We start from the raw sequence: 140,377 nt of genomic DNA, 5'->3' as shown, positions 1-140,377 counted from the left end.
ATGTTTTGAAAGCTGTGACAGAAGGTTATCATAACCTAGCTTTATTTCAAATACAAATTGTTTATTGTATAGTTGGTGAAGTGAATCTGCTTGAATGTGCCGTGTGGTTGTGGAATGTTGGAAGTGGAAGCTGCATTGATGTTAATATGTGTGTCCGACATGTTTGACTTTGGAAACAAGTGCGAAGATAGTGCGTTGAGCGCAGGTGCGATACTATCCTTACCTAATTGGTCAAACAGTTGTATCATAATGAAAATCTGAACTCGGATTGGTGGAGAACCTGTTTAATAATGAAACTTGAACTATAATGAGCTTCATTAAGTTTCAGTTTTCTGGCATATAACATTTCTATGTCGGCATCGTCGAGCATTAAATATAATTATTGAACCGATTACATTTGATGTTTTCAACCCACAGCATTATTTGTATACCGGTAGTAGCAATATTTCATTGTGAGTAGAATAGAATAGAATAGAATAGAATAGAATAGAATAGAATAGAATAGAATAGAATAGAATAGAATAATAGAATATAACAGAATAGAATAAGAGTAGAATAATAGAATAGAATAGAATAGAATAGAATAGAATAGAATAGAATAGAATAGAATAGAATTAGAATAGATAGAATAGAATACAAGAGAAGGGAATTAGAATAGAATAATAGAATCGAATTAGAATAGAATAGAATAGAATAGAATAGAATAGAATAGAATAGAATAGAATAGAATATAGAATAGAACAGAATAGAATTAGAATAGAATAGTCTAAAATAGAATTTGAATAGAATAGAATAGAATAGAATAGAATAGAATAGAATAGAATAGAATAGAATAGAATTAGTATAGAATTTAGAATAGAATAGAATAGAATAGAATAGAATAGAATAGAATATAATAGAATAGAATAGAGTAGAATTTAGAATAGAATAGAATAGAATTGGAATACAATAGAATTACAATAGAATAGAATAGAATAGAATAGAATAGAATAGAATAGAATAGAATAGAATAGAAGAATTTCAATAGAATAGTATAGAATAGAATAGAATAGAATAGAATAGAATAGAATAGAATAGAATAGAATAGAATAGAATAGAATACTCCTATCCCCTAGTTCCGGATCTCCAGGAACTGGGAAGAGAGTAATCATTTATTGCAATCCAAATTATTTGATACATGTATAATTTTGTTACAATTAATTCGTCGTTGTTCGGGAAAAAAGTCATATCTCACAATGCTCTTCCCATCCATTAAGACTGGTCCCGCCTCCCAGCCACGTATGGATATGCCGTCCATCAGAATAATTTTCGTTGTGTTCGTTTTCGTATGCTAACGTGTAAAGGAAAATGAATCTTAAGAACATTATACTGTAGGAGTACGTAAAGAAGCCATGAAAACATACATTCATAGAGTGCGGCACGGTAAGGTTCATTTTCCTTTACACGTAAGCAAAGAAATAGGAACACAATGAATATTGTTCTGATGAACTAAATATCAATATGTGGCAGGGAGGCGTGACCAGTCTTAAGGAAAATAACGGATAGAAAGAGCATTGGGAGATATGACCTTTTGACCGAACAGCGGCGAATTTATCCACTACTACCTTAAACATTACAATTACGCCTACTCGCTAATTACACTCGATCTCTAAATTGTAGTTTCTAATAATTTTATTTTTATTTTTGACCTAGACGTTAACAGTGTTAGATTGTCCAGGACAACGTGTATCTTACTTCTATTAATTCGTGTCACTGGTCAGAATAATGTTATCCTTAGCTTACAATTAAAAAAAGCAAAACAAAGTCACCTCCGTGCAGGCCATGAAGGCTGTTGGAGTGGTGGAAAGTAAAGGCTTCCACTATCCTTAACCTCGGCACTTGGTGGGGTAGAGTGGTTAACTCTACGCCCGGCCGCCTTTGCCCCCAGGAATTAACCTGGTACGTATTTTGGTGTAGGCTGAGTGAACCTCAGGACCATATGCACCTCCGGAAGTGGAAATCTCGTTTCTTAAATTTTTCGACTTCCTGACGGGGGATCGAACCCACGTCCTTCCGGGTGAACCGAGAACGCCTTTACCGCCTCGGTTAGGCAGCCCCTCCTTAGCTTACAATATATATTATAAATGAAGGAATGGTTGGACGAATGAATTACCAAATGGATTATATGCCTGATTGGGTTTCATTAATACACTGCAAGGCTGAATGTATGATTAGTGAATGAATGAATGAGAGAATGAATGATTGAATGAATGAATAAATGAATGAATGAATGAATGAATGAATGAATGAGAGAAAGAAAGAATGAATTAATTAATTAATTAATTAATTAATTAATTAATTAATGGGTGGACGAATGAATGACTAATCGAATGATTTGCCTGATTGGATTATATTAGTACACTGCATGACAGAATGTATGATTATTGAATGAATGAATGAATGAATGAATGAATGAATGAATGAATGAATGAATGAATGAATGTATGAATGGATGGACGAATGAATGACTAAATGGATTATATGCCTGATTGGATTACATTAGTACACTGCATGGCTGAATGTATGATTAGTGAATGAATGAATGAATGAATCAATCAATCAATCAATCAATGGGTGGGCGAATGATGACTAAATGAATGACTTGCCTGATTGGGTTATATTAGTAGGGTCTACACTACATGAATGAATGAATGAATGAATGAATGAATGAATGAATGAGTTTAATGCTCTCCGCCTACATCTACGGAGCTCCAGCAGATATGGTGAGAGCATTCCATGTAGATGAATGCATGAATGATGAATGAATGAATGAATGAATGAATGAATGAATGAATGAATGAATGAATGAATGAATGAATGAATGAATGAATGACATGTATTCATGCAATCATGAAAAGAGGTCTCTCTCTCCCAGTCACGGATAGCCACCAACTGGGGAGAGAGTTTTAATTACTGGATGAGTAAATGAAATGAATGAATAAATAAATAAATGGATGGATCATTGAATGAGTGCTCTCAACTTACAACTACGGGACTCAAGCAGCCGAGGAAGGAACATTTAGTCAATTGTATCCTAAGCATTCGCATGCAGTTAACACATAGTTACCTTATTGAAATGATATCAACAATACAACCATAATACTAAAAGTTAACTTTATGCTTGGTTTCTTTGATTCGCCTTTGCCGTATATTTTTGTTATCACGAAAAATGTTGCTGCCCTACCTGGTGTGATCCATTCTTTGTTTTACAATTGTATAATTGTGTAAAATTCTTTCTCTCTTTCTATTTTTGTTTTACAAACACTACCCAGGTACTTGACCCTAATTGATTCTGTTTCCCTACATACTCTCAACAGGTGTGCCTCCTCCATTAATTCTCCACATAACAAACAGCAATTTTCCTCATTTTTCTTAGAAGACCTTTATTCTTATTGATACCCATTAGTCGCCACTCATTCTGAATCACCTTTATCGTGTGCATTAGACTAACGTGTGTTTGAGATTCAGGTTGTGTTATTCATGGTGATTACATCGTTCTTTCAGTCACACCAGTGCAGGAAAGAGAGTTATTATCGAGTCAACCGAATCAGAATCAGAGAAAAGAGCCAACGAATGCATTACTGTTGAAGTGAAAGGTTTGTCGTAATCCCATAGCTCTGTTATGTTCTTGAAACCAAGAATACTTCTTGATGCAATTGATGCAAAAAAGATAAAGGACATTAAGTCACTTTACAAGTAATTCTCATTAGTAGACAAAGAGGTGTGGAACTGTCTCCTGGAGTGAAACGTGTCTCATGATGACAGAAACTGATAATGATAGTGTATTACAATTATTTTTTAAAATGTATATAATATGAATCATAATGTTCTATGTCCATCATTTCTGAAATAAATCTATTTCTGTAAGCCATTTTGTCCTATGTCCATCACCACCCTGTCGCCTATTGATTTCCAATGTTTTGAATGGTTTATTCATTAATACATCCTATAATTGCATAAGAACCTAATAAAGTCACTTTATAATAAATATATAAATTGACGGCCCTAAAATGAAATCGCTTCTACTGAAAAATGAGGTAAATGGGACTTGGAACAACATGTCACCACAGCCCTTGAAGGGCCTTGGCCTAAAAAGTGACCGCTGCTCAGCCTGAAGGCCTGCAGATTACGAGGTGTCGAGTGGTCAGCAAGATAATCCTCTCAGCCGTTATTCTTAGCTTTCTAGACTGGAGCCGCTATCTCACCGTCAGATGGCTCCTCAATTGTAATCACGTAGGCTGAGTGGACCTGGAACCAGCACTCAGATCCAGGTAAATTCCCTGATCTGGCCGGGAATCGTACCCGGATCCTTTATGAAACACGCCCCAGGAAGCAAACTACCCTCGGCGGTCTTGTTATTGACCTTGCCTCACACAGGGGTGACCAAACTCGCAAACACCAAAAATATTATCGGTCCAAATTACACGGACTTCCCCTCTTTGAAGGTGCTCAAATACGTCCGCTTCGCGTCGGTGGATTTTCTGGCACTAAAATAACTCCTATGGGACTAAATTCCGGCATCTCGGCGTCTCCGAAAACCGTAAAAATGTAGTTAGTGGGACGTAAAGCATATAACATTATTGTTGTTATTATTATTATTATTATTATTATTATTATTATTATTATTATTATTATTATTATTATTATTATTATTATTATTATTATTATTATTATTCAAGACAAAAGACCCACCTAGAAAATATTCCCGAACTACGCCAAGAGGAAACATTATTTTCAGTGTCATTATAGCAACCTCTGTTCATCAACATATCGATGGCTCGTATGTCCCGATGCTCTTTCTACCCATTATTCTCCTTAAGAATTGTCACGCCTCCCAGCCACATGTGGACATGCAGTCCATCAGAACAATGTTCAATGAGTTCGTTTTCCTATGCAGATGTTTGAAAGAAAATGAACCTTAAATACATTACACGCTAGGGGTGCGTAAATTCGCCATCCAAACAACATGCCTACAGTACGATATGGTAAGGTCCATTTTCGTTTACACGATACCATAGGAAAATGAACACAACTAAAATTACAGTAATTCAGTAATCTTCAGAAATATTATGAACAAAGTGTGGCCCGTGGTGGTACGCATTTTGAACACATACTTTACCAACGCAATTTAGTGACTTTTCGGTGTCGTTTGTTTTGCAGTATCCGGTATTTAATTAAATTTAATGATTTTTTTCCCAGTGGTTTAACGTCGCACTAACATATCGAATGCCTTCGGCTAAGCAAGAATGGGACATGCCAGGATTCGAAAGGAAGCAATCATGGCATTAATTAAGATATGTCACCGGGCGAGTTGACCGAGCGGTTAGATTCGCGCAGCTGTGAGCTTGCATCCGGGAGATAGTGCGTTCGGATCCCACTGTTGGCAGACCTGAAGATGGTTCTTCTTCTTCTTCTTCTTCTTCTTCTTCTTCTCCTTTATCTGTTTACCCTCCAGGGTCGGTTTTTTCCTCGGACTCAGCGAGGGATCCCACCTCTATCGCCTCAAGGCCAGTGTCCTCGAGATTCATTCTCTGGGACGGGGATACTACTGGGAAGGATGGCCAGTACCTCACCCAGGCGGCCGTACCTGCTATGCTGAACAGGGGTCTTGTTGGGGGATGGGAAGATTGAAAGGGATAGAGCAGGAAGAGGGAAGGAAGCGGCCGTGGCCTTAAGTTAGGTACCATCCCGGCATTTGACTGGAGGAGAAGTGGGAAACCACGGTGAACCACTTCCAGGATGGCTGAAGTGGGATTCGAACCCACCTCTACTCAGATGACCTCCCGAGACTGAGTGGACCCCGTTCCAGCCCTCGTACCACTTTTCAAATTCCGTGGCAGAGCCGAGAATCGAACCTGGGCCTCCGGGGGTGGCAGCTAATCACACTAACCACTACACCACAGAGGCGGACAGTATATAATGCAACACATTTTATTTCTCGGCCAATTTTCTTTTTTTTATTTACTTTTTAGGACATCTTTGAATATTCCCGCTTCGACTCGAAGAGTTTCATTAATTTCCGATAGGTGGCAGCGTTGTAACTAGCGTTCAAAATGGCATCTGTAACGGAGGTGCGTTCCAAACAGAGAGTAGTAATTTTCTTCAGGCGGAAAACCAGGACATCACAGATATTCATAGGCGCTTGCAAAATATCTACGGAGATCTGGCAGTGAACAAAAGCAAGGCGAGCCTTCTCCACGACAACGCAAGACCTCACACAAGTCTGCGCACCCGACAGCAGCTCACAAAACTTCAGTGGACTGTTCTTCCTCATCCAGCCTATAGCCCGGATCTCGCGCCTTCTGACTTCCATCTGTTTGTCCCACTGTAGGATGCACTCTGCAGGAAGCACTAAGTGGATGATGGGCCCTCACATTACGGTGGCGGAAGGCCACAGCATTGAACGGAGATTATGTTGAAAAATGGTGTATTGTAGCAAAGGGATTGTGGAACAACATGGGGTATTTGAATCCTCAATATAACCAACCTGCTTTAAAAAAAAAAAAGATTGGTTGCATTATACTGTATACTGAACTCTCTTCGTATTTATTAATGTAAGTGCTGCTGACTGTTGATATATCTGAAGCCTGAAGGAGGACAGAGTTAACCAGTTTGCATGTGGAAGACAATGAAGATGTTCTGTTTATAAAAATTAGTATCGCCTGTCCAAAGCGAACGTGCCAAGAATATTTAGCCTACCATGATGGAAGGAGATATATTTGGAGTGAGTTTCCTAGAAATATTTCGCAAGTGTGCAAAGCTACGCCCTTCCCACTATGAAAATAAAATATAAATGCTCTCTGCATCCTGTACGAATAAAAATAATACCTAAAAACACCTCACAGTTCCTCAGTCTCCCAACCGACAATTATTCTACAAGCAACTGACTTCGATAGTGCTCTGCTAGCTTCTTAGCTGTAGGAGAAACTAATATATCAGCATTGAAGAGTTGCTGAAGATGCGTATAAATTCCTCGGAAAACAAGAAGGAAACTGGAAAGACGATTCAAGGGAAGCAAGAAAATGCAGCGAAGAAACTGAAACAGTCCACATGCGACCATAAAATTCAAGAACTGGCTTCATGTGCATTTCATATTCAAGTCCACTAAGAAGAAGAAAACCGAGCTCGAGAGCTGCAGTCGCTTAAGTGCGGCCAGTATCCAGTATTCGGGAGATAGTAGGTTCGAACCCCACTGTCGGCAGCACTGAAAGTAGTTTTCTGTGGTTTCCCATTTTCACAATAGGCAAATGCTGGGGCTGTACCTTAATTAAGGCCACGGCCGCTTCCTTCCCACCCCTAGCCCTTTCCTGTCCCATCGTCACCATAAGATCTATCTGTGTCGGTGCGACGTAAAGCAACTATCAAAAAAAGAAGAAAATCGTCGCCATAAGACCTTATATTTGGTGACACTCCTTCACTTCATCGCCTTAATCTTAGAATGTATAAGAATACACTTCACTTCACTTCACTTCATCGCCTTAATCTTAGAATGTATAAGAATAGATTAGCCGAGTGCAGCCCTTGTAAGGCAGACCCTCCGATAAGGGTGGGCGGCATCTGCCATGTGTAGGTAACTGCGTGTTATTGTAGTGGAGGATAGTGTTATGTGTGGTGTGTGAATTGTAGGACTGTTGGGGACAGCACAATCACCCAGCCCCCGGGCGAATAGAATTAACCAATGAAGGTTAAAATACCCGACCCGGCCGGGAATCGAACCCGGGACCCTCTGAACCGAAGGCCAGTAGGCTGACCATTCAGCCAACGAGTCGGACGTTAGGTTAGATTAGATTAATGTACTAATGTTGGTTATTTTAAGTTTTCTTTTCACTTCAGTATTTTTCATTTCCAACAAATGAAGTGATATTTTTGTATTGTTACTTTTAATTCAGATAGTTGTAAAATTTGTGTATACAGTCTCAAAATTTGTAACGTGTCCCGAATCTGAGTCTAAAAAGCATGGCCACATTAGCAACAATGGTGTAGCAATATTAAGAGAGTTAGACCAAGAAATGTGAAATTTGTTGGTTGTCATTAGCTTCATCGAATTACTGTGTGTATGAAATGGAAATTCACAGCCTGTTTTCATTCATTCTACCGGGTCACAAATGAAATGAATGGCGCCCCCATCTAGCGGCGAGGATAGGAATTGTGCCGGCTTCCGAAGCCTGCAGCACTCCTCTGCGGCAATAAGTAATGACTGACAGATGAAATGAAATGATATTGGAGAGTGTTGCTGGAATGAAAGATGACAGGGAAAACAGTAGTATCTGGAGAAAAACCTGCCCCACCTCCGCTTTGTCCAGCACAAATCTCACATGGAGTGACGGGGATTTGGAACATGGAACCCAGTGGTGAGAGATCGACGCGTTGCAGCCTGAGCCACGGAGGCTTGCTATTGTGTATATAAATTGAGCGAAATATAATCACTGAACTTTTATGTTTTAAGCGCCTTTACCCTAGGAGTATTAATAACAGAGATGATAACGATTAACACATTTTTCACAAACTTCCAATTATCTCCGGAGATATAAGTTAGTAATTGAGGTGCACTGTGTCTCTTCTGCTGTCACTCATCTCCGTTTTACTGCAATTACAAAAGCTAACCGGTCAATGACCGCTACAAACCAGCTAGTAAATTATAAACAACACTATCTAAACTCTCTCAGCCAATGTGTAAAAGACTATACATAGCCAGATGTAGATATATGATTGGACAGAGGTAAAGTAGAGAAGAATCAACAGAAGCGTATCAAGTGTTCGTCGTTAAGACAAACACTACCGTTCTAAAGCTAAACAAGTTACGACTCCTCAGATGTATAAGACAAGATCAGTGACAGTCCCCCCCCCTTCCTTTTCATTGTTTATATAGAACAGGCAGGAAAGGAATTCAAAGAGGAATTTGGGAAGGGAATCACAATCCAAGGAGAGGAAATCAAACCCTGAGATTCGCTGATTATATTGTTGTGCCCTTGTTGGCAGGACCTGGTGTTTACAGTGCACTATGTCTTCTGGTATGGGCTAGAGCAATTTTGTTACTTTCATTGATCTGTCCCTGTCTTATCCTTGGCTTTGACAATATAAACGTGACTGAGGTATGAGCGATGCTAGTAACGCCATTCCTTCTGCAGCCAGTCCCTGCTATGAATGGTGTGAAAATGTTGCTCATAGGGTCGGTTGGTGCATTTCAGTAGGCTTTTGTTTTGCTAGCGGCTTTACGTCACACCGACACAGATAGGTCTCATGGCGACGACGGGATAGGAAAGGCCTAGGAGTTGGAAGGAAGCGTCCGTGGCCTTAATTAAGGTACAGCCCCAGCATTTGCCTGGTGTGAAAATGGGAAACCACGGAAAACCATCTTCAGGGCTGCCGACAGTGGGATTCGAACCCACCATCTCCCGGATGCAAGCTCGCAGCTGCGCGACTCTAACCGCACAGCCAACTCGCCCGGTTCCAGTGGGCTTGGCAGACTGATATGTATTAGCAACTTCTGGCTTGGTGAGGAAAGCAACGGGAAACTACCTCACTCCTCATTTCCCTAGTACGCCTCATCAGTGACGCCTAGGCCATCTATGACAGCTGATGTCGAAGTTGTTGAGTATCCAACCAGCCTTAGGGCTGAAGACTGTACACGCTTACATTGTCATTTTATCTAAGACTGCACAAGATCTGGAGAAATTGCTGAATGATATGGACAGAGTCTTGGGTAAGGAGTACAAGGGGGAAATAAATAAGTCCAAAACAACCGAGTGCAGTCGAACGAAATCAGGTGACTCAGGAAATATTAGATTAGGAAATTAAGTCTCAAAGGATGTAGATGAATATTGTTACTTGGGTAGTAAAATAACTAACGATGGCAGAAGTAAGGTGGACATAAAATGCGGACTAGCACAAGCAAAGAAGACCTTTCTTAAGAAAAGAAATTTGCTCACTTCGAACATGGATACTGGGATTAAAAAGATGTTTTTGAAGCGTGGAATTGTATGGAAGTGAACCATGGACGATAACTAGCTCATAAAGAAAGAAAATAGAAGCTTTTGAAATGTGGTGTTACAGAAGAATGCTCAAGATGATATGGATAGATCGAATCACGAATAAAGAGGTACTTAATCGAATTGGAGAGAGAAGATCAATTTGACTAAATTTGACTAGAAGAAGAGATAGAAATAGGACACATCTTAAGACACCCAGGACTTGTTCAGTTGGTTTTTGAAGGAAGTGTAGGCGGTAAGAACGGTAGGGGCAGACCAAGGTATGAATATGACAAGGAGATTGAGCAGATGTAGGATGCAGTAGTTACGTAAATATGAAACGGTTAGCACAGGATAGGGTAGCATGGAGTGTTGCACAAAACCAGTCTATGGACTGATGACTCAAACAACAGCAACAGTGACACTAACCATTTAATACTGGCTTTAGATATCTATCAATTATATCTTTCCAGTGATAACACTTCCTACTGACGTCAGACTCTGTATTCACTCGATAATGGTTAATAGTAGGCAGAAAGCCACTTGACATCAGTCATAAATACATCGCTGTCTTTGCGTCATATCAGGTGTCTACAATTGAATAGAGCAAAGGTAAAGAAGAGAACGTCACAAATGTAGCCATTTACAGTATGTTGGGAACCACTGACACATTCATCACAAGCTGAAGACGGGGAAATAATTGAAAAATCTTCTTTAGAATGAAGGAGATTAGAATCTTTTAAATTTATTGCACATTTCCAAAATTTGTCTTGTCCACCAATATGAAAATTTATGTTAGTCCTTTCGGTTTCTTTCCATCCTCTGCTGTTGACGCACACGAGTTTGGTAGTAGTGCGGGACAAAATTCCAGCACCTCAGCGTCTCCAAAAACCGTAAAAGTAGTTAGTGGGACACAAATCCAATAACATTATTATTATAGTATTAGTGCTATATTATCCCCTCTATTGCTAGTGGAACACTTATGTACAAAGGAAAGGGTGCGTATAATCACAGGCCAGTTAGATTGACATGGCTTGCATGTAGGTTCTGGAAAAGTATTCTTTCTGGCTATAATAGGCACGTTTGTCAAATTACTGATTGGTTTGATAGAAGGCAATACGGGTTCATTGAGGGTTATTCTAGTAAAGCTCAACTTGTAGGATATGAACAAGACATGGCGAATAATTTAGATTCAGGGGGTCAAATCAACTGCATCACTATTCTTAGAAGTGAAGCTTCCACGGTGTGAAGAATTATTTAATTTAATTTCCGGGCTGAACCGTGTTGTAGTTGTCTGCACATGCCGACGTTTCGAATACATTAGAAATACTACAGACAGAATCGGCAAGATACTGGACAAATACGACATAAAAACTATCTATAAACCTCACCGGAAGCTAGCCCGTTATCTACCACCAGTAAAAGACACAGTAGAATTACAGGCCCCTGAAGTATATCACATTGAATGTAGCTGCGGAGCTTGTTATGTTGGTGAAACAAAACGTCTGATCTCCACCCGCCTAAAAGAACATATCCGTCACACCAAGAACAAAAACACAGATATTTCAACGGTAGCCAAACATTCCTACGAAACAAGGCACGGAATATCATTTGATAAGACCAAGATCCTAGCAGCTATCCCTTGGAATCTGGAAAGGAAAATCCGCGAGGCTATCGAAATCAAGAAACATCCGAACAACATAAATTTAGAAGAAGGATATAAAATCAGTAATTCTTGGATGCCTGTCATTCATAGTTTAAGTCATACAGACCACAACATAAACACACGGGCCGAAACCCCATTACATATCAGCGCAGGCAAGCCCCCACTACCTGGCTGTGACACATACCTTCCAGAATACTCACGAGACAGCCAGGGCTTACGTCAGCCAGAAAGGCTAGGATATAAAAGGCCAAGGTCAAGGCCACTCTAGTAGTGTAAATTTTTGTCTGGGAGACTGATTACTTCGTAGCGAGTAGGGGTATCTCAGTCGCCTTGACAAAGAATACTGCAATGTATTCGAAACGTCGGCAAACTGTACGTGATATGCGTACAAGTACAACACGGTTCAACCCGGAAATTAAATTAAATAATGCATCGCTATTGACCCATTTAATGCTTTTAATAAGGTGGATCGTGGACAACTACTGACCTGAATGAGAGTTAGTGGACTAGACAAAAGAGTAAATGGACGCATGGCTAAATTTCTAAAAAACAGATGTCAGAGTATTAGAATAGGTGAAGCATTATCTGACCCTGTGATGATAAAGAAGGGGTTTGCAAGGCAATTTCATTGGACCTTAATGTTTTTCTATACTAATATTATAAAGAGGAAAATGTGTATACTTGTTTGTAACGAATAGACTCAAAAACTACTGAACCGATTTCAAAAATTACTTCACCTATAGAAAGCTACATTGCCAGTGAGTAACATGGGCTGTATTTCATTTTCAAAACAGTTCGATGATGGGGGATCCGACGGGGGAGAATAAAATAACAGGCTAATATAGGCGAAATATCGAATTTGTCGTACAAGGACGAGACAAAGCTCAGTTTAAGCCCCTTGATGCAAATAACAAAACTCGGTAAGCCCTACGGGCCCCCAAACCAACCGATGTGGATATATTGCTCTAGGAATCGGATAAAAAAGAAATGAACTGCCGTAACCATGGCAATGTCAGCTCCAGGATGTTTTAGCAGCGAGTTTGGGCATGGCTGCGAACCAAAATTGGTACACATATGACTTACTATCTGGAAAAGAATATGCTGTTATGTAAGACACTCATAGGACTCCTTTGGGCGGGGATGGAGAGCGGGTGAAGTATAAAAATAATATACATATAAATGTCATTCTTTGTTTGCATGTGTGTATGTATTACATCTCTTCCTAAACCACTGGAGCGATTTCAACCAAATTTGGTACACTTATGACTTAGTATCAGGAGACAAACCGCGTTGGGGGTACAACACCCCTAGCACCCTTATGGACAAGGCGGGAGGGGGGGGAGGTATAAAAATAATATACATATAAATGTCATTCTTTGTTTGCATGTGTGTATGTATTACATCTCCTCCAAAACCACTGGAGCGATTTCAACCAAATTTGGTACACTTATGACTTAGTATCAGGAGACAAACCGGGTTGGGGTACAACACCCCTAGCACCCTTATGGACAAGGCGGGAGGGGGGGAGGTATAAAAATAATATACATATAAATGTCATTCTTTGTTTGCATGTGTGTATGTATTACATCTCCTCCTAAACCAATGGAGCGATTTCAACCAAATGTGGTACACTTAGGATCAGGAGACAAACCGCGTGGGGGTAAGATACCCCTAGCACCCTTACGGACAAGGCACGAGGGGGGGGAGGAAGTATAAAAATAATCTAGAATATCGAATCCATAGTTTTCGTGGTCGCTGAAATGAATAGTGAAACTCCGAATTTTTTAAAGTTCATGTTCAGCCCCCTTTGGGGTGGGGGTGAGGGGGGAGTGAGATATAAAAATAATCAAAAATTGTGTCGAATCTACAGTTTTCGGGGTCACTGAGATGAATGGTGACAATCCAGACGTTTTATCTCTTAGAGGGATAGTATTATTGATAGTTGAAATCCTGTACATCGTATCTATAGTGCGACGGCTAAATACATATAGTTATCACTTTTAAATTTTAGACAGGATCAGAAACTTCCCAGTCGATTCGAGCTTCCATATGGAGAAAGTTTTACTCGAAGATTAAATAATCTAAATAATCTAAATAATTCTAAAACTACATAATAGATCGTAACATATCAATCTGCAAGTCAAAAAGGATTTCTATAAAAAATCACTTTACACATAACTAACTGATAATACGTGCCTTTGCTGGCGGGACCTAGTGTTTAGAGTGCACTATGTCTTCTGGTATGGGCTAGAGCAATTTTGTTACTTTCATTGATCTGTCTCAGCTTTATCCTTGGCTTTGACAAAATGAAAGTGACTGAGGTATGAGTGATATTAGTAATGCCATTCCTTCTGCATCCAGTCCCTGCTGTGAATGGTGTGAAAATATTGCTCATAGGGTCGGTTGGTGTACGCATTTCAGTGGGCTTGGCAGACTGATATGTAATACCAACTTACGGCTCGGTGAGGAAAGCAACGGGAAAATACATCACTCCTCATTTCCCTAGTACACCTCTTCAGTTATGCTTAGGCCATCTATGACAGCTGATGGCGGAGCTGTTGAGGATCCAACCAGCCCCCGGGCTGAGGACTAAACATACACATACAACTGATAATACAAATCTTTAGGGTAAACATTCAGAAACTCTCCGGACAACGCCGGATACTACAGCTAGTGATATATACACACTGACTGACAGAGCAAATGCAACACCAAGAAGGAGTGGTCAGAACTTTATGCCAATTGCAGGGTAGACTGACGTCACTGAGGTATGCTCATGATGTGAAATGCGCCGCTGTGCTGCGCACGTAGCGAACGATAAATGGGACACGGCGTTGGCGAATGGCCCACTTCGTACCGTGATTTCTCAGCCGACAGTCATTGTAGAACGTGTTGTCGTGTGCCACAGGACACGTGTATAGCTAAGAATGCCAGGCAGCCGTCAACGGAGGCATTTCCAGCAGACAGACGACTTTACGAGGGGTATGGTGATCGGGCTGAGAAGGGCAGGTTGGTCGCTTCGTCAAATCGCAGCCGATACCCATAGGGATGTGTCCACGGTGCAGCGCCTGTGGCGAAGATGGTTGGCGCAGGGACATGTGGCACGTGGCACGTGCGAGGGGTCCAGGCGCAGCCCGAGTGACGTCAGCACGCGAGGATCGGCGCATCCGCCGCCAAGCGGTGGCAGCCCCGCACGCCACGTCAACCGCCATTTTTCAGCATGTGCAAGACACCCTGGCTGTTCCAATATCGACCAGAAGAATTTCCCGTCGATTGGTTGAAGGAGGCCTGCACTCCCGGAGTCCGCTCAGAAGACTACCATTGACTCCACAGCATAGACGTGCACGCCTGGCATGGTGCCGGGCTAGAGCGACTTGGATGAGGGAATGGCGGAACGTCGTATTCTCCGATGAGTCACGCTTCTGTTCTGTCAGTGATAGTCACCGCAGACGAGTGTGGCGTCGGCGTGGAGAAAGGTCAAATCCGGCAGTAACTGTGGAGCGCCCTACCGCTAGACAACGCGGCATCATGGTTTGGGGCACTATTGCGTATGATTCCACGTCACCTCTAGTGAGTATTCAAGGCACGTCAAATGCCCACCGCTACGTGCAGCATGTGCTGCGGCCGGTGGCACTCCCGTACCTTCAGGGGCTGCCCAATGCTCTGTTTCAGCAGGATAATGCCCGCCCACACACTGCTCGCATCTCCCAACAGGCTCTACGAGGTGTACAGATGCTTCCGTGGCCAGCGTACTCTCCGGATCTCTCACCAATCGAACACGTGTGGGATCTCATTGGACGCCGTTTGCAAACTCTACCCCAGCCTCGTACGGACGACCAACTGTGGCAAATGGTTGACAGAGAATGGAGAACCATCCCTCAGGATACCATCCGCACTCTTATTGACTCTGTACCTCGACGTGTTTCTGCGTGCATCGACGCTCGCAGTGGTCCTACATCCTACTGAGTCGATGCCGTGCGCATTGTGTAACCTGCATATCGGTTTGAAATAAACATCAATTATTCGTCCGTGCCGTCTCTGTTTTTTCCCCAACTTTCATCCCTTTCGAACCACTCCTTCTTGGTGTTGCATTTGCTCTGTCAGTCAGTGTATATGAGTAAATTATTGGAATTAAGGATAAGTAGTTTTACGGATGACGTTGTACGGTATAGAGTAATAAATAAAGTACATGATTGTGTGCATCTGCAAAAAGACCTTGACAACGTTGAGAGATGGACGGCAGATGACGGAGTGAGGAGTCAGGTTGTAAGCTTCACCAAGAGAAAAAGTCCTCTCAGTTTTAATTGCAGTGCTGATGAAGCGGATGCACCTCATATAGATCACTGTAAGTGTTAATATAAGGAAACTTCTTCGATGGGGTAATCATATTAACAGGATTGTAAATAAAGGTTACGGATCCCTTTATAGGGTTAAGAGGGTATTTAGCGGCTGTAGTAAGCATATGAACGAGTGGCTTCCAAAAAAGGTATTAAAGTCGCGTGTTTCTTGAAGAAAACCCCACCGGAAATATCGACTGAGTCAGAACTAACGAGTGACAAAAGGAACTCTGCTCGGCAGTTCTCTAGAAATAACTTTAATGTTTTATCATTATTATTATTATTATTATTATTATTATTATTATTATTATTATTATTATTATTATTATTATTATTATTATTATTACAACTTCCCCCATGCGGAGGCTGCCACAAGGACAAAGTATGTCGACTACACAGTATTTTGTCTTCTAAGTTATTGTTGACTTTGCTAGTGTGCCAGGTAGAAGATTCATCAAAAGGCTCAGAAATAGATTTGCAATACGGTTCTTCAGATGTTATATCGATGATTACGGAGTATGGTCACTGAACCTCGTATTGCGGCGATAGTGATGTCGTGAAGTCGTGTCCGGCTGTTGATATGTTTCCTCTTCAGATTTGTGCCGGATGTTACGAGTGTTCGTTCTTAATCATCTTATTGTTCTGGAACAAACTTTCGAAATTGTATAACGTACTTTTGGAGCTGCCTGTAATGCCACGTGGAGATATTGTCGTGATTTTGTAGGTCAGCAATATCGAGTTTTCTAGGATATGATTAGTTAACGAAACATCAGAAGGTAATCCCTGCATTCTTACTGGTCACATTCTGCTACACCACGATCATCGGCTCCTCGCTGGGAGCGGAACACCGCCTAGAGGTTGGAGCTCTCCTCAACCCTCGAGGGTAAACACTTTAGTACTTGCTAATTTTCGGTTGTAACTTCTCTTAAATTTAATGTCACTTGTTTTCTAAATTCAGGAATTTACCATTTGATTTCACTTTAACCTCTACTTTTGTTAAGTTAAGCGTGGCGTAATTTCACAATTACACCCATCTAGATGGAGGCAAGCTTTTTCAAACCTTATTTTGATCACTCATCATGCTTCCCCTAGTATAAATCTGCATAAATGAAAAATATTCCCCAAAAGAAATGTCATTCGCGAAGTTGTTTCTCTTCACAATGTCATTTTTTTCTAAGATACATTTTTCCAATCTTATTATAATTCTTGTAGCTTGGACGTAGTTAGAATGGGAACTGCCCACTTGGAAGAATTCTAGGTTATGTCGTTTTTGCAGTATCCAGCTTTATGTGTTTTTTTACTGTTTCTAATTTTCATTTGGGACTTGATTTAATGTTAAATGGATGTGAAATATTCACGAAAGGTTTTAGGTTAAGTGCATTGAGTACAGGTTTTATTATAGATCAACTGTGCATAGTGGAACCAGTAACTATTTTTTTATATTTTTACAATTGGCTTTACGTCGCACCGACACAAATAGGTCTAGGGCTAGGAGGGGAAAGGAAGCGGTCATGGTCTTAATTAAGATACATTTGTCTAGTATGAAAATGGGAAACTACGGAAAACAGTCTTCAAGCTGTGTTCGAACCCACTATCTTCCGAATGCAAGCTCACGGCTGCGCGTCCCTAACCGCACGGCCAACTCGTTCGGTTAACTATTTTTTTATTTTATTTTAAGTTTCCTTTCTTTCTTTTAACAATTCTAGGTTACAGTATATAGTTTTTGCTCCAGCTTTATGTATTTTGCTGTTTCTCATTTTCATTTGAGACCTGATTTAATGTTAAAATAAATTTATACCTTGGGAAACTTATCAAAATCGAACTTTAATTATTTAAATTTATATATATAATTTAATTATATTTCCTTGTTTTTTTTAATGTTTTAAGGTATACGATTTTCGAGGTGTAAAATTTACATTTAAACTGGATTTGCTGTACCCGACGTTTGGTTAATTCTCCAGTTCGGAGGCTGGGTGTTTGGTGTTCGTCTTAATACATTTCTTCATTTATATACAAACCACCACACACGCACGCAATAACGAATACATCCGTCCACATAAGGTTTGCGTCGGGAAATGCATCCCGTTGTAACAATGGGCCAAAACCATACAAAATATCGACCCCGGGTAGTTGGGAAGGCCAGGAAGAAGAAGTACAAGAAAAATGTGTCAGATTCAAAATATTGGAAATTGGATTTTCTAAATCAGTTATTATTTTGTTGTTTACACTTTTCAAATAGATCTAATACCTGATGAGATGATGATGATGATGATGCTTGTTGTTTTAAGGGGCCTTACATCGAAGGTCATCGGCCCAAAGACCTAATACCTCCGGAGATATTAAAAGTTTGTCCACAATTATTATTCTTGGTACAACATCAAAAAAGTATGAAAATCTCTCAACTTTTATCATTTTTGTTGAGTAAATGGCTGCGCGGCTTGGGACATGCAGCTATCAGCTTGCATTCGAGAGATAGTGGGTTCGAAAACCACTGTCGGCAGCCCTGAAGATGAATTTTCGTGGTTTCCCATTTTCACACCAGGCAAATTCTGGGGCTGTAACTTAATTAAGGCCACGGCCGCTTCCTCCTCACTTCTATCCCTTTCCTAGCCTATCGTCACCATAAGACCTATCTGTGTCGGTGCGACGTAAAATAAATTGTAAACAATAAGCTCTTATTATTTACAGATAATATTAACGAAAAAATTAGGTATTTCCTGTTCTGTCTCCCTTAATCCAGTGGCGTACTCAAGGGGTGGGTTTATCATATTCAACTTCAGCATACGAACGGTTTTTCTCCTTTTTATTGAAACTTAAAATAATATACAATAAATATTACGGAATGAATTGCTTATTTCTCACATTTAAAGTAAAACCTGCGACGATAAATAATAATATACTAATAATAACAGTAGCAATATTACCGAGTGTAGTGGCCACGCCTGTTAACGCCAAGCTTTGCATTCTGGAGACGAGTGGGTTCGAACCCCACCGTCGGCTGTCCTGAGAATTATTTTCTGTGGTTTCCCATTTTCACTTCCAGGAAAATGCCTATTCATAAGCCACTGCCTGTTATTTCCATCTCCTTCCCCCAATTTCATTTACCACCATTCATTTTATCTTCAATAGTTCCTCAAGTGAGGTTGGCGTCCGGAACGGCATCCGGCCTTAAAATCATGCCATCTTATTTATCCTCGCTCATCTCCGACCCTATATTAGGAAACTGTAGTAAATAGGGTGGATAGACAGACGACATTATTATTATTATTATTATTATTATTATTATTATTATTATTATTATTATTATTATTATTATTATTATTATTATTATTATTATTATTATTATTATTATCTTTATCTTTTATTGTGATCTTTTGTGATAGTGAGTGACATCAGTAATTCTAGTTTGTTCTCAACTCTATGCACAATTTGTGCGCTGTATCTTAATCATCATCATCATCATCATCTGTTTATCTTCCAGGTTCGGCTTTTCCCTCGGACTCAGCGAGGGATCCCACTTCTACCGCCTCAAGGGCAGTGCCCTGGAGCTTCAGACCCTTGGTCGGGGGATACAACTGGGGAGTATGACCAGTACTTCGCCCAGGCGGCCTCACCTGCTATGGTGAACAGGGGCCTTGTAGGGGGATGGGAAGATTGGAAGGGATAGGCAAGGATGAGGGAAGGAAGCGGCCGTGGCCTTCAGTTAGGTACCATCCCGGCATTCGCCTGGAGGTAAAGTGGGAAACCACGGAAAACCACTTCGAGGATGGCTGAGGTGGGAATCGAACCCACCTCTACTCAGTTGACCTCCCGAGGCTGAGTGGACCCCGTTCCAGCCCTCGTACCACTTTTCAAATTTCGTGGCAGAGCCGGGAATCGAACCCGGACCTCCGGGGGTGGCAGCTAATCACGCTAACCACTACACCACAGAGGCGGCTCTGTATCTTAAAATAAAATAAAATATTATTATTATTATTATTATTATTATTATTATTATTATTATTATTATTATTATTATTATTATTATTATTATTATTAACATTTCAGTGGCCATGGTGGTTCACCGATCAGGAGACGGAATGTTTTCAAGTTCTCCCGATCGCTACTGCTGTGATAGAAAGTTTCTTGTCATGCGGCAGGTATTTAGAATAGATAGCCTTCTGCATTTGTGCAAGTGAATGGGCGATGACCAAATCCTGCAGCTATTTTTGCAGCTTATTTTGCACAAGTCGTATACACCCTAAAATTACACAAAAGTATCTAGGAATAGGCTATGTTCCCCACATCAGTGGCGTGCATTGAACCCCATCTACCCCAGCGCTGTTGGGGTAAAGAACTTTGTATTAGCATTTTATAATTATTCCTCAGAACACTTTTTATAATGTTTAAAAAATTGCGAACATCTAAGCCAAGCCAAGTACAGCTGTCTCAACAATCCGCAGTGCAGGTTCTCCAGCAAGCTGGGTTTCCATGCCGGCGGGATAGAGAGCTACCCCCAGCGAAATTTAAGGTCGCTTGGGTGACGTATGCACTTGAAGCTTCCTCGAGGCGAAGCTGTGGCCCCTCCCCCTGCAGCAATTTACGGCGACAGGCCAGCTAGCTTAGGTAAGGGGCGTTAGTTTTAATACTTGACACTCGAAGTCTTCAGCGCCACTCATTAGAGACTGCAAGAAAAATATCAACATCTTAACTGTATAGCCACTTGCACATCGTCTTGCTAATAAAAATAGAGCCAGTATATGAAATATATTGTAATACAGAATAATACATTTTAGTCTAGGGTTTAGGCATGTATACAGTTTCTTCGAGCAATTAATTGATGGCATGTGTAGATTATGTGTTCCGATAGCTGCAGAAAAATATTTAGGTTGCCCAGCATGAACACAGAGTTAAGCGCGAAGTAAAAGAATTTTGTATTTGGTTGTCTGTGACGGTGGTATATAATGGATTTTTGTAGTGTTCCCCTTGGATTATAGATTAGGGTTTTGCTAGTTCTGTGCATTCTTTATGAATATAACGTGTGTTATACGTCACGACAGATATTTTCCCTCGTTTGTCGTTGATGCACGTACACTCAGTATACGAGTGAAACTATGAAACTTCAGCGAGGTAAAATACCAGTTAAATTTTGCCGATTAGTTGAGATTAGGCTTTTTAAGTAAAAAACAAATAGTTAGTCCCAGTGTATTTTTGTGAAAACCATGACTATACTATCACGAAGAGTCACCGGATGAAACTGTAAGTACATTGTTTAATATCTGCTATAGATTAAGTTATGATGGTGTCGTCACTGCCGTGAATATCAATTTGGAAGTATGTGCGAGCGTGTGGTCGAAAATACTATTGAAAGAACTTTCTCAGGTAGACCTTTCCACGAAAAAGGCAGCCTTATAAAATGGTAAATGTTGACTTTAGAGAGTGTAATGGGGCTACGATTGTTTATATTTAAAAATCTTTTTTGCAGCTGGGGTAATGAATATGTTCACCGCACACCACTGCCCTACATATGCGATGGACCCGAGAACAAAATTTCGTCACGCTCTCTTTTCGAACGTGAGTGGCTGAGTTTTAAATCGTTTTCACACCAAAATGGAAAAAAATTCTTAGGTTTTACAACTACATTACCTTCAGAGGCGGTAGAGAAAATTATTTAGCGGAGGAGAAAAATAGGTTATGACTCGAAGGAGATGTGTAGCGGCGTCGCTACTGTTGTAATAATTGGTGCCTTGGAAGAGTGTGGCATTGCAACTAATGAGCCCGCTGCCACACTGGGGAGAAAAGCTGGTTATTTTACGACTTACTGCCTGAATACTTTGAAGTGTTGTTGATTTTATATTCTCAATCGGCGATATAAATTTATAATTCCCTTCAGGAAAAACTTTGATTTTGAAAGCCAAGAAAGGTGGAGATACTTATCCTTTGTGCTTCAAATGAGGTTGTCAGTGGGGTACAAATGGTAAGCCACAATAGGGTCAAACGTTGATTATTTTACGACTGAGAAGCCTGAGTACTATAATTTCATTTTTATTGATAGGATTGGAAATATAAAAGAAACGAGTCTAGAACAACCAATACCAGATTCCGTTGAAGTCCCATGGTCGTCACTCAACCCTCTAGGAAGGAGACCCGTTGGAGATATTTAAAATTTAAAGATGTTTCAGGATGATGTATTCTCTCTATTCTTGACGTAATATAACGTGACACATCTAGCGGATAAATTATAAATTTGGAGACACCAAATGCTTGCTATATTTATTCAACAATTCTGTGTTACATAATAATACAAAAAGTGATCAAGGACACTGTACAATACAAGAGGCACACTGGTTATTTTACAGTAAATAATGTAATTATCATAGTTATAAATGATATGTTTTCTTTAGTCTTCACGTACTCTCTTAATTCATTGTTCTTAATTTTTCCTCTTTGGAATCTAGATTGGAATTATTCGATTTATTCTCTACCAGTATTGCTTCCGTTTGAGAAAATAATATTCGGAATAAATATTGTAACTGTGCACCCTAACTCTCTTCAACTTTACAGGCTGTTTTAAAAATTATAATATGAAAGAAATGTACATGTTGAGAAAATATGAGAGATCTTCTGATGTAATATGTATTTGCAAACATTTACCTACTTGAAACTTTGTGGAACCAGCACAGGCTAATTGTTAGGGATGTAACCGGTAGCCCACGCCCTGTTGGGAAGGGATGGAGCGAGAAGGAACTAGCCACCCTATCCCAGGTGAACTCTGGCTCAGAATGCCTGATTAGTCGCCCTGTCTTAGCTGGGAGCTAACGTCCAGATTTCTATACGGCTCTTGATTGACTTCTAACAATTATTTGGCTTTCATGCATAGAGTAATTTACGTCTTGTTTATCATTCTCGTAGTGGCATTCAGTATGAAGTAGGAACTTGTTCGCTACTTCAGAGGGCAGATACTCTGTTGAACTTAAAGATTCTGTACAAAATCGAATATAAAAATTATTATTATTATTATTATTATTATTATTATTATTATTATTATTATTATTATTATTATTATTATTATTATTAGAAGTGGTAGCATGAGAGAGTCGAGTGTTATTGTCAATGGCTTCTCATCAGGGTGACAGTGGTTCGAACCTTGGCCAACGTACAGTATAATTATATTAATGTATTATTATTATTATTTCTTCGATTTTCGTCCACTTTGGACTACGGTAAACAACTGACTTGTTGGTTAGTCGTTTTTTCTTCTCCCAGAACTTCTTCATCATTTCAGCGTGGTTCCTCCTCCTCTCCCCTGCTCATATGTTCTTGGATTTTTAATTTTGCTTTTCCTGGAACCCCTTGAATTTATCAATTTTAGCTCGAAACATATCTCTATTAAATTCTTTTGGACTGATGCCAACTTCCTCCATGTCCTTTCTTGTTTCTTCTGCCCATCAGTAGTTGCTTTTAATTTGATGATGTAGTTAAATATTTTCTTTGTTAGTCGACTCTCGCTCATTCTTGTGAGATGCCCATAAAACTTCAGTCTCCTCTTAAGTGTGGTGCCTCTGATCTTCTATATCTGTCTGTCTATCTGTATGTATGTATTGAACCCTTTAAGATAAGGCCATGGGTTCAGTATGTATGTATGTATGTATGTATGTATGTATGTATCAGTGGCGGCGCGTTCTATATGTTCAGTGGTTCAGTGAACCCCCTAGAAATAGATAAGTCTAGGTAAAATGGTTTGTCAGAGCCTATTCCTTAAATTTGCTCCGTATATCAGCGCGCGTAGCGGTATTTTTGACATCAACACTCGGTTGCACTCCGAAACCAGCGAAGAGGTTCAATTTCGGGACCGAACGCTCGGGGCCGTGAGACGTAAGGCGGGTGCGCAAGGCGAGGGGCTGTGAGGAGCAGGGAAAACATAGCCCAGGAATCGCTGGCAACTGGACCAGCGATAGACACGAGTTACATCGAGCAGTCCCGAAATTAGCCGAAGCATTGTCAGAGCGCGCGGTTAAAATTTGCCGTACGTGGTAGGTTTTGAAGGGATTTTAATTTGGCGATTTTGCCATTCTGATGTAATTAACCGCAATGGGCCAGAATATTTTGCTAACTACGGTTTGTATAGCATCAATAGGCGTACGTAAACTAAGTTTATGTAATTAAATGAAACTTTTCATTAGTAACATGTGCTTTATGAAAAGTAAACGGCAAAATACGGCAACACATAAGTAACAGTAGTCTGCCTAACATGTTCTTGAAGAAGTTATTCCTACGTAAGCAACGTCTTCAAAATGAGGGGAAATTGGATCAGCTTAAAGTAATTGCACCTCATATTCTCTGTCTTTCATTCTTCATTGTTTTGATAACTTGTTCGAGCTGTAGCCGTGTCTCTGCAAAGCAAAGTCGCGTTTCTAATCAAGCAATGTCACTATTTTACATCTATGTAAACATCAAGTAACAATATTAATCTGAACACGTTATTTTCTACAACAGTGAACCCCCAGATGTTTCATCCACGCGCCGCCACTGGTATGTATGTATGTATGTATGTATGTATGTATGTATGTATGTATGTATGTATGTATGTATGTATGTATGTATGTATGTATGTATGTATGTATGTATGTATGTATGTATGTATGTATGTATGTATGTATGTATGTATGTATGTATGTATGTATGTATGTATGTATGTATGTATGTATGTATGTATGTATTGATCTTCATTCCTCCTCTTCCTCTTTGTATCATCCTTTCTTTTATCGGGTCCTAATCACTCCTCAGTTCCCTAGTACGCCTCTTCAGTGATGCCTAGGCCATCTATGACAGCTGATGGCAGAGCTGTTGAGGATCCAACCAGCCTTAGGGCTGAAGACTGAACATATATACAATATATTTCTCACGATTTTTCTTTCTTCCTTCTTTAGCTCATCCATTTCCCTTTTCTTATTCTGTTTCAGACATTCTGAACTGTAAAGATTCCTCTGACTTGATAACCGCGGTATAGTGTCTGATCTTTACCCTGTAAGATATCGTTCTTTTGTTTTATATATTCTGTACTAATCTATAGGCTAACTCCATATTTCTGGCCCTTCAATTATTTGCTTCTTTATCAAGCCCGTTTGGCTGGATCCATTCACCAAGATATTGACATTTATTATTATTATTATTATTATTATTATTATTATTATTATTATTATTATTATTATTATTATTATTATTATTATTATTATTATTATAGAAATTTGTCACTTATTCTGGAGTTAAGAAGCATGGAACTCAACAAGACAGTTCGTTTTGTTAATCTAGCATCAGAAGATGTCATTTGCTTTGTTTTACGAAGTGATATATCACTCCTAGTCACATTTCCCTGAAGTAATTAAGTTGACTTGTACGGTTGTCCGTCGTAAGAACAGAAAGTGAAGTAATGATAATGAAGATTTCATCCCGTAACCACTCATTTCATCTAGGCTCCGCTGCGCTGTCCAGTACATACACAAGTTTGAACGAGTTGTGTGTCATTGTTTTGAAACAATAAAATTGACGGATAAGAGGTTGGGATAAACCATGCTGGAACAGTTCGAGGAGTAGAACTGCTCTCTAATAAACTGGCGCGTTATTCCTTATCCATATCAGTGCTGCGGTTGTGAGGAGCCACCGGAGGACGTGCGGTCCAAGCCGGGTCGCTCGCTCTGTCTGTTGAAGTGCAGGGTGTAGTCTGGTACAGGAACAGGAGGTCTTTCCTCGTCTTCCACCTTGTCGTCTGTTATGGACATCAACTGTTTCTTCTTGAGCGCCAGAGCTGAGTTGATCTGGGGTAGCACGTACGACCATGGATACTGGTTTTGCAGCCCCTTAGGATGTGTTGTTTTGCTGGTACGCTTTACATCCTCTGACCTGCACACAAAATATCAACACTTAGGTCACACAATTACACATACATGTGTAATAATAATAATAATAATAATAATAATAATAATGGAGGTTGAGAACCTCTGAAAATGGAATGAAGAATGTGGTAATGCGATGATGTTGGACTGCCTTGCCTTTGCAGACGATGTCGTTCTTATTACAGACAACCGTCAAACAGCCAAGAAACAAGATGAAGAACTACAAAATGTTGCAATCAAAACAGGGTTAAGAATCTCCTTTGAAAAACCAGCATTCATGGATTCTATAAATAAATTTTAAAAAAGGCGACTCGGACAGACTTGTTACACTGTATGGGGATATCCAGCGTGTGCAAAAACTTAAATACCTAGGAGACATACTACTCACCCCAATGGAGAAGGAAAGGGGGGATTAAAGGACAGGGTGACAAGGACGGAGTTGGCATTCAGACTATGTCATGACACCTGTAAGTCCAAGTCCCTCTCAATTCAGGCCAAGTTAAAATATTACTGCACAGTGGTTAGAACGGAGTGCCTTTATGGAGCAGAAACTTTGACGAGGATGGCTGACCCAGTCCTTGAAAAAAGAGAAAGAAGATTCTTACGAAAAATCTTAGGCCCAAGAAAGTCGACGAGTGACCCAAACACATTCCGGTTAAGATCGAATTTGGAGCTCTACAAGACAGTAGAAAGAATCACGACTGTGATGAGGAGACTGACATTTTATGGGCCCTGAGAGATTGGCCAACAGAATACATCTTCTGCAGAAAAAGTGGAAAAAACAACCGGGATGGCTTACACAGGTGCACAATGACTTGGCAGAAATAGGTATCAAGGAAGAGGATATAAAAGAAAGGGCATCATTTAGGAAGAAGGTTGCGGGAATGAGGGATGCGTCTGAAGAGCAACATGCGAAGCCACGGAACATCTCGGTGGAAGAACAAGCAAGAACAAGTCAAAGACTCAAAGAATCTTTGGCGAGAGTGTAAAGAGGAGGGTATCAGTCTGCGTGACAGAAGGAAATATTGTAGCCCACAGGTGGCCGTATCGTTAAATAATAATAATAAGAAGAAGAAGAAGAAGAAGAAGAAGTTACTATGAGACTGCATTCGGGAAATGGTGGGTTCGAAGCTCTGAATATAGTTTTCCGTGTTTTCCCATTTTCATACCAGACAAATGCTGGCGATGTACCTTAATTAAGGCCATGGCCTCTATATTGCCAATCCTACCTTTTCCCAGCCTCGCGTCACCAAAAGCATGCAATGTGTTAGTGCAACGTTAAACCACCAATAAGAAGAACAAGAATGAACACCTATATGTAGTATAGCTTTCCCCAACTTTTAAACTTTATATTGTTTATCCTGTCCCATGCCTTAACGTACGATATGTCCGGTTCCATGGCTAACTGGTTAGCGTGCCGGCCTTTGGTCACAGGGGTCCCGGATTCGATTCCCGGCAGGGTCGGGAATTTTAACCATCATTGGTTAATTTCCCTGGCTCGGGGGCTCGGTGTATGTGTTGTCTTCATCATCATTTCATCCTCATCACGGCGCGCAGGTCACCTATAGGTGTAAAATCAAAAGACCTGCACCTGGCGAACCGAATCCCGTCCTGGGATCTCCCGGCACTAAAAGCTATAAGAGCACGTACGATATGATTTTAGTGAAAAGTCCCGAATTCTTTATTCATATCCATTTCAAGTCTTCCGGCTCCCTGACTGTTTAATGTACAAACCTTCGGTTCAAAGTGTTCCAAGTTTGATGTCCACTCAGACGGGTAACTTTTGTCGCGTCTGCATAGTTCCTATGACTGGGTAGTGGGTGTTTGTTTGTAGTACACTCATCTTCATTTACGCTCAGCACATCAATCTTCCAACCATGGGACGTAACACCTTGAGTAGACCACTTGATGCTATTCCACAGGAACAGGCTATATTCCAGTACGGGGTTTCACCCTCTCCCTTCCTACTATCATATATTATGTCATTCGTTTCGTCTCATTAACATCTCAGAAAACATGCATTAGTGAATACGTCTGCCAAGAAGGGCACCCCGTCGTAAAAACTCACTTCATACCCAACCGCGTACAGACACGCCTCAAGGGTTGGACACACAAGGCCGATTACAGAAACGGTACCATGTTTACGGTTAAACAATGTCTAAGTATGACTGGCGCTTTGCATAGGCGTTATTTATCACTTAGGCACTGTCTAAAACCGATGTTCAACCGGCCATGTTTAAACACTGCCGAGAACACTGTTTAACCTCATATTTTAGGAGTGAATCACAATAGGAGGATATATACCATGAAACATATGGCACAGGGAAACAGTCCGGTATCTGTCATCTTGACTACAGTTCTTGGCAATCGATATATTTTATTATATTTGGGATAATTTCCCGTGGAATTATAGGTCACTTCGACTATGTACATATCAGAATAACTTGTCCCGATCATCAGAGTGCTGTCACATGCATCAGCTGGGAGGCATTCAGTTATATTTACTGCCAAGTAAATACACAGAATAGTGACATTACAAAGTAGGTTGTGTGTGATGTTTTCTCTCAAATAAGTTTTTGGAAAGTATGAGATATGAAAAAGCAAGAACTGGGAAGGAAGAGCCGTGGCCATATTAACAGCCACACTATTTGCCTGCTTTAAAAATGGGGAATTACGGAAAACAATCTTCAGGGCTGCGGATGGTGCGTTTCGAACCTATGATCTCCATTCTACTTCTATTTCCATTTTCGAGCCAATATTGAGACTTTAAAATACGTCTAACTAAACACCGACTGAACATTGTTTGCACAATGGAACGTTGTACGCAACTTAGACGTTGTTTAGGTAGATGTTGTCTAAGGCTTAAAACTAGTCATCGTTTCTGCAATCAGCCCACATCAATCTTCCAACCCCCGCAGTCCTCCTTCCCCTTTCTGGATTTTCCCCAAATACTTGGAGTCAGCATTATAAGTGGTTTAAGACCAGTTTTACGGCCAGATGCCTTTCTTGACGCCAAACCTATGTGGTGAGATGTATCCACTAATGCATATTTCTTTGGTGGTTTTGTAGTATGACTTCCTGTAAGTAAATGAAGATGTGTATTATGACAAATACTGTAATGGTTCAAATCACGTTACAAGGTGATATCTGTATTTTTTATTATTATTATTATTATTATTATTATTATTATTACTATTATTATTATATTGTAATTATTATTATTGTTCAATTCAATTCCGCAATGATTATCGCTTGCGTGATTGTAGTTAAATTGTTACGTATATATATGTGTGTGAAGATTAACATTCAAGACATGTGCAGTGAGAGTTGCTGTATGATAATAGATGTGGATGTAGTCTGTGTAATAACTTGTGACATTACAACATGTTGCAATACTGCTAGCGGAACTCCCGAGTCATACCTCTATCATTGAGTGCATTTAGCGGTGAGTTCATTTTTTTGGAGAAACCTACTGCCGCCCCAAGCAATTTCAATATAGTATGTAACATTTGGAGTCGGGTGGGAAAATATTGTATTTATTTCTGGATATTGCGTAGGTGTGTCGGTTAAGAGTATAAATACTAGGACCAGCGTCTTATAGAGGCAGTCAAATGGATGGTGAACAGTGAGTGAGTCAATTGGAAGGAGAGACCTTAGTCGGTCAGTTAGTTGAAGTCATATAGAAGGAGAGACTTGCCATGAAGTCATACAGAAGGAGAGACTTGCCATGAAGTCAAATGGATGGAGACACTTGCCAAGAAGTGTTGTACTGAGATGAAAGTAGTCAGTCATCTGGATGGAGAAGCAGCAGTCACATGGATACTTATTCGTCAGTGAAACAAAAAGGATACATCACCAAATTAGGCTTGATACATCTACAGCAAACACCAACTCAAAGGAATACGTCGTTATTACACTCAAGGTGTTGAAGGTAAAATCAAGTGAACAGTGAGGGATAAATATATTATATAACATTTAAATGTCCGGTCAAGAGGAATTCAAATTTAATGCCTAGTTTCTTTCAGTTGTAATGTCATAATTTTATATTTTCATCTGATTTATCGAAGCAGATCTTCCTATTTTTCTATACAATTTAAGAATAATATTTTATTATATGAAATTAATTTATAGTTTTATTTCAATGGTAGAATTAGATAACCTCAAATTTAATGGGGAAACCGAACGACAATCTCCTTTTCCTAGAACCTATATGGTATGTTGTCAAAAGTAAGCTTATTACCCCACACCGTGGATATATTCAAGAATATTATTCTCTTATTGCTGCATTGAGTTGTAGCTGGCGCCCATCAAATAACGTATGTGTAAGTAATCAGGTAAGAACCAAGTGTGAGTACAAGGTCCGATGATTGTGTATTTTATTTTGAATATGGTTCATGTTTGTGGGTTACTGTAGTCACGTCCTCGTTCGTGAACCATGGGCAACGGCCGAGTGGCCTAGTAAGTGGTCCTGAGAGTCGGGATACCAGTTGCTATGGAATGGGAGTGGGCATCTCGGACATATTCTGAGTCGTGGTCCTCCTTGTGCTCAGGCGGCTAGGACTATACAATTCACCGGTGGTCCATAACCCGTTAGAGGAGAGATCCTCACTTGGATTATGTGCAAGTAGGGCAGCATCCTGCTTCATGAATTTACCGAGCTCAGAACACTTTAAGCAAGCCTCGGACCTATGGGAGTAATGGAGTCCCACTCCCATTTGACAGGCGAGGGACTCCTTGGAAACAACTTGGCGAACGAAATGGAATTCGATGGGGAGCTATCAATATTAATGGCGCTTATGGAAGAAAGAAGGTAGAACTGGCTGAGTCAGCAAAGAGGATGCATCTGGATGTGCTAGGAGTAAGTGATATTCGGGTAAGGGGAGATAATGAGGAAGAGATAGGAGATTATAAAGTGTACTTGACGGGTGTTAGAAAGGGAAGGGCAGAGTCTGGGGTGGGACTCTTTATCAGGAATACCTTTCCACGCAACATAGTTTCTGTTAAGCACGTAAATGAGCGAATGATGTGGGTAGATTTGTCAGTGGGAGGAATTAGGACAAGAATTGTGTCCGTGTATTCACCATGTGAGGGTGCAGATGAGGATGAAGTTGACAAGTTTTATGAAGCATTGAGTGACATCGTAGTTAGGGTCAACTGCAAGGATAGAATAGTGCTAATGGGCGATTTCAATGCGAGAGTTGGGAATAGAACTGAAGGATACGAAAGGGTGATTGGTAAATGTGGGGAAGATATGGAAGCTAATGGGAATGGGAAGCATTTGCTGGACTTCTGTGCTAGTATGGGTTTAGCTGTTACGAATACATTCTACAAGCATAAGGCTATTCACCGCTACACATGGGAGGCTAGGGGTACCAGATCCATAATAGACTATATCTTAACCGACTTCGAATTCAGGAAATCTGTTAGGAATGTACGTGTTTTTCGCGGATTTTTCGATGATACAGACCACTATCTGATCTGTAGTGAACTAAGTATCTCTAGGCCTAGGGTAGAGAAAGTGAAATCTGTCTGCAAACGAGTAAGGGTAGAAAATCTCCAGGACGAGGAAATTAGACAGAAGTACATGGATATGATTAGTGAGAAGTTTCGAACAGTAGACAGTAAGCAGGTTCAGGATATAGAAAGTGAATGGGTGGCATACAGGGATGCTGTAGTAGAAACAGCAAGGGAATGCCTAGGAACAACTGTGTGTAAAGATGGGAAAAGGCGAACATCTTGGTGGAATGAATAAGTGAGAGCAACCTGTAAACGTAAAAAGAAGGCTTATCAGAAATGGCTCCAGACAAGGGCCGAGGCAGACAGGGATTTGTACGTAGATGAAAGAAATAGAGCGAAACAAATAGTTGTTGAATCCAAAAAGAACTCATGGGAAGATTTTGGTAATAACCTGGAAAGGCTAGGTCAAGCAGCAGGGAAACCTTTCTGGACAGTAATAAAGAATCTTAGGAAGGGAGGGAAAAAGGAAATGAACAGTGTTTTGAGTAATTCAGGTGAACTCATAATAGATCCCAGGGAATCACTGGAGAGGTGGAGGGAATATTTTGAACATCTTCTCAATGTAAAAGGAAATCATCATGGTGGTGTTGCAAGCAGCCAAGCTCATGGGGAGGAGGAAAATTATGTTGGTGAAATTATGCTTGAGGAAGTAGAAAGGATAGTAAATAAACTCCATTGTCATAAGGCAGCAGGAATAGATGAAATTAGACCTGAAATGGTGAAGTATAGTGGGAAGGCAGGGATGAAATGGCTTCATAGAGCAGTAGAATTAGCATGGAGTGTTGGTAAGGTACCTTCAGATTGGACAAAAGCAGTAATTGCACCTATCTATAAGCAAGGGAACAGGAAGGATTGCAACAACTATCGAGGTATCTCATTGATTAGTATACCAGGCAAAGTATTCACTGGCATCTTAGAATGGAGGGTGCGATCAGTCGTTGAGAGGAAGTTGGATGAAAACCAGTGTGGTTTCAGACCACAGAGAGGCTGTCAGGATCAGATTTTCAGTATGCGCCAGGTAATTGAAAAATGCTACGAGAGGAATAGGCAGTTGTGTTTATGTTTCGTAGATCTAGAGAAAGCATATGACAGGGTATCGAGGGAAGAGATGTTCGGCATACTGGGGGACTATGGAATTAAAGGTAGATTATTAAAATCAATCAAAGGCATTTATGTTGACAATTGGGCTGCAGTGAGAATTGATGGTAGAATGAGTTCTTGGTTCAGGGTACTTACAGGGGTTAGACAAGGCTGCAATCTTTCACCTTTGCTGTTCGTAGTTTACATGGATCATCTGCTGAAAGGTATAAAATGGCAGGGAGGGATTCAGTTAGGTGGAAATGTAGTAAGCAGTTTGGCCTATGCTGACGACTTGGTCTTAATGGCAGACTGTGCCGAAAGCCTGCAGTCTAATATCTTGGAACTTGAAAATAGGTGCAATGAATATGGTATGAAAATTAGCCTCTCGAAGACTAAATTGATGTCAGTAGGCAAGAAATTCAACAAAATTGAATGTCAGATTGGTGATAAAAAGCTAGAACAGGTCGATAATTTCAAGTATTTAGGTTGTGTGTTCTTCCAGGATGGTAATATAGTAAGTGAGATTGAAGCAAGGTGTAGTAAAGCTAATGCAGTGAGCTCGCAGTTGCGATCAGCAGTATTCTGTAAGAAGGAAGTCAGCTCCCAGACGCAACTATCTTTACATCGGTCTGTTTTCAGACCAACTTTGCATTACGGGAGCGAAAACTGGGTGGACTCAGGATATCTTATTCATAAGTTAGAATTAACAGACATGAAAGTAGCAAGAATGATTGCTGGTACAAACAGGTTGGAACAATTCCAGGATGGTACTCGGAATGAGGAGATAAAGGCTAATTTAGGAATGAACTGGATGGATGAAGCTGTACGCATAAACCGGCTTCGGTGGTGGGATCATGTGAGGCGAATGGAGGAGGATAGGTTACCTAGGAGAATAATGGACTCTGTTATGGAGGGTAAAAGAAGTAGAGGGAGACCAAGACGACGATGGTTAGACTCGGTTTCTAACGATTTAAAGATAAGAGGTATAGAACTAAATGAGACCACAACACCAGTTGCAAATCGAGGATTGTGGCGACGTTTAGTAAATTCTCAGAGACTTGCAGACTGAACGCTGAAAAGCATAACAGATGTAATGATAATGTATGTATGTATATTAATTTTCACATTTTAATTCATATTTTATATTTTTAAAGTAAGTAAGTGAGTCAGGGAAGTCTACAATACAAATATTCAGACCCGAGCTACAGCAATTAACCTGACGCGATGAGGCGGGAATCGAATCCGGGGCCGCCTGAACCGTAGGACACTACGCTAACCATTCAGCAAAGATCTTCCAACCATCCCTGAAATACGTAACAACAGAACACCTCCCTCCACATAGGGTTGACGTCAAAAGAAACATCACTGGACTAAGTACGCATGTACGACACTGATCACATTACAGTAATGTTTCTGTCATATACTTTATATCTCACCCCTGTGTTTGTATTAGTTTCCTCTCGGTTTTCAATAATTTTCTCTATTCTTTTTCGTTTCATGTCTATGCAATGAATGCTTTTCTATAGCTTAATTTGATCAAGCACACAAATTATTGCCTCACATGCCCAACAAGGGTCTCAGCCCGCTAAGAAGACAACTAGACATCCACATGGTCTGCAGGCACTGGAGTGCCTCTAGGTGAACATAATGACATCCTCCGCCCATTTGCTTGACTTCTACTACCGGGTCCACTGCCTCTCTGCTTCTCAGTTTGTCTTACGAATCTGAGTGAACTTCGTTACAGACATCAGTCCAGAATTAAAATACTTGGACGAAACCGCTGCTCTATAGTGCCGTCGTTTAATTTGACCATCCTCCCCAATTATTAAAGAAAGTTGTCACCTGTTCACGGAATGAATGGCATAGGTTATAACTAGGCCTCGGAAGTTGAAGAACCGATCTTGATAGCTGCAGTCGCTTAAGTGCGGCCAGTGTCCAATATTCGGGAGATAATGGGTTCGAACCCCACTTTCGGCAGCCCTGAGGATGGTTTTTGGTTTCCCATTTTCACACCAGGCAAATTCTGGAGCTGTACCTTAATTAAGGCCACGGCTGCTTCCTTCCCACTCCTAACCCTTTCCCGTCCCATCGTCGCCATAAGTCCTATCCGTGTCCGTGCGACGTAAAGAAACTTGCGGAAGTTGAGAAAAAAACCTTTTTTTCTCGAGTGTCGGAAGACGAGGCCCATCATAATGTATGTTCATTCTGGTTCACTGTGGGCCAGAAAATGGTGGGTTTTATTTGTCCTTTTTATGCCTTTTCGGCAATTTTTGGCTTATTGGTCCCTTTCAGCCTTTTTAGGTCTTAGCGTCCATTTTTTTTGCAACTTCCACTTCTTCCGACTACATTTTTAATGTCCATTCTCAATTCGAATCAACATTAGTTCATCCATCACCTGATAAACGTATTTTCTCTAGTAAATACATATATTTCAACCACATCTGAAAAGACAGAAACTGAAATGAAATAATGAAACTAGTGCCTGAAAAAACCAGGGGTGACCAAAACATATCAGATGTAAGGCTTTTCAGGCGTTAGCTCTATTAACCAGCGTTTCGTCTTAGGTCTGACACAAGACTCATCAGATTGGGATGTGTCAGACCCTGCCCACTGACGCTGGGGTGTATGCAGGTGAACTTATCAGAAGCCTTTATAAGAGGCACAGTCTGATAACTGCATATGGGAGATTAATCTCCACAATGGAATTATTGCCCGCCTAGCAATTCCGAATGGAAAATTCTATATTCCCATGTCATGCTCTATTGGTGAAAAATATCTAATTCCCTCCATGGGAATTTAGAATTTTCTATTCAAATTATGTGCGAGATAAATGAAATATTGAAAGAAGAAAATGTTGATGCGGGTGTTTTTGAAGAAAATGTAACTTGCTTCAAGTATGAACCCTTAACATCCGTTGAAGTGGAGAGAAGTTCCTCCATGTTTTGCAACGTGCTGTCTGCAAACTGACGATCCTTTACACCTAAGAACTTGGAGATGACTATTTTGATATACTGCAAAGCCAGCTGATGTAAGGTTTCTGAATTCCAATTTCTATAAAACCAGGGGGTTAATCCAAATATGATTTCAGTTATACTAATTTCAATTTCTCTCCCCGGGATGTCCATTGCGGGTTCTTTGAATTCATTCTAGGTAGAAAAAGTATTTCATTCTAAATTCTGCACGTACTTTTTTTAACAAACATGGAATTCCTTTTTAATGATGTCAATCTAAAAATATATACTGTCTGAAATAAGTATTTCACTCATATATTTCTGCACTCTATGTTGCATACCACCAAGATTTTGCATCTTTAAACATTTTATTATTTTATTAAATATGTAATTAAAACTAAAATATGAATAAATATTGATCGCATTTTACGTCCTTTTTCCAGTTTTAGGTCCTTTTCTGGATATGTTTAGGTCTTTTTAGGCAATTTATAGGTCTTCACCTTCCGATCCCTAACTAGACAAGTATTGTCTCTACTTACCTTACGGAATCAGCATCCGACTTGACGGAATCGCCGCTACGTATACGCGTCCCTTCTGGCCTCTGTAAAGCATTTTCCCGCTTATTATTATGATCATCTCGTCTGTACGGCTTATCGTGTACTTGGGAGTGTTCCCAATCACCATGGGTATCAAATCTCCTTCCACCAGAGGCGATACCACTGAGTGCGTGTGGTATATGGTCTCGTCTGAGAGAGTCATCCCTGTGATCACCATTCCACCGCCTTGGCTCACCACTTTGCACTGTTTTCTGAGGGTTATATCCACCGTTATAAGGCCTGTTGTGAGACATCACATCGTCCCGTTTCTGGCCGCCACTGTGAGGTACGTTCCTTCTTCCAGGTTCGTAGTTTAGAACTCTGTTCTGGTCATTGTGGTAAGATGTAACCATTCTCTTGCTGGGCCCATTGTTATATCTTCTTTCATCTCTGCGTTCAGGCTCCGTACGGTACGGACCATCTCGCTGATTTACTTCCCTCTCAAGCGCCTCAAATTTGGGCGGACCATTCGATCTCTCACGATGACCGTATGGCGAGTTCCAACCAGGGGAATCGTCTCTACTTGGTTCTCTCCTGTAAGGACTGGTCCGGTTTGGGTCTCCGAATGATTTCCGCAGTTCTTCTACAATAGGATCAGTTATGGGAGATATGTGGTGCCTAGGTGGCATGTCCTGTCGCTCTGGACTGAATTGTTCGTACGGTGTCTCATGTTCTTCGAACTGGTTCTTTCCATTCTGCCTGACATGATCTGCAGCGAAAATCCAGTTAGAATGCGTTGGTAGTACATGACCGTCCGCAACCTGCAACACAATCAGAGCAACGGAATTATGGCATGAACACTTCTTATATATTTCACATTCAGCCATTCAGAAAACATCTGACATGGAACAAACATAGCTACATGAATTTCTGCTAGGAATGTAATAGTGCATAGTGAGTCACCTGTTGACGAATGAGAGTACCATTTCATCAATAGAGTAACGGCCATGTGATGTCAAACCTATCTGCATTGTTAGAACATTCGTAGTCGTCTTCGGTGCCTCCGCCACATGGCAAAAATACTAATATAAAATGTCTAGAACTATGCAAGTTGATTGCCAAAGTGTGTATTAAACAATTTAACATTAATCCTTTGAGCAATGAGTTTTTCCAGTTCCTACCGAACATTGAAGTGAGTATTTGGTGGAAAAGAGGAATTTGGATGACAAACATTTTATTTTGTGTTAATTATCATCATAATTACAAATACACTCATCCCCAGGCTAAAACTGAGAGTCTACCAATATTTCGAATATTCTCAAGGACATTCTCATAATCGACCGCTCGACTGGCCACCGCCTGCATGGGCGGTCATAGGTATCTTATACTCCCACCTTCCATGCTTTCCCTCGCTCATAACCACCGCATAAGAGTAAAAAAAGAAATATGCTGGGAAAATATTTTCTCTTTGGCAATTCTAAAATCTGACAATCCTGCTAGATAAGGCATTTCAGCTTCTCTTTTAACTCTGATATTATTTTGTGTAAATGCAATGTTATAAATTGTGATGCAAGTGTAATGGGGGGGGGGCTAGTAGGCTATAACTTGGAAAAGATATTCTCTAACCCATGGGTAAATAATGGAAATACCGAGCTCGATTATTATTATTATTATTATTATTATTATTATTATTATTATTATTATTATTATTATTATTATTATTATTATTACCTGTAAGGTGTGGCTATGAAGTTGTTTACGTCTACTATTATTATTTACGTAGTTATATACGGACTATATTTTGTATAAATCATGTTCGTATTATTTGTGAGGTTATGTCATGAAACATCTGCTGTATGTATATTAATATCAGTTTATTTAATGTAAGAACCCGTAATTAATGGTGTATAATTTATTATTTACCTGTACGTATGACGTATAAATCCAATGCAATATTGTGCAACACACGGTAATAGTCCAGAACAACGTATCTTTGGCTCTGGGGAGTTACAGAAAATTCCTTTCGCTGTAAATAGGTTACTGGAGACTCTCGAAATTACTAGAAAACATGCTGTGTCATATTCTTCTAGAAGCCTGGCCAGGCAACGTATATAGAGAGGCAGTCTTGAGGGTGGAGTGGAGTTGTTTTTAGTGAAAGTTATGAGTGCAAGTCGTTAATCGAGTATGTAAATTTGTTACGTTGGTAGTTGTTTGACATGCAAGTGTTTCAGTCCCCAGTCTTTTTCTGATTCTTCGTAGCATTGTTTTGTTCATTATGGCAGTTTATTAGCGTGTGTATGTAATATGTGTAAATAAAATAGTGTAGACAACTGATAGCATTTCGTATGTGCGTCTTTGTGGTAACAACAAATGTTCGACCTTCCATAATCCTACGTTTCTGTTTGCGAAAGCCCAGTAAAATATACTATTTTAAAGATGTCACCAATTTATTGAATTACATTTACGTTACCTTCTTCGTGTGCCGATTCTCGTGACGTTCTTGCAGGTAGGACTTGTGGCTCAGCCACAGGACGACACTGTTGATGAGCCACAGGACGCCCGCTCTGATGCTAAACACTGCCATAAAGATCGCAGCGTTCTTGGATAAGATAGCGTCCTTGAAAGAAAATTGAAATACACAAGGGATCATTCAACCCTAGACAAAGGAAAATATACAAAGTATTTAATTAATAATCTTATACAAACATATATTTTGAAAGCATCTTACTGAAGGAGTTGAACTGTGTGAAGAATAGCATGATATTCACAAAAAATTAAAAAAATATTCGTCATGTGGCATAACTACATTTTATGAACTCTCCCGCAACAAAATCCTCAAGGTCAAAGCCACACTCACCACTTCAGTTCATGAAAACTTTATAAACACATTATCGTATAATAATTGACGGATTTTACCATTTATATCAGCAGAATAAAAGCTGAATTAAATATATCGTCTGGCTTGAAGTTTAAAATGTGTATTTTTTTTTTTTAATGTCTTACTTTTAGTCGGCCTTCTTTAAATATAATTTGAAGTGTTATAGAGTTAGAATACTGCTATTAATACAAACAGAATTGAGTTGTCCTTTTCCTGTACCAAACCATTAAAAATGTCTTTTAAATAATTGAAAAGTTAATTTTATTAGTCGAGTTAGTTATTGATGTACTGTTTTAAAAAATTCCATAAAATCACATTTCTTCTCATACGGAACTCTTTCTCTTACATTTGCATTCCTTAGTAGGTTTCTCTCTTGCCGCAACTTTCCTAAAAACTCCTGTGCATTGTTCACTATTCGCATGTTCTATCTTCCACCCGTTCCGTTCCGTTCCGTTCCGTTCCGTTCCGTTCCGTTCCGTTCCTTTTTTTTTTTTCTTTGACATCGGAAATGTAAAATTTTTCCGTCTGCTTCGAAGAATCGGATTTACACATTCTTGCGAAGATTTTCTTCCCGTGTCATCATTTCGGTTATGTTCACTGCCTGAATCCCCAAAATGTTCACTCATATCACTTTTGGCCATCATCGCTGTTATTACCAGTGTTGCCAACTTATATTTTCAAGATCCGCTAAATACTACTAAAAATCCGCTAAAATTCCGCCAAGAAATCCGATCTCAAATAATGAGCAATAAAAACGGGCAATAATAATAATAATAATAATAATAATAATAATAATAATAATAATAATAATAATAATAATAATAATAATAATAATAATAATAATAAATGTCTGCACTCACCTGATCTGTGAGTTTCACTGGGATTAACCTCCTGCCTGCGAGCCGCCGAGTTAAAACTTGTAGGTGTTCTAGTGCCGGGAGCAAACTAGGTGAATCCCCTACCTCAAGGGCCACACACAAAACAGGCCAGTTCATCAAACGGTCATCCTTCATATCATAAATATAAATGATACTCTCTCACAGTTTCATTATCTGTCGTCATTCGTCAACTAAGAGAAAATACCCTTTCCCCACGCATTACAAATTCATGATACCATGATCTCATAACATCAAATCCAAATAACATGTTTTCCTAATGTGACGGCTAGCTCCTGATAAGAACTACGGAATAGCTTGGTGAAAGACTGGAGTACAAATTTTTTTAAAAAAGTAAAATGGATAAAACGCTATATTCCACTGTAATAAATTTAGAATTCCGCCAAAAAGTCCGCTATCCACTAAATGATATATTTCTCCGCCGACAGTCTTCTAATTCCGCTAAATTTAGCGGAAAATCCGCTAAGTTGGCAACACTGGTTATTACAGTACTGCCAATGCAGGTACATCTTGGAGGAGTCCCTAATACAAAAAAGCTAGGCAAGTTTAATTTCAATTGCATGTATTACTATCAGTTTTCATTTTAATTACACCAAATAATGCTAATTAATGTTATTGGCTTTACGTCCCACTAACTATTCTTTAAGGTTTTCGGAGACGCCGAGGTGTCGGAATTTAGTCCCACAGGAGTTCTTTTACGTGCCAGTAAATCTACCTACAGGAGGCTAACGTATTTGAGCACATTCAAATACCACCGGACTGAGCCAGGATTTAACTTGCCAGGTTGGGGTCAGAAGGCCAGCGCATCAACCGTCTGAGCCACTCAGCCCGACCAAAGAATGCTAATTGTTTTCTATATACAGAGGGGTCCAGAAAAATGTAGACACTCTTTGATAGTTAAAATGTTTGGAACAAAATGACATATCGTTGCAAATCTTGCGCGGTAGCGTAGTCCAGTGTTTTCTCAACAGATGATGAAGGTCACGTGAATAGCGCGACAATCTTGACGGGCGTTTTCCAGCAGATGACAGTGCAGCAATGAATGAAGTAAGATTGTCGCTTGATCAACGCAAGGCCGTGTTGAAGTGGTACTGGAAGTACAAAAACATGATGGAGGTACAACGACAATGGCATAATGTGTACGGAACTCAGCCACCAGCACGTACAACAATTTATCGTATTCGGGATGGATTCGAAGCCGACGGTTCTGTTCAGGATGTGCATAAGAAAAGGTCTGGACGACCAAAAACATCAAAAGGTCCAGCTTCCAGTGCTGCTGTGTTGCATATTTTACTAGGACTACAAAAATCTGTGAATCAGGGTGCACGTGAAAGCGAGGTAAGCCGATCAACCGTACGACGAATTCTGAAGGCTGCAAAGCGGAAAATGTACATTCCAATATCGCTGCACGCGATGAACGAGGACGACCAGGATCGAAGGATGAAGTATTGCGAGTGGTTTGAAGGCATGATTCGCGAGAATGAACGGTTTGCAGCGATGGTTATCTGATCTGACGAGGTGGAATTCATACTGAACGGTACTGTAAACCGCCACAACTGCGTGAACTGGGCTCCTGAAAATCCTTACGTTCACGTGGAGAAACGTGTTAATCTACCCGGTGTTAATGTGTGGTGTGGTCAGTCATCGAGCGGTTTGATTGGCCCATTCTTCTTTGAAGGTACCATAAGTGGTACGGTGGATCTTCATATGCTGTAAACATCGATTTTACCTGCCATCCGAGAGGTGACGGGAAATTAAAGATTTTACCTACAACAAGATGGCGCTCCGCCTCACTACCACAGGGATGCCAGAGCCTAATGGGATGAAAATCTACCTGGAAGATGGATAGGTCGCGAAGAACTGTCGAGTACCCACCACGGTCTCCAGACCTTACACCCCTTGATTTCTACTTATGGGGGGCCTTGAAAAATAAAGTTTATCGACAGAAGCCAGCTACATTGAACGAGCTACGAGAAACCATCGAGGCGTCCTGTACGGCTATCACACCGCCAATACTGTTCGGTCAGCAGTTCAGCTGCATCGACGTTGTTTGGCTTCTAATGGGGATCGCTTTGAACACATAAAATAATCTTCCCCCCCCCCCCCCCGTGCAAGTATTGTAACGGTGTGTCATTTTGTTCCATTAACACTGACTATTAAAGAGTGTCTACATTTTTCTGGACCCCTCTGTACACATGGATAAAACGGATTATGGAGTATTTTTAGGTACCCCTTTCTTTCACCAAACCCTTCAATTAAAACTACGTGCAGCCAAGATCTTTATACTAGATATCCTATTTTTAATAACACAACAGGTGTTAACATTTAAGTTAAACTCGCCCCATCACTCGGTTCAAGTCAGTCATGCTTCATCAGGCTTGACGAAGAGTTCCAGAAATTAATTAAATTATTCCCCTCATGCCATCTCAAACCAAGAATGATGTTATTTTGAATTTTTTCTATACATAATTTATGTTTCCTGCCATTTTTATATTTTTGGAAGTACTATTCATCATTAAGAAATCTAATTTATAAGACTACACAATGGAATAAGCATTAATAAAACCATATAAAGAAATTCAACCTCTTTCCGATCACATTGCAGAGAAAGAGCCGTTTTGTATTGTCGGCAGCATTCATCCCAGCGTTGGCATTACTCTCAGCTACAGTTTCATTACTTTGAATCAGATCTCTATGCTACACTATGCTTCCATTTTCATTCCTAAGTAACTACTACGATCTATATCTATTCTAACCTGTTTATTATATTCATGTTTTAACTTCCCCGTACAGTTCTCAATCCCTCGACTTCTCTCAAAAACCAACAGGCAAATCCCAAGTGTATCAAAAATGCAGTCCATTTTGACTTCCTGAATTTAAAACATCTGCTATATCTTGCTGGGACCACACAAGTTGAGCCTCACTGGAATTATCTTTCCGAAACCCGAACTGCCTTTTAACAAACCAGTTAGTAATTTAGTATAATCGGACAAAAATAATTCCCAGAGCTTTTTTGCAACAAATGTTAAGCTGACTGGCTTGTAATTATCCGGCTTATGTTAATCACCCTTTTCTTTGTACACTGGGGCAACTATAGCAACTCTCAATTCATTTAGTATAGCTCGTTAAAGCAGACAGTAATCAAATAAGTATTTCAGACACGGCACCGCATCCCAGCCCATTGTCTTTGGTACATATCCAGAAATATTATCAATCTCAGCGGTTTTTTATCTTTCAACGTTTGTACCATTTGAAAATACTGTAGATAAATAAAATTAACTAAAGTTTATAAGTGGAGCCACATTTATGCCACTTACAGATGAAAAATGACAATCCTCAGCCTGTTTCCAGTCATTCGAACCGGGCGAGTTGGCAGTGCGGTTAGGGACGCGCAGCTGTGAGTTTGCATTCGTGAGATAGAGGGTTTGAACCCCACTGTCGGCAACTCTGAATATGGTTACCGTTGTTTTCCATTTTCACACCAGGCAAATGCTGGGGCTGTACCGTTATGAAGGCCACGGCCGCTTCCTTCCCATTCCTAGGCCTTTCCTATTCCATCGTCGCCATAAGACCTATCTGTGTCGGTGTGACGTAAAGCAAATAGCAACAACCAGTCATTCGATCGGGTCAGGAATGGAATGAAGCCCCATCTAGCGGCGAGGATAGGAATTTTGCTGGCTGCCGAAGCCTGTCGCACTCCTCTGGGGCAATGGCTAATCACTGACAGATGAAATTATATAGGAGAGTATTGCTGGAATGAAAGATGACAGGGAAAACCGGAGTACCCGGAGGTAAACCTGTCTCGCCTTCGCTTTGTCCTCACAAATCTCACATAGAGTGACCGGGATTTGAACCATGGAACCAAGCGATGAGAGGCCACCCGCTGCCACCTGAGCCACGGAGGCTCCAATGGCAATGGCTGATTGTTATATTGACGGCCTTACGAAAGATCAAAGATACCATTACTCAGACAGTTCTTACAAGATACAGTACAAGTACCAACGTAACAATGAAGAGGGTTCCCAGTGATAGTACGACCGCGAATCACTTTATGTCAACAGACTAGTATTTGGAGTAATACCTGATGATGATGATGATGATGATGTGCTGATGATCCTTTCGTTTAGGGGGAGAGGGAAATTATATGTTTCGGCTGTCAAGTTATCATCTCCTGAATCAGGGAAGTTAATAGTAATAATAATAATAATAATAATAATAATAATAATAATAATAATAATAATAATAATAATAATGGTGTTTCGTCCGGCTAACTAATTTTGACGATAATACGTCTATACTTTGAAGTATTAGGGTGCCATTCCTCAAAGTCGATCGACATATTTTCAGGCGAGGTAAAGAATCATGGAATCCAAAGTCTTGAGTTAGAGAAGGTGATGTCATGTAGCGACTCGCAGAAGGGGAGAGTCGAGGAATGAATTGGCGGGTCGTTTGGTAACCGAAGCAGTGTAGCTCAAAAATGCGAAGCGATACAACGTTGACAGATGTTTCAAACGATTCGTAAAAATCAAGATATAATCTCAATTCAGCAATAATCTACAAGTTGAATTGGATGAATTCGCGAGTGAAGTTAAGTGAGCAGGGAAAATTCACGGTGTCGAGGCATAAGCCTATGCAGCACAAAAAGCAACGTCAGAGCACGATGGTTACTATAGTAGCCGGATATATGGTTACTTTGAGGAAACTCAGTACAACGCAGTCCTACGTGACCTTGAGTTAAATTGGAAACATTCGTGAACGAAGTCCCTCGAAACTGTAGAAGGAGAGCATGCTGGAGACGGTGGCTTGCCTTATTTGATTACAGAGTGTCGTTCGGGATCTCTGGACACAATGTTTGAAGGGTAATTAGCTTATGAAAACCAATGTCTCCATCAACGATCTTACTCAATTGGAAAGCCAGCATTTCTAGCTATAGCCCGACAACGTAATTTCCATTGCAGCAGGCATTTTTGCACAGCTAGCGTGTCTATCTTATCCCAGGCTTTCCAGATAGTGCGTGGACGTATATTTCCTAAAGCTCTCTTTAGGATATAGTTCTCGCATCAGCTTTAGAGATGCACTTCAGAAACCCATCGACAAGTTACTAGTTTGGGCTCGAAACAACGAATTGAATATAAACAAAAAGAAAACAGTAACGATGACAATGAAAAGAGGTGGGAGACGCAGTGAGTCTGAGACCATTCTGTACGAGGGTGAAGAGCTGGAAACAGTAAACAAATTTAAATATCTAGGCATAACGTTTTAAACTCACGGAACAACTTTCACTATCCATGTTAAGGCGAGGTTGGCGGGAGCGATTCTTGCTATTCGTGATATTCAGCACCTGCAAAAATTTTCTCTGAACTCTGAGAACTGCTCTAGCGTTGCTTCAGATGAAAGTAAAACCAATAATCACATATGGACTGCATTTAATATGGAAACATGTCACTAAATCAAATTTTAAAAAAGAGGCTTAAAGCTACTTTTATGAAAAGGGTGCTTTGCGTCTCTAAGTGGACACCATCCAGACTGATCTATGAATTATGTCGAGAACCAATGTTCTTGGAAGACCTGAGATTCAGCCTGTCACTATCATCTACGACGCCTTATCAGTAACTATTGCAAGAGTATTATCGGAAGAAAGCATAGATTTGGAGTGACTTTTACCCTGCTGACGCTATGATCAGCAGAGAATGGCCAGTTTCCAACTACGAGTTACGTCATCTTATTACTAGATTTGCAGTACATGGTTTTCACCATAAAGTCTGTCGTACAAAAGGAAGTTTCACACACCTACCGTAAACTGTGTATGCTCTCTCTGCGATAATACTTGCGACCGATACCATCTCGATAAGTGCCCGAGGAGGAAGTCCTTACGTGACCAGCTATTTATTCTATATTTCTTGTAACATATGGCCATTGGCTGCAATAAATTCTATTATTAAATGCACAGAAGTCCATGGATGACTCTTCGGGTGCCTTTATCGGAATGTCATTAAAAGGAATTGCACGGATTCCAGTTTCCATCTCCACTCTCTCTACAGACAGAGGAATCGAAAAAGAAGTGTGGCTTTATCTTGTATCGATACCAGATTTTTTTTCGCACTCCCATACAGTGCTGGGATATCCATGTTGTAAATGGGTGTCAAAACCTCGTGTGATAGTATTTATAGTTCACCTTCACATTATTAGCGACACGGCGAATGGTAATAATAATAATAATTATCGTATGGCCTCAGCTACCGTTTGCAGACATTTCGATTTGACGCCATCTGGCTGTCTGCTCGTCAATTTCGACGTTCCGGTTTACTCTAGGTCTATGGCTGAGATTTAATTAATTTTGTCGGGTAAATACCAAATGTATCACCAGAGTTCTTTTACATGCCGACATCGTACGACATGGAGTGTCGAATGGACTTTTTTCCGCCCTTCAAAAATCCGACTACCTCTGCCGGGTTTGAACCCGCTATCTTGGGATCCGGAGGCCGACACTCTACCACGGATCCACAGAGGCAGCTACGGCGCATGGTTAACTTGCCATTGAAGCGGTATCCAGCGATGATCATAAAACCCCTTGGAAAACTTACGTGGCATTCTTTATAGAATGTTTGATATCTTTTTTTGTCTCTAGGGCGATAGTAAATCGAGCCGCGTTTGTTACAGTCACTAAGGTACACATATTCTTAGTCTTATGTCACCATATTTTTCCATCTGTCTTCAAATCAAATCAAAATCTCTTTATTTGCAAATGAGGTGTCTACCTCGGTGGCAAATGGTACACTAAAATACATTATTGTCAAGCACTAAATTTTAAATTAACAGGAGACGAATAAAATTTTCCTAGAATACAATATTATACAATTTATGCTAATAATTTTTTCTATTAAACACACACATCATCCTTAATAAATTTATATTGTTTACAAAATTCTACTTATAATATCTTACAAACATAGTCAACTCATATACAGTACGGTATGTGAAATTACTTCTAATAATACTATACAACTGGTATAAGATTAAAATTAACATTGAATTTATTTACATATTTATATTTTACCCATTTTGGAACCTAAGTAGCATAACGACCTGCTGCGTCTTAACCAGAGCCCCTTTTGCCACCACTTTTCAGAGTTCCTGAAGGGCCTTCACAGCTACCGTAGCGGTCCCAGGGCCCTCGAAGTCCCCACTGTACTTCACCCCTACAGGCAGTCCCCTACTTGGGCTGTCCAAACTCCTTAGACCAGGGGATGGAATTAATTTAATCACACACATTTATTATTTACAATATCCTGCACTGGTTGAATGCCCTCTAACATTTAATTTATTATCTCTGTTGTTTATTCTCTTCTTGAATATCTGTACAGATTTTGGAAAAGGATCAAACACTACCCCTGGTAAACTGTTCCACTCCTTCACGCCCTTCCCAATGAAAGAAAATTTACCCCAATCGCTTCTGCTAAAATTCCTTCTAATTTTGTACTTGTGGTCAGTTCTACCAATATAATTATTTTCCAACCGAAGCCTCTCACGGATATCTCCCCATGCTTCTTCTCCTGTATAGGCTCTATATAATCCTTTAACATTTCTGATACACTACTCTTTCTCCTGAAATCCCCTGTTACAAACCTTGCTGCTTTCCTCTGCACACCATCTAGTTCTTTTATTAGGTATTCTTGGTGAGGATCCCAAACACTGTTTGCATATTCCAATAATGGACGAACCATACTTAAGTAACATTTTTCTTTTAATTCTTTGTTGCATCCTTTAAGTAGCCTCATTATGACATGTAACGATCTGTATGCTTTCCCAACAACGTCATCAACATGACCCTTCCAGTGCAAATTACTTTCAAATCTTACGCCTAAGTATTTGCACTTGCCATCTTTTGGGATAACTACCTCATCCAAAGTATATTCAAATTCAGTTTTAAAGCTCCTGTTTGTAAAAGTTGTAACAGTTGATTTGGCTCCATTAATCTTCATATTATTTTCTTCAACCCATTCCTGGATACTGTCAAGGTCCCTTTGTAATTCTGAACAATCCTCAATGTTATTTATTTCCCTATAAACAATTATGTCATCTGCATACAATCTAATTTTTGATTTTATATTGTTCCCTAAATAATTTGCGTATATTAAGAAAAGTAACGGACCGATTATACTACCCTGTGCAATTCCCTTCCAGACTTTCTCTTCCTGTGATATATTATTTCCTACTTTGACTTTCTGAACCCTTGAATTTAGAAATGTTCTTATCCAACGTATAACCCTTACGTCCAATCCTATTCCCTCCAATTTCTTTAATAATATTCCATGTTCCACTCTATCAAAGGCTTTGGAAAGATCTATGGCTATGCAATCTAACTGGCCTCCTGAATCTAACTGATCTGATATGTCCTGCTGAAATCCCACCAGTTGTGCCTCGCAAGAAAATTTCTTTCTAAATCCATACTGGCTCCTCATGAACCAATTTTTATCATCACATATCCCTCTGATGTACTTTGCTATTAAACTCTCCAGTATTTTACAAACTATACTGGTCAGGCTGATTGGTCTGTAGTTCTCTGGTTTCCTTTTATCACCCTTTCCTTTATAAATTGGTATTATTATAGATTCCTTCCATTCCTTTGGTATCACACTATTGTTTATGACATAGTCAAAGAGAAATTTTAAATAAGGCACTATATACCACCCCATTGTCTTTAATACCTCCCCAGTAATTTGATCACTTCCTGCTGCTTTTCCTTGCTGAAGCAGTTGGATTTCTCTGAAAATATCTTCATTTGTGAATGAGAAGCTTCTTGTTTCCCTCTGCGTCTCTCCCTCTTTATCTTCTGTTACGGTTTCCAAGTCCTGACAATCTTCTACTGAATCTCGGAATTCCCTACTAAAGAGGTTTGCTTTCTCAGTATCTGTTAAATAGTGTTCACCCCCTTCTCCCACCATTGTAGGAATTTGGATTCCTTTTCCTTTTTGATTCCTAATATATGAATACAGCTTTTTCCATTTCCCTTTGTGGTCATTACCCTCTTGAAGAATGCCATTCATATAATTCTCTTTTGCTTCCTTTTTCACTCTATTCAGTTCCCTCATTAGTTGTTTTCTAGTTTCTCTATTCTCCCTACCTTCTTTGATTTTCCTGTTTACTATTCTGCATTTTCTTTTTAATTTTCTTATTTCCCTTGTGTAATAAACAGGGTCTGAGGTCATTTTACCCTTCTTAACAGGTACAAATCTCTTCTCTCCTTCCCAAATTATTCCTTTAAATTTAGCCCAAAGTGTATCCACATTATTCCCTTCACTTATCCAACAACTGAATTGTGATTTAAGGTAAGTCCCAAATTCATCAACTTTAGTTTTTCTGTATAATTTCTTGTCTTTTGTGACCCTCTTATTAAGCATTTTTGGTACGAGTCCTACATCCACTATTACAGCCTTATGGTCACCTATTCCTTCAATTACCTCAGTTTTATCAACAATTTCCCATGGTTTAACCAAGAATACATCTAGCAAGTTATTGAGACGAGTTGGTTCTTGTACTACCTGTGTAAATCCTCCCTCCCAAATTAACTTATTTGCCAGTTTCTGTTCATGGGCTTCACTTGCAGCTCCATTCCATTCAACTTCAGGCAAGTTTAGATCTCCCCCAATTATTACCGTATCATTATTGTTTTTATGAGTATAATCTATTATTTTCTCAAATATTTCCATATCTCTTTCCTCTCTTCCAGGCCTATATGTTCCTATAATTCCCACCTCCTTCATATTATCACAAACTAATTTTATCCCTAATATTTCATCCCTTTCATCAGTAAACCATTCATGCGAACAATAAGTTTCCTTCACCAGAATAAATACCCCTCCTCCTTTTTTATCTCCTCGGTCTCTACGATAGACTGTATACCCTTCTGGAAATACTTCTCTATTACCCACCCCTTCTCTCAACCACGATTCCACTCCTATCACCACATCCGTCTCATAAGATTCCATCAATGTACCGAATTTTAATTGTTTATTTACTACACTCTGACAGTTTACCAAGAGCAATTTCAGACCTCCTTCCTCCCTAAAACTTGACTGTTGCAATTGGGTAACGTTTGACTCATGAGTTGAGAACTTCCCTGGAACCCAGATCCTTGTACATAGATCTTGATTTAAGGGTCTGGGTTTTCTGGCAAGTTTCTACCAGATAGCGCTCATACAGCTTTCTTGCGTTAGTGCGACGTTCCGAAATGTGACGAGGTACCAGCTTGTGAACTCGACACTTATGCCACTTTTCTCATTCCAGGTCCTTGTTGATTATGATGTTACTGTTGAAACAGAGACCCCCAGCTTACGTGTGATAGTCTTTTGGAGGGCAGTGTTACCACCTGAGACGAGGGCCTTCACTTTCCTCACCACTTCTGGTGTACGGTGGCTGGTCGTGGATTTGCCTGTTTTTTCCCCTCTGGAATTAAGCCCAGTCAGCCTTTGCCTTTTTTATTCAATACAGCTGTGATCTCGTTCTGTAATGTCAAGAAATCACGCTTCTTGCACATTCCTTGGATTGCAGAATAGCTATATTTAGCATCGGAAAGGGCTGTTAGTCCGCCTCTGTGGTGTAGTGGTTAGCGTGATTAGCTGTCACCCCCGGAGGTCCGGGTTCGATTCCCGGCTCTGCCACGAAATTTTAAAAGTGGTATGAGGGCTGGAACGGGGTCCACTCAGCCTCGGGAGGTCAAGTGAGTAGAGGTGGGTTCGATTCCCACCTCAGCCATCCTGGAAGTGGTTTTCCGTGGTTTCCCACTTCTCCTCCAGGCGAATGCCGGGATGGTACCTAACATAAGGCCACGGCCGCTTCCTTCCCTCTTCCTTGTCTATCCCTTCCAATCTTCCCATCCCTCCACAAGGCCCCTGTTCAGCATAGCAGGTGAGGCCGCCTGGGCGAGGTACTGGTCATTCTCCCCAGTTGTATCCCCGACCGAGAGTCTGAAGCTCCAGGACACTGCCCTTGAAGCGGTAGAGGTGGGATCCCTCGCTGTGTCCGAGGGAAAGGCCGACCCTGGAGGGTAAACAGATGATGATGATGATGAAAGGGCTGTTATGTGGCCCTCCAAGTAAGGTTCAATGCGCTTCGGCATCGTTGCAGTTAATGTCACGAAGCTCTACATACACGTCTTCAGAACTGACGTGAATCATCACTCCCCGTTTTGACGTGCTCAAATTGATAACGACGACGCCAGCGGCCTTCAGACTTGTAACCAGAGATCCCGAACGACCTTCTATATATGTACTTACCACGGGCTACACTTACAAGGACCGGGCGAGTTGGCCGTGCGTGCGACTGTGAGCTTGCATCCGGGAGATAGTAGGTTCGAATCCCACTATCGGCAGCCCTGAAAATGGTTTTCCGTGGTTTCCTATTTTCACACCAGGCAAATGCTGGGGCTGTACCTTAATTAAGGCCACGGCCGCTTCCTTCCAACTCCTAGGCTTTTCCTATCCCATCGTCGCCATAAGACCTGCCTGTGTCGGTGCGACGTAAAGCCCCTAGCAACAACATTTACAAGAGGGGATTCCCTACTCGTCACCACCGATTTCGCTCAAATTTATAGAACATGCAGGCCTTGGCTAGAAATGAAAGTACCCAAAGTGAGAACTCCAGATGGCCAAGCGTATAGAATATAAAAATAAAAATTATGTTGACGCGGCTCTCGCACCGTATAAGCTACTTACCTTGGTGCGCACGCTGAGCAGTAGTTGGCGTGGCGGTAAGAGCTCGGACCGGTCATTCGATGCTCGTGGGTTCGACTCCCCGTGTGGAGAATAATTTTTCAATTTTCATATTATTCATTTATTTTAATTTTTTTATTTGTATGCAAAAGGCATATAGGACGTCATTTTTTTATGAGCGTACAATTGTAGAAAATTTGGAGTTGCGAACTTTCCTGACGTGTTCAAAAGGAAAATCTTCTCTTTTCTCCTTTATTGGCTATCTCCCCTCCTTGGAGAATGTGCCATAAACGTGAATAGTCGTTTGGCTGTAAGATTCGTTTTCACCTGACAAGTGAAGTTTGCTCCTGACGGCTGTACACAAACAATAGATTCTTGGCGCAGGTAGAAAAAATTCTGACAATTAAATCCCAATTTTTTTACCTTGTCTATGCTTTTTGCGTATAAATAAATAAATAAATAAATAAATAAATAAATAAATAAATTATTCACCTCTTTGCATAATTGGAAAATGAATAATATAAAAGTTGACAGAAAAAACCAGTCTCCATACAGGTAGATGAACCCTCGACCATCGAATTACCAGTCCGAGCTCTTACCGCTACGCCAACAACTGCTCGACGTGCGCGTTATCGTAAGTGACTTATACGGTGCGAGAGCCGCGTCAACATTATTATTTTTATTTTTGTTTTCTATACGCTTGGCCATCTGGTGTTCTCACTTCGGGTACTTTCATTTCTAGCCAAGCCCTGCATGTTCTATAAATTTGAGCGAAATCGGTGGTGACGAGTACGGAATGCCCCCTTGTTAGGTGATTACGACAAATATGGAATCGTAAATGGTGCCATCGTTATTCTGAAATACATCGAGATGCTGAGTGCGTATGAACACTGTGAAGCATGCAGAAGCCAACAACAAATGACCATAGCTCCCAGCCAAATGACCATGGTGAGTGGTTTGATGACTGGTAGCGACAGCAGAGTTCGACTGCGGCTTGAGTTTCCGCAAACGGCTAGAGGTCAACGACGTAGAATCAAGGATAAACCGCGTGTGTTGCACAAGTGAAATGTGCTAAATTTATCGTTGACGCCGCTGATTAAATGATCGATAAATATTACACTCGGTAGCTCGTTCATGTGTAGACGCGTATTATTTCCTTTCGTGCTCGCACGTGCGATCACAATCCACAATTTACAAGCAGGAAAATTCGATGAGATCATTTTCAATACAACAAATCACAACAGAATCGTGTTCATACCATGGAGTCGAATCACTAGTCTAAGCCAAGTCACTATTCTGCCAATGTGACGCTAATGAATACGACGTTTATGAAGAACATACTTCAACAAACCAAAGACTAGTTATACTTGGGATTTCATTTAATATACAGGATATCCTTGTTCACGTAAGAGACTTTGAAACAGATTACATCGTTAACCGTTCGTGTTAGTTGGCGTTGAGGGAGTCTTAGATGGTTAACTTTCAGGCATTACAATTGTGTGAGTTCGAAATATAATTTTGCAAACTACTGCCACACGGCTACGAAGCAGCCGTCTATCCTGTTCATCGTCTATCAAAGCAACAGCATCGTCATCAAACGTAGTGTCGGTGGAGTTTGCGATATATAGAAATCTCAACAGCCTGACCGACTGTGGCTAGTAATCGATGTTAATCGTAGATTTAGAATTATTGCAAATGACTACGTTGGAGACATGTGCTTGGTTGAGGTGACAGTGATTTGTAAATCGAGAGGACAGTTCAGAACTGGGTTCTAGTATGGTTTGCGAGATATTACTGTACTACAATTTAAATTATATTCTATTGTTCCCGGCTGTTACTAGCCTGGTGCAGCCCTTCTAAGGCAGACGCTCCGACACGGGAGGGTGGTGTACGATGATCGGATTGATCCGTTCAGGTGGACAAATGCTATGGATCTCTACCACTAAACAAAACGTTTATGGTTTTCTAAGTTTCTGAGGATAATAAAATAATTTCTATGGTTATTTCAAACCTAGGCACAGCGGAATTTACTATGAATGTGCAAGTGAACAGAGATTGACGTATCAAATGAAGTTTGCAAACAGGCAAAGTCAACAGTTAACAGGCTGGCTTGAGAAAACCTTGTGCTCGCTCTAGGCTCAGTTACGGGTATGCTGCTAATTGAACAAAGAATATCACACTTCGAAATATGTGCACCGGTTACCGTCCCTATTAAACGTTCCCGAACAGAATCAAGGAAGAAGCTATCAGCAGAAGCTTGAGATGCCACAATTAACTATGGGAGAGCACAGAACAAAGAAGTCCTCCTCGTGAAGCCGTTTCGCCATACTTTCGCCAATGAACCATTAGGGGTAGACTTGGATTGACATTATGCAACTAGCTGTGCAATCTCGGTCTCATTCTGTGTGAAGATACCCGCTCGACATTTATCTTCAGTGATGAGTGCCTTAGAAATAGCAGTTCGTGTAAAAGAAACGTAGTATTTTGGGAAAAATTAAATCCTCACTTTATAATTGAGTTGGAACATAGCACACTACATGTTATGTGTTACGATAGCCTCCTTTGGTCCTTATATTTTCAGTGGGTCTGTTCATGCAGCAGGTTATTCAAGGATGTTGAAGACGTAGTTAATGCTGCGTCTGGCTCACATAGACCTACAAAATCATGTGTAGCTGAAACGGTTTATCTGTGCACGACATTTTTGAAGAAAATTGTCCAAAATTGGTCGAGGCTCACCGGCATCACCAGCACCATTAACGTGGTTACCCGGCAATCCAGATTTCACCGCCACGGGCAACGCGGTATCTATCATCAAGGAACACACGTCGACGCACCACTATAAGAGCAGCGGCGAGTTACGGCGAGCTCTAGAAGAGGTCCACAAATCTTACACAGAACATGGATGCACATGAGAAAGTGTTTCAAGGATCAAGGAGCACACACACAGATAACATTTCATGTATAGGGTAAGTACTGTATAACCCTATATTATGCTATTGTTGAATTACGCAGATTGCAATACTGGTGGCACAACAACAGATGCTGTCCGTCACGGCCCATATGCTCTCATACACGGAACTAAATAAGTTATCACTCTAGATCACTCAACATATCGACTGCCACGCTGGGGATAGATGAGAAGAATATATTCTTACCTTGTTCATGTCTAAGATGAACAGAATCATGGCTGTCACGTCACTCAATAACGTGATGATAACCGTTACGAACCAAGGGTAGAAGGTCAATCCGGTCAGCTTCCCGCGCGCTCCACCTAGCGCAACAAAGAGCAGGGATATCTTAGATAAATTTCGTCCTAAGTTCCACCGTTGTATTAATTAAAAAACATGAATATAATGAATGATGTTTCTCATCGCAACGTTTTGACCTATTTTAATACACAACTAGGAAATAAAACCACTCCAATCTCTTTCTTTTTAGCTGAATTATGATGCTGAACACCAAAATGTAATAGTGGACACGTACAAGCGGTGGAATTATCTGTTGATATGAATAAAAAGAAATACCTTACCATGGGAAGGGAACAGGTTGAGGATCTGAATCTTGAGTCTGTGTACCGAGCAGGTGGCTGTGCGGTTTGGGTCGCGTAGTTAACAGCTTGCATTCGGGAGATAGTGGGTTCGAACCCCACTGTCGGCAGACCTGAAGATGGTTTTCCGTGGTTTCCCATTTTAGCATCAGGCAAATGCTGGGGCTGTACCTTAATTAATGCCACGGTCGCTTCCTTCCCACTCCATCCCATCATCACCAAAAGACTTATCTGTTTCGGTGCGACGTAAAGCAGCTTGTAATAGAAAAAATCTTGAGTCTGTTCAGCAGAGAAACCTCGATGAATTTAAATACCTGCGATGAGTGATGGACAGTCCGGCTCCGTGACTAAATGGTTAGAGTGCTGGCCTTTGATCCAGAAGATCCCGGGTTCGATTCCCGGTAGGGTCGGGGATTTGAACCTTCATTGGTTAATTCCGATGACTCGGGAGCTGGGTGTGTATGCCGTTTTCATAATCAGAATTCATTGCAGGTAGAACCCATGCTCATAGACGCGCAGGTCAGTTCTAAAGCGTCAAAGCCTGAAGTGATGGACAGAACTGATCAGTATGATTCGGTTAGGTCACACTAGAATAGTTCAGGCTAATATAGCCATAAGATCTATGAATGTGATGTTTTGGAGTCGGAATACATCTAAGCGAACAAAATATATACTCTTTCAGTACGGTAATTGGAAGTATACTGACATACGGATCCGAAAGTTGGACCCTAAATTGTAGTAATTTTGAGGAAGTTGAAATGGAAATGGATACGGCGTAGAGAGCTACCGATGGGATCGACTGAGGAACGAGTTTGCAAGCGCAGAGATTGGTGCTGAGTACCCGGTGACGAGTAGAACTGACGTTCGAATGTTGAGGTTGTATGGACATGTTCGACAGATGAAGGAACAACTGTGACCCCGGCAAGTGAGCAATTGGTCCCAATCATTAAGAAGATGTAAGGAGATACCTAGAGCGATATGTAGAGGTACCACGAAATCTTTCTGAAGAAGATAGACAACGGTGGAATCTGAGGATAGAAATCTGCTTACAAGTGGAGATGTATGGAAATTATGTAAAATAGAATTAAGAATTCTAAAACAAAGGAGTGACTAGTGGTAGTATGTAGTTCACCACTGAGGTTGCGCCAGTATTGTCGTTAGCTAACCGGGTGACGCAGTGCGTTTGTCACTTTTCTTCTATTCCCCAGAGAGCAGGTACGATTCGGGCAGACACCAGTCTAATTTGAGGGTATTTAAATGCTATAATTGACACGTTAAACATTTCTTTCTTTTTTCTTTCTTTCTTTCTTTCTTTCTTTCTTAATCTGCTTACCCTCCAGGGTCGGTTTTTCCCTCGGACTCAGCGAGGGATCCCACCTCTACCACCTCAAGGGCAGTGTCCTAGAGCTTCAGACTCCGGGTCGGGGGATACAACTGGTGAGTATGACCAGTACCTCTTCCAGGCGGCCTCACATGCTATGTTGAACAGGGGCCTTGCAGGGGGATGGGAAGATTGGAAGGGATAGACAAGGAGGAGGGAAGGAAGCGGCCTTGGCCTTAAGTTAGGTTACCATCCCGGCATTTGCCTGGAGGAGAAGTGGGAAACCACGGAAAACCACTTCCAGGATGGCTGAGGTGTGAATCGAACCCAGGCCTCCGGGGGTGGTAGCTAATCACGCTAACCACTTCACCACAGAGGCAGATTAAACATTTCTTGCAATGCAAAATTCCCACACCCAGATATCTATTGAAGGCAGTTCAAGAAACGTAAAGATAATTAGCAGGGTTGGGATTAAGGATATACCTTCCCGATCCTGCTTTACGGAACAGAGAGCTGCTGCTCCTTCATACACGCACACTTAAAGAGAAATGACGCATTTGAACTGTGGGTTTATTGACACATGCGGTGTATAAGTTGATAAACATCAAGAAGGGAAAGCATTAATATTTTGCCCATGTCATTCAACACGTGACACCCAGATAAATGGAGTCTCTTGCATGTCATCAAGGAGCATAAGATTGAAAGCAAGAGAAATTCCGGAAGAATAAGAACACCCTGGCTAAATAATGTAAATTACTGGTATGGAAAATCTTCCTTCAAACTGTTCCGATCAGTGGCCGATTAAAGAAATTAAATTATCACCTACTTTCATTAAGCGGATATAACACAGAAAGAAGAAGATTGATACTGTCTTTAGATGACCCATTGCTGTAAGAACATATACTTTTGTATTAATTCGTGTTCTGCACAGGTCATTGAAGTAGCAATTGATAAATATCGAGCAGGGTTTTATTGAAGGCTTTCGAGACTCAAAAGCTTTAACGAGACATGCTACTGTTAATCAGTTTTGGTTTAAATGACAAGAGCTACTGAAACAAGAGGTTTCGTATCAATTTGATGGATGCTCTTTACTTCAGTATCCCTCCTATTCACCCGACTTAGCCCCTGAGACCTTTACATTATTGCAAGAATGAAGAAATATCAAAATAGACGTTCTGCATCAAGAAAGGCGTTAAATTTAGTACAGTAGAAGGTATAACGAGGAGCAGTGCTCCCAGAAGGTATACCAGCGCTGGAGAGAGTGTTGTCTATAATCCACAGGGCGAGTTGGCCGTGCAGCTAGAGTCGCGCAATTGTGAGCTTGCATCCGGGAGATAGTGGGTTCGAATCGCACTGTCGGCAGCCCTGAAATTGGTGTTCCGTGGTTTCCCATTTTAACACCAGGCAAACGCTGGGGCTGCACCTTAATTAAGGCCACGACCGCTTCCTTCTCACTCCTAGGCCTTCCGTAACCAACCGTCGGAGCGACGTAAAGCAAATGGCAAAAAAAAGTGTCTATAATCCGCGAATCAATTACTCTAAAGATGTTTGTGCATAGATGTTTCAATATATTTATGGTGTGAAACTATACTTCAAGTGCCTGAACTGTTTGAATCCTAGTTCGACGAATTTCACACTCGGACCCGAAGGCAATGCAACATTTCTGTAAGGGAAGAACTCTTCATTTTGTAGCCCTTATGTTTCCACATATAGTCCGATTACGTGCGATTAATGTTTCCATATGAAGAATAGATCAGTCAGAGCATAGGATCCCAACACGATGGACCCTCTGTTCGCTCGGTATCTGTACGTTTTTGGCCTCTACAACCGAGCTCCTTGTTGTTTGAGCCAACAGTCCATAGACTGGTTTGATGATCCATGCCATCCTGTCGATTGCCAACATTTCCATTTCCACATAAAGACTGCATAGTACATATACTCTAACCTGTCCGTCTCTTCTACTGTCCTACTGTTCATGCCGCCGACACTTCCCTCTAAACCTAACTGAACAAGATATATCCTATCAATTTATTTCTTACTAGCTGATATACCCGTGCTTCGCTATGGAATTCTACATCGTATACAGAATTCTAGGTTAGGTAGTGTACACGTTGTGAGCAAGATTGTATTAAATTGCAAAGCTTTTAACGTTACCCTAGAAACGCGACGGCGATATCACCAAACATCTTTTCTCATATGAAGACTGAGTTAGGGAATTTTCACTGTAATGGTAGACCCGCTTGCATACCATCAGTCACAATAAGGTTGAGAAGTTTTCATTTTAATCGTAGACACTCACTCTCCACCTGCCTTTTTACATCCTCAGAAAGACTCGGTAGTTTTCCCAACTGAAATGAACAAACATTACAGTGACGTCAGTAGGAATGGCGCAATTAAAAGCAATGCTTACGTATGAAATACTCGATCAATCACAAACCACACATTTTCTCACTTGTAACGAACAGGTCTAAGCTCCCGATGTTACAGTCCAAAGTTTCAGAGCTGGTATGACCAAGCCGCAGACAGCCGTGATCCGTGAACACTCTTTGTCTTTTTTTCGGCGGGGAGGAGGTCGGATAGTGGAGAATCCTAGAGAAGAAAATATGCCCTTTTACTAATCTATTTCCTTAGGAGTACGCGATGAGTAGGTAAATATCAATTCACTACACCAGGCCATACTACTACTACTACCAATACTATTAAGTGAGCCTCTGCCTGAAGTATGCACACTGTTCATTCAAAACAGCGCGTCAGAGTGGGGATCGAACAGCTGGAATACTATGATGAACCGGTGTGTTACGTACCAGCTGTGTCAGAAAATGTATGAACCAGAGGAATGGCATGCTAAAGAAGAAAGTTTTCTAACTCCCCGGCTATTTTCCGCCAGTAATCAGTTAGGCTATTATACTGGGTACGCAGCAGTAAACCATCTATCGGAGTTGAGAGGCAGCATAAGAGATAAAGAACACCGCCACTAACAATAGTCAATGTAATGTTATTATTCATCAATGTTATGCGCTTTCGAAATTGTAGGTCTTCACATTTAGTTTTCTTCCGAATCTGAAATACCACTCCTATTATAGTCGGTACGATAAAACTGAATAAAATATACATGATCGGAAATTGTATTCTCTGTAACTTTTGTTATGTAAGTTAGTACTTTTGGATAGGACCAATAACATACGTATTTAAAAATTAAATTTTAGACACCTTCCCCTAAACTACAATTTAATCCAGTTTGAAGAAAATTTGTTATGGCTTAGACTGTAGTTTCTTATTCGCCGTCTCTATATACCAATTTTAATTAAGTTCTGTTAACCTATTTTCTCGTGGCTGGGCGTTGATATTGACTTTGCAACAAAAATACAAATTCATGAATATCTGTGTAATCATAGCCGGTACGATAAAAATATAGAAGACATTAATGGTCGGAAATTTAATTCTATATGACTTTCGTTATGTAGTATTTATCGATACGACCACTAATAATATAAATATTTGAGAATTAAATTTTAGGCCTTCCCCCATAGTACCATTTCACTCAGTGTGAATAAAATTATGTATAGCCTAGATTTTAGTGGCTCGACCTCCGACTTTGCATACAAATTTTAAGTGAGATAGGACCACTAATAACGTGAATATTTAAGAATAAAATGTTTGGCCTTCCCCTAAACTACCATTTCAATCAGCGTGAATAAAATTGTTAAGGCCTAGGCCCTAGATTGTAGCAACTTATTCCGCGACTTTGCATACCGAATTTTATTCAATTCTCTTCAGCCATTTTCTAGTGATGCGTGTACATACATACAGACAGACAGACAGACAGACAGACAGACAGACAGACAGACAGACAGACAGACAGACAGAAATTACGGAAAAGTAAAAATTCCATTTCCTTGTTACTGTGGACATGACCGATACAGAAATACCATTCTTTTCAAATTCTGAGCAATGTGCAGACAAACCTCTTATATATATATATAGATTCTGGGCGAATTTCGCCAAATCATCACTATCCTGATTCGATCTCTCTTCATTTGTGAACCGATCTATCACCTCACCTTCAACATTCTTCGACCTTTCAAAATATCATATTATTCTTCTTTCCTCTCTAGTAAATCTCCATTTTTCTACTTCCATTCAATTGCCAAGACTGTTATTTTTCGTGTGATGTGTAGTGGAACCTTCCACTAATTGAACATTCCCAATTGAACTACGTGTTTCAGTCTGTTTCTTGGAACGAACTTAATTTACATCTTAATAGGATGCACAGAATGTAAAATAAATGAGCTACTTCTCATAAAACGGGTGACTGAAGATATCAGCCTACAGTGGTGAAGCCCTTTCATTTTAAAAAAGTACTGTTTAAGAGGAGACATCTTCGAATACCATTTCTAAGTTTATAAAGAAATGAAATGAAATGGCGCACGGCTTTTAGTGCCGGGAGTGTCCGAGGACATGTTCGGCTCGCCAGGTGCAGGTCTTTTGATTTGACTCCCGTAAGCGACCTGCGCGTCGTGATGAGGATGAAGACGACACATACACCCAGCCCCCGTGCCAACGAAATTAACCAATGATCGTTAAAATTCCCGACCCTGCCGGGAATCGAACCCGGGACTCCTGTGACTAAAGGCCAGCACGCTAACCATTTAGCCATGGAGCCAGACTTTATAAAGAAAATTAATCAGTTTCTGACATGATGGACAGAGCGAGTCATTACTTAACTGACAGTTCTGTAGTTCAGCTTATGTCATGAAGGTGTCTTCACAGACAGCTATTTCAAGAAGTTTAACACATCGCTTTGTGCACTATCGGATATGGTTAAAGGAAATAAAACGCTTCCTTACAAAATTATTAATTAAAAAACTATGAATTAGAGAAAAGAAGCCAAACACATTTTTCTTACCTTTCAAAATGTACTCCTGATTGATGTCGCATGATTTATTTATTTTTCTATATTTGTATTTCTGCCATTATTCACATCGCATTTAATTACGTAGGTTTTGGGTTAATAAACGGCAAGTAACATCTATGTAACTAAAGATTTACGGGATTCGTTTTACAAAATTGTGTATGTGCATGTGTCTCCTGTTGGCGTAAAATGTTACAATTTGAGCAAAACTTAAAAAATATTTTAGAATATTTTCTACATACATTAAATCACAAATACAAGGGAAGCAGAAGCCAAAATTGTCTTTGAAAAACCAGAGTGGTTGTCTTCATACTGGATCACAAAAGGAGCTCACTTGCCACTGATGCGTCCTGCAACCCGCCACACACCTACGGCAATCAAGTCACCTAAACATCACATCAACGGGGATTGTTGGGATAAAGGCCAGCCAACATTTTCGTCTACAGTATAGTTGAAGGCACGTCCGTGAGGATCTGTACGTGAGAAGCTGCTCATTCTTCAATATTACTTACTTAAGTATATCTTCTCAATAAATTTTATATTCCCGAACGTTGGCATAGGCTACTTCTTATATTATCTGTTTACAAGCAACCAGTAGCTATTGGGCAGCTTTTAGCTAAGGAAATGTAAAACAGCCCCTTAAAACAATTTAAATTATGGAGGCATATTAAGTACATATTTTACAGAAATCGTTTCATGAAGCAGCACTTTATTTCATAATTTACACTGTCATACACGCATAGTTTGACTATACTACTCTTATTGATTTTATAACCATAAATAAATGGAAACTTACACTTAAGAAGTTAAATACCCTACAATAATTATTGTATTTTGAGTTATAACCGTCATAAGGTATCAAAGCCATTATGTTAAAAACAGTTCTGATGGTAGTATTATTATAAAAATTGATCAATAAAATTAAAATTAGTATTAATAAAAATACTGCATTTTGTAATGTAATGAAATACCTACCTTGAACTAAATCATTTCAATATAACACAGTAAATGCTAATATCTGTCCGTTTGTGTAGTGTAGTGTAGTTGTAAGTGTGATTAGCTGCCACCCCCGGAGGTCCGGGTTCGATTCCCGGCTCTGCCACGAAATTTGAAAAATGGTGCGGTTGCTGGAAGGGGGTCCATTCAGACTAGGAAGGTCAACTAAGTAAAGGGGGTTCGATTCCCACCTCAGCCATCCTCGAAGTGGTTTTCCGTGGATTTACCACTTCTCCGCCAGGTAAAAGCCGGGATGGTACCTAACTTCAGGCAACAGCCGCTTCCTTCCCACTTTCTTGTCTATCCATTTTATTCTTCCCATCCCGCCCTCCCCCCTCCCCCCCCCCCCCCCAACAAAGACCCTGTTCAGCATAGCGGCTGAGGCCGTCTGGGCGAGGTACTGGTTCTCCTCGCCAGTTTTAACCCCCAGTCTAAAATCTCACGCTCCAGGACACTACCCTTGAGGCGGTGGAGGTGAGATCCCTCGCTGAGTCCGAGGGAAAAACCAGCCCTGGACGTTAAACGCATTAAGAAAGAAAAAAGGCTTTATAAAAACGGTATATTATTTACAGCAACTCTTTTGGAGGTAAAAGCACCTTAACTCGCAAAATGCAAAATAACAGGAAACCATAAATTGATGACGGTAATCACTCATCAGTAGTTGAATTAACACAAAGCTATTTAGATCCTCTTAGGATGAAGCTAATGAACTGCATGTCTCCAACGAGGAGGTATCCCGTCGTGCCAGGAAATCTTATCGCTCACAAAACGCAGGTAAGCAACCAATATTTCGAAATTAAAATATAGTCTGATGCAACTGATCATAGAATATAAAATAGAAGGAAACCTAGACATGGGTAGAGATGAATATATTGAATGCAGAACCTCCGACAGTTCGATATCCACGATGCGGTAACTTCGATATAATGAATACGAAATACTTTAGGAAAAAGTACTCCATGAACGATCACCAATTTTCTGCGAGGATATCGCACCAGAAGAAGGGGAAGACTAAGATTATTCTTCGTTCACTTGCAGCGACACCTCCAAATGTTCTGTTAATGCCGGTTTTTTTTTTTTTTTCAAGAAATAATTCAAAAATTACGGACTAGAATGTCATTCTTCTTAAGTATAGGGAATGTAACAAAAATTGGTGTCAAATTTTGCCTTGTGGGAAAATCAAATGTTTCATGAATATCCCTTAACAATGAATTTATTTGTATCTGACGAATTGTTTTTGTGAGACATCTGTATGGAATTTGGAGTCAACCCTTGTAGAATTCATTGCATCGGAAGGAGTAAGATGACTCAGGGTCTATGAAACTACCATGAATGATATAATCACTTCTCTAGAGCACGACTAGATGAGGTATCTTTGATAAAAGAACGTTCTGTAAGTCCCTCAGTCATGGCCATCCATCAATACTTCACATCACAGCCTGCAAGATAACATCGACCATCATTACTTTAACGCCCCTCTTTTATAATATGTCTCTCAATCATGGTCATCCATCAGTACTTCACATCACAGCCTGCAAGATTGCTAGGTAACATCGCGTCGCACGTTTTGTCAAAATGATCCGTGATTGCTCACTTCCATGTTGTGTCCATTCGATCACTCCGTAAATTAAAACTTATAATCGAAACCAACTTTCAACCTATTAGGTCGTGTTACGTACATTTAGTACGTGTTGAAGAGATGTTAAGTACAGAACAAAATTGGCCAACCGGATACAAGTGGGATCCGAACCCACAACCTCCCGATTTCGCGTCGGTTGATCTACCAATTGAACTATGGTGGCCTAGTTCACATTTTTCTTTCTTTCTTTCTTTCTTTCTTTCTTTCTTTCTTTCTTTCTTTCGTTCATTCTTTTCTTTCTTTCTTTCTTTCTTTCTTTCTTTCTTTCTTTCTTCCTTTCTTAATCTGTTTACCGTCCAGGGTTGGTTTTTCCCTCGGACTCAGCGAGGAATCCCACCTCTACCACCTCAAGGGCAGTGTCCTGGAGCGTGAGGGTGTGGGTCGGAGATATACAACTGGGAAGGAGGACCAGTACCTCACCTAGGCGGACTCACCTGCTACGCTGAAAAGAGACAATATAGGGGATGGGAATATCGAAAGGGATGTACAAAGACGAGGTAAGGAAGCGGCCTTGATCTTAGGTTAGGTATCATCCCGGCATTTGCCTTGAGGAGAAGTGGGAAACCAAGGAAAGCCACTTTGAGGATGGCTGAGAAGGAAATCGAACGTCCCTGTATTCAGTTAACCCCCTGAGGATGTATATACACTGTACCAGCCCTCGTGGCCTAGCTGGGCCACCATAGCTCAATTGGTAGAGCAACCGACGTGAAATCGGGAGGTTGTGGGTTCGGATCCCACTGGTATCCGGTTGGCCAATTTTATTCTGTACTTAACATCTCTTTAACACGTACTAAATGTACCTAACACGACCTAATAGGTTGAAAGTTGGTTTCGATTACAAAGCGGTCTTGAAAATTCAATATTCATAAAACTTATAATCATTCCATGCGCACATGCAGCGACATTATTTCACCCTAACCATCAGCGGAATTGTTGAACATAAACATGACACCGTCTCGAAATCCGATGTTTTATGTGGAAAAACATGATAATCCTAAATAAAAGTGAATCATTAGATATAGGGTTTCTACGTCATAATATTGACCAATCCCTTGTAAAAAGCGGAAGGACACGGACACATTTATGCCACTAATCAATATAAATGAAGAATATCTTACACATCATAGTAAGTGATGTAGCAATCCATAGTACACTGATAACTGTGTAGTAGATCAAAATGAAGCCAGTCTTCTTGGCGATGGGATTTCTGATACCTAGATCTGTAGGCCTCTGGCAGATGTCTGTAACATAAAGAGACATGCAAACAATACCTTAATTTTCTGAAATTTACATTCGCTTCCTTCCCTAACCATTTCCGACCTAATTTGGTCATAATATATTATTCTTCAGTTTATCTCAGTTACAGTATTTAGTATTAGTATTATTTATTTTGCACACAGATACAGTATATGAATTTATAGAGGAAAAAGGCTAGCCCCAAGTGCATATAAAAATGTATAGACCTACGTTTAAAATTAGATATCGCCTGAAATATTTACATGGTTTATAAAATACATAAGAATATTATATAATATATATACTTCATGAATGTTAAATCCTGAGCCCACCCAACTTTCACTCACGTACAGCAAAGAACAGAGCGAAATAAAGTTAATTTCGCCAAAGAGCTTACCTGTTTCTTATATAATACTGTTGGCCGCAACTAAAAATCTCACTGCATTAGTTTTGCTACACTTGATTCCATTTTACTTAGATACTACCATCCTGGGAGACTACACATCCTGATTCCTTGAAATCATATTCCTGTTCCAGTGTTGTATTTTCTGCCTGACATTCAGTTCTCGTTTCCCTACTGAAATAACAATTTTCAAATCAAACTCGCGGCACCTCTTCTCACGTACCAAGAGCTTTCTGCCACTAAGATCAAATCGTCGACATAGGTCAAACTGCTTACTATACTTCTACTCTGTCAAATCCCTCCTTACTATCTCATAACTTTCACTAAATGATCCACAACAACTATGAACAATAAGCTTAGCCTTTAAATGCATTCTCTTCTTTTCTTTCCTTTCCAATATTCCTTCATCCTTCCGTTGTGTTTCTTCTTTCTCTTCTCAGACCGGTTTGTACCAACTTCCTTTTCCCCTTTGCCTTCGAATCATTCCATATTTAACACTTTATTCGTAAACTCTTTGATGTCTTGTTATATTATTCTTTTTCTTTCTTTCTTTCTTTCTTTCTTTCTTTCTTTCTTTCTTAATCCGTTTAGAGTCCAGGGTTGGCCTTTCCCTCGGACTAATCGTGGGATCCCACCTTTACCGCCTCAAGGGCAGTGTCTTGAAGTGTGAGACTTTGGTTCGGAAAGATACAACTGGGAAGGAGGACCAGTATATCACATAGGCAGACTCACCTGCTACGCTGAATAGGTGCCTTGTGGGAGGAAGGGAAGATCGGAAGGTATATACAAGGACGAGGTAAGGAAGCGGCCGTGATCGTAGGTTAGGTATCATCCCGGCATATGCCTGGAGGAGAAATGGGGAAACCACGGAAAACAACTTTGAGGATGCCTGAGAAGGGAATCGAACGTCCCTCTATTCAGTTGACCTCCTGAGGGTGTATGTACCCTCTTTCTGCCCTCGTACCACTTTTCAAATTTTGTGACAGAGCCGGAAATCGAACCCGGGCTTCTGGGCGTGGCAGCTAATCACACTAACCACTACACAACAGAGGCGGATTATTATATTATTTCGTTCCAAATCCCTTCATTTCAGGTTGTTGTTGAATTTTCTCCCAAAGACTATTATTATTATTATTATTATTATTATTATTATTATTATTATTATTATTATTATTATTATTATTATTATTATTATTATTATTATTATTATTATTATACATACATTATCATTATAGACTATTATGCCTTTCAGCGTTCAGTCTGCAAGCCTCTGTGAATTTACTAAACGCGCCACAATCCTCGATTTGCAACTAGTGTTGTGGCCTCATTTAGTTCTATACCTCTTATCTTTAAATCGTTAGAAACCGAGTCTAACCATCGTCGTCTTGGTCTACCTCTACTTCTCTTACCCTCCATAGCAGAGTCCATTATTCTCCTAGGTAACCTATCCTCCTCCATTCGCCTCACATGACCCCACCACCCAAGACGGTTTATGCGTACAGCTTCATCAATCGAGTTCACTCCTAAATTAGCCTTTATCTCCTCATTCCGAGTACCCTCCTGCCATTGTTCCCACCTGTTTGTACCAGCAATCGTTCTTGCTACTTTCATGTCTGTTACTTCTAACTTATGAATAAGATATCCTGAGTCCACCCAGCTTTCGCTCCCATAAAGCACAGTTGGTCTGAAAACAGACCGATGTAAAAGTTTTGTCTGGGAGCTGATTTCCTTCTTACAGAATACTGTTGATCGCAACTGCGAGCTCACTGCATTAGCTTTACTACACCTTGATTCAATCTCACTTACAATATTACCATCCTGGGAGAACACACAACCTAAATACTTGAAATTATCGACCTGTTCTAGGTTTGTATCACCAATCTGACATTCAATTCTGTTGAATTTCTTACCTACTGACATCAATTTAGTCTTCGAGAGGCTAATTTTCATACCATACTCATTGCACCCATTTTCAAGTTCCAAGATATTAGACTGCAGGCTTTCGGCACAGTCTGCCATTAAGACCAAGTCGTCAGCATAGGCTAGACTGCTTACTACATTTCCACCTAACTGAATCCCTCCCTGCCATTTTATACCTTTCAGCAGATGATCCATGTAAACTACGAACAGCAAAGGTGAATGATTACAGCCTTGTCTAACCCCTGTAAGTACTCTGAACCAAGAACTCATTCTACCATCAATTCTCACTGAAGCCCAATTGTCAACATAAATGCCTTTGATTGATTTTAATAATCTACCTTTCATTCCATAGTCCCCCAGTATGCCGAACATCTCTTCCCTCGGTACCCTGTCATATGCTTTCTCTAGATCTACGAAACATAAACACAACTGCCTATTCCTCTCGTAGCATTTTTCAATTACCTGGCGCATACTGAAAATCTGATCCTGACAGCCTCTCTGTGGTCTGAAACAACACTGGTTTTCATCCAACTTCCTCTCAACGACTGATCGCACCCTCCCTTCTAAGATGCCAGTGAATACTTTGCCTGGTATACTAATCAATGAGATACCTCGATAGTTGTTGCAATCCTTCCTGTTCCCTTGCTTATAGATAGGTGCAATTACTGCTTTTGTCCAATCTGAAGGTACCTTACCAACACTCCACGCTAATTTTACTACTCTATGAAGCCATTTCATCCCTGCCTTCCCACTATACTTCACCATTTCAGGTCTAATTTCATCTATTCCTGCTGCCTTATGACAATGGAGTTTATTTAACATCCTTTCCGCTTCCTCAGGCATAATTTCACCAACATCATTTTCCTCCTCCCCATGAGCTTGGCTGTTCACAGTACCACCAGGATGATTTCCTTTTACATTGAGAAGATGTTCAAAATATTCCCTCCACCTCTCCAGTGATTCCCTGGGATCTATTATGAGTTCACCTGAATTACTCAAAACACTGTTCATTTCCTTTTTCCCCTCCCTTCCTAAGATTCTTTATTACTGTCCAGAAAGGTTTCCCTGCTGCTTGACCTAGCCTTTCCAGGTTGTTACCAAAATCTTCCCATGACTTCTTTTTGGATTCAACAACGATTTGTTTCACTCTGTTTCTTTCATCTACATACAAATCCATGTCTGCCTCGGCCCTTGTTTGGAGTCATTTCTGATAAGCCTTCTTTTTACGTATACAAGCTGCTCTCACTTCATCATTCCACCAAGATGTTCGCCTTTTCCCATATTTACACACAGTTGTTCCTAGGCATTCCCTTGCTGTTTCTACTACAACATCCCTGTATGCCACCCATTCACTTTCTATATCCTGAACCTGCTTACTCTCTACTGTTCGAAACTTCTCACTAATCATATCCATGTACTTCTGTATTATTTCCTCGTCCTGGAGATTTTCTACCGTTATTCGTTTGCAGACAGATTTCACTTTCTCTACCCTAGGCCTAGAGATACTTAGTTCACTACAGATCAGATAGTGGTCTGTATCATCGAAAAATCCACAGAAAACTCGTACATTCCTAACAGATTTCCTGAATTCGAAGTCTGTTAAGATATAATCTATTATGGATCTGGTACCCCAGCCTCCCATGTGTAGCGGTGAATAGCCTTATGCTTGAAGAATGTATTCGTAACAGCTAAACCCATATTAGCACAGACGTCCAGCAAACGCTTCCCATTCCCATTAGCTTTCAAATCTTCCCCACATTTACCAATCACCCTTTCGTATCCTTCAGTTCTGTTCCCAACTCTCGCATTGAAATCGCCCATTAGCACTATTCTATCCTTGCAGTTGACCCTGACTACGATGTCACTCAATGCTTCATAAAACTTGTCAACTTCATCCTCATCTGCACCCTCACATGGTGAATACACGGACACAATTCTAGTCCTAACAGCCAGTTCTACTTTCTTTCTTCCATAAGCCCCATTAATATTGATAGCTCCCCATCGAATTCCATTTCGTTCGCCAAGTTGTTTCCAAGGAGTCCCTCGCCTGTCAAGTGGGAGTAGGACTCCGTTACTCCCATAGGTCCGAGGCTTGCTTAAAATGTTCTGAGCTCGGTAAATTCATGAAGCAGGATGCTACCATACTTGCACATAGTCCAAGTGAGAATCCCTCCTCTAACGGGTTATGGACCACCGGTGGATTGTATAGTCCTAGCCGCCTGAGCACAAGGAGGTCCAGGACTCAGAATATGTCCGAGATGCCCATTCCCATTCCATAGCAACTGGTATCCCGAATCTCAGGACCACTTACTAGGCCACTCAGCCGTTGCCCATGGTTCACGAACTAGGACGTGACTACAGTAACCCACAAACATGAACCATATTATTATTATTATTATTATTATTATTATTATTATACCGGTTGGTACACCCCGACCCGCAAATTTAAATTGTGCGCCTAAAAAGTATCCCCTACAGGAGAAACTCTGAACTTTAAAATCTGTATTAAATCAAAGGTTTCTTGGAAGATGTCACTACTGTAAATTTTGAAGTGTTCTGAACTGTGTCTATTTCGATTTGTCTTTGTTTGCTCTGTAGCAAGAAGCGTGGACATTCTCTTCTAGATGTCACTACATAAAAACCCTGGTGCGAAGTGAACGAACTGTTTTTGAAGAAATTTTGTATCCATAAGTTTGTTCTTTGTTAAATTTCTTTCGTTTTTGGGTTGGCAATATTGATCTCTGTTTCCGCCAGTTTTAAATTCAGCCAATCCTAAATTTTCTAATTTAATTTTCCACCAATCCTAGATTTCTTCTTCAGTTTTGACATGTAATATTTAGCCGACCAATAAAAGGTAGTGGGCGGGACTGTTTTATTCACGAAAGGTCTCGAACTTTCCCCGAGCGTATAAAACTGCTGAGGTTCATGGCTCGTCGCCACTTCATCGACAACTTGCTTAGTGTGTGATTATGTAGCAGGGGGCGGGAAGCGCCTCTTTCTTCGGGCAGCAGTTCATCAACAAGGTAATGGCCGTTTAAGAACTTTATTTCTTGCTAGCTCAGCAGTTTTAACCCGCGGGGAAGGTTCGAATCCTTTTTCAATGTAAACCTTACTATATTCATGTAAATTAACCGCAATTTGGGATAGAGAGTGCTTAACCCTCTCGAGCTCCCACTCATGTTGTTTTGAGGTGACTGCGTTTTCATAACCGATTTTCTTCTCTTCTTAATGTAATAAATTATTCTTCTACGAGTCACCTCCCTAGTATGGGATTAGCCCCTGTATAACTGGCCGAGTGCCACCTAGGTTTTAAGAAGTTTCATGTAGGAGTGCAAGCTACGCCTTCAGTCAATTTGGTTTTTTGGGCCATTTAATTAACCCAAAGCTTTGTTTTCTTCATGTGAAGGCCCTGTAGGTTGGGTACAATATACCCCTGTTTCACTGTATGTGTGCCTTGAGGACAGTTAGGAGTGAAGTTTGTTGTGGCCTTTGATAGGCTTGTAAAATTGAGAGCGGGACTGCTCTTTCCAAATTTGATCTCTGCGTGCCTCTAGGAGGCTTTACATTCTAATTAGGGGCAATTGCTCCTTGGTATGAAGGGGTTTTCTGCCCTTAGGTAATTTGTGGTTGTGAACTGAGGGCTCAAGGAATGTAAAACGGGGCTCGAAGCCCCAAAACTTGTAACGTCTGTAATCTATAATTTCTTAATTTGTTGATTTGCTACTTGGTAGCTGTTACGCTTTTGTTATTTGTTGTCATTTGTTGATTTTGGAAAAGAAAATATAACCTTTGTTAAAGTTTTAAATTAACTTTAATTTTGTAGTTGAGACCTATTCCAGCCCGCACCTTCTTTCACCTCTGCTTTCCACAGATACCTCGGAACAAGTGGTAGCAGAGCGTGGTTGAATGGGTCTCAATTTAGCCCCTTTTGATGGCTAAACATTGTTTTCGATTCGAACTCTAACAATTTTCTCAGTTGCTGGATTTTTTTTTATTTTTCTAAAAATTTTCTGTCATCATGTCCGGCCCTCGCGACGTCCTCCATCCCGGCTATTTGCGCAAGGAGGAATTGATCTATGAATTAACGATTAGGAATGTTCAATCTGGAGGCACGGTTGCGATAGACACCAATAAGTTAAAAGATTCCCTTGATTTGCCTATTACCATCCCGACTTTGGGAGAAAAAGAGGTCGATGACGCTCTCTCCACGATCACTGATAATGCTACTGAGCTAGCATCGGTAGTTAGTTTTTTTGAAGGGGGTGATCAACTTAATCAACTTAAACGTGTACAAGCTAGATTGTACCATTTTTCCATTAGGGTGAGTGATCTGTTGTCTCTTAAATTGAATGATACTCAAGGGCAGGAGGCTAGTGCCGTCCTCGAAAACCTTTCCGATTTATCCAGTAAGGTTGGACTACTGTTAACTGGGGCAGTACCTCCCAAAACTGATCAACCAGCTACGGTAAACGTAGGCAGCGAGGAAGAGTCTTCTAAAGGAGAAGCTAATAGGAAAGCTGTTGTAGCTCAACAAACCTCTGCCCCATTAGACAACGAATCTGAGCGTCGTACATCGCTGAATTATGCACGTTCTGAATTAGCTTCTTCGCCACTTAGGCCTCTACCTACTATGTCACCAGGGTTCAGCAGTTTTCCCCATCCATTAGCAATGTTGCTCAGGGGTATTTCTAAGTTTTCTGTTAACTCTACCAGTAACGTTATTTCATTCTTAAGGTTTTTAGTTGAGTTTCAGGATCATGCTTTTGTTTTTTCTCTTTCTCCGTGTCAAATTTTGCAGATCATTTATCACTATGCAATTGGTGTTCTCTTAGACAAGATAGTTAGGGCAATCGCTGAACAGTCCTCCATAGAAGACTTCCACGCCCATCTGTTAGCTAATTTTATTCCGGCTCGAGCTAGGTCATCTCTAATTCAGAAGTATTATTATAGAGTGCAACGACTTGATGAAAACCTGGCAGACTTCATACAAGACATCAAATTCTATACTAGGGTATTTGCCCTTCATTTTCCCGAAGATCATATCGTTCAAGCCATTGTGGAAGGAATTTCACCACCTTACAGATCATACTTGTGTTTTGCGTCGCGTCAGCAAACTTTTGCCGAGTTAGAGGCTATGGCTGTCTCAGCCGAAGGAGTTAGATATGCCGATACCTTGCGTGTCGCGAAAGAACCCCCTCCATCCTCTAGTAGTTTTCGGCCTCCACCTCGCCGACCCGTCACACCCCGTAAATGTTATGCTTGCGGGTCTCCTGACCATCTTCGCAATAAATGTCCATTGATCAAGTCTAGTGAGACAAGGAATGGTGCAGGGTCATCTCAAGGCTGTTTTATATGCGACGCGTTTTCCCATATTGCCAAGAACCGCCCTAATGCTAACAGCACCCCCTCCTGCTCAACTTCGGGTGCAACTTCCACCAAAAATCATAAGTGACTAGTGGCTTCGGCTGAGTCGGCTAACCCATCTTCCCGAGGCTATGCCCCAAGTAAACCTGTCGAAATTTCAGGGAAAAGTCAGTCTTCAAATTTATCTTTTGAGGGTCCCAAAGAATGTCTTAGGATTGCGGCGGATGCCCCCGCACCTGTTCCTTTTCTCAAAATTGAATTAAATAATGAACCTGTAACAGCTCTATTAGATTCTGGCAGTGTTTGTTCTATTATTTCGGCTGAATGGTACTCCAAATTGAAAACTGTTTGTAAATTTCCTGATTTTTGTTCGACTTCGGTTCATTATGTTTCGGCAAACTCATCCCCATTAGATATTTTAGGTTTTCTGTATGCTAAAATTCGTATTTCTAAATTTACTTGGAAGGTTAAACTGTTTGTGGCAAAGCACTTGTCTTGCCCCATTATATTGGGAGCAGACTTCATGTCCCATACTGGTCTAGTGCTCGATCTTCTGAGCAAGTTGTGCACGTTCAAATTTGCTTCAACTTGTAAAAATCCCTTATTAAAATGTAATTCTGTGTCGTTTACATATGTTTCGCCTACCCAGGATGAGATGTTGACCTTAGACATCTCCCTGAGGAGCAGGCAGAGAGTATTCGTAAGTTGTGTTAGTCGTTTCCAGAGGTTTTCTCTGAGACTCTTGGTGTTACTGACCTTATCGAATACAAGATTGAGGTTACGGATTCGATTCCTGTCCGTTTTCCACCTTATAGGCTATCTCTACCTAAAATGAAAGCTTTGAAGGAAATCATAGATCAGATGTTGAAGGATGGTATTATTCGGCCCTCTAAGTCGGCATACTCTTCGCCGATTTTTCTAGTTCCGAAACCCCAAGGTAGCTTCAGGCCTGTGATTGATTATAGGGCTCTCAATCGGAAGGTGGTGTTACAATCTGTGCCCCTTCCAGACCTTCATTCTTGTTTTTCATGGTTTCGTAAAGCTAAGTTCTTCACCATCTTGGACCTCAATCAGGCTTATAAACAGATACCGCTAGCAGAGGAGTCCAAACACCAAACAGCTTTTTCCACAGATTGGAACTTGTACAAATACAACCGCGTGCCTTTCGTGGTCCCCACGGGAGCAGCTGTACTTACAAGACTGCTAGATAAGGTTTTCTCCGACATCAAATTTGAGTACTTGTATCATTATCTGGATGATGTCGTCGTATTTTCTGAGACCTTTGAAGAACGCCTTGATCATCTAAAAGAGGCCCTGAATCGTCTTCGTAAGGCAGGGTTAACAGTTAAGCTGTCCGAAGTAGCTTTCGCTAAACCTTCCATGTCATTCCTAGGGCATATTGTGTCGCCCGATGGTGATGCAGTCGATCACTCTAGAACACAGGCCATACGTGATTTCAAGCCTCCCAAGGACATCAAAGGTATTGCTAGGTTCATTGGTACGGTGAATTTCTTCAGGAAATTTATTCCAAATTTCGCCAATAGAGCGGCGCCCTTGAACTTACTTCGTAGGAAAGGCATCAAATTTGAGTGGGGACCTTCTCAACAAGCCGCTTTTGAAGATCATAAATTAGCTCTGTGTAATGCCCCTGTTCTTGCCATGCCCGATTTCTCTAAGAAATTCATCGTCCAAACCGACGCGTCGTCGTCGGCAGTGGCTGCGGTCCTTCTTCAAGAGACCGAACTAGGGAGGCGACCCATAGCCTATGCATCTAGGTCTCTTTCGGCTCAAGAAGCCAAGTATTCCATCTATGAACTTGAGGGTTTGGCTGTCTTGTTTGCGCTAGAAAAGTTCCGCCTTTATCTGGAACATGTCAAGTTCGACTTGGAAACTGATAACCAAGCCTTAAGTTGGGTCTTAGGTAGGCCGCGTCGTACGGGTCGTATAGCCCGGTGGGCCATCCGAATTTCTGCCTTCCAGTTTGACATTAGGCATATTAGAGGTACTGAAAACGTGGTTGCTGACGGACTAAGCCGTGTGTTTTCTAATGATGTAGAGACCCCTGAACAGGTTGATAGTCCGTCACCTCCCGAGTCCATACTACCTGAGGTTAATGCCATTCTAACCGATGCTCCCATGTTGTTTAGGGATCTCGAGAAATATCAACGTGAAGATCCGACGCTGGCCCCCATCATGCAAACCCTTTCTCGGGGGAACATGTCGTCCCTTATGTACTGAGGAATGGTATTTTATGTTGCCCGTCGAGGCATGATAAGATGATGAAAGTTGTGGTTCCAGCTGTTCTCGTGCCCATGATCTTCAAGTACTATCATGAGACCCCATTAGGGGGCATTTAGGAATCTTCAAAACCCGTGAAAAGATCCGTGAAATGTTCATTTGGAAGGGTATGGACGGAGAAATCCGTGAATTAGTAAAATCTTGTAAAACTTGTTGGCTTGGTAAACACTCCATGTCCACTAAGCAAGGGCTCTTGTCTTCTCATCAGGCGTCGCGCCCCATGGAACGTCTTTATATCGACTACGTAGGACCCTTCCCCCAGTCAAAGGGGAACGCCAACAAATTCATTTTTGTGTGTGTAGATGGTTTCACAAGATTTTCCTGGTTATTTCCGACTAAGCTGGCTACCGCTCAGTCCACTATTTCTTGTTTAAATTCCATTTTTGCTTCGTTTGGTCCGTGTCAATATATTGTGTCTGATAATGCTAAAGCCTTTACCTCTAATCTCTTTCGTAAATTCTGTTTTGGTCTATCTATCTCACATGTAACAACTTCTGCTTACTATCCTCAACCATCTCTGGCTGAACGGGTCAATCGTAATCTGAGGTCGGCGCTGATTGCATATTATCATGAAGATCATTCTAGGTGGGACACGTCCCTGCATTGGTTAGCTTTTGCTTTGAATTCGGCGGTTCATGAATCTCATAAATTTACTCCAGCTTCTTTGATGTTCAAGTTTGTTCCCAACACGCCGCTCTCTAACCTTTGGTCTCTTAGTGATATTCTACCTGAGACAATAGATCCTGATAACATTAAAGATCTTTGGAAGAAGGCCAAGGCCAATCTTAAAATTTCTCATGAAAAGGTTAGGGAAAGATATGATCGTGGACGGAGGGCCACCAATTTGAAGGTAGGAGACCAAGTTATGGTCAAGAATTTTGTTCCCGCGGGCAAGCTTGCTCCCAGATTTCATGGGCCGTGCATAATTTTAGATTTTCTTACGCCGGTCACTTTGTTAGTGAGTAATCCAGCCACCGAGAAGATCTTTAGGGTACATCTGTCGCAGATAAAGCCTGTTTAATGTCTAATAACTTAGTCTTGAAAGTTTGGCTGCAACGGCGTAAAGATTATATTTTTGGTTTCATTTTTAGGCCTTCTGCTCTTTGAATTAGGTTATTTGTATTTAAATATTCATTGTACAACCTCCCCTGTCAGTTAAACTGCTATCCTACCCACCTAGACGATTACCATGCTCCCGTCTCCTGCTCAAACACACCAGTGGCTTGAAAAAAAAAGGTCACGCTGCTAACCCCTCAGCCTCAATGTCAATAACGTACCCACTAAATAAATTGTCTCCAACAACATCCTTCTGCCACAGAATTTTTAATGTTTCAGTGCCCGGCAGCTGCTCGGCGCCGTACTCCCACTGAGGTGGGGTACGGGCCCACTCCACTCCCGTGATGACCATTTGAGTACGGCACGCCGGAGTTCGTATCCCGGCACGGGCTGTTGCGCGGCGGCCCTTCCATCAACTCAGCGGGAGGCTTAAACTTCGCATCTCCTCTGCGGCATGCAGCACCACTACCCCTCTAATAGTGCGGGAGAACGGTATCTCAGGGTACTTGAGGGGTCCGAGCGGCATCGGTGAAATATGGGAAGTGGCGGCTGGACTTTCCGTCAAGACCAAGCAGCATGTAACTGTCACATGGACATTCTATACCTACATTTAATATATTTTGACTCTAACATCAACCGTGCTAAACTTTAAAATATATTCCTTCAAGAATTAATGTTTTGTTTCGGAATCCAACTACTACCGTACTCAAAAAATTTCGCATCAAAATCCAACTACAACAAAGACACTCTCTATCCGGAGTTCAACTAACTCCTAACTATGTTGAAACATGTCTTGATGCTTTAAACGGTTCCTGTTTAAATGCTGCTACAGACTCTGTAAAGTTTTAATAACTCCTCCATATACTCCTACAAATCTATTTCAAAGGAAGCTGCAATTCAATTAATTTCAAATCATCTACAACAAACTTGGACTTTGGTTTAGAAAAAGATTTTCTTCAACATTATTCTGTGTCACCCCTGGGAAGGTCTTTTTTTTGGGGGGGGGGAGGTCTGTACCGGTTGGTACACCCCGACCCCGCAAATTTAAATTGTGCGCCTAAAAAGTAGCCCCTACAGGAGAAACTCTGAACTTTAAAATCTGTATTAAATCAAAGGTTTCTTGGAAGATGTCACTACTGTAAATTTTGAAGTGTTCTGAACTGTGTCTATTTCGATTTGTCTTTGTTTGCTCTGTAGCAAGAAGTGTGGACATTCTCTTCTAGATGTCACTACATAAAAACTATAACTGTGCACCCTGGTGCGAAGTGAACGAACTGTTTTTGAAGAAATTTTGTATCCATAAGTTTGTTCTTTGTTAAATTTCTTTCATTTTTGGGTTGGCAATATTGATCTCTGTTTCCGCCAGTTTTAAATTCAGCCAATCCTAAATTTTCTAATTTTCCACCAATCCTAGATTTCTTCTTCAGTTTTGACATGTAATATTTAGCCGACCAATGAAAGGTAGTGGGCGGGACTGTTTTATTCACGAAAGGTCTCGAACTTTCCCCGAGCGTATAAAACTGCTGAGGTTCATGGCTCGTCGCCACTTCATCGACAACTTGCTTGGTGTGTGATTATGTAGCAGGGGGCGGGAAGCGCCTCTTTCTTCGGGCAGCAGTTCATCAACAAGGTAATGGCCGTTTAAGAACTTTATTTCTTGCTAGCTCAGCAGTTTTAACCCGCGGGGAAGGTTCGAATCCTTTTTCAATGTAAACCTTACCATATTCATGTAAATTAACCGCAATTTGGGATAGAGAGTGCTTAACCCTCTCGAGCTCCCACTCATGTTGTTTTGAGGTGACTGCGTTTTCATAACCGATTTTCTTCTCTTCTTAATGTAATAAATTATTCTTCTACGAGTCACCTCCCTAGTATGGGATTAGCCCCTGTATAACTGGCCGAGTGCCACCTAGGTTTTAAGAAGTTTCATGTAGGAGTGCAAGCTACGCCTTCAGTCAATTTGGTTTTTTGGGCCATTTAATTAACCCAAAGCTTTGTTTTCTTCATGTGAAGGCCCTGTAGGTTGGGTACAAGATACCCCTGTTTCACTGTATGTGTGCCTTGAGGGCAGTTAGGAGTGAAATTTGTTGTGGCCTTTGATAGGCTTGTAAAATTGAGAGCGGGACTGCTCTTTCCAAATTTGATCTCTGCGTGCCTCTAGGAGGCTTTACATTCTAATTAGGGGCAATTGCTCCTTGGTATGAAGGGGTTTTCTGCCCTTAGGTAATTTGTGGTTGTGAACTGAGGGCTCAAGGTATGTAAAACGGGGCTCGAAGCCCCAAAACTTGTAACGTCTGTAATCTATAATTTCTTAATTTGTTGATTTGCTACTTGGTACCTGTTACGCTTTTGTTATTTGTTGTCATTTGTTGATTTTGGAAAAGAAAATATAACCTTTGTTAAAGTTTTATATTAACTTTAATTTTGTAGTTGAGACCTATTCCAGCCCGCACCTTCTTTCACCTCTGCTTTCCACAGATACCTCGAAACAATTGTTATTATTATTATTATTATTATTATTATTATTATTATTATTATTATTATTATTACTATTATTATTATTATTATTATTATTATTATTATTATTATTATTATTATTATTATTATTATTATTATTATTATTATTATTATTATTATTATTATAGCAGGAGGTACACCCCAACGCCGCGCATTTAAATCTAGCGCCTAAAAGAACTCCTCTACTGGTGAAACAGTGAAACTGAATCTGCACCAACTTATAAATTTACTCAGAAGATGTCACCACTAAAATAAGATGTAGTTGTAAAGTTTTCTGAACTGAATATATTTCTAATTATTTTGTTTGCCATTCATCAAGAAGTTTGGACATTCTTCCATAGATGTCACTACTAAAAACTATGATCATGCATCCTGGTGCGAAGTAAAAGAACTGTTGATTTAAAGAAGTTTCGTATTCATAAGTTTTTTTACTAATTGATATTAATTTGTTTTTGGGTTGGCAATATTTTTCTTATCTTTCCGGCAGTTTTGAATCCAACAAATCAATAACTTCTGCAATTAATTTTCCACCTATCACAGGCTTCTTCTCCGATTCTGAGTGTCACATTTGAACTCAATCAATAAAATTCTGTGGGTGTGTCTTGATTATTCATGAATGATCTTGAACCTTCCCTGAGGGTTTATAAAGTACGGATTTTCACGTCTCTTGGCCAATTGATCGTCGTCTTACTGAGTGTGTGTCAAACAGGAGGCGGGAGGCCTCTTCGTCAGCTGCTAGAACTTCTACCAGGTAATGGCCATATAACATCTTTTTTTCTTTCTTGCTAGCTCCGCAGTTTAACCCGAGGGAAAGGTTCGAATCATCAATTATGTAACCTTCTTTTCTAAAAATGTAACTTTCTGCCGGCTAATGTAATAACTTCATAAAATCTTCAACTGTAAATCGGTGATAGAGAGTGATGTACCCTCTCGAGCTCCCCTTCATCTTGGTTTGAGGTGCCACGTTTTGTTTCTGCAATATATTAAAGTTATTTCCATGCGTGCAACCTCAGTAGTTTGGGAATAACCCCTGTTTCGTCCAATAGGTTTTAATTTTTTTTTTTTTTTTTTTTGAGCTCAGTCTTCGACTCCATCCAAATTGTACTCGGGCCATGTATTTAACATGTTCTTTTTCACTAAGGCCCTGTAGGTTGGGTACTAGATACCTCTGTGTAATAAGATTTCTATTTGCAAGTAGTGCCTTGTAAGGCCAGAGATTATTAGAGTTTCTTGCTATGTTGCTTTGAGTAGGCTTGGAAAACTGAGAGCACGTTAGCTCTTTTTCAAGTGTTGTAAAAGTGCCTCTGGGAGGCCTGATATTGTAATTTAGGGAGCAAGTGCTCCATGTATCAGGGGATTTCTGCCCTTGTGGGTAAAAATTTGTGATCTTTGTAAATTTGAGCGGGTAGCTCAGGAAATGTAAAGCTAAAGGTTTAAAGCCCAAGGGGTTAAGGTTCTGAATCTTGGATTTTTACCAATCTTGTTTAACGTTGGCTACTTGTAAAAATTGTCAAATTTTGATGTCAGAAAATATAACCTTCAGTTTAGTTTTAAATTCATTATTGACATTGTAGTTAGACCCATTCATCCGGGCACCTTCTTTCACCTCTGCGATCCACGAAAAACCGCGGAACAATTATTATTATTATTATTATTATTATTATTATTATTATTATTATTATTATTATTATTATTATTATTATTATTATCATTATTATTATTATTTAAATAAAACATGTTAATTTACGTGAGTACCGAGCTCGATAGCTACAGACGCTTAAGTGCGGCCAGTATCCAGTATTCGGGAGAGTAGGTTCGAATCCCACTGTCGGCAGCTCTGAAAATGGTTTTCCGTGGTTTCCCATTTTCACACCAGGCAAATGCTGGGGCTGTACCTTAATTAAGGCCACGGCCGCTTCCTTCCCACTCCTAGCCCTTTCCCGTCCCATCGTCGCCATAAGACCTATCTGCGTCGGTGCGACGTAAAGCAACTAGCAACTAGCAAAAATTTACGTAACACAGGAAACTACAAACCTGGATTATAAAAGTACTGTACGGTGAAGTCATTCCACCCTACGTGAAATGCACAATAGTACACCAGTAATCCTACAATGTTAAGGATGGTCCATATGACAGCTTCAACCTGCAACAAAGAAATAATAATAATAATAATAATAATAATAATAATAATAATAATAATAATAATAATAATAATAATAATAGACCAAGTGACTCAATTTCCAAAGAGGATGGCCGTTTGGTGTTTACTCGTGCACTATCCTCGCTATCGAGTGGTCGTCAGTGCGGCTGATGACCTGAAAACCTGGAATGTATTCAAAAACTGGAAGGCGATTAATCCGGAATTCCCTATCAGCAGTGAGAAGAGGAGGTTATACCACCATCCTGTGTTCACCTGTCGCGGCGTACGGAGCGCGCATGCGTGCGTCACTGGCGTCACTGCGCTACCGCTGTCTGAAGCTCAGTAGAAATCTGCACCTGCCATCCGAGAACAAGCAATGGACTCCCTGCAACATTCTGTGTCATCCCGCACCATTGGTCGGAGACTAGCAGCAACCGGACTAGGGAAATTACTGTCCCATGCGTAGGCTGACATTAACACCACAGCACAAACGGCTGCGTTTGAAGCGGTGCGGTGACCGGGGAGCATGGACTGCTCAGAATGGCGTCGCAATGTGTTCAGTGATGAATTGTGGTTCTGCACTATCCTGCAAGTATGGTGGCGACCTGGAGAGAGGTCCCATTCTTCCAATGTTTTGGAGAGGCACAGCGGTGTTACTCCTGGCGTCATGGCGTGGGAAGCTATCGGGTATGACTTCAGGTTACGGCTGGTAGTGATTGTGGAAATAATGACGGCAAGGCGGTACGTCACGGACATCCTGCATCCTCATGTGCTTCCTCTCATGCGTGGTGCAGTTTTTTCAACAGGACAATGCTCGTCCACACACGGCACGTGTCTCTGCGTGATGTTTAGGTACCCCCGTCTCCAGCAACATCCCTAGATCTGTCCCCGTTAGAACATGTGTGAGACCAGCTCGGACGTCAACTCCGTCCCAGTACCATTGTCCAGGATATCAAGGACCAGTTACAACAGTTGAGGGAGAGCTCGGCTCAGGAGAGGATACAACGGCTTTATGACACCATTCCCATCCAGGCCAGAGTGGATGCAACGTCATACTAATAAGTGGGCACGTACTGTCAAGTTCTGTGTGAATTTGACTCGAATTTGTAATCACTGAAATAACACCACACACCCTCTCAACACCTCAAGTTTCTCCCCTTCTGGGTGCTTCATTTTATTTGTATTTTTGTCAGGCAGTGTATAAACACCGAGTGACATTGTCACTAACTTCTAAAGCGGTCACTGTTCGAATCCCGGCCAATGCTCGTGGGGTTTTTGAATGACAAGGCATGTCCTTGTGGTTTGGATTCCACATAAAGGTGAACGTCCTATGAGCACGATATCAAAAGTCATGTAAAACTACAAGCTTGCAAATATCAACACTTTAGTTTCCGGCTGCAGCCTGTTAGGACGCAAGGAATGTAGCAACGGAAAGGCATTTCTTTACTCAGAATATTTATATTCAGCAATGTAAGCTCCATTTAATCCATGAATTTTGTCGAGATTTTCCCAATTCTTATTTTCATAATTCCATTTACGTAAGAGTGGCTCTGGTGATTGGTATTTAACGGGAGGTTTGACACTTCCAAGAATGAGTTTATTTACAAAATGAAGAGAAGGTTCATGAGAGGCGTAAAAATGAACGACTCGCTGAACCCTACAAACTTAATAACCGCCGGGATCGAAAGAGAACAACAGTTGACCAAGAGAGATCAGATAGGAAAGATTAAAGTTAGTAGCCTGGCGTATGTAAGCGCCAGATTCTGCTACCCGCCATCAATCCTCATTCCCAAAAAGAGAGCCACCTTTCAGTTCTCTCCTAAGGTAGTTAGGGGATGACTGAGTGAGTGGCTGCGCGGTTTGGGTCATGTAACTGCATTACGGAGATAGTGGGATCGAACGCCACTGTCATCTCTCAAGATGGTTTTCCATGGTTTCGTAATTTCACCCTAGGCAAATGCTGGGACTGTACCTTAGTTAAGGTCATGGTCACTTACATCCTAATCCTAGCCCTTTCCTAACCCATTGTCATCATAAGCCAAAATGACGTAAACCAAATTATAAATTTAAAAAATAATCGTTGTAGTCTTTCAAGCAAGCAACTGTATTTTGGAAACTCCTAGGAATACGAGCTACGAATTTCAGGTACAAAAAATTCAATAAATTATGAGAATATAATCTTTATTTGTTCCTAAAAATTACAATCCCTTCCTTAATCATCGTTATCTGGTCGATAAGGTTAGCAGTTTGCCTTTTTCTACCACTACGAGCGCTAATGTGAGTCAATGCAGAGATTCACTTAAGCCCTTATAACTACATTCCTTGCGGACATTCTTCAAAAAATCAAAGAAACGCCTGAGGGTATTGAACCAAGGAACACATTACAGAAAGAATAATGTAAACAAGTTAATGTGGCTAGGATTGGAATAAAAAAGAAAAAGAGTAAAGAAACAAGAGATTGTAGGCAGTTTTTTCCGGAACTGCATTTAGGCCGGAAATGATTTTCGAAATGTGTTGTATAGTTTGATAGAGCCATCCAAGACTCACAATTTGAAACCTTGCGGGTCCTTCAGCCCTTCAACTTTCAGCACAATTGAGGAAATTGCTTAATTTTACGTCTTTCGTAGTATGAGGACCCTCTACTTTGTCTGCTAAGAAATGGATTCAACATTAAAATAAGTTAGGGGATGAATTCTATATCCTCAAAGATATTGGCTTCCGTTTACTTACAAGAGAATTAAAGAATCATAGTCTTAATTACAGGCTGTTATTCCTTTCATCATTCAGTCTGCACGCCTGTAAGTGCCTCCACAATTAAATGCAACTATTCTCTTGGCTCGGTTAATTTCACATCTTACCTTTCTTAAAAAGTCAGAGCCCTCTAATCGTCGCCTTGTCTCCTTTTGCTTGTTACCCCCCATGACCGAACCTGTTATTCCCCTAGATCAGGGCCTTTCAAGGAGAATTCACCGGTGCACTGCGTGGCGCACGACTTGGCTAGGTTGACCAGAGTGCAGATACCCCACTCCTCGACTTTGAGCAATAGTTCTCTCTCTTTCCCTATGCCTGTCCCTCTCGCTCGGCCTGTTTCCCCCCTTCGCCTTTTGCTCTGCATCGCTCCAGCATCCGAGCCGAGTTGAGCCGAGCTTAGCCGAATCGCCCCGAGACAAAACGCTGGTCCGAACCGAACCGAGTGGGAACGATACACGGTGCACAGAGCCTCTGCACCTCGGTTTTCACGCGTGAGATTTTGGGCTTCTTCTTTACCCGCCTCATATGACCTCACTACTGAAATTTTTCATATGCATAATTTTATACATCGAGATTCTTCCTGACTTATCCCTTAACTCCCCATTGTGAGTCCCCTCCTGCCACTGTTCCTACCTGTTTTTCACCAGTAAAGTGACATGAGACATATCACGTACACCTTCTAACACAAAAAGTATCGAATGCAGGCACATCCTTTCTGTCTCCTTTATTTGTCCTAAACGCGGTACAACAGCTCGGAGCACCAAGGAGAACGGCTTCGATGATTCTCAATAATGTAAACACATTCTTACAAAATATTTTGAACAATAAAAAGAGGTATATCGCGTACTGAAAGACACCACAAGATAGCGATAGCTCAGGCCTGGGGAACAACAGGCTTTACTGTGCATAAAGAAGTCCATGGTCTACTGCATAAAGGTAGTACTCGTCGGATTGACATCATCGCCTACAAGGACACCGAAGGCTACATAATAGACCCAACAATCCGCTTCGAATCCTCTGCAAACGAGCCGGACGACGTTGGTCAGGAAAATAAACAAATTTATGAGCCCACTCTTACGTTCTACAAGAAAATGTATGGCCTGAAAAAGATCCGAAGTTATTGGACTGATAGTTGAAGCCAGGGGCACAATACCAAAGAAATTTCTTACATTCTGTCATGCTTTTCAACTTTCCAACTCAGTAGTGAATGAAGTGGCACTGATCTCTTTAAAGACATCAATCAGCATTTTACGCAACCACCTTCGCTGTGAGACGCTTTGTCGTTGTTTATTTATTTTCTAATCTCTTGGACATTCTTGAATATTATCATTGTTGTGTTATATTGTGTCTTTTAAGCAACCCTCAAGTGCAGGAAATGTTTGCTAAATTTCTTTGGTAAATATATATGTATGAACAATGTTTATGACTTTTAAACTATTGTACAATATTAATATTATCATCATTATTATTATTCCAGAACGCTGAAAAATATACCTGAAGATTGAATCGAGTTTTATGCACTTTAAACAACGCATCGGAATAATGATGGGTTGTAAAGAAGAAGAAATATATACATCCAAGCCAAACTGGAATATTTAAAATATGTTAAACGTTACGTTAAAATGGATAAAATACCCAAAGAACCAATCACGAAATTAATCTTGAGTTGTCAATTAAAGAGGTGGAATTTATTGTAACCGGAATACGTCAGAAGTTCTATCGCATGAAACGAAAAAGAGGAAGAAGAAAAGCGTAATAATGTGGACGAAACCTTACTCTAGTAAACAATAGTTAATTGTTCATTAAGAAATCTCGAATTAATTCAAAACCTTTCTTGATAGCATATCACCGTTAGATAGGCAAATGGATGCTGAAGTTTTCGATAGGACCAAAGTATAAGTGGTAAACACTCCAGGGAGAAAATATGCGTTAATTAAGACGAGCGATAATAGAGCACGGCAAGGTTGTTCGTACTTCAGCAAGGACGTTGTGATTCAATGAACTTTCTTCCCCTCCATTTCTTATTGTAATTCAATGGACTTTCCATTTAACGCAGCTTTCTCCTTTTTTGCTTACTGTTATACAATGAACTTCCCAGTTGACGGGTACTTTTCCCTTTACTCGTTATTATTAGGGTCTATTATTATTATTATTATTATTATTATTATTATTATTATTATTATTATTATTATTATTATTATTATTATTATTATTATTATTATTATTATTATTATCCATTTAACTAATATAATTCCTCTTTATTCCTTAGTGTTATACAATGAACCATCCATTCACATCATCATGGATTCCCCTTTATCCTCATTGTTATACAATAGACTTTCTACTCTAGAGATAGGATTCCTCTTTTATCCCTTATGGTTATACAATTTTGACTTTCCATTTTTAAAAAGTCAGAATTATCCTTTATTTCACAGTGTTAGCAATAGACTTTCCATTTAATGGGTAGCATTGCCAACAATGGACTTTCCATCTAACAAGTGGAATTTCCCTTCATTCCCCTTTATTCCTCAGTTGACTTTCAATTCAACAAGGTGATTCCCCTTTATTCCTTATTATTATTAAATGGGCTTTCCATTTAACTTATAGTATTCTCCTCCATCAATGTTTACAATGGAGTTCATTTTTCATTGTTATTCAACAGACTTTCCAGGCAGACTCGTTGGCTGAATGGTCAGCGTACTGCCTTTCAGTTCAGAGGGTCCCGGGTTCGATTCCCGTCAGGGTCGGGGATTTAATTGCTTCTGATTAATTCGTCTGGCTCGGGGACTGGGTGTTTGTGTATGTCCCAACACTCTCCTCCTCACATTCAAACGACACACCACACTACCAACCACCGCAGAAACACGCAATAGTGATTACATCCCTCCATAGAGCTGGTGTCAAGAAGGGCATCCAGCCGTAAAATAGAGCCAAATCAATTTAACAGGTGGGATTCCATTCTATTCTTCATTCCGTACAATGGGCTTTCTATTTACCTAGCAGAATTCATTCCATACCTGACACGGCCAAATGACTGGAAACAGGCTGCGGATTTTCATTTCATTTTCATGATAATGCCATCTTAATGTAGACCGTAAATCTCCCCGGATAAATGGAAGATAATGGTTTCCGCTATTCATAACCTCGGCAGAAACAGAGATGGAGTAGTTCTAGAAACGATAACCTTTATATAATTATAGTCCTTAAAAACAACAGTAGTGACCGACCGACCGACATCGAACCTGCCAAGTTGGGCTAAGAAGACCTGCGCTCTACTATGGTCGGTCACTTGCTTTCTTGGCTTACGCTGCCTGAACCGTCAACGATAGACCCCAAGTGTAAGCGTAGGAATTGTAGAGCATAAAAACCTCTACAAAAAGTCCGCGAAAGTATATACCTATTTCGAATCGTTTACCCTCTAGAAGCAATTTTATGTTATAGTCCGCGGTAAGAAAACATAACTCCTTAAGATTAAATAAATATTTCGATATTATCCTCGAACTCCTCATCGAAATAAATTGTTTGACCTCCTCCACTATTTCTTGTTTTTCTGTGTTATTCGCCGCTCATTACTCTCAGTATATGGACTGTGCCTGACCTGAGCAGAACATCTTGGGCTGATGGAGCCCTCGCCTGAACTCTGCAATTCGAGCTACTCAACCAACATCAACGGGGCTGACCAAGCCCATGTCAGGACTCTGAACCAAGGACAACTTGGGCTGATCGAGCCCTCACCTGATCTCTGCAGTTCGAGCTATTCAACCAGTATCAACGAGGCTGACCAAGCTCATGTCAGGACTCTGAACCAAGGACAACTTGGGCTGATCGAGCCCTCACCGGAACTCTGCAGTTAGAGCTACTCAACCAACATCAATGGGGCTGACCAAGCCCATGTCAGGACTCTGAACCAAGGACAACTTGGGCTGATCGAGCCCTCGCCTGAACTCTGCAGTTCGAGCCACTCAACCAACATCAACGGGGCTGACCAACTCTGAACCAAGAACAAACCGGACTGACTTAGCCCACACTAAAGCCCCATTCACAATGAAAACGTAACGTAACGTAAACTTAAAATTAACGTTAACTTGGAAGTTAGCGGCCATGTTACTAATGGAACCATTCACAATGCGCCGACGTAAACTTAACTGCGAGTCCGTAAAATTAAGGGATTGCACACTCCAAGCTCTTGCGGTTAATTTTACGTTAGGTTTAAGAACCAGCCAATCAGAGCAGACGTAAACATTGTATTTTGTGCACCATATATTGACTTCTTTCGACGAAACACTTGTAATTCTCTTTCAAAATAATCGTTGTGTGTATATATGATAAAAGGAAAAAGAATTACAAAGACTCTGTACCGAAGAATAATACATGGAAATATCCTGTAGCAATGAAATCTGACGGTAAATGACGGGAGACAAGCTCGCAGCGCTGGCGGACGAGAGACAATCCCTGTCATAGATAAAACAGTGTCCCTGTATATTTGTTAACATTATGACGGACTACTAGATTACGAAAACGATATCATCCAAACATCTCATCGGGATATGATAGCTAGGGGCACAGGAGACCTTACACTTCTTTTTATTAGAAAAGGGGAATCAAATCGTAAGATAGTGTCAAACAGTTCAGGTTTCATCCACATGTACAAAACGAACTGATGAGGGTCATTTCTTAAAGTAGATTACCGAAATCGCCCTGACATAACCTTCCTTGATTCAAGGGATGAACCCATTTTCTGCAGCGTTCCTTAGTTCGCCTTTTCAGGTACACAGCTCCCAGAAGCAAAGCAAGATGTGTTTGAAGTAATATGAATTCCACTACCACGTTGTTTGATTCCATCGAGGTATTAAAATATAAAACTGCGATATAGCCCAAAACTTCCGTGCTAAATAACATGGCAGTGTTTTGATTGGCTGCTGTGTACTCTTTACGTTCATGTTACGTTCCTCCATTGTGAATACCTCAAATTTTATATTAATTTTACGGCTACGTTACGTCGTTAAGTTTACGGTTACGTTTGCATTGTGAATGGGGCCTAACACGAGCCGTACCTCGCCGGTACTTCAACGATGGTGAGACTTTGCTTGCTGTCTTAACCAGTTTCCCGTATCGAACAGCTGTGCATAGTTCGGCGACGCGTCATGCAGCCGACTTCCAAGTCAACATGAACCTACTTGCTAGACAGGCAACTCTTATCCTTTTTTTAACGTTAAAGGCTAAAACTATATTCACTGAGCTCGATAGCTGCAGTCGCTTAAGTGCGGCGAGTATCCGGTATTCGGGAGATAGTAGGTTCGAACCCCACTGTCGGCAGCCCTGAAAATGGTTTTCCGTGGTTTCCCATTTTCACACAATGCAAATGCTGGGGCTGAACCTTAATTAATGCCACGGCCGCTTCCTTCCCACTCCTAGCCCTTCTCTGTCCAATCGTCTCCATAAGACCTATCTGTGTCGGTGCGACGTAAAGCAACTAGCTAAAATTATTGTAAACCGTCTTCCAGATTAATCTCAAACTTTGTATACGATCAATATAATGGTCACTAGTGACTAAAACATTTTTAATGTAAGTTTGCTACCTTTTAGCTGAGTCTTAATTTATTTAAGAGGCTGTGCCTCTAATTTCGAGACACTACAGTAGTACTTACTTAGGGCAGTGCCCCATTTCATATTCTTAGTAACTCTTTTAAATATTAATATACTGGGGCTGGTAACTTATGATTTATGCCTTAAGCCGTTTAAATGTTGGTTAATCGCCTCTTACGGCATTTTTGTAATATTTAATCGCAGTCTCAATGCATTTCAATTTCAAGGCTTAGTCCGTCTATTTAAACGTTGGTTAATCGCCCTTTATGGCGTTATGTAAAATTTACCTGCAGTTTTACTGTTTTCATGTAAATTATTTATGATCATTTTTCAAGACCTTTATAAACTTAATACTGATACTCACAACTTCTTTTTTTTTTAATTTTTTTTTACAAGTTTCAAATTCAATAAAAGTACACTTTTGTAAATCTGTGGTTCCAACCCCCTATTTCCGTATTTCAGTGAACCTTCACTCTTTCCCCAATGGTAGGGTTTTGGATCCTTATCCTCAATCATCTCTCCAGCGCGGAAGGAAAATCCACCTTCACGTAGCACTACTATACAACCTCGTTCAACCGCAGTGATCTGTTGATACTGGCCTCTTCGTCGTCGTAAAGGCATTCTTGACCCACTCACAGTCACTCGGTCCAATCTCACAGGTAACTAACGCTCTTGCAACTACTACTAAACGTTTTCATTCCTCCCCTGAAGGGGGAGGCGGGCCTCTTAGACGGTGATACCGTCTCTCAGGCCGGGAGATTTGTTACTGTGAAGGAGATGTGCGGAGAGGGTGAGGGGGTGGGCGGCCGTGGCCTATACTACGAACTGTCCCAGCATTCGCCTTAGTGCAGGAGAATAGAAAACCACGGAAAATCATTCTCAGGACAGCCGACGGGTGGGACCAGGCATGTAGTCTGGCACTGTGCCCCAGAACCGTCTCCCGAATGCAGAGGCGTAGAGCCACGGTAGAGCCGTGGCCAACTTTCCTCTGCTCCGTTGGCCGGTCAGAGTACAGAGCATATGGCTGCTGCTGCTGCAGAGCTTTCATTCCCCGCCCGAAGGACGGGGCGGGCCCCCTAGATCGTGTCGCGATCTCTCGGGCCGGGAGATGTGGAGAGAACAGTGAGAGGTGTCAAATGAAGAAGAGGGAAAAACGGTGTGAAAATTTGGAGATTTATACAAGAGTGTCGAGAAGGAAGTTTCGTGGGAGTGTAAGGTGGTGAAGTGTTGAAGCGATGTGATAGAGGACAGTTGTGAGGTGTCGGAGATGTTCAAGGGTCGGTGGTGGTGGGAGGGAGATATTAGCAGAAGAAGGAGTGGGACGGACATAGATAGAGCGTTGGAAGGGAGGATGATCAGGCCGGGTATGGCGACGAGAGGTGGAGTGGTGATATCTAGGGCGGGGAGGTGAGCGAGAGGGTTCGACGGGATGACGACGGCCGTAGAGAAGTGCTCCGCTGGAGATCAGGTGGGCGACGGCTGCTGCGCTGGAAAGCTGAAGTCGGATTAAATACGTCGGACCGGTGGAGTTGTAGATACGGAATGCCCTCTTGACGGGTATGGCTTGAAGGCGAAGTTGTTCTTGAATGTCGGTTGCCGGGATGAGTGGGCTTACGCCGCGGACGACGCAACTGAAGACTTCGTTTGTGGCTGATGTGTCTGACGGTGTTGGAAGTTGATGAGCGGCTGCTGCTGTTACGACGGACAGTGGTGGCGGTGATGTCGTGGTCGGCAAGGCAGATGTAGACAGCGTAGAAGGGCGGGTGAAGTAGCGGGGAGGAATACGTAATAGTCGAGGTGGATCAACAGGAGGTAGCGCGGGGAGAGAGGTGGATAGAAGCGGCGATGAATGGGACGATGTAACAGTTGTGATGGAAAGCGAGGAAAAGGTGTGAGCAGCGGTCGCAAAGGTAGTGGTGATGGTCGTGGTGGTGGTCGTCATGGTGGTTGGTGGTAGGAAGGCTGACATCCAACGAGGAGTCGGCCTACATGCTTTGTTGGCTCGGCGCGAGTGGAAAGTAAAGATGTGTAGCCACCCGGCCGATCAAAAATAACAGGAGTGTCTTCTGCGACGAGTTGTGGAGTTCACTTGAGGTTTACCCAGATTTGAGATCCTGGAGAGAAGATTTGCCGGAGCATATGGGACAACAACCCACTCTGCATCTACTGACCCGCTCTCGCACAGTACAGCCCGTATTTAAAGCAAACCTGATGTGCAACGTCATGCGGCCGCTATTAGCGTCACGCTAATGCGATTTGTGGGAAATTTGAATCAACGTCATCTTTCAGATGTATAAACACGCCTACCAACGTTCGTTAATCTAGCACAACCCATTCTTGGTGTTTGGATATTTCCTTCCGCCAGTGTATTTAGAAACAAATATATTTATTTCTGTTTAAATACTTAGGAACTTGAAATCAGCATTTACTCTGGAGCAGAGACAAAGGAGGACGTCATTAAGATAAGTTACAGCTTTCAATTTCCTAAGTATTTAAAAAAGAAAGAAACATAAATATTTGAGAGTGATTTTATAGAATCTGATGATGTTCTTTCAAGGACGAAACATGTTATCCTATTTTAATTAAGTTGTTCCTTTTTCAACTGCAATACTGATACCAAGTTTTCTTTTTCAGGTAGTTTATACTGTAAATGTATTTACTGAACATTAGTTTCAGCAGACGGAAGACCGATCGAGTTGGCCGTGCGGTTAGGAGCGCGCGTCTGTGAGCTGGCATCCGGGAGATAGTGGGTTCGAATCGCACTGTCGGCTGCCCTGAAGATGGTTTTCCGTGGTTTACTATTTTCACAGTAGGCAAATGCTGGAGCTGTACCTTAATTAAGGCCACGGCCACTTCTTTTCAACTCCTTGGCCTTTCCTAACCCATCATCGGCATAAAACCTATATGTGTCGGTGCGACATAAAACCACTAAAAAAAAAAAGCAAGCAGACTGAAGATCCTAACAGTTATAAATTACCGTTAGTGTGTTTTAGATTCGATTTGTCGCCATATAACTTATATTATTGTCGAGGCCGATTCTTCTTGTATTTCCTAAAATTAAATATTGTTATTATTATTGTACCGGGGGTACACATTCTCCGTCCCGTTGAACTGCGCACCTTCTAGATGGTCAACTGTGTGGTGAATTCGGAACTAATGTAACTCAAGATACTTGGACCTTTAAACTTGAGATGTCTCTACCATCGGCCTATGTGCTCCCTCTGGCGGGATTAAGGGCAATTAATTCTGAAGGGAATTTCAATCTTTTGAAAGTGGCAAACCTTAAGTTTTTAGATTGTTTCTTTATGTATCTATGTTGTCAACACTCCTACGGCTTCCTTCTCCCTAAAATTATTAACCAGTCAGGAATAATGTGTACATTTCTCTAGCCTGGAATATTCTCCTCTGAGATGCTATAAAAGCTGGGCGCTTTAGGGCCGTGTTTGTCTCTTCATCGCTCCTGTCTAGTGTGTGTGTGCGGTGTATAAGGAGTCAGGGGCTGCCTGCCATCATTCGGAAGGCCCAATTACTCAAGATAATGGCAGAAATTTCTTAACATGTGATAGCTCCAGGTTGATAACTTGAGGGGGCGGTTTAAAACTTCTTCTTAACGTAAAGTTTTAAAGTCATTAGTTAAATGTAAATTTTCGGCAATTCTGTGGATTCTATTCAAATCCCTGATGAGAACAAAGAGTGTTCACCCTCTGTTGATTCCCATTCAGCCTGGTCTCGGGTGAATAAAATTTTCTAAACCTCTAAAATCTTCACTCTCCTTCGGCACTTGAATATTTTTCATTTAGTCACCCCCTTAGTCTCTGCAACTTCGGGCCATAAGCCCATTTAGGATTTTAGGTGTTTTCCTAAAAGGAGTGCATGTGCTTCGCCTCCTAGCCATTTTTTCATGACCGTTCGTGTTAAACCTTTTATTCTTGCATTAAGGCCATTTAGTATGGGCACTCATTGCCCCTGTTTAAAGTCTAATTACTGATAGACAAATGTGTAAATGACTGTTGAGCAGAAGTGACTGTAAACACAGGCATAATTCTCTAAGAAGCTTGTGCCTCTTAGAGGCTGGACTACAGAAACCTTTGGGAGCTCAGTCTCCTGGAATGTAAATGCGTGGAGTAAATATGCTCTTGTAAAATAGTGTACTTTCAGAGATATATTGCTCATCCTTTCTAAATTATTGTATCGATAATTTTCTCTATTGTACGTAATTTTTGGACTTAGAGCCCACTGTTGTTATTCGAGCTGACTAGCTCATTAACTGTTATTTGTTGTTGTTCATTCAGATTATCAATAACATTTTGGAATAAAAACAGAAGGAAAGAAATAAAATTTCAATATTTAGTGCTTTAATTTATGCTCTGGTCATTTCCCTGTCCGCCCATTCACCCTGGCACCTTCTTACACCTCTGCGTTCCACGGAACCCCCGGAAAAAGTATTATTATTATTGTTACGGAGTTATCCGTGGTAGTTAGAGATGAAAGAAGGTGCGGGTTGGAATAGGTCTCAACTACAAAAGTAAATTTAAAACTTTAACAAAGGTTATATTTTCTTTTCAAAATCAACAGATAACAACAACAGAGTAACATGTACCAAGTAGCAGGAAAACAAGTTAAGAAATTACAATTGTTACAAGATTTGGGCTTCGAGCCCCAAGATTAATTTCTGAGCTCTCAGCTCACCACCACAATAGCTGAAGGGCAGAAAACCCCTAAGTACGAGGAGCACTTGCTCCTAATTACAATGTTAAGAGGAAAAGAGCAGACCCGCTCTCAATTTTACAAGCCTATCAAAGGTTACAACAAACTTCATTCCTGACTGCCCTTAAGGCACACATACAGTGAAACAGGGGTATCTTGTACCCAACCTACAGGGCCTTCACATGAGGAAAACAAACTCTGGGTTAATTAAATGGCCCAAAAAACCAAATTGACTGGAGGCGTAACTTGCACTCCTACATGAAACTTTTCAAAACCTAGGTGGCACTCGGCCAGTTATACAGGGGTTAATCCCATACTAGGGAGGTGACTAGTCGGCAAATAAGTTTAAGACTTTAAGAAGGAAGAGAAAAACAGTTACGAAAACATAGTCACCTCAAATTCAAAATGAAGGGGAGTTCGAGAGGGTGAAGCACTCTCTATCCCCGCTTTACAGATTTGTAATTTATAGATAGACAGAAAAGAATTTACATTTTAGAAGGGTAGTTTACATACTAGACGTTTCGAACCTTCCCCGAGAGTTAAACTGCTGAGCTAGCAAGAAATGAAGATGTTAACAGGCCATTACCCTGTAGATGAACTGCTGCTTGGAGAAAGAGGTGCTTCTCGCCCCCTGCTATATATTCACACACTAAGAAAGATGTTACTGAAGTGGCCCCGAGACAAGAAAATCAGCAGTTTATATATCCTAGTGGAACATTCGAAACCTTTCATGAATGATAACAACCCGCCCACAAACTTTTATTGGCCGACAGCAAAAACTAATACACAAGACGATGAAGAAACACCTTATTGGTGGAAAATTAATTACAGAAATTTATGATTGGCTAATTTCAAAACTGGCGGAAGGAAAGGATTATATTGCCAACCCACAAATCACAGAACAAAATTTAGTAAAAATAAAACTTAGGAATACAATATTTCTTCAAGAAAGTTCATTCCATTGCACCAGAGTGTGTTACCATAGTTTTGGGTAGCGACATCTGTTAGAGAATGTTCAAACTTCTTGATACGGAGCAAACAAACACAAATCAAAATAGACACAGTTCAGAACACTTCAAGATTACCAAATTTACAGTTGTGACATCTTCCGAGAAACCATTGAGTTAATACAGTTTGTTAAAGTTCAGGCTTCCTCCTGTAGAGGGATTTCAACTGGAGCAATATTTGAATTCGCGGCATGGAGGTGTACCGCCCGGTACAATTATTATTATTATTATTATTATTATTATTATTATTATTATTATTATTATTATTATTATTATTATTATTATTATTATTATTATTATTATTGTATGTTCAGTCTTCAGCCCTAAGGCTGGTTGGATCCTCAAAAGCTCTGCCATCAGCTGTCATAGATGGCCTAGGCATTACTGAAGAGGCGTACTAGGGAAATGAGGAGTGAGGTAGTTTACCGTTGCTTTCCTCACCGAGCCAGAAGTTGCTATTACATATCAGTCTGCCAAGCCCACTGAAATGCATGCACCAACCGACCCTATGAGCAACGTTTTCACACCATTCATAGCAGGGACTGGCTACATAAGGAACGGCATTACTAGCATCACTCATACCTCAGTCACGTTCATATTGTCAAAGCCAAGGATAACACAGAGACAGATCAATGAAAGTAACAAAATTGCTCTAGCCCATACCAGAAGACATAGTGCACAGTAAACACTAGGCCCTGCCAGCAAAGGCATATTATTATTATTATTATTATTATTATTATTATTATTATTATTATTATTATTATTATAGTTTGTTATTAACTGCTGTTATATTTAATGCTATCGTTATATATTATTCATTTATTTAATATTTATTGAAGCATTTAAAACATTCAATAATGAAACGAAATTCATTTTGAAATGTATCTGTGTTTTTGTAACGACCTCGTTCATACCTGAGGCCCTGCCGCTTCGTAACCTTACACACTGTTACCATGCCATTAGTAACAATTTATGAACTTAGTATTTGCGCTCATGGCATAAGGTTTTATTTGTCTTTTTTCAAAGAATGGTGAATTAAACAACGCGTCAACATCAAATATTTACTGATGTATCATACCAAATTATGTTGTCGCATCACGTGCATCGCCGAATTTACCTTTATTAATATGGAGCAGACCATATTAATTCTAAGGGAATTAACACCTTTTTTACTCATTTTGATTCGATAAGATGGTTTGGAAAATGAATACTCATATATGGACTATTTGCAAATAATGCTCCATGCTCGTTTATACATTGTTATGCAAAACTTAAGAACGAAAGTAACTTTCGCACGTTATATCACTACCAAGTAACACAGCTCGATGAAACTTGAACAACACGTAGGAAGAACTGCTACAGTGTGGTACGGTAGGCAAGTAAAAGGAATATGCGATGAGACGAACAGAACTTACACTTTTATACAGAGACAATTACACGTAAGTCACTGCGACTCATTATGGTCCTCCGGATATCACAAAAGAAGGGATATGGTTCTTAAAAGGGTGTGTGATCACCACGGACAGCGATGCATGCTCTGCAATGTGTTCCCAGGCTGGCCACAAGATTGGTAAGGAGTTCTTATGGTAGGGCGTTCCATTCCTCCACCAGTGAGGTTAACAACTAATGGATGGTCGTTGGTTCATGTGGACGTCCTACAATACGTCCACCCAACGTGCCCCACACGTACTCCATGGGATTTAAGTCGAGGGGAACGGACAGGCCAGTCCATTTGCCGAATATCCTCTCGTTTCAAGAGCTCCTCCACCTGCGCTGTTCGATGCGGTCGTGCATTGCCATCCATAAAAATTAAGTCAGGCCCAAATGCACCCCTGAGAAGACGCACGTGGGGAAAAGAGTACAGTGTTACAATAACGTTGACCAGTGTGTGTAGCCCGTTCAAATATTTCGAGGTCGGTACGCCCAAGCAACATTATGCCTCCCCACACCATAACACTTCAAAACGATCATGCTCAACAATGTTCCTGGGTACATTACGTGTTCTACCTCTCTTCAGATGAGAGAACGTCTAGAATCACTTCTCAGACTGAATTTGCTCTCATTTGTGAAGAGCACGCGACCCCACTCCTCGTCCGTCCAGACCTGAAGCTCTTAGCACCATCGCAAAGGGTGCCGCCGATGTGCGGGTGTAAGGAACACAACGTAATGGTCGTCGGGCAAACAGATCACCCTCATGCAGTCGCCGTTCCACTGTGGAACGTGAGATTGTGTGCCTTGCAGTCCTGTTAAGTGTGGTTGCAATTGCACCCGCTGTTTGAAGTGAGTCTCCTCTTGCCTGTTGCACAATGTAGCGGTCATATGCTGCTGTAGTTGACTGTGGTCGACACCCTCCTCTCCTTCGGTCAGCAGTGTCTGTGGTTCTGAATGCTCTCCATACACATGAAACAGTGCTGAGAGCAATTTCAAACTCCTGGGCTACACTCGTCACACTTCATCCTTCTTCCAGTTTCTCGATGATTCTTCCCCGTGTGAAGTCATCCAAATGTTGTTTCCGGGCCATGTTGTAATGAATAACACCACCACAGCGCACAGTAGCAGCTCGCTGATTGACTCGCACTGTCTTGTCCCGTTCCTTCAACTGCCTCGTTGTCCGGCTCAATGGCTAAATGGTTAGAGTGCTGGCCTTTTGTCACAGGGGTCCTGGATTCGATTCCCGGCAGGGTCTGAAATTTTAACCTTAATTGACTAATTTCTCTGGCACGGGGGATGGGTTTATGTGTGGTCTTCATCATCATTTCATCCTCACCACGACGCGCAGGTCGCTTACAGGAGTCAAATAAAAAGACCTGCATCTGGCGAGCGGAACTTGTCCTCGGACACTCCCGGCACTAAAAGCCATACGCCATTTCATTTCAACTGCCTCGTTTTGTGGGGCCAGACCCATTTGGCGGTATAGTCGCGCTGACCTCGCACCAGGTTTTCCATGCCCGTGTGGGAGACCTCTGGCAACATATTACCGCATTTTCATTCATTTCCACAGAGTAGTTGATATGTTATGTTGCTTTACCTATCTCGTCCTTACGTTTTTCACAGCAGTGAAGTTGTCGAGCGTGACCATGACCAAAATTTGCATCTAAAAGACAAGGCAAGCTATGTTCGTTCGACCTTGCCCCTTGATACTCGCTCTTTCAGGCACAAGTCACAGGTACAAGTGGTGCCCCCCCCCCACCTCCACCTTGTTTCTACTAAGAATGGAAGGATGCGGTAACACATCAACAATACCTACTTCGCCAAAATTAGCACCGATATTAATAAGTTCTTGCTATAATTATTTAAAGCCTTCTCCGGCAACAGTGTTGAATAGACGGAAATCTTTGGCACACATGAAAACACACGCGCTGGTTATGCTTTGCTTTGTATACACGTTCCACGGGAAACATAACATGTCTTCTGACTGTCTGTAGTTCCAAAATCAGGCCTGATTCCATCTCTTTTGACTGGGTTATAATCACTGTTTTGAATTTTAGTCAATAACGTTGTCTGTCGATTCACGTGGCATGGTGAAGTTCAGCTCAAAACTAATGGTTAACTCAACCACTCCATCCTTTTATACTTCCCAATTTCTTGCCTCTGCTCTTTTTAAACAAGGGCTTACTAATCTCTGGATGAACCACATTGCTTGCAACATGTTAAGTAAACAAGGTCACCCACCCTCCCCAGTCATCATACTTCGCTTCGAACATGCCCTGTCGAACGAATTGGAGATAACTCGGGCTCTTTATATTACACGTTCCACTCATGCGTAATGGTGGTTGCATATGAAGCAAGGCACATCTTGGTTACCCGTCTCAGATTCGAACAATGCATGTCACTAATGTGAGTTTCTACCTGTGTACACAGTTTATTTTCGTCATTGCGACGAATCAACATACATCTTCGTACTTCTATTCCTTAAGAAAGCATACTCGACTCTTTTCTTTTTCCTTGAGTACGAACTCCTAAAATCTATAGACGCATGCCTCTGACATGCGTCACATTATCTTTCTCTGCATGGCTCCATTCGGAGACAGCGTGGTAGTAAGTAGCGCATATGTTATCCCAGGTCATGCTCTAATTGTCCCTTTCCTGGTAAAACTAACAAATCTTTACCACCTAAGCTAAGTGAATGAGCACCAGCCAAATTAAATACAATCCAAACCAGTTCTTATCAAACAGGATATGAAAATACTTCAGATTGATGTCCTTGTTAAATACCTCGGTATTGCGCTAAGCATATGACCTCTTTGAATAATCTAATCAAAGTGCTTACCTCTGGAATCTGATAGCTCTTGATAGCCTATCAATAAGCCGAGCAAGGAGAGCTGCAGAGAGAATGAGGGAAGAAGTACACTCTTTTAAAATTGATATTAAGCCTTGTAGGAAATTGCGCTTGATAAGCTTCATTTTAATAGAACTAATTGTTCAGGTAATGAATTCATTTTAAGTGTTTGAGACGTACATATTCCTCTGACATTCCTCTGCGTGCCTCCATTAACAGACAGTCTGATCAGTCATTACTGTCGCCCAGGTGGCAGTTTACCTATCAGATGGTTACCTAATATTTTCTTAAATGTTCAGTTATTCCAATCTCTAATTCCTCTTCCTATAAATGAAAATTTGCCCCAATTTGTCCACGTGAATTCCAACTTTATCTTCATATTATGATATTTCCTACCTTTAAACTCCACTCAAACTTATTCGTCTACTAATGTCATTCCACGATATATCTCCACTGACGGCTCGGAACATACCGCTTAGTCGAGCAGCTCGTCTCCTTACTCTCAAGTCTTTCCCAAAAAAAATGCAACATTTTCATAACACTACTATTTTCTCGGAAATCATCCAGAAAAACTTTGTGCTGTTTCTATTGGATCTTCTCAACTAATCCTGGTATGGGTCCCATAAACTTGTGTCTTATACACCCTCTCGTTTACGTCCTTACTACAACCCCTAAATACCCTCATAACCATGTAAAGAGATCGGTAACCTTTATTTACAGCCTCATAAATATTGATTACCTCAATGAAGAAGTTTCCAGACCGAGCAAGTGACTGTGAGGTTCGGGTCACGTAGCTATCAGCTTGCATTCAGGAGATAGTGGGTTCGAACCCCACTGTCGGCGGTCCTAAAGATGGTTTTCTCTTGTTTCCCACTTTCACAACAAATAAATGTACCTTTATTATGGCCATGGTGGCTTCCTTCCCACTCCTAGCACTTTCCTGTCCCATCGTCGCCATTAGATCTATCTGTGTCGGTGCGACGTAAAGCAGATGGTAATAACAACAAAAAATATATTTCTTTATAATAACACCTATGTACTTACAGTGATCCCCATGAGATACTATCACCCCATCAATACAGTAATTGACAATGGGAGGAGTTTTCCTCTTAGTGAAACATACAATCTGATTATTCATACAGCTTGTAACTGTTGGATGAAATGAAATGAAATGGCGTATGGCTTTTAGTGCCGGGAGTGTCCGAGAGCAAGTTCGGCTCGCCAGATGCAGGTGTTTTGATTTAAATCCCGTGGGCCACCTGCGTGTCGTGATGAGGATGAAATGATTATGAAGACGACACATACACCCAGCCCCCGTGTCAGCGAAACTAACCAATTATAGTTAAAATTCCCGAACCCACCGGGAATCGAACCCGGGACTCCTATGACCAAAGGCCAGCACGCTAACCATTTAGCCATGGAGCCGGACATTGCCTGTTGTCCATCTCACAATATCTTCGAAGTCTTTTTGTAGTCAAATCAAATCAAAATCACTTTATTTGCAAATGAGGTGTCTACCTCGGTGGCAAATGGTACACTAAAATACGTTATTGTCAAGCACTAAATTTTAAATTAACAAGAGCAGAAGACATTTTCCTAGAATACAATGTTATACAATTTACACTAACAATTGTTTCTATTAAACACACAGCTCGTCCTTAATAAATTTATATTGTTTACAAAATTCTACTTACAATATGACATATCCTGTACTTACAAACATAGGTAACTCATATACAGTATGTGGAATTACTTCAAATGATACTATACAACTAGTGTAAGATTAAAATTTACATTGCATTTATTTATTTATTTATTTATTTATTTATTTATTTATTTATTTATTTATTTATTTATTTATTTATTACCCATTTTGGAACCTAAGTAGCATAACGACCTGCTGCGTCTTAACCAGAGCCCCTTTTTCTACCGCTTTTCAGAGTTCCTGAAGGGCCTTCACAGCTATCGTAGCGGTCCCAGAGCCCTCGAAGTCCCCACTGTACTTCACCCCTACCAGAAGTCCCTTACTGCCGTTGTCCAATCTCCATGGACCATGGGATGGAATTAATTTATTCACATACATTTTTCATTTACAATAACCTGCACTGGTCGAATGCCCTCTAACACTTCATTTATTTTCTCTGTTGCTGTTTATTCTCTTCTTGAATATCTGTACAGATTTTGGAAAAGTATGAAACACTACCCCTGATAAACTGTTCCACTCCTTCACGCCCTTCCCAATGAATGAAAATTTACCCCAATTGCTTCTGCTATTCCTTCTAATTTTATACTTTTGTTCAGTCCTGCCGATATAACTATTTTCCAACTGAAGCCTTTCACGGATTTCTTCCCATGCTTCCTCTCCTGTACAGGCTCCATATAATCCTATAAGTCTAGTTTTCTCCCTTCTCTTACTTAAAGTTTACCACCCACGTTCCTCTAACATTTATGTTACACTACTTTTTCTCCTGAAATCCCCTGTTACAAATCTTGCTGTTTTCCTCTGCACACTATCTATTTCTTTTATTATGTATTCTTGGTGAGGATACCAAACACTGTTTGCATATTCCAATAATGGACGAACTATACTTAAGTAACTTTTCTCTTTTAATTCTTTGTTGCATCCTTTAAGTAGCCTCATTATGACATGTAACGATCTGTATGCTTTCCCAACAATGTCATCAACATGACCTTTCCAGAGCAAATTACTTTCAAATCTCACACCTAAGTATTCGCACTTGCCATCTTTTGGGATAACTACCTCATCCAAATTATATTTAAATTCAGTTTCAAAGCTCCTGTTTGTAAATGTTGTAACAGTTAATTTGCCTCCATTAACCTTCATATTATTTTCTTCAACAAATTGTTGGATACCCTCAAGGACCCTTTGTAATTCTGAACAAACCTCAATGTCATTCACTTCCCTATAGACAACTATGTCATCTGCATGCAATCTTATTTTTGATTTTATATTGTTCCCTAAATAATTTGCGTATATTAAGAAACGTAACGGACCGATTATACAACCCTGTGCAATTCCGTTCCAAACTTTATCTTCCTGTGATACTTTATTTCCTACTTTGACTTTCTGAACCCTTGAATTTAGAAATGTTCTTATCCGACTTATAACCCTTACGTCCAATCCTATTCCCTCCAATTTTCTTTAATAATATCCCATGTTCCACTCTGTCAAAGGCTTTGGAAAGATCTATGGCTATGCAATCTAACTGACCTCCTGAATCCAACTGATCTGACATGTCTTGCTGAAATCCCACCAGTTGTGCCTCACAATAACATTTCTAAATCCATACAGGCTCCTCATGAACCAATTTTTATCATCACATATCCCTCTGATGTACTTTGCTATTAAACTCTCCAGTATTTTACAAACTACACTGGTCAGGTTGATCAGCCTGTAGTTCTCAGGTTTCCTTTTATCACCCTTTCCTTTATAAATTGGTATTATTATATATTCTTTCCTTTCCTTTGGAATTACGAGTGTGAGTCGATAAATAAGTCGCAAACATGTGTGTGCTTTATACCATTTGAAATTACGCGCTCAAGTTTTGCCAGCAGATGGCAGCATATGTATGCTTGTGGTACGACATTTCTCAGGCACTCAGTTAGTCAGAGGCTGTTAGTGCACGATGGCACATGTGTTGCATGACTGTACACGAGCAGACCAGCGTGCAGTTGTGCCTTTTTTGTGGGCCAAGGGACTGTCCACAGAAGAAGTGCGTCGTGAAATGCATCCCGTCCATGGTGAAAACTGTTTCTCACAGAAAGCTGTGTTCAACTGGATCCAGAAGTTTAACCATGGAAGGAAAAGCATCAGAGATGGGGAGCGCTTGAAACATCTACCGTACAGTCCTGACTTAGCCCCCAGTGATTTTCATCTGTTTGGGCCTCTAAAAATCATTTGGGTGGCCGTCATTTTGATACGGATGACGCCGTAATATATGAGGTTACACGTTGGCCGCGACAGCAACCAAAGGACTTCTTTTCTGCTGGCTTTCAAGGACTTGTAAAGAGATGGGATAAGTGCCTGAATGTACAGGTGAATATGTGGAAAAGTGAAGTAAATGTCAGAAAGTTACTTTGAATATTTTTGTCTCAATTCAGTTTTGCGACTTATTTATTGACTCACCCTCGTACACTATTATTTATGACATAGTCAAAGAGAAATTTGAAATAAGGCACTATGTCTTTAATACCTCCCCAGTAATTTGATCACTTCCTGCTTCTTTTCCTTGCTGAAGCAGTTGGATTTCTCTGAAAATATCTTCATTTGTGAATGAGAAGCTTCTTGTTTTCCTATGTGTCTCTCCCTCTCTATCTTCTGTTTCGTTTTTCAACTCCTGACAATCTTCTACTGAATCTCTGAATTCCCTACTAAATACATTTGCTAGTCGTTCACAATCGTATAATTTATTACTGTAGACAGTATAACATTATCAGCATAAAGCCTTATCTCTGATTCCAGTAAGTAGCTTAGCTTATATGTTATCCCAGGTCATACTCTAATTGTGTGAAATTTAATCCAGATACGTCAAGTCACTCAGACGTGATAGTTCTACAAACATCCAAACTCATTTCAACATTTATTACAAAAACAATAAGGATGCATTTCTCACCCCCTTTTATATCCTCAGTTTCATGTCAGTCATCTTAACAGTTTTGTCAATAATCGTTAATAGGTCATATGTGAAGAACAAACGACAGAGGGAGACATAATAACTGTCTTAGTTGTATTAAACACTTCTTATCTTAGTCATTTGGATATGTAAGGGAAACATGAAAATGTTTGTAACTTCAGCAAAAGCATACACATTGAAAATTATCTTTAACGAACTCGAAGATTATCGGGAAAAAAGGAGAAATATACATTTTTTTATACAACTACAAATTTTTATTAAAACCACATCATTTTTAAATGCATGTGTGTGAATAGGCTACAATATTTTTGTATATAGTAAACGAAATACTCAAGTAAAACAAGATCAACCTGGTATTAAAATGTTTCCAGTCATTACCCACTTCGAAGTAGGCACCTACTGCCTCACGTCCTGCTTACCCAGTTTAGTTGAGCGTTGGTTGCAACACTTCTTCTTCTTCTTTCCCTACCGCTTTTTCCCACACCTGTGGGGTCGCGGGTGCAAACTGCGTCGCACATGTGACTTTGGCGCTGTTTTAGGGCCAGATGCCCTTCCTGACACCAACCCTATATGGAGGGATGTAATCACTATTGCGTGTTTCTGTGGTGGTTGGTAGCGTGGTATGTTGTCTGAATATGATGAGGAAAGTGTTCAGACGGACATATACACGCAGTCCCCGAGCCAAAAGTATTAATCAGAAGCGATTAAAATCCCCTACCCGGCCGGGAATATAACCCGGAACCCTCTGAACCAAAGGCCAGTACGGTGATTGTTCAGCCAACGAGCCGGAGAGCGCTGGTTTTAACACTGTTTATATTTATTTAAGCAAAAGAAGATCTCATCAGGTACATTTTCGGTCAGCTGAAATCCACGAAGTTTAAAAAGCAACCATGACTTCCTTTTTTTGTAGGAGGAGGACAAGAGGCATCCCTGTCTTCTTCATCCTCTCCCACATCATTTTTATTTTGGACATCCTTTCTTTGACTGAGTCGAGAATTTCATTAACCGTTGGATAATCAGCAATAACTTCTACAGCCACTCTTAAAATTCATCCAGTGGAATGTCCACATTAATTACGCCTGCTGCTCTTCATTTTAAGACACTGCGCTGCATTCTTCTTCTATTGCTTTCGTAGAAGTTGTGTAACTTTCTGAAATGAATATTATCAGAAAATACATCGATTTCCAAATGTGAAAGGAGATTTTAGAGAATGTGTTTTCAGTAATGCATTTTCAGATTAATTATCATTATTTCGTCCAACGGTTGTAATGTTGGTGTTTGGAGGAAAATACGCCAGCCTTACATTTGTTCTTTTGTTCGCTGAGGAAGGCAGGTCTACTGGGCAATTCTATAAAGAGAACAACTCAACTTTCTTCTTCTCTGTTTATCGAAACGCACAAGCCACTTTTTAAAACCTCCACTTGTCATGCATGCTTTCTTATTAGAATCGTAATCAACCGCTAAGATTTGTACCCCTGTAAAAAACCTTGCATGCTTAATTTTTGCTATCGCAAAAAGTTTTTTCTTTTCCAGACATGATGGCACAAACAACAACATACACTCGCTCTTTTCTATATATATCGTACCTCAAAATCATTTGTCAACGCTAATGTCTTACTTGGTAACCACTTAAGAAAGTCCTGTTTTGTCCATGTTGAAAGTTTGTCAAGCTCACACTTTTAAAATCCCTTCTAAGACTTCAGTTTCCCATATGCTGCAATCTTCCTCGGGCCCGCTGTTGCTTTCCCCCGATGCTACTTAATCTGCGATGGCCTCACGCTTCTTAAATTTGTCTAACCAAGCGGAACTTGCCTGGAATATTTCATGTCTCAAATGTCGTGTATATTCAGCTGCCTTTTGTTGAATACATGGTCCTGATATTGTTCAAAATCGTGCCATAATCTTTTACTATAGTAAAGTAGGCGCAACTATTTTGTGACTGTCGTTTATAGGGAGTGGTAACAATAATCCAACTCGAAACACCTAACATACGGCTTGTATTGCCAGGCTGTGCCAGAGCAGGTGTTTCCAACTTTGGGAGTTGCAGAGTTTTATTCATTTTCCCTACCAAAATTAGTACGCTAAATAGATGTTTTTCGTTAAGGGAAATTTCACGGTTCCCCAAGAAAGTACGTCGTTCAGACTGGTCACTGCCAAAAATGAATTTCGGATTGTGTCACATGTTTTCCAACTGGAAATTCCAAGATGTAGGTATTAAATCAAAGTTTATCTCCACGTTCTCTGTTCATAATGACGTCATGCTTTGCCAACACACTGATAACGATAAAAAAGATTATCTCGATTCCAGCTGACAACAACGTGGTACCTCATGGAAAAAGACAGCAGCTTACATTCATTGGCTGTCAATCTACTCCTGTCAGACTTTAGTGACTCAAATAGTAGAACGCAGGGTTTCTGAGAGAAGATTGGCGGGTTCGATCCCGGCTGAGTCCGGTGGTATACGCCACCTTCTTATCATTAGATTCACAGCACATAAATGAACTCTAGCGGGACAACATTTGCGGTACCTCATCGTCTCTGAGAACCGTAAAGCTATGTAATGGGATGTAAGTCAGGCTCCATGGTTAAGTAATTAGCGTGTTGACCTTTGGTGCAAGGAGTTCCGGGTTCAATTCTCGGCCGGGTCGGGGATTTTAACCTACGGTCGTTAATTCCAATGGCTCGGGGCTGGGCGTGTTTCCCGTCTTCGGCATTAGAATTCATCCTAGGTAGGGCTCCATCTCACAGACGCGCAGGTCACCTATAAGGTGTCAACTCGAAAGACCTGCACCAGGCCTCTTCAGAGCCCACACATTATTATTATTATTATTATTATTATTATTATTATTATTATTATTATTATTATTAAAATAAAAACATCTCCGTACAGGCCAATAAGGCCGTAATACATAAACTCAGCACTAAGTGGCAGAGGATGTTTAGCTTTATGACCGACCATCTTTACTCCCAGAAATTAATCTGGTACCCACTTTTAATGTAGGCTTAAGTGAAACTCAGAGCCATATGTCTCCCCGGAAGTTGATACCTGTTTTCTTCAAACCAGACTTAAATTTGAGTCAAGCCACCACAGAAAGATGTAATAGTGAGTACAACCCTCCATATAGGGTTGGCGAATCGAAGGGCATCCTGCCGTGGGAAAAGCGGTAGAAGAAGAAGGCTTAAATTTGGGTCAAGCTACTTGAGTCAGGACACTATGTGATAGTACATATATCACACTCTCGCACTATATTCACAACTACGAGATATTGTTATTCGTATGTATATTATTACTACATGTGTATATGTATTCTTAATATGTCAACCTTTAAGGCCTTTATATGTAAATGAAATGAAATGAAAATCCACAGCCTGTTTCCAGTCATTTGACCGGGTCAGGAATGGAATGAATGAAGCCCCATCTAGTGGCGATAATAGGAATTGTGCCGGCTGCCGAAGCCTGTCGCACTCCTCTGGGGGCAATGATTAATGACTGACAGATGAAATGAAATGATATTGTAGAGTGTTGCTGGAATGAAAGATGACAGGGAAAACCGGCGTACCCGGAGAATAACCTGTCCCGCCTCCACTTTGTCCAGTAAAAATCTCACATCGAGTGACCGGGATTTGAACCATGGCACCCAGTGGTGAGAGGCCGGCGCGCTGCCGCCTGAGCCACGGAGGCTTCTCTTTATATGTGATATGAGTAATTTGTTTGGTACAAGCGGATGGGAAAACAGTGCCATTCATGGGAAACAGCCCAGAGTCCGATGACGTGGCCTTGCTGTTATTGTCTTGGGACCCGGCAGGGGTTCGGGGAGTGGTTGTGGAATGGCAAAAGGATCTTCCACTAGTGATTGGATGGCCAGGACCAATCTAGACGTACCATGAGAGAGTAGGCGGAAGCTGAGGTCTATATAGGCATGTGAGAAAACAGCGGAAGAGAGGAGATGTGGAACGTAGTTGACTTAAAACACCGATGGAGCGAGCTTGACTTAAAACTTTTGTGGGACGAGGGGACTTAAAACTTTTGTGGAACGTGGTTAACTTGAAATTTTTCTGGAACGTGAAGTGTGGTACTGACCTACAAACTGCGGAGTGCTTAGGCACTTGGTATTATATCACTTGTAGCGGCTTAGTATCTTATATGGTAGTAAAAGCTGTGGGGTACTATATTCCAGACTCTCCGGACTTTATGGTCCGGAACAACAAGCGTGTGTTGCTCAAAGTATCTTTAAACCAAGTATTAAAATCACTAAACACATAATTATAAAGGTACAGTATCAATGTAATATAACAAGTGCCGAGGGTGAGAATCTGCAAGCTGTGTTGATACACAGAGACGGTGAAGGGTATTTATCCACATATATAAGTTTTGTAATTAGTGCTCATCGGGAGAGTTACAAATGGTAGCTTGGCCCTCTCTATTGGTTTCCCAAAGTTTCGTTTGTTTGTTTGTTTCTTTATTTCTTTCTTTGCTCGATAATTGTGTAAATATGGAGTCTTCCAGCATTATTTTGTGAGTGTATTCTAAGTATATTTTGGTGTGTTGATGAGGTGCTCAAGCACAGATATTATTCAGAATATAAATTATTTTAGAATCAATGGAGTTATTGATGAACCTAGGTGCAGTTCCTACCTATTTAGTCGTTTTCAGAAGGTTGGTAAGGCCTGAAGCAGATGAACCAGTACGCAGCTTTATGGACGCGCCCTGGGAGAGAGAATTAGCTTGCTCTGTTAAAATTCGATGGATCCATTTAGGTGAACTGTGGTGCCCACACTACGGACATTGTGATTAATTATTTTATTAAGCTATTTGAGTTATTTTATTTATTCAGATGTTTTATATATATTACAAATGACGCCCAAACGTGACGCGATTACGTATTTTATTTTACCCCCATTTCATTATTGTTAATCATATTTTATTGGCACCCAACAGTGGAGCAATGGTTATAAATGGTCATTAAATATATTTCAACTAGACACAAACTAGATCTTTCAATTTATCTGTCTGAATGATAACGTAGAATTTAGTATTAAAATCCGCTCAGTGACCATTTGACCACCAATGTGACATCTATAAACGCAGTGTGACTGCAAATTTCTGGGACAAACTTGGAGTATAGTTTTCTGTCGGTACAAGATCTTAGAATAATGCCAGGGGTATACATAAGTCTTTTCCGGTTTCACTAAGAGATGGCGGCAGCGAACAGTACGCAGCGTATGAATTTGACACACACTGTACGTCAGGTTGTTCGTCTGGCATTAACCCGGCCGTGAGTTTACCAACACACACAACTTGAGTCTGCCAAACACTAGTGTCTGAGAATATTGAATTTTCACGACTGCATTGTAATCCGGGGTGCGGCCAGCATCCAGTAATCGGGAGATAGTGGGTTCAAGCCCCACAGTCGGCAGCCCTGGAGATGGTTTTCCGTGGTTTCCCATTTTCAAACCAGGCAAATGCCGGGGCTGTACCTTAATTGGATGCCGTTATGCATCACTAGACCAAGCGCCAAAAGTTGGTTGCGAGATAATCGCGTTTAAATTTGGTTCTATGTGTAAATTGCAGCGAACATAATTTTGCTAAATATGGTATTACTGGTGTTGTAGGATAATAGATTGTACCTTCTCACCAAATTTCAACATTTTTATACTCGCACTACATAGATTTTCTTGAAGAAATGGCGCTTAGTCTACTGATGCAATTTAAGGTTTTTCTCAAGTGCGAATAATGCATCACGATGCTACACCAATAACTCATAACTGTTGAGTATGTACTGAGTAAAACTTCAAAAAATATAACGTGGCGGCAGCCATGATAAAAAAATTAATCTCCTACTGTCTGGAAAGTCCCGCTAAGGCTTGATCCACCACGAGCCGCGCCACAACTCCGGTACATTATTCAAGTTTTAGATGGAGAAATTCTAGAAGGGAAGCTATTCTCTAAAGGCGTTGCTATAACGACTTACTGATTTGAAGAATTTCAACTTACCTGAGTCAAATACAAATGGTAAGACATGAGCCATTGTAGTCTATACAATGTTTGAATGGATTTTCCTTTACGATACGCCTATTATATTCTGAGAGTACAGTATTGCCGTGATATTTTTAAGCCTTGTTTTGTTCTGCTTGAGACAGAAAATGTGATTAAAGATATTTTCTCCTATAAATACACACAAGTCACTGGACAGGTAATAAGATTGTTGCTCTCAGTTCATTCAATCTCGAAATCAGGATCTCCATTAAATCCATCTACGTCATCCACGATGTCAGAATCTGCTTGAAGATCCTGGTAAAATTGTTTGGCATCTGCAGGTATTAAGTGCATCAGCGAACCAAAGTCTCTTAGTTTGGCTTCAGAGATAGGTTTTCCTATTGGCCACAAAGGTATTAATGCCTGGTGAAAGAGAACTCTACTTTCCCGCGGTCGTCCCTGTCTTGACTTATTTAGATTTACTTCCTGAGATTCACCATCAAATTCTAGAGAATGATTCTGAGACGCAACCTTCTTAGCAAGCTGCATTAGTAGCATTGTCCTTCTCCTTACTTTTGGAAGTACTTGGTACATCGCTGAACTTCGTCACTTGATAAGCCACTCAACGTATCACCACGTAAAAATGTCAGCACTGTCGAAAACGCGGGTTCCCTCGCTGTCATCCCCGCGCAATGTGAGGAATGTGGCGCTTGGTCTAATGATACAAACTGGAATGTCGCATAGTCTACTGATGCAATTTACATTTTTACTGATTCCCGTTTTGTCGCTTAGGTTTTCTGTTTACTAACAACTAACGGCCTCTTGTAATGCAGTGGGGAATTTTTTATAAATAGTTCAAGCCTTCCTCTACAAGATGGCGCTAAAATCTCAATTTTCGTCAAATGGCGCTTAGTCTACTGATGCATAACGGCATCCAATTAAGGCCACGGCCACATCCTTCCACTTCCTAGGCCTCTCCTATCCCATCGTCGCCATAAGACCTATCTGTGTCATGCGACGTAAAGCAAATAGCAAATAGCATTGTAATCGAAATCGACTTTCAACCTATTAGGTCGTATTTAGTACGTGTTGAAGAGATGTTAAGTAGAGAACGAAAATGACCAACAGCCTCCCTATTCCGCGTTGGTTGCTCTAACAATTGAGCTGTAGTGGCCTAGGTCATCTTTGTCCTGTTGGAAAGGATCTAAGCTACAGGTCTGGCACTACTACCATCACACTGTAGAGTGCGTGTAAGTCGCCCGCTGAGGGCCAAGTCAATGAATACCGTATGGAATTGTCACGACCTCATTGTAATCTAAATCGACTTTCAGCCTATTAGGTCCTGTTACATACATTTAGTACGTACTAATAGGTGTTAGATATATTATTAGGTCGTGTTACATATTATTACTTGGCTTATTTCTCACTAGCAATTACCCGCGGTTTCGCTCGCGTAGATTTCGTAATTTGATCAAAGTAACTTTTCCTCGGCATTGTACTAAGACATTACCTGAAAATTCCTAAAGTATAAAAACTCGCCCAAAAATTGAGTTTCATTTGCCCCAGAAATGATTTGTAAACCATGTTTGAACCATGTTTGTGGTATTACCTTTTGGGGCTAAGAAGACCATGCGACATACAATTGTACATGCGAGAAACAGTCTTCTATCAAGTCGAAAAAATAAATACATGTTTCTTTATTTTTAAAGGAGATTCCAAATACATATTTCCACATCTGAAACATTTCAGTTTTTGAGATATACAGTACATAATTATCCCCATAAAAAGAATTCAACCCCTTGATCAGTCCTTCCCCCACCCCCACACCCACACCCACCCCCACGCCCATCTAAGTGTATTTTCCGAGAACAAAAATAAATGTTTATTTTATTTTTAAAGGAGATTCCAAATACCAACTTTCATGTCTGTAACATCTTCATTCACCTCACCCCAAAACTGCGTGTTTCTTTATTTTTAAAGGAGATTCCAAATACCAATTTTCACGTCTTTAATATCTTTCGTTTTTGAGATATAATTATCCTCATACAAAGAATTCAACTAATTTTTCAATTCATTCACCCCATTAAGTGGATTTTCCGAAGACAAAAGAACACCTGTTTCTTTACTTTGAAAGCAGATTCGAAATACAAATGTTCATGCCTCTAACATCTTCAGTTTTTTATATATAAGTACAAAAAGAATTCAAATCCTTTTTCACCCCTGCCCGTTAAGTTGATTCCCCCCCCCCCTCGAAAAAATGCGTGTTTCTTTATTTTTAAAGGAGATTCCAAATACAAATTTTCACGTGTGTAACCTTAAGCTTTTGAGATGTAAGTTTCTCCATAATATGAATTAAACTTTTTCACTTCCTTTCATCCTCCCCCTTAAGAGAATTTTCCGAAAACGAAAAATACTTGTTTCTTTATTTATAAAGGAGCTTCTAAATGCCAATTATCACGACTGTAACATCTTCAGTTTTGAGATATATGTATCCCCATAAAAAGGAATTAAACTTCTTTTTCACCGCTCCCGCCCAAGTTGATTTCTCCCCCAAAATGCGTGTTTCTTTATTTTTAAAGGAGATTCCAAATACTAATTTTTACGTCCGTAACATCTTTAGTTTTTGAGATATAACTGTAAGTATCCTCATACAAATAATTCAACTAATTTTTCAATTAATTCACCCCCCTTAAAGTGGATTTTCCAAAGACAAAAGTACGTGATTCTTTACCTTGAAAGAAAATTCCAAATACAAATTTTCGTGTCTGTAGCATCTTCCATTTTTGAGATATAAGTATCCTCATGAAAATAATTCAACTCCTCTTTCACTCCACCCCCGCCCGTTAAGTTGGTTTCTACCCCACACAAAATGCGTGTTTCATTATTTTTAAAGGAGATCCAAATACCAATTTCCACGTCTGTAACCTTCAGTTTTGAGATATAAGTTTCTCCAGAAAAAGAATTCTTTTTTTTTTACTTCCCTTCACACTCCCCACTTAAGTGAGTTTTCTATAAACAAACAGTACCCGTTTCTTTAAAAGAGCTTCCAAATACCAATTATCACGACTGTAACATCTTCAGTTTTTGAGATGTATGTATCCTCGTAAAAGGAATTCATCTCCGTTTTCATTCCCCCTCTACCAAGTTGATTCCCCCAACAAATGCGTGTCTCTTTATTTTCAAAGGAGACTCCAAATACCAGTTTTCTCGTTTGTAACTTCTTTAGATTTTTGGTATATATAGCCTACATTCTCATACAAATAATTCAATTTATTTTTCAATTCTTTCACCCCCCACCCCCGTTAAGGGTTTTTCCGAAAACCAAAGAATACGTGTTTCCTTATTCTTAAAGGAGATTCCAATGACCAATTTTCACGTCTGCAACATGTTAAGTTTTTGAGATATACTTTAGATACGCTAATTTTTAAAAAATCACCCCTTTTTCAGTTCCCCTTAAGTAGATTTTCCGAAGAAATATTTATGTTTCTTTAGATTTACAGGAAATTCCAAATACCAGTTTTCAAATCTGTAATATTTTACGTGTCTGAGGTAATTTGCTGATATAGCCTTTTTAAAAATTCACCCCGTTTGTCACTCCTGTTCACCCCCTATTCATCGGATTATCCAAAAACACAAAAATACGTTTTTCTTCATTTTCAAAGGAAATTGCAAATTTCAATTTTCATGTCTGTAACATCTTCAGTTTTTGAGATATAAGTCTCCTCAAAATAGATGTTCAACCCCCTTTCCCCCTTTTTCAGCCTCCTTAATGGGAATTTCTGAAAACAAAAAATATGTGTTTCTTAATTTTAAAGGAGATTCCAAATACCAAGTTTTACGTCTGTTAACTTTTGAGTTTTTGAGATATAGATATCCTCATTTTAAAAATTCACCCCCCTTTTCACCCCCTTAGCGACGGAATATCCAAAAATCCTCCCTTAGCGAGCACCTACATGTTAATATGAATGTATCCTCAAAATTTCATTTCTTTATGTCCAGTAGTTTTGGTTCGGCGATGATGAATCAGTCAGTCAGGACAAGTTATTTTATATAGAGAGATTACTGACTAATAAACATCATTTCAACATCTTACATATTCAGTAAAAGGTACAAAGCAGCATGCTTATTAAATTCAAAGGTTTATAGCAGAGTGGAGTATGAGACTGTCGCGTTACACAGTGGTTCAAATCATTCGAATACCTGACCAAGATGATGTGCGCATTCCCAGTTTAGCTGCATGAAATCGTATCTTCATGGCAGTGCTACACGTTACTTCAATGTGACGCGGATATTCTAGCCGTATGTCTGCGTTGTACGCGCTACCCAAGTCGCCTGTAAAACACACCGGCGAAAATATTGTCAGTTTCCGAAGTCTTCATTCATGTGTTGTTCAAAGTGTGTACGTAATATCTCGTCCCGTATTTTTGAAAGTATTAGGCCTATATCAAATATATATTCAAACACATATAGATTCTAACCTCTTGCACCTGACCACGATATTCTCACAAATTGTTACGTACAACATTTTCTCCGCAAAGTACCACTTTGAAAAAAATATCCTAGTGAGTTTTAATGCATTTAAACGGAAAAAGAAAGAATTAGCTGCTGTGATTTGCCCGACTTTGTTTCATCGCCATTTTACTGCGGCAGTGCGAAGCAGGTATGCCTTCGCCATAGATATATTTAGCGTGTCTCACGTTCTTCGTTTTATTGATTATTGTGAAATAAACCATTTCTTCCATATTCTATTTTGTATAAAAGTTCTCTTGTACCTTGAATTTGCATTTTCTATTTCCCCGAATATCCGTTCACTTTTTTCTATTTCCGATTCGTCATTTTAAAACTTTCAATTGTCTTTCTACCTTATCCTGAGAAGAGAATCTATGAGCTACTTCGTAAGGAATGAATTTCATTAGTATATTTCTTTATCAAGGCTGTTTTGGATGAAAGACAATTCTGTGAGTTTTGCAGAATTTCCAAATTGATGTTCAATTCTACCTGGCTCCAATGGGCCGTGTAGTTAATACTGAGTTGTTCTGTGAGCATCTGATCTTCTTTCCAGTATTTGTTTTCCGTGATATTGGCACAGACATGTGTTAAGACGATAATTATAATAATAATAATAATAATAATAATAATAATAATAATAATAATAATAATAATAATAATAATAATAATAATCCCAGACGAAACTATCTTTACATCGGTCTGTTTTCAGACCAACTTTGCTTTACGGGAGCGAAAGCTGGGTGGACTCACGATATCTTATTCATAAGTTGGAAGTAACAGACATGAAAGTAGCAAGAATGATTGTTGGTACAAACAGGTGGGAACAATGACAAGAGGATACTCGGAATGAGGAGATAAAGGCTAATTTAGGAATGAAGTCGATGGATGAAGCTGTACGCATAAACCGGCTTCGGTGGTGGGGTCATGTGAGACGAATGGAGGAGGATAGATTACCTAGGAGAATAATGGACTCTGTTATGGAGGGTAAGAGAAATAGAGGGAGACCAAGACGACGATGGTTAGACTCGGTTTCTAACGATTTAAAGGTAAGAGGTATAGAACTAAATGAGGCCACAACACTAGTTGCAAATCGAGGATTGCAGACTGAACGCTGAAAGGCATAACAATCTATAATGATAATGTATGTATAATAACAATAATAATAATAATAATAATAATAATAATAATAATAATAATAATAATAATAATAATGGCGTATGGCCTCCGGAGAGGCCTGGTGCAGGTCATTCCCTCGTAGATGGCCTATAGGCGACTTACATGTCTGTGTGGATGGGGCTCTACCTAAGATGATTTCTAATGGTAAAGACGACACACATATCCAGCCTTTGAGCCAGATGAATTAACCAATTGAGGTTAAAATCCGTCCGCCTCTGTGGTGTAGTGGTTAGTGTGTTTATCTGCCACCCCCGGATGTCCGGGTTCCATTCTCGGCTCTGCCACGAAATTTGAAGAGTGGTACGAGGGTTGGAACGGGGTCCACTCAGCCTCGGGAGGTCAACTGAGTAGAGGTGGGTTCGATTCCCATCTCAGCCATCCTGGAAGTGGTTTTCCGTGGTTTCCCATTCCTCCTCCAGGCAAATGCCGGGATGGTACCTAACTTAAGGCCACGGCCGCTTCCTTCCCCCCTCCTGGGCGAGGTACTGGTCATCGTCCCCAGTTGTATCCCCCGACCCAGAGTCTGAAGCTCCACAACACTGCCCTTGAGGCGGTAGAGGTGGGATCCCTCGTTGAGTCCGAGGGAAAAACCTACCCTGGAGGGTAAACAGTTCAAGAAGAAGAAGGAGGTTAAAATCCCCGACCCCTCCAGGAACCGAACCCGGGACCCTCTGGACCAAGGCCAGCATTTAGGCATGGAGCCGGACGTTAAGGCGATGATGGGATAGGACAGGGCTAGGAGCGAGAAGGATGCCACCGTGGCCTTAATTAAAGTAGATCGCCATCATTTGCCTGATGTGAAAATGGGAAACCATGGTTATATTTTTTCAGAGCTGTCGATAATAGGGTTCTAACCCAGTATATCTCGAATCTAAGCTTACAGATATGCAACCAAAACAGCGTAGTCAACTCGCCAATGAGAGCAACTGAATCGGATTTACGTAATTTTGAAACGACATTCCTCAACTTTAATGCTGCAGTCCATCGAGTAAAATAATCCAACATAAAAGTCAGGATTTAGATGCAATAGAATTGATGGTCCATGCTTATCATTTGATTGAGGAAGGTGGTTTGAAAATTGTGAAGAGAGCAGAAACATCTGCACTTCCAAATTCAAGGATAAGTAAACAAATTCGGATCGTGGCAGAGAGAAGAGATGAGAGTCATTAAAATGAATGGCTCTTCATTTAATAACTTTTTTTTCTATCTGACAAATAGTACCGTTGTAGGAAATTGATTTTTAGTCATCTTTTAGTTCTCTACTGTATAAAACGTATCAGTTTGTTATCTATTCTATTCCCATTCCATGTTCTTTAGATTTGTCGAGCTTTAGAGAATGTTTCAAGGGAGCATTGGTAAGTGACAAGTAGAATTTATTCGTAGAAATTAAAGTCTACGGTCACATTGCCAGATGGGGAGAACGGAATCGATTAGTACATGCACAGAATTTACAATGGTTTATCAGCTAACTCAGTGTAGGTACATTTATCAGTACGTGTATACTAAGAAATAAACTAATTCAATCCCACTGTTGGTCATGCTAGCAATAGTTTTCTATGGTTTATAACCCTTCACCAAACGAATGTCCGAACGAAAGGCACAGTCACTTCCTTCGCAATCCTAGAAAAGAAATCTGCGGCACATACAGCCCATTTGGGGCTTTGTCCTACCAAGAGGACTGCTGCCCAGACAGGTAGCTTGAAGATATTGGAGTGCCACGTGTTCAGTGTGACGACTTCCTCAGCCGAACTGCTAGGAAAGAGCTTTTCAGATGATGGCGAGCAAATATTTGTTCTACGAAAGCCTAGCCTCGGAGCTCCAGTAGTGATGGGCGGCGACTACAGTACATTGACTTAGTATATAAAACAGAGTGCACAAGTCGTCCAAAGAAGTTAGTTGTAATTGTAATTTGCCGACCCTATCGCTGAACATAATTCGCCTTCACATTTGTATGTTGGTGCATGTGAAAAGTGTCATGGCGTGGGAACCTCAAAGCAACGCCACTTCAAACATTGATCGAATACATGTCAAAACATTCGAAAAGACGCATCACGCTATCATGTGTCGAATTCGTGTTTCCACTGAAACCCATAGAGGACAGTTGTATTTACTGTGACTGATCAGACATGCATATGTTATGCAGTTGAATAATGAGATGTCATGAAATAAACGTTTTATTTACGTGAGTGTACTGAACATTTTCTGATATATGTGCATATGGGATCTTGTACTGACAAAAATCACTGCCCGGAGTTTGAACCCAAAATTTGGAATCACGCTGTTTCCACAAACGTAAGTCACATTGGTGATCAAACAGCTAGCGAGTGCGCTGTAATAATGAATTGTGCATTATCCTTAAAATGGAGAAATCAAACGATCTATTTTTTGTCAAGTTTCCTGACTTCTTGTCCATTTGAACTAAATTTAAGTGTGGTTTGAGGACTTCATTATTTAGATGCAATGAAATGAAATGTCGTATGGCTTTTAGTGCCGGGATATCCCAGGACGGGTTCGGCTCGCCAGGTGCAGGTCTTTATATTTGAGTCCCGTAGGCAACCTGCGCGTCGTGATGAGGATGAAATGATGATGAAGACAACACATACACCACCCAGCCCCCGTGCCAATGGAATTAACCAATTAAGGTTAAAATCCCCGACCCGGCCGGGAATCGAATCCGGGACCCTCCTAACCGAAGGCCAGTACGCTGACCGTTCAACCAACGAGTCGGACTAGATGCAATGATTGACGGATACAGTTCACGGGTGTGACCTAACCGTGGAAAACTGAGCTCGCAAGTCATCCAATGAAAAGAAGTAATTGTATTTTCAGCCCGATTATTATTATTATTATTATTATTAGTAGTAGTAGTAGTAGTAGTAGTAGTAGTATGTTCAAATTGGGTAAGATTCTTTAGTAGTTTCAAATTCTAAACATATTTAATGGATTCTCTCGTTTTGGATCACAGCATTTCAAATTTAATCATAATGGCTTATTAATATTAATTATCTTGCAATCAGCAATCGAAAACAACGATATCATTGGTGGCGTCATCGCCCTGTTGAACTGTGATAACATTTTCAGTTCACTGAATGAATTGCATTGAGCCTGATTGATTGATTGATTGATTGATTGGTTGATGATAATTCACGTAAAAAGCGTATGAACAGAGAGGTCATCACCACCAAGGAGAATTAAATCGAATCTATGATCTTTAACTTATACGCTGGTGATCGCATCGACGATATCTTAAGGATATCTTTAAACTAGCATGTATTTATTTATTTATTTATTTATTTATTTATTTATTTATTTATTTATTTATTTATTTATTTATTTATTTATTTATTTATTTATTTATTTATTTATTTATTTAACGTTACATGTTTTTGTTCAAAAGCGACACACAGACAGCCGTATAGCACATGCGTGTTCTCTGCAGTGGTCGTCATATTTACCACAAACCATTGTAAGTGTAAAACTTCGGGGTGTAAAAAATAGATCTACACAGTATACTGGGCGAGTCTATCCTCTATGGAAAAATACAAGGACGTAATTCGGGAGGTCTTAAGGATGACATTCGCTAGCAGAAAGAATCAAATCTTTTACCCGTACAGGTTGGGATAGAACACGCTAAGGGAAGTTAAGGAATTGAACGACTTGGGGTTGATGCTTGACAATGGTAATTCAGTTTGCACGTAAGCAAAATAACAGTTGAGGGATACCAAGCACAAGGATTTGTCATCAGAAGCGCAAAACCATTCACCAAGGCGAAGTCGATCATAGCAATCTCTAACACACATGCGAAGAGGAAAACTAGAGTATACAGTGTGGAGCCCGTCGTGCAAAAAATATATCAGGTTAATTGAAAAGGTGCAGAGACGTTTCGTAAAATTTGCAGACCATACATTACAAGATTCTGAGCAACTGCAAAGTGACCTCGATAATGTTGTGAGATGGACAGCAGGCAATGGTATGTTGATAAACGGGGTTAAAAGTCAGGTTGTGAGTTTCACAAATAGAAAAAGTCCTCTCAGTTTTAATTACTGCGTTGATGGAGTGAAAATTCCTGTTGGGGATCATTGTAAGTATCTAGGTGTTAATATAAGGAAAGAATTTCATTGGGATAAGCACATAAATGGGATTGTAAATAAAGGGTACAGATCTCTGCACATGGTTATGAGGGTATTTAGGGGTTGTAGTAAGGATGTAAAGGAGAGGGCTTATAAGTCTCTGGTATGACCCCAACTAGAGTATTGTTCCAGTGTATGTGACCCTCACCAGGATTACCTGATTCAAGAATTGGAAAAAATCCAAAGAAAATCAGCTCGATTTGTTCTGGGCGATTTCCGACATAAGAGTAGCGTTACAAAAATGTTGCAAAGTTTGGGTTGGGAAGAATTGAGAGAAAGAAGAAGAGTTGCTCGACGAAGTGGTATGTTCCGAGCTGTCAGCGGAGAGATGGCTTAGAATGACATTAGTAGACGAATAAGTTTGAGTGGCGTTTATAAAAGTAGGAAAGATCACAATATGAAGATAAAGTTGGAATTCAAGAGGACAAACTGGGGCAAATATTCATTTATAGGAAGGAGAGTTAGGGATTGGAATAACTTACCAAGGGAGACGTTTAATAAATTTCCAATTTCTTTGAAATAATTTAGGAAAAGGCTAGGAAAACAACAGATAGGGAATCTGCCACCTGGGCGACTGCCCTAAATACAGATCAGTATTGATTGATTGATAAATGGTGTTTATCCTTATATGGTGTCATACAACCATCTGTAACGTAATTTGGAAGTAAATGAAATGGCGTACGGCTTTTAATGCCGGATGTGTCCGAGGACTGCGGCTCACCAGGTGCAGGTCTTTTGATTTGACGTCCGTAGGCGACCTGCGTGTCATGATGAGGATGAAATGATGATGAAGACGACACATACATCCAGTCCCCGTGCCAGGGGAATTAACCAATTATGGTTAAAATTCCCGACCCTGCTGGGAATCGAACCGGGGGCTCCTGTGACCAAAGGCCAATTTGGAAATAATAAGCCTGGAAGATCGAAGACAAATAAGAGATTCTAAAGTCCTCCACAAAACTGTAAACGGTACCGAAGAGTACTCAGACTCAGGATATATTTCCAAGTACCTCGTATAAATTCAAGGCTAAATACTGTATTCAAGTATGAAAAAACACACACTACCTCATGCTACAATTCACCACTTTATAGATTTTTAGAGCTGTCCTGAAAGATGAACTCAAGGCCTCAATTTGCTTATCAAACAATTCTTAAATATTTTCACTGACAAAAGGTTAACATGACTGACAGAAGACACTCCTTATAACTGTATATTAGTTTAGTTTCATCATTCTTAACATGAAATGAAATGTCATATGGCTTTTAGTGCCGGGATATCCCAGGACGGGTTCGACTCGCCAGGTGCAGGTCTTTCTATTTGACTCCTGTAGGCGACCTGCAATTCTTAACATGTAAATACTTTAATTAATCCTCTTGCAATATACAGGGTGTATCATAATTAATAGCGCAAATTGAAACAATTGAAAGTACACAATACAAGAAGCCAAAAAGTCTGAGTAAACATGGGTCCGCAAACGAGCAGTTTGGGAGATAATTTAGAATTTGTGTTCACTACCCACCACTGATTTGAATGTGTGTAAATGTAATTCTAGTTAGGAAAAGGTACCAATACAACGTTATGAAAAGTTATGGGATGTTTTGATAGAAATGCAGTTGTGTTTAATAAACAAGAAAACATTCATACTAAGTATGTTATAGTTTACTTCCTTCAACTACGAGTAAGTACACTGTACAGCCATAGTAACATGTATCTATAAGATACTAAGTAAGACTAAAAGCAACTGAGGAGTGTTTGTTCAAAAGGCGCTATTTCCACCCTAAGAAAGTTGTGGATAAACTCAAAGAAACGTATAATAATAAAAGGTACACGGAACGTACCTATGATTTGGTTTGGTACTACTTTTAAAGAATTACATTTTTCTGGCCTGGATTACTCATGCAATGCGTGTAGACGAAATACTACAAAAAAAAGAAAATTGAAGTGAAAATAGGGTCATTTGAACAGACACTCCTCAAATGTACTTCTACGAAAGTATGTAATAACTTCGTTTAATGTTGTATTGGTACCTTTTCCTCACTAGGATGACGTTTTTACACAGTCAAGTCAGTGGCGGCTGGTGACCACAAATTTTAAATTGTCTCGCAAACAGCTCGTTTGAGGACCCATGTTTACGAAGACACTTTGCTTTTAGTATCGTGTACTTACAGCTGTTTCAGTTTGTACTGTTAATTACGATACACCCTGTATGTATGATATAAATAGTTTTATGTTAGATTAGACTTAAATGCACATGGTCTAAGAGTTAAGATTCATTCCTTAATGTGCTTTAGTAATAACTACGTTAAAAGTAATTGGTGTAGGTTTGCTACAATTGGGGTGATTTCGCCCTGTTCTAAACAGGAAAAATAAATAAATAAATAAATATGGTCGCCGTAAGACTAATCTGTGTCGGTGCAACGTAAAGCCACTAGCAATAAATAAATAAATAAATAGATAAATAAATAAATAAATAAATAAATAAGTAAATAAATAATACTGGGCCAACAGGAAGGTTCAAAAGGCCGTTAAGAATACAATCCAGTATGCCAAAAGGGGCAGACGACGACAAAAACACAGCTAGAACACAAGCAGCGTGGTCCACAGATGGCCTAAACGCAAAGAAAAAATAAAGCCAAGATATACGGTCTAATTCACCGCCATATTGTACTACAACTGTATGCTGCTAAGAGAGGAACTACGCTTCCAGGCCTGTATCTGATGACTAGAGCCCGGATTTTTACGCATTAATAGGTTAGAATGCAAATTTACTGAAGCGAGTTGCAAGTATAGTCTACCTACACAACTATTGTGCTATGGGGACTGCATAGACATTAGGGGTACGGTCCATCAGAACCCCTATAATTTATGTTACTCTCGCTACATTATGGAAGAGCGGGTGGCCGACACTTCCTACTAACCAAATTAGTTTGCAATCTAACCTGTTACTGCATAAAAATCCGGACTTTACTGATGACGCTAGAGCAACTGTCATCTCATAACACACGTGATTTAAGCGTAAGTGTGAAGTGTGTGTGTGTGTACGAGATATTTTCGTACAGTAATCTTCGGGCAGACTGTTGACGAGTGTATCCCGTCTAATGGCTGGTTTACACGTGGACAGTGTTTAGTCCAGTAGTAAGTGGTAAGTTACTACTTAACTCACGTAGGCTTGTTTAAACGTAAGACAGCGTTTAGTACAGTGGTACATGGCAGTTTGTCACTCAAGCCACGTGATTCAGTCGTTCCTGTGTCGTCAACTAGATCAGAGATAAGATGGACGGCCATCAACAACGTGTAAAACTTGTTAATGACGTTATTCGCTGCGTGTTAGATAACATTTTAGAGGAAGTTGAGGATAAGGTGACTAAAGTTAGGAGAAAAAGAGAATGGGAGCGAAAATGGATTACCAGAAGGAATAATAATCCCGGGGCAAGTACAATTCTCTTTAAAGAATTAGCCGAGGAGGATCGACAGGGATATATGTTATCCTTGCGAATGTCAGAAGTAACATTTAGCCTAATGAGTTACTGCATAAAGTTGAACCAATGATACAAAAGAAAGATACCATCATGCATAGTGCATTATCAGCAAAGCTGAAACTGCATATCGTGCTGTACATGCTCGCGACGGGAAATAATGTCCGAAGCCTTCATAATTTCTTCAGAGTTTCCAAATCCAGTATATCTTTAATGATTCCGGAAGTATATGAAGGTATATATATATACTGCTCTGAAAGATTTCATACAGGTAAGGGAAAATACAGATACATATTGCTTACAATATTATATGTAAGCAATTGTTTAGCAAAACGACTATTATAAAAGGTTTATTGCTTTTAAATTTCTAAATTACTGTCCGCGTGTAAACAGGCCGCGTGGTAACTAAATTTTTAACTTAATTTTAAGTGACTTGCAGCGTGTGAACTGTGACTTTAGTGGTAAGTGGTAAGTAAACGATTAAGTAACAATTTAGTCAAGTGGAATAGAATCCAGTCCATTTTTCCTTTCAAGTAGACTTCTCACCAGCTGCGCGCGCACCCATCGGAGTAGTGGGGGAGCACTGTACTTGCAACTTACCACGAGCGAACAGGCGCAATTTAAAGTTCATAAGTTGTGGGTAAAGCTACGGAGCTGATCATCGTTGTGAGTTCCTTTTTTCTTTTGATCGTTCATTCTAATTGCCGAGAACAATGGCTAGATGGACAGGAGCTTTTAACTCACTGCAGAATTGAAACAATACTAATTATTGTGATAGGTTTTTGATGGTGTATTCACTGAAATTTAAAAGCAATAAACCTTTGATAATAGTCGTTTTGCTTAAACAATTGCTTATATATAATATTGTAACCAATATGTATTTGTATTTTTCCTTACCTGTATGAAATCTTTCAGAGCAGTCTTAAAGATATACTGGCTTTGTAAACTCTGAAGGAATGATGAAGGCTACGGACATTATTTCCCGTCGCGAGCATGTACAGCACGATATGCAGTTTCAGCTTTGCTGATAATGCACTACGCATGATGGTATCTGTCTTTTGTATCATTGGTTCAACTTTATGCAGTAACTCATTAAATGTTACTTCTGACATTCGCAAGGATAACATATATTCCTGTCGATCCTCCTCGGCTAATTCTTTAAAGTGAATTGTACTTGCCCCGAGATTATTCCTTCCGGTAATCCATTTTCGCTCTCATTCTCTTTTTCTCCTAACTTTAGTCACCTTATCCTCAACTTCCTCTAAAATGTTATCCAACACGCAGCGAATAACGTCATTAACAAGTTTTAACGTTGTTGATGGCCGTCCATCTTATCTCTGATCTAGTTGACGACACAGGAACGACTGAATCGCGTGGCTTGAGTGACGAACTGCCATGTACCACTGTACTAAACGCTGTCTTACGTGTAAACAAGCCTACGTGAGTTAAGTAGTAACTTACCACTTACTACTGTACTAAACACCGTCCACGTGACCAGCCATAACAAGGTCTACGCCTGGCCGAGCGCGAAACAACGTCACTACAGTTACATTTACGTTACATTTACGTCTCACTGACCACTTTTCTGGTTTATGGAGACGGTGAGATACTGTCCTACGGGAGATTTTGACCTACCAGTGAATCTACCGGTACAAGGACGGCATATTTAAGCTCCTTCTAATTATTTAAGATAAGACTAGGTAAAACTTGATACGGAATCTGCCATCAGCGGAATAGCCTTAAATGCAAATCAAAGGAAATTAATTCATAGATTGATTGACCACTATTGACTCTGTCATCAGAACTGAAACGAATAAATACCAACCTGTAGAATTATATGTGAAGTGTCAAATCTACAACTCTATCGCCCCGTACTACAGAGAAAACGCCGGTTGAAATCATAGGCTTAATGGTGCTAGACGGGACAGTGAATGAAAATCCACAGCCTGTTTCCAGTCATTCGACCGGGTCAGGAATGGATTGAAGATAGGAAGTGTGCCGGCTGCCGAAACCTGTCGCACTCCTCTGGGGCAGTGAATTAATGAATGACAGATGAAATGAAATTATATTGGAGAGTGTTGCTGGAATGAAATATGACAGGGAAAACCGGAATACCGGGAGAAAAACCTAGAGGGGACAGTATTCACAAGAATTGTCAATTTCTCTAAAACGTCCGACCTGAAAAACACTTAAAATGATGACCGAGCGGGTTGACCGAGCGGGTTGACTGAGCGGTTAGGGGCGAGCAGCTGTGGGCTTGCATTCGGAAGATAGTGGGTTCAAACTCCACTGTCCGCAGCCCTGAAGATGGATTTCCGTGGTTTCCCATTTTCACACCAGGCAAAATCTGAGGGTGTACCTTAATTCAGGCCACGGCCACTCCAAGTCCTTTCCTGTCCCATCGTCGCCACAAGACCTACCTGATCGGGGCGATATAAAGCCAATTGCGAAAGGTTCTCTAAGAATAATTAGAAACCATTTATGTGTATTTAATACAGAATTCACGAGTGTTGGAGTCTATAAATTTTAATATAATATATTCAGGTTTTAATGTAAATTCGACTGTTTAATCTGAATGAATGTTTTCTTAAACTTGTTAATGTAATTTTAACTGCTGTATATTTATGGTTGATTTTATTAAGCCTATTTTATTCTAAGCTTTGTAAGAATGAGCGACCTCCAGTTATGGAATAAGGCTTGATGCTGATGATGATGCTTGTTGTTTAAAGGGGCCTAACATCTAAGGTCATTGGCCCCTATGGAATAAGGAGAATAACATTATGCAGAATAAGTTAACATATAAAAAATTTATTCTATTGTCCGGCTCCATGGATAAATGGTTAGCGTGCTGGCCTTTGGTCACAGGTGCCCCGGGTTCGATTCCCGGCGGGGTCAGGAATTTTAACCATAACAGGTCAATTTCGCTGACAAGGGGGCTGGGTGTATGTGTCGTCATCATCATTTCATCTTCATCACGACGCACAGGTCGCCTACGGGAGTCAAATCAAAAGACCTGCATCTGGAGAGCCCAACTTGTCCTCGGACACTCCCGGCACTAAAAGCCATACGCCATTTCATTATTGTATTTTACTTACAGCAATCATTACTTAGAAGTCATGATAGTCAAGTGTTGCAATGTACCGAGTTTTTATTTAAAATTATGCAAGGTAGGTTCGATAATAGCCGTATGGTGACCTCACCACGTGCAGCCTGAAGCTGACAGCTGAGCGGGATGATTTAATGTCAACTGAGACTGATAAATGATGTCAATTTATCGACTACAGCAAGAGGCTTGGTATCGTTGACATCACCCTAATCTTAATGTATTTATTTTGGTAGTGAGTTTCTGTATGAATTTATTTCTGTACAGTGTTCGATTCGTTGGCTGAACGGTCAGCGTACTGGCCTTCGGTTCAGAGGGTCCCGGGTTCGATTCCTGGCCGGGTCGGGGATTTTAACCTTAATTGGTTAATTCCAATGGCACGGGGGCTGGGTGTATGTGTTGTCTTCATCATCATTTCATCCTTATCAAGACGCGCAGGTCGTCTACGGGTGTCAAATAGAAAGACCTGCACCTGGCGAGCCGAACCCGCCCTGGGATCTTCCGGCACAACAAGCCATACGACATTTCATTTCTGTACAGTGTTGCTTAAAATGTGTTTCCACTTGGTAGTTCTAAACGAAGTATTCACCAGTCAAGCAGTGCGGGTTTCAATTCATTCACAGATTTACTGAAGTCCCTTTCAAATAGTAATACAGTAAATAATAGAATGAATAAGTTGCGCAACACCAGGCCCGTACTTAGCCAAAAGAAAAATAGGAGATGATTGTGTTCACAGAGGTAAAGCTCGGTAACGTAATAGCTCCCGTGGAAGGAAGCCCATCTAATTTTCTGTCCCATCTCACCGTACAGGGATGACGAACCAATGACACGCGTGCCGCGAACACGACTTCGGTGGCACATCAGACAACGTACTAACATATTTTCATGTTTTATCATGTAATAAATTGGTCGGAATTCTAGTAACATAGCATATTTTAATATTACGTTTTAATAAAGATGTCTCAAATTAACTCAATGGCCATAATTTTACAAACTTTATTAGGTGAAAGCAAATATATCGTCGTAATCTGTTTACCCTCCAGGGTTGGCTTTTCTCCCGGACTCAGCGAGGGATCCCACCGCTACCGCCTCAAGGGCAGTGTCCTGGAGCTTCAGACTATGGGTCGGGGATACAACTGGGGAGGATGACCAGTACCTCGCCCAGGCGGCCTCACCTGCTATGTTGAACAGGGGCCTTGGCGGGGGATGGGAAGATTGGAAGGGATAGACAAGGAAGAGGGAAGGAAGCGGCCGTGGCCTTAAGTTAGGTACCAACCCGGCATTTGCCTGGAGGAGAAGTGAGAAACCACGGAAAACCACTTCCAGGATGGCTGAGGTGGGAATCGAACCCACCTCTACTCAGTTGACCTCCCGAGGCTGAGTGAACCCCGTTCCAGCCCTCGTACCACTTTTCAAATTTCGTGGCAGAGCCGGGAATCGAACCCGGGCCTCCGGGGGTGGCAGCTAATCATACTCACCACTACACCACAGAGGCGGACGAAAGCAAATATATACCGTATTTTAAAAATATGGACGGCACTCTTGACAATAAAAAGTAATAAACAAGTCCTTAACTGACACGCTAGCCGGTAAAGGTTTGCCATAGCTGGGCTAGTGAGTCATTTTCTTCTGCCTAAAAGAAAGCACACTGACCAAAACTGTTAAGAGCGAAACCGTACAAACTCACAGCTGTCCATAATTTAAGGGACTCTAACAGTGGTCCAAGATTTCACTTTTTAACTGTCACTTATTAACTGCTCGCTATGGTTGCATTGACCCGGATCTGTTATTCTTTAGTGATGGATTTATTTGAGTGGCTGTGTGATTAGTCAGAAGAATCGCTACTGCAGTGGAGAAAACCCCCATTCACGACCGTGTTAAGTTCTGGCAGAATTATAGGGCCTATATGTTTTCTTACCGATATATAGTCCTCATTCTGAGATGGTGTGGTAGTGATTATTGTTGGTTTTTTTATTGCAAGTTGCTTTACGTCGCACTGACACAGATAGGTTTTATTGCGACGATGGGACAGGAAAGGGCTAGCAGTGGGAAGGAAGCGGCCGTGGCCTTAATTGAGGTATAGCCCCAGCATTTGGCTGGTGTGAAAATGGGAAACCACGGAAAGCCATTTTCAGGGCTGCCGACAGTGGGGTTCGAATCCACTATCTCCCGAATACTGGATACTGGCCGCACTTAAGCGACTGCAGCTATCGAGCTCGGTGATTTTTGTTTTAAGGGGAAGTACAACTGGGCAACCATCCTCTATTAACACTTACCAGTGAGGAAAAAATTAAATGGGTCTGAAGCTTCGAAAAATGAAGGTATCGGCCAAATAAATACAAGGGCCACGAAGGGCGTGAAAATGGAAGATTCCCCAGGCCTCTACTACTCTAATTCCGTCGGGGTTGAAAAACAACAAAAGTTGACCAAGGGAGACGGGAAATAGCCGAAATTGAGAAGCTAGGCTCAAGTAAGTGGAAGCAATGCCAGGACTCACTTAAGGGCCCCGTGGTCACCAACCCACGCTCCCAATTCACCACTTACGACAGTTGGGGATAACATGTATGTATTCTGCCACCCCCACCCACAGTGGTACTCATTCTGAGAACATCCCTTCAAGAGCTGTCGGATGCGGAAAGGCATTATTGTCATTTCTCGTAAGATAATGCAGAGACAGTTCACAGTGTCAAGTGAAATAGCGCTGCCACTCCTCCAGTCAGAGCGAGAAGGCGGTGGACAACATTTTATACTTGTTTTACACAAGGATCAATTGTTAAATTGAAAAGACTGCATAAAATAAGGACCCTGTATAATAACTTGAGAGATATTACCCATGGCAGAAAGTAAAACCTTTTCAACATTCTTTCTTGAACCAAAGCACCGCAAACGGTCTATGTATCATCTTTATACGGTGAAATTGATATACGGGCCGCTATAGATCACGGCTAGGTTCCAGCTTCTCGAAAAGGGGACCCAGATTCAAATCCAGTTTATTTTTTGTGACATTCGCGAAATGGATATGTATATCATGTGGTTCAGATGTACGTCCCTTCACTCATTACAAAAGTCAGACAGCCACTTAAAACTACAATGCTGTCTGCAAGTTTACTACGCGGATTCAGTTGTCATTTTCACGTATCAGAATGAGTGGTTTGTCACAAATGATTCTATCTCGCCAAAATAAACCTTAAATGATGGACATGATATATAAAACTTAAAATAAATGTTACTCCAAAACAACAACGCAAATATCGATAGCAATAACATGCCTGTGAATAATGAAACCCAAAAATGAATAATTGACACTTAGAAACCAATTGTCCAATGCAGTTCATGTATAGAGAGAAATAACTTTAATGAGAGAAAGTAATGCTATTCCATTCAGGAATATTATGGTGAACTAAGTGTATATTTCGTGTTTTAATGGACTGAAAAAATTATAAGTGATAATAATGTTATTTTCTTTACGTCCCATAAACTATCTTTACGGTTTTCGGAGACTCCGAGGTGCCGAAATTTAGTCCCGCGGGACTTCATTCACATGCCAGTAAATCTACCGACACGAGGCTGACGTGTTTGAGCACCTTCAAATACCACCTGACTGAGCTAGGATCGAACCTGCCAAGTTGGGTCCAAAAAACCAGCGCCTCAACGGTCTGAGCCACTCAGCCCGGTATATTAAGTCAACACTGAAAAACAGTGGCTTCCTTCTTTAACAAATGATTGTTAGAACTGATCAACTTTTACTTTCCACATGGTTTTATATTTAAAGTGTTGCTTGGTTACCTGCTAGTAAATCCATTACAGGGTGAGTTGGTCGTACAGTTAGGAGCGCGCAGCTGTGAGCTTGCATCCGGGATATAGTGGGTTCGAACCCCACTGTCGGCAGCCCTGAAGATGGTTTTCCGTGGTTTCCCATTTTCACATCAGGAAAATGCTGGGGCTGTACCTTAATTAAGGCCATGGCTGCTTCCTTCCCATTCCTCGGCCTCTCCTGTCCCATCGTCGCCATTTGACCTATCTGTGTCGGTGCGACGTAAAGCAAATATCAAAAAAAGTAAGTCCATTACTAATGTCTAACGAGAATGTGGTAACATTTTTCTAGAAACATGAAAAATTTGGTCACTGAAGAAACGGAGCGATGCCGCCTAGATTTTCGGAATATGAAAATAATAAGCCCGGAAAATCGTAGATAAATTAGAGATCTTAAATTCTTCAACACAATTGTAAACAGTACCGCAGCCATTAATCATTACCCCAGAAGAGTGCGACAGGCTTCGGCAGCCGGCACAATTCCTATCCTCGCCGTTAGTTGGGGGTCAAATGACTGGAAACAGGCTGTGGATTCCATTTTTTTCTCCATGATATATTTTTGCGTACATCGTATAAATCTAAGGGTAAATACTGCAATCAAGTATAATGAAACACACTCTACCTCGTACAACAATTCACCACTTTGCAGATTGTGTAGTAGCTAGAGCAGAGCTGTCCTGAAAGACGAAACTCTAGGCAACACTCGGCTTTTCAAACAATCCTTAAATATTTTCACAACACTGACAAAATCTTAACATGATTGGCAGAACTATAGGGCCTATATGTTTTCTTGCCGATACATAGTCCTCATTCTAAGAGGAATGTGGTAGTGATTATTGTTTTAAGAAGAAGTACAACTGAGGAACAATCCTTTATTAACATTTTCATTCTCGGTTCAATTCAGCCTCTCGATATGTCGTATTTGGTATTTAAAATCAATATAGCCTATATTTTCGTTTGTCAAGCTCCTTAGCTGAATCGTCATCGAAGTCATCGTTTCAGAGGTTTCCGGATTCGATTCCCAACCGGGTCGGCGTTTTTGTAGCGTTTGGTTAATTCCTCTAGCAGAGAGACTGGGTGTTTGTATTATTTTCACTACACACCTCTTCAAATAAGCACAACACCTCACAGAAGCCTGTAAGAGTGAAAACATAGTTTCACATAGGGTTGCCGTCTGGAAGGGTATCCAGGCGTAAAACAGGGCCAAGATCACATATGCAACACTGTTCACACCTGCGACCTCATCAGTGTGGAAAAGCAGAAGAAGAGATATTTTTGTTCCTTCTTAAGTCAGGGCAGTGCGCCGGCCTCTTACCACGGGTTCCGTGGTTCAAATCCCGGTCATTCCATGTGAGATTTGTGCTGGACAAAGCGGAGGCCGGACAGGTTTTCTCCGGGTAATCCGGGTTTCCCTACCATTTGTCATTCCAGCAACACTTTCCAGTACCATTTCATGTTAGCCATTAATCATTAACCCAGAAGAGTACGACAGGCTTCGGCAGCCGACACAATTCCTATCCTCGCCGTTAGATGGGGGTCAAATGACTGGAAACAGGCTGTGTATTCCATTTTTTTTTCTTAAGTCAGAAACACGCGGGAACTTTCTCAATGACAATAGCGAAAGTAATTTATAAATTCCATGTCAAGAACAATCGTACCGGTATTTAATATTTAGAAACTATACTAGACTTCTCATATTTATTATATCGTCTTGCGAAAAACACAAACGTAACATATGCGTCAGTCCGTAGCCAGAACGATGCAAGTTCCACTTCATAACCCAGAAATATTACCGAAATTTAATTTATGTTTCATTCTCAGTAAGGTTTAGTGCATATTGCCTGCTAAAATTGTGTTTTATGTATGTAATTGATATGATTTGTTTTTTTTTGTATATATATAACAAGTCGGTAATTAATTAATAAATAAATAAATAAATAAATAAATAAATAAATAAATAAATAAATAAATATCAACAAATTAAAGTCGAAGTTTAGCTATGTATAAAGGTAGATATGAATTAACGAGGCACTTCCAGATACTCTGGAAACTTCAAATTTGATACCAGAAAACCATACATTCCCAAAATTTCCCAAGGGAGATGAGCTGAGTGAGTTCCAATTTTGAGCTCACAAGCAAAACAGCATAATCTCGCAAGCGTAAACATTTCACATTTTTCACCCAGTGGAAAACTTCTCTCCGAAGGTATTCAGTACAAGTGCCTACGAACAATGCACGTACAATGGCACTTAAAGTTTTCTTGTAACTACTACGATTATTATTATTATTATTATTATTATTATTATTATTATTATTATTATTATTATTATTATTATTATTATTATTATTATTATTGTTATTATTATTCTACCGTTTTCGTCTTGAAATTTATATATATTAAAAACTTCCTTTTAATTAGTATATCAAGTACTTAATATTCATATGCTCTTTATGTACGTACAATGTGTTTTATGTATGTAGTTGATATGATTTGGTATTTTTTTTTTTGTATATATGACATGACACTCCCTTAATATCATTAGGTTTGATTATTTTATTAATAATATTACTGCTATTATTAATAATATTTTTCGTCTTATTGTCATCAGTAGTTATTATCAACAATGTTCTAGGTTAAGAATTGTTAAGCGTAAGAATGGGAGTAGGCCCTACATCCCTAAATCTGTCAGAATAAATAAGGCTTATTATTATTATTATTATTATTATTATTATTATTATGTTACAATGCTGATTTGGCCCTGTTCAAGTGCCGGATGCCCTTTAGGACAAACACGAACATCCAGTCCCTGAGCCACAAGAATTAATCAGACGCCATTAAAATCCCCGACCCTGCCGGGAATCGAACCCAGGACCCTCTGAACCGACGGCCTTAACGGTGACCATTCAGCCAAGGAATCGGGCACTTAAAGTATTACAAATATAGATAAATCTATAGGAAAGAAGTAATGTTTATACTAGAGTACACTTAACTTACTGTATGTATTGTGGACCTTTAAATTGGAGAACGCCACTGGTCAGGTTCACTTGTCTTTCATGTTATTATAGGCCTATACTATTAGTGAAAAATGGCCTCCTCAGTTTCTATCTATTAAATAAATAAATAAATAAATAAATAAATAAATAAATAAATAAATACCGAACGAGTTGGCCGTACAGCTAATGTCGCGCACCTGTTAACTTACATTCGAATACCATCGTCGGTATCCCTGAAAATGGTTTTCGGTGGTTTCCTATTTTCACACCATGCACATGATGGGGTTGTACCTTAATTGAGGCCATGGCAGATACCTTTCCAACCCTCACCCTTTCCCAGCCTTCCGTTGCCGGAAACCTTCGATATGTTAATTCAACGTTAAACAAGTAACAACAAAAAAGCATGTCGGTAATAAATAAATAAATAAATAAATAAATAAATAAATAAATAAATAAATAAATAAATAAATAAATAGGCTTCATGCCATTGGTGATAAGCATTTATCGTTTAACTGTTTCTTAAAACTCATTGTGAGTTTAGAAAGAGCGAAGCGTACGGGTACCACCAGTATATTAATAATTGTTAAGTGAGAAAGATAAATGTCACTGTTCTTGTAAGCTGGAACACTGCCACAATACTAGGCGTAATGGACATCCTTACATCAGTGAAATGTGTGTCACAGGACATGCGGCGCTAAAACAGGGTTCCTTTTCGTCTACTTTTTTTTTACAGTCCCATTTTCCTTAAATATTCCAACTCTAAAACACATTTCAAACGCACTGCTTGTTAAAGAATAGTTAACAGATTTTGCAAAATAAGACACAAAAGCCGTAAGTAACAAGAGCTTATGTTCTGTTCGGCACTTCCCCAATCTAATGAATCAGTTAAGTGATTTTTTTCGGAATAAATTCCTCGTCATCAGATGAACAATGCGCATATAAAATATATTAAAAGCAAGCTTATCGTTTTACGTTGACTGTTGATTTGTGGCCATAGTCATGAGACTTGCAGCTTGAATTGGAATCACAATGAGGTGACATGTTTCACAAATCCCATATCCATTGCCAAGGTTTCGAACTGGGACCGCCTTCATGGAAAGTTGATGACAAGGTCACTTATCTACAGCGTGTGTACAATTACATTGAATACTCTTCGCCATCACTAAGACCGCTTACGCTAAAATAGTTTAAAAAATGGAGCTCTTTGAAGAAACAAAGCCTCTCACAAATTTTCATATAGATATGGAAAGTAAAGTAAATTTCATTTTTGTGGGTTTTATGAAAGTAATATACTGTATAGCCTATAAATAATAAATATAACTTTTGTATGAACATTATTTAAAGTGAAATCGATAACGACTAATATATGCTTTTACACCACCGATTCCAGTGCTATACATGTAAGAAATTATTTTTCTGTGCATTTTAGTGCCCCACTTAATTTTCCAGAATGACTCAAGTTCTTTCATGTAGAAAATAGAAAAATTCTTCTTTCTTTTCTTCAAAAATGTATTTCTAGTAACACGACTTTTGGAGGATGTAGAAGGTAATAAACACTGCCAAGATTGAACAAGAAATATTCTGTTTGATAGGAATCGTCTGCTACTGTAAATTTTTAATGGAATGTTCAACTTACCAACGTGAAGATGGCGGCTGATATGTAAGCCTTGCGTCCAAAACACCCCATAACACTCCTGTATTATGTGGACAGGAGGCTGCAACTGCTCATCTCCCATCATGTCGATAAAGTGTACAGTATCTCCCGATAAGATAACAGGTTAATAATTATTCTCAAGCGCCACTGAGTTAAAAAGAAACCCGGACCCGCACTTTATCAAATGAAACGGCCGCACAGCGTAGAGAGAGTCCCTTATCTCCCAGTACGATAGGTGTTGATAACATTTCGTCATTGCCCAATACCATAGCTGAACTCCGCGATAGATTCATTAACATTTTCCTTTATTTTAATGTTGCCTCTAAAAATGATCCACCGGGCGAGGTGGCCGTGCGGTTAGGGTCGCGCAGCTGCGAGCTTGCATCCGGGAGATAGGGGGTTCGAACCCCACTGTCGGCAGCCCTGAAGATGGTTTTCCGTGGTTTCCCATTTTCACACCAGGCAAATGCTGGGGTTGTACCTTAATTAAGGCCACGGCCGCTTCCTTCCCACTCCTAGCCTTTCCTATTCCATCGTCGTCATAAGACCTATATGTGTCGGGCGATGTGAAGCAAAATATCAACAAACAAAAATCAACCAACAACTGGGTTCGATTTTCTGGCTCCTCGGATGAATAGTCAGGGTAGTTGCCTTCGGTTCGTTGCATGGGACTTCAGTTCCTGGCCGTACCAGGGATTTTTTTTTTTTGCTAGGGGCTTTACGTCGCACCGACACAGATAGGTCTTATGGCGACGAACCAGGGATTTTAAATGTGTGTGGTTAATTCCTATGGCTCGGAGACTGAGAATTTGTGTTCATCTCAATGTATTCTTCTCTTCATCTACATACAACACTCCACACCACCCACCACCATAGAATACGCAATAGAGAATACATCCCTCCATTGGTAAAGTTGGCACCAGGAAGGGTAAAGTAAAGCAAGCAAAGTCATCTCCGTACAGGCCATGAAGGCCCTTGGAGATGCGGAAGGTGAAGGCTTCCACTATCCGTAACCTCGGCACTTGATGGAGTAGAGTGGTTAGCGCTACGCCCGGCCGCCTTTTCCCCCAGGAATAAAGTAATATTAATGTCTTTGGAATTAACCTGGTACTCACTTTTGGTGTAGGCTCAGTGAATCTCAGGGCCATGTTCACCTCCGGAAGTGGAAATCTCGATTCTTAAATTTTACGACTTCCTGACGGCGCGGCGATTCGAACCCACGTCCTTCCAAGCGAACCGAGCACGCCTTTACCGCCTCGGCCAGGCAGCCCCTCGCCACGAAGGATATCCGGCCGTAAATATGGGACAAATACACATAAGTGCCGGCCCCAATCAATTGATAAAGAAGTCCACGAAACAAAAAAGAAGAGGAAGAAAGGGAACCGGGTTCGACAGGCCTCTGCGTCAGAAATGTGCACATCTGTCGTGAGGATTTTGCTGTGATATTTGCATAGACGTTAGGGGTATAATATGCTGTAACCCCTGCTGTTTATGCAATTCTCACTGCACAACTGGAGTGCAGACAATAGGATAATTGATAAAGATTCCATTCTAATCTTCTTCTTCTTTCCTGGACTTTTCTATAATTATCTGGGGGTAGAGCAAGCCCAGTGTTACATCCGAATGTCCTTCTGTCGTCAATCCATGGTGGAAACATGTATGCAGCACTGCGTGTGTCTATTTTCACACCAACTTTGTTGTACAGAAGTGAAAGCTGGGTGGACTCAGCATATCTCATTCATAAGTTAAAAGTAACAGATATGGAAGTAGCGAGAATGGTCCCTGGAACAATCTGGCGGCAATGGTCAGACTCAGTACCGAGCTCGACAACTGCAGTCTCTTAAGTGCGGCCAGTATCAAGATTGCCATTTTCACACCAGGCAAATGATGGGGCTGTACCTTAATTAAGGCCACGGCCGCTTCCTTCCCACTCCTAGCACATTCCTGTCCCATCGTCGCAATAAGACCAATCTGTGTCGATGCGACGTAAAGCTACTTGCAAAAAATGTTAGACTCAGTTTCTAACGATTTAAAGACCTACAGAACTAAACGAGACCACAGAGCTAGTTACAAATAAGAGGATTGTGGAGGCGTTTAGTAATTTCAGAGAGATTTGCACAGTGAACGCCGAAAGGCATAACAGGCTATACTGAAGATGTATGTATGTATGTATGTACGTATGTATGCATGCATGTATGTATGTATGTATGTATGTATGTATGTATGTATGTATGTATGTATGTATGTATGTATGTATGTATGTATGTATGTATGTATGTATGCTGTGCTAAGCTGTGCTAACCATACTCTTTCGATTCCAAGATTGATCAGACTCATCAAAATGCTCTAGATTCAGGTAAATAATTCTATGGGGAAAAAAAACACAAAATTTTACTTAATTGGCCAAGCAAATCCAATTCGACCAAGATCGGAAAAAAGAGTTCCTATTCATAGACATCAGCTGATTCCTTCCCCAATTTCATTCACGATCATTAATTTCACCTTAATTAGCTCCTTAGCTGTGGTTTGCGTCGGAAAGGGTATCCGGCCGTTAAAACCATGTAAATTCATCTCATCCCATCCCCGACCCTGTAGCAAGAAAAGGGATGAGGAGGTAGGCATATATCGGCAACTAAATGGGCCTTTGTGTTGCAAATCTTCGTGTGGTGGGAAAAGGCACACAATTCAAAAAAGCATCTTTTCAGGAAACACATTTTTCTAATGTCTAAGAGGTTTTTCAGTTTTGCCTTTCTTCACGCAATAGTTGTTTTGAAAGGCCGAGAATTTCTCCAAGAAATGGGTGCGAATGCTGAGTTTTAATTGTTCTAGATGACCTGAATGTTGGCCCCTTTAAACAACAACAACAACAACAATAATAATAATAATAATAATAATAATCACCATACAATGCATACCGGACGAGCTGGCCGTGCGGTTATGGGCGCGCGGCTGTGAGCTTGCATCCGGAAGATAGTGGGTTCGAACCCTACTGTCGGCAGCCCAGAAGATGGTTTTCCGTGGTTTCCCATTTTCACACCAGGTAAATGCTGAGGCTGTACCTTAATTAAGGCCACGGCTGCTTCCTTCCCAATCCTAGGTCTTTCCTATCCCTTCGTCGCCATAAGACCTATCTGTGTCGATGCTAAGTAAAGCCAATTGCAAAAAATATATAATGCATAATGATGATAACCTAAAAATGCTAAATAAAGTCCTATCAAATGACCTCAAAATTCTCAAAAATGTCCTAAAAATTTACAAAGAAGACCTAAAAACCCCAAATATTTGTCTCACAAACAAAATTGTATGCATTTTTAGGTATACACAAAATTTATAATTTATACTTTGTCATTTTCATATTACAATATTTTATTTCTTTTTTTATGGTATGTCGGTTTTCCTTAGATCGTAATTCTTCTGACACCATGTAGTCTGTAAAGATAATTTATCTGAATAGGAAACGAGCTTTTCTATAAAGATAATCGCACTCGAAACTTCCGAAGATGAGCATTCATGTAACTTTCGAGTACGTGGATGGAGAAACTGGTAATAAGATGGCGCAAAAAAATGGATAAATGCTTAAAAATCAACAATAAGAAAAAATAAAACATTTAAAAATGACAAATTAATGGCGCAAAAAGCAAAAAAAAAGAATCAAAAGTAAAATACTTATAAAAATGTCAGAAAATGTCTTAATAAATACTCATTTCTGTGATCTGGTGGAAATAAACAGGATTTGTATATCAGCTAGCCAATGTGTATGATGCACAAATTAAATGATGGCATATCATCAACATCGGAGCCCTGATGATAACAGTAATTCTTGCGGGAAAGGAAAAGCCTGCCTGTTCTAAGACACGTTCTATCACAGTTTGCGGTTGTAGTTTGCAATGAGCTTCTGGTTCTCTGAACAAACCAGAATCGTTCGTAATAAATGATCTTGACTACGTCACCATAATATCTGCGAACGAGCTCCTATGGTGCCAGTAATGGGCGAGTTGTTAGTACGTGATCAATGGGTCAAGTTCGAAGACCGCGAAAGAAAAAAACTGTTCAGAATTCATTCGACCTGGACAAGGGAATCAATTACGTGCTACTTTTCCAATCCAACATCGTGTGTTCAAAATCTGACTGAGGTCCATGGATATATAAACAAAACAGCGTAATTTCCTTAGATTGTTTGTACCTAAATGGAACAGAGTGGAGTGGACGTGCATGTTAACGACCTACAGCTATGGAGCCAAGCTCTGCACTTGGGAAGCACGTGGGTTCGAACTCCATCGATGGTCCTGAGAATGGTTTCCTGTGGCTTCCCATTTTCATTTCCAAGCAAATTCCGGGACAGTTCCTATTCATAGGCCACATCCGATTCCTTCTCCAATTTCACTCAGCATCATTCATTTCATCTTAATTACAGTAGCTCCTTAGCTGAGGTTGGCGTCAGGAATGATATCAGCCGTAAAATCATACTATATAAATTCATCTCATCCCCGATCCTGTAGCAAGAAATGGGACTAGGGGGGTAGGCATTTATCGGCAACTAAATGGGCCTTTGTGTGGCGGGAAAAGGCACACAAGTCAAAAAGTGTAACTTTTCAGGAGACACATTTTTCTAATGTCTACAAGGAATGTACAAGAAAAAGTCTTCTTCAGGTACAGAAAATGTATTTTAAAACATTATCAAAAAGGATTGTTAGGTTCTACAGAGAATGGATGAGAAGTAATTTTGTTCAGAAATTAGTGCTGACTTAAGTTATTATTCCCTCATTATACTGTAGTTCATGATCATTGCTCTGTTATAAGTAACTGTAACAGTAGAACGGCCTCTCCACAGTGGTAGGCAACACTTCTAACGCCCGAAAATAGTGAAGTCTCACGGAGATGTGCTGAACTGAATGAAGAGTGCACGATTTTCACGTTTATTAAACGACGTCACTACTTTTTGACTGTGGAGTACCGTCTAGGAAGTTGGATTGTGTACAACATAGTGGTTAATTGTTACTGTTTCGGGGTTGGCACAAAAAAAAATACTTCTTTTGTTTCTAAGTTTTCCACTACTGTCTTTTCCTTATCTCTCCTTTGTCCGCAACTTTACTGTTTATAGTCTGAACTTTTTTCTTAAGCGGGTTACGCTCTTGAATGTCTTTATGTATGATCTTTATTTCTTTCAGAACTTTACCCACTTCGTAGACACGTTTTTCTAATGCCTACAAGGAATGTACAATAAAAAGTCTTCTTCAGGTACAGAAAATGTATTTTAAAACATTATCAAAAGCGATTGTTTAGGTTCTACAGAGAAATGGATGAGAAATTGTTTGTTGTCCTGAAAGTAGGTAAAGATCAGGTTGGTCAATCTTACTGGCCTTATTATTTTGGTCACGTCCTTCACAGACCGTATTTTTTGAATTCAAGTGATTCTCGTAGTCCCTCCGACATTATCCGCAAGATTCGACTCTTCGTTCAAAATCATATTCAGTCAATTGTTTACGTATTTCAAGTTTACAAGGATGAAACTTCTGTACTTTGATAGTTGTATGTATTAAAATCATAGAAATTCCGATGTAAGAAGAAACGTTACGAAAATAAATTCTTGGATTAGCAGAAATATATCCTAGGATTTCAAATTGAAGTGACTTCGTCGAGTACATGCGGTGCCTTTACTTTCCCTAATTAGCAACTGATCCTATTTGTTGTAACCGTCCAGGCTTCTCCAGCCATATTAAATTAGTGTACAATCCAAATACGGGATATCACTCGATATC

General features: G+C 40.4%; 1 protein-coding gene across 1 annotated transcript; it reads right to left on the bottom strand.

Annotated features, from left to right (window-relative positions):
- Positions 1–25,466: 25,466 nt before the first annotated feature.
- LOC136863318 (uncharacterized) lies at positions 25,467–134,700 on the bottom strand. The gene is made up of 7 exons (XM_067139707.2): positions 134,601–134,700; positions 80,695–80,803; positions 64,985–65,107; positions 54,607–54,722; positions 38,437–38,583; positions 35,970–36,787; positions 25,467–25,889 (listed from the first exon to the last, which is right to left on the bottom strand). Exons 1-7 carry the CDS (start codon positions 134,649–134,651, stop codon positions 25,625–25,627), a joined length of 1,629 nt encoding a protein of 542 aa, XP_066995808.2. The 5' UTR covers positions 134,652–134,700; the 3' UTR covers positions 25,467–25,624.
- Between the last annotated feature and the right edge of the window lie 5,677 nt (positions 134,701–140,377).

This window comes from Anabrus simplex, chromosome 1, assembly GCF_040414725.1.
Source record: "Anabrus simplex isolate iqAnaSimp1 chromosome 1, ASM4041472v1, whole genome shotgun sequence".
NCBI classification, from domain to species: domain Eukaryota; kingdom Metazoa; phylum Arthropoda; class Insecta; order Orthoptera; family Tettigoniidae; genus Anabrus; species Anabrus simplex.
Note: the sequence above shows the minus strand (reverse complement) of the source record. Positions and strands in the feature narration are given on the sequence as shown.

What these genes read in the sequence shown, in the direction of transcription:
- LOC136863318 (XM_067139707.2), bottom strand. Translation starts at nt 134,651, where the DNA reads ATGGGGTGTTTTGGACGCAAGGCTTACATATCAGCCGCCATCTTCACG. An exon ending in CAGCCGCCATCTTCACGTTG is followed by an intron (nt 80,804 to 134,600) that starts GTAAGTTGAACA and finishes TCTTTGTTGCAG; the next exon opens with GTTGAAGCTGTCATATGGAC. An exon ending in ACAGTACTTTTATAATCCAG is followed by an intron (nt 65,108 to 80,694) that starts GTTTGTAGTTTC and finishes TTTATGTTACAG; the next exon opens with ACATCTGCCAGAGGCCTACA.